The sequence below is a fragment of the Salmo salar genome, chromosome 02 (genome assembly GCF_965601325.2).
Source record: "Salmo salar chromosome 02, fSalSal1, whole genome shotgun sequence".
Classification (NCBI taxonomy): Eukaryota; Metazoa; Chordata; class Actinopteri; order Salmoniformes; family Salmonidae; genus Salmo; species Salmo salar.
In genome coordinates, this window is record NC_138292.1 from 69,488,192 (window position 1) to 69,620,000 (window position 131,809).

The 131,809-nt window shown below is 44.1% G+C and overlaps 3 protein-coding genes across 3 annotated transcripts; all 3 read left to right on the forward strand.

The window, feature by feature from the left end:
• Window positions 1-6,225: 6,225 nt before the first annotated feature.
• LOC106590817 (amine sulfotransferase) lies at window positions 6,226-13,133 on the forward strand. The gene is given in 8 exon segments (XM_014181987.3): window positions 6,226-6,460; window positions 7,299-7,369; window positions 7,371-7,505; window positions 7,678-7,804; window positions 11,271-11,365; window positions 11,683-11,771; window positions 11,916-12,007; window positions 12,559-13,133. Coding segments are annotated over 8 exon segments (975 nt in total). The 5' UTR covers window positions 6,226-6,273; the 3' UTR covers window positions 12,738-13,133.
• An 11,360-nt stretch (window positions 13,134-24,493) lies between these two features.
• Window positions 24,494-44,104, forward strand: tab1 (TGF-beta activated kinase 1/MAP3K7 binding protein 1). The gene is made up of 12 exons (XM_045708501.2): window positions 24,494-24,761; window positions 25,342-25,472; window positions 27,133-27,286; window positions 27,536-27,622; window positions 27,959-28,097; window positions 30,860-30,976; window positions 31,653-31,764; window positions 35,384-35,528; window positions 35,793-36,006; window positions 38,743-38,908; window positions 40,037-40,126; window positions 40,239-44,104. The coding sequence occupies exons 1-12, from the start codon at window positions 24,693-24,695 to the stop codon at window positions 40,384-40,386; spliced, it is 1,572 nt and encodes a 523-aa protein (XP_045564457.1). The 5' UTR covers window positions 24,494-24,692; the 3' UTR covers window positions 40,387-44,104.
• Window positions 44,105-45,886: 1,782 nt separating this feature from the next.
• Window positions 45,887-119,484, forward strand: LOC106590617 (beta-1,4-mannosyl-glycoprotein 4-beta-N-acetylglucosaminyltransferase). Its single transcript, XM_014181747.3, has 7 exons — window positions 45,887-46,832; window positions 102,305-102,383; window positions 104,553-104,728; window positions 104,902-105,070; window positions 107,680-108,389; window positions 108,816-109,125; window positions 111,962-119,484. Exons 2-7 carry the CDS (start codon window positions 102,306-102,308, stop codon window positions 112,430-112,432), a joined length of 1,914 nt encoding a protein of 637 aa, XP_014037222.1. The 5' UTR covers window positions 45,887-46,832; window position 102,305; the 3' UTR covers window positions 112,433-119,484.
• Window positions 119,485-131,809: the final 12,325 nt, after the last annotated feature.

Consider the following 131,809-nt stretch of genomic DNA (forward strand, 5'->3'; position numbering starts at 1 on the left):
ACCATATATTAACAATTATTTAGCCAAATGAATTACCAAGATTCCGGCAACTTTGGTAAATTACTGGTAGCTTTGCAACCCCAGTGAGTAACCATCTAGCGTCAAGTTGTAAAATCCCGAACTTCCACTTTAAGTCACACCAATGTCACAGTTATGGGACATTCAAATTGTCTTCTCTCTCTCTCGCTCTCTCTCTCTCTCTCTCTCTCTTTATCCTTCTCTCTCCCTCCGTCACTCTCGTTAAAGGGCTGGTAGACCCTGATTAGAATGCGGGGGAGTGAGCCACTGCTGAACATTTTTAATATATTGATTACCCCCTTAACAGAGAGAGAAAAAGAGAGAGGGAGAAAGAGAGAGAGAAAGAGAGAGGGAGCGAGAGAGAGAGAGTAAAGAGGGACACTGAGAGGAAATGAAACAATTCATTCAAATGAACACCTTCAAATGGTCCAAACAGTGAGTAGAGGTAAGTAGCCCAATACTATTTGCAACACACACACACACAACACACACTCACGTACACACAATGTGAGGATACTGCAGTGCTCTGTCCAGGCCTATATGAACTCCTCATATGAACATCACAAGTGTCGGGGCTCCATGGTCACCATGGTAACAGGTTCAGGGGGGCAGTGACATGGTGTGTGTGTTTGACTGTGAGTGCGTATATATGTGTGCTATGACTGCGTGCACGAATGTGTGTGCGACTGTGTGTGGTGTGTGTGTGTGTCTGCATGCAATGTGTGTGTGGTTGTGTGTGTTTGTGCTGCTGCCCTGTCCAGCTGTGGTAAAGAGAAAGAGACAGAGCGAGAGAGAGAGAGAGCGAGAGAGAGAGAGAGAGAGAGAGAGCAGGTTGGGACCACGGGATGGGATGCCAACAAGAGGGGTCCACAGAAAAACATACTAATGTGCTGACTGCTCAGTTTCCATGGGAACGGCCCCTCCCCCTTCTACCTCCCTCCCTCCCTCCCTCCCTCCCTCCCTCCCTCCCTCCCTCCCTCCTCATTGCACTTGTTAAAGCATGATGAGCCTTGCTCATACATCTCACCTTGTCTTAATAATGTCTGTCTGTGTATTCCTGGGAGTGCTCACACATTGTTGTCTTTATTTTTCAGTTGTGTTTATGCAATCATCTGACATCACAGTTCTGTGTGTGTGTGGACCCTCCCTCCCCTCACCCTCCGTCCGTCACCTCCCTTCCCCTTCCCTCCCTCCCCTCACCCTCCCTCCGTCCCTTCACCCTCCCTCCCTCCCCTCACACTCCCTCCGTCCCTCCACCCTCCCTCCCCCTGCACACTGAACTACTGGAAATGCACCTTTTAAAGACATTCTCAGAGATCCATCCAGGATAAACACTGCGAATGTCAGGTTATGTCAATTACCCTTAAAAAGCACCCGTGGCATCTCAATGCGTTAGTCGGTCAATGCGTTTCCTCGGTCATTGAATCATGGCCTGTGGTTCTGTGGTTTCATCCACATCCTCCGCTAAAACATGGGGTCACACTGCGGCCCTATGGACGTTCAGTTAAACTGCAACACAAAACTTGAAAATGACATTTCCATAAGAAAATGTGTGTGCTTGCCAGTCTTGAAGTATTTCTGGTTGTGAAATAGTAGAAGTAGTGGTAGTGACTGCAGTAGAACATATTGTAGTAGTAATGGTAGTAATATGGTTGTTATAGGTGTCATCACGTGGCCCTTTCTGGGGGTAGATCGTGGCTTCCCCCTCTCTCACTCTCTCCAACTCCCAGGTTCTGTTATCTCAGGTCGTAAATTCCTGGTGGAGACTCTCTCCCCCTTTTCATGCAGAGAGAGAGACCACAGAGAGTTTGCATGGCCGAACTCCTAAATCCCCAAAATGGGAAAATGAAACTATATGTCCACTTGTGAGAATGTGGGACGGGTCCGTGGACCCTTAAGGGACAGTTATGTTGAATGTGTTTCATTTGGTGACCTCACGAAGGACAGGAAACACACATATCTCTGAATTGGTACATTTCTCAATTATGGTGTTTGCATCTAATTCTTGTTTAAAATGAATGAGTAAAGATGAAACTATTTGTGAAATGATGTAATGTGATGTTAACCTTTAATTTGAGAGAAAATTGTATTCCCTGTAAAGTTTAACTAGTCAGTGGGCACATCCCCGTGAGCACAGACATGATCTGGCGTCATGGAACTGCCCTTTTCTATTGTTATGAATAAAACTCCCTCCTGAGGAAATCCTCTTCAGACCACGCATACCTCAGTGTAAGCTGAGGTGGCACAGGTTTGAGTACGAAGACTAAGCAAACCCACAGCGGGAGTTGTGATTGCGAATAGTTGAGTACCAAAACTAGAAGACTACGCAGCTTGGAGCATTGGCTACAAAGCTGGAAATGGTTCAACTCTGAGACTATCGATCCCTACAGAATAAGAGCAAATCTTAGACACTAATTGCTAGTCTGCAGCTAGAAATTATGTAAACCTGGGATGCGAATACCGACAACCGCCGAAACATCTACTCTAAGAACAATGGACGCCGGTTACAACAGTCGCTATCAGGAGCCACTGATAGAGCAACCACCATGAGTAACCAGAGACTCTCTGATGAACTGACTCTCCCGCAGACGGACCGACGATTCCAACAGAGAAGACAACAAAGACACATGGGCGTAAATATATTGATTGCAATTATTCCCGAATGAGCGAGCGTTCATGTGCAAAGGGTTAGCATTTTTTAATATAATTATCCACTGTGTGTAGTGATCCATTTTGTCTTTCCCGCTCTTTCTCAGTCAACACCCCCTTCCCTTTGTCTACCAAGCCGTCATATCGGTTTAGCCCACTAGGGAATCTTCCCTATCATTGTTAGTAACCTATATCTACTGTTTGTTTGTTTATGCATTTCTGTGATTATATAGTTAGTTAGTAAATAAATGATTAAGCCAATTGGTGTATGGGTGATTTATAGTAAAGGCTGGGTTCGTGCAGATAACCAACAATTTATAACGTTCAGATGAGACTGATGTAAGGTAAAGAATAATTCATTAATAGAAGACTAATTGAGTTATATTAAGAAAATTATAACTTTGTAATCTGAAGATTTTCCGTGGTGCCCCGACTTCCTAGTTAAGTATATTTACATGATTAGTTTAATCATGTAATAATAATTACAGAGAATTGATTTGATAAAATAACAGTCTTCACATTTAATGATGCCAAAGACACGACATAAGCTATGGGTTGGTTATAGTGACCTATTTTGGGGTGGTTTGTAGGTGGGGAGTTAGTATAGTGGATTATAGTGGGCTAGTATAGAGTGCTAGAGTGAGTACTACAGCATCTTAAACCATATAATCTGTTTTTAAGCTCTCTGTTGGCGGGAATATAAAAGCTATAATGTGTGTTATGAAGCTTTTGGAGGTAGAAAAAAATGATCCAATGACGCTTTGGTGGATACAGTGAAGGCTGGATGAGTAGCTCAGGTAGATAGTAGCCTGTGGACAAAGGAATATGTTGCTAGTTGCATTACAGGTTTAATAGCTTCAAGCAAGAACATATTCTCAACCAGGTACTGTGTGGAGATTGCTTTACCAGTTCTACAGCTTCAGGCAAGAACATATTCTCAACCAGGTACTGTGTGGAGATTGCTTTACCAGTTCTACAGCTTCAGGCAAGAACATATTCTCAACCAGGTACTGTGTGGAGATTGCTTTACCAGTTCTACAGCTTCAGGCAAGAACATATTCTTGACCAGGTACTGTGTGGAGATTGCTTTACCAGTTCTACAGCTTCAGGCAAGAACACGTTCTAGGCCAGGGATGGAGATTTAGTTCGTTTACTTCAGATACATCTTACTGGATTATAAATCAACTAAAACGTTGTTATAATTCAGTAAGAACACGACTGTAATTTGACATTTGTTTGTCTTACTGCACAGCAAGCACATTGATAACTAGAAAATGACGGAAAGGTCTGTGCTTGCAAGTGGTCTTGAAGTATTCATCGTAGTGGTAATGACAGCAGTAGTAGTGGTTTTAGTAGTAATGCAGTAATAGGGATGTCACAGGCTATGGGTCAGTTCAAGTCAGGTAGTAATGCTTTTAGTAGTTATGCAGTAATAGGGATGTCATAGGCTATGGGTCAGTTCAAGTGAGTTATTTTGGGGTTGTTTGTAGGTGTGGAGTTATTATAACTCGACTTCGTCTCGGGCCTAACAACACCCGTGCCAATATATCCTTAAAACAGCGTCTTCTCTGGCGTTATCACTTAACACCCGTTGGGCCTCTGGGTTTGAAAACACTGCGCTTGTAGTGTGAAAAATATAAAAAGTAAAAATATATATTTTCAAGCAACCTGAAGACAGTCAGCCTGTGCTTTTTTTAAAGTTGTTTTGGTGTTGGTAGCTAAGGGATCAAGAGCAGTGGCATATCCAAATATTTCCCGTTGAAGCTGATGGAGCTTTTATATTTCAAAAAGTATAAATGGTATCAAAAAGCTGTATACAAGCAACCTATTTCAGAGGGGTCTGCCCATTTTAAAGTTTGAATGGCGTTTCTACATTAAACAGTTGAAGACAAGTTACAGGGGACATTTTTACCATTTAAGTCTATGGCCATTGAAATGCATTGGGATTTATGCAAGTAGTATAAAAGTATAAGTAGTAACGATGGGCACCAATATCGACATTGTTTGATATGAGTAAGGCATATCGTGATATCAGTTTATCCTTGCTCTTAACCTACACTACTCTGTCAAATCGAATACATGTTCCTGCATGAACAAAATCCTCATAATCCGCATAAATCCGCATAATTAACAGCCTGCTGATGAGCCATCAATGGACTTACCATTGTATTCAAACTGGTTGGGTAGGTTAGGCTTCCAGAACATTCACACATGCCTCTGTCACATACACTACCATTCAAAAGTTTGGGGTCACTTAGAAATATCCTTGTTTTTGAAGGAAAAGCAGATTTTTTGTCCATTAAAATAACATCAAATTGATCAGAAATACAGTGTAGACATTGTTAGTGTTGTAAATGACTATTGTACCTGGAAACGGCTGATTTTTTAATGGAATATCTACATAGGCGTACAGAGACCCATTATCAGCAACCATCACTCCTGTGTTCCAATGGCACGTTGTGTTAGCTAATCCACGTTTATCATTTTAAAAGGCTAATTGATCATTTAGAAAGCCCTTTTGCAATTATGTTAATGGGGCTGAAAACCTCTTCACTGTTGACATTCAAAATCTGCCGTTTTCAGCTACAATAGCATTTCCAACATTAACAATGTCTACACTGTATTTCTGATCGATCTGATGTTATTTTAATGGACAAAAAAATCTGCTTTTATTTCAAAATACAAGGACATTTCTAAGTGACCCCAAACTTTTGAACGGTAGTGCATACTCCCTCTCCGGCCTCTAGGTCATCAGGCTGCTGATTATCCCGCACACCTGTCACCATCGTCTCGCACACCTGTCACCATCGTCTCGCACACCTGCGCCTCATGACACTCACCTGGACTCCATCACCTCCTTGATTATCTTCTTTATGTCTGTCACTCCCCTTGGTTCTTTCCTCAGATGTTAATGACTCTGTTTTCATGTCGGAGCGTTGTTTGTGTTACGTGTTTATTGTTTCATTCATTTATTAAAACACTCACTCCCTGAACTTGCTTCCCGACTCTCAGCTCACTCGTTCCAGCCTCAGTGGACAATCAGAAAGAGGTTGTCTGGAATTCAGAAAGCTGTGGAAGTAAAGTCCACACGGTATCAGCAATATCATTCATTCAAACAGATATCATATCGATATCGGTTTGAAAAATGCAACTGGTATAGATTGTCCATATCGCCGCCCATCACCAATAAGTAGTTTCTAAACGTTGCAGAGGGGTTCAGTCCCAGGGTCCTTAGCTTAGTGATGAGCTTTGAGGGCACTATGGTGTTGAACGCTGAGCTGTAGTCAATGAACAGAATTCTCACGTAGGTGTTCCTTTTGTCCAAGCAATGAAAGCAATGTCCTCAGGCCATGTTTCTGGTATTACTGGTATTATTAGGTTGGTGGATGGTGATTGATTGAATTAATGCGCCAATTTGACAGATGCACACTTTCAGAAAGCATTTAATAGGCACAGACAGATTTGTAAACATCCTTCTACCCCTCCTCTCTTCTTCCCCTCCTCTTTTCTCCTCCTCCTCCAACCTGAAGAGTAGAAAGACCTGGATATAACAGATACCTTTCAGTTCAACCGCTCTCATTCCTCACCATTGTCTGGCCAACTGTCATGTTTCACTCTCCAGACCACACCTCTCCCCCATCAGTGGAAGGGCTGGACCTGTTGAGTCCCTACCTGTTCACACACAGGGGGTACAACTTTACCGTGGGGGAGACCGACCCCCAGTACATCGACTCCCTCCAGAGCTTTGAGATTCAAGAAACGGACATTTTCCTCGTCTCCTACCCCAAATCAGGTGAGTTTGTGTTTGTGTGTGTGTGTGTGTGTGTGTGTGGTAAAAATGATAAGAAAAACAATAGAGAGATTCACCAGCCTAAGCTTTTGCCACACATTTTTAGGTACGGACCGGTTACATGTACAGTAATAAATTAAACACCTCCCAAATGAAAATGTCATCTGTTACGGAGATTTATATCTTGTAAAATGACAGGGGGAACTTGTTCATTTGAATTCCATGTATGTTTTATTACTTAAATGTGGAACAAAATTGCATCATTCAAGTCACAAGTGTGTTCCAAAGTTGATGGGTTTATTGATACTCACGCCGCGCTTTGGAAGTCACCCTATGAGTTTTCTCTCAGCATGTGACATTGTTGGTAAGGACATAGTTGGTAAGAGCAAGGGGTTGGTTTGAGATTCACCGATCGCCTAGTGAAAGTCCTCACACCCTTTTCAGAGTTGTCACATTTTGCTCAATTATATTCAAATATAACAACGGATTAACTGGGATTTCCTCCCACTGATCTACTCAACCTTCTCCACACTTTCTAAGTAAAATAAACAATTACAGAATTTTACAAAAATGAGATGGTGGTTATTGTTTTTAATGTTGTTTTACCCTGACTGCACCAATAATGTCCCATTTGGGACAATAAAGATGTGTGTACAATAAACATAACTTTATTTTCCATGAAAGGGCTGCAGCTTCCACGTCAATTATCACATAATACTATATAAACCCCTCAATATAAGACGTAGTGCAATAACTTTCCTCTGTGTGTGTGTGTGTGTGTGTGTGTGTGTGTGTGTGTGTGTGTGTGTGTGTGTGTGTGTGTGTGTGCACGTGTGTGTAGGTACGATATGGACCCAGCAGATCCTGGTCCAGGTGGTGGAGGCGGCCTACCCTGAGAGTAGACCAGAGCTCCACCAACCTGGAGAAGATGCCCTGGCTAGAGTACCCAGACACCCGCCCCGAGCGCCCGCGCCCCGCACCTAGACTTTTCATCTCCCACCTGCCTCCAAACCTCCTGCCCGCCAGCCTGAACACCAAGAGACCCAAGGTACAACCACCAAGCCCAGACATAGAATTACCAGAAAACGGGTAAAGCCCGCCCACTAAAGGGGGGTTGGGATAAAGGAAAAAAGATGACTTCCCAATGTATCTGTGACAAATTACAATAAAGTCATCTTCTTCTTCTCCTCCCCTTCCTCTTCTTCCTCTGTGGTGTTCAGATTGTGTACGTGATGAGAAACCCGAAGGACAATATGGTGTCTTACTACCACTTCTGTTACGTGTGGAGCAAGCTGGAGACACCCAGCAGCTTCCAGGATTTCTTTGACCAGTACCTGACAGGGAAAAGTAAGTTATTGTGACATATTTTCCTTATATGTCATTACGACAGCGTTTTAATTATATTGTTAGCTTCTTATTAACAAACAGTAATTACCCTTCGCCTCCCTACTTGAGATATTATAATGTAACAGTGACATGTTTGAACAAACAGAAACGTTCTAAACTCCTCCTTGTCTCTCTCAGTAACTTCCCACACACAGTCCCTTGTTCGTCCTCCACTGACACGAAGACTTACAGTTATTATACATGTCATCAATATGGTCTTATATAGTGACAGGAATAAGTCGATTTCAAACTGGCACCCAACAGTCCCCTCTTGTTTGAACCGTGACTCCATACTGTTCAACATTACATAAACTGTGAAATTGCTTAGAAATAAAACAGAAAATAGAACATGGTTAGTATAAAAAGAAAACATGATTCATATTTTCACACTTGATTAATATTGTACACCTCAGGCTTAAGGCCCTCTTATCATCGTTATAACCACACCAATCACCCTCGTAATTTCCCCCCATCTTTCATTGTTCCTCCTATATACTACCGATAATTACATTTCAGTTGGAGATGTTCACTTTCTCTTCCTCTTTCGGGTTCCTAAGAGAGTGATAGTAGAAAAGAAAACTAGGAAAGAGAGAGAACACAAGATATTGAAATGATTATTAAATAGTTACACTCGAAGTTTAACAACATGACGATTCCCACTCTCCCTTATCCTGACTTTCCGCTGGGATCCACAACAAATGAAGGCTTATATACCTCCTCCTGCGTGTATCCAGCCTTCCCCCCTCAGGCTGCATGTTTACTGGTGTTCCCACTCCATGTCATCCGCAGTTCTCAATGGATTCTTAGAAATTATTCATTCGTTTTAGAAACTATATGCAGGATGAGTGCTCTCCTCACAGTTGAGGGGCAGCGCTCTGTCTCTCCTTACAGCATTTCCGAGTCATAATTAGAACTATTTATAAATTATCCAACACAAATTTAGAATGACAGTCCCTAGTGCTTCACTTAGTCTTAGTCTATCACTCGAATTTAAGACCATCATCTTAGCACAAACCGACAATTGCAGAATCTAAATTTACAGAAAGGGATAAATATATACAGTATGTACTACTAATGTTAACATAAAGTATTTTAATCTTATATTTCTAGCATTAACTTTTGTCAGTACAGCCCCCGTTTGTCCCTGTTTTACACTTTCATGAGTGGGATGTTAATGCCAGATCGGTATCTCAATGCAATACATTTCCCAGTATGCAGACCCCCACAATTAACCTGATACCCCAAATAAACTATTTTGGGCAACTTTTTGCCGACGTTTACAGACACTGGCCATATTCAACATGTGTTGAGCGTTTGTAAATGCATCAGTTATTCTGCGCTCTGACACACTCAGACGAGAAATCTACTCCGCTCTGAAATCGGAGTAGATAGCCAGAGCGAATTTATGAACGCACCCGAATACGCACGGTGGCGTTCTTCTTGCCACTGAGTCTAAATATTTACGCCAGTACATGACTGGACTGTCTTTTCCTCCATGATTCTGCGTAACTTTACTTGCCGAAGGAGGGTAAAACGGGGTAGTTCGAGTTTACCCTCCACTACCGTGCTACAGTGCCCATCCTATTAATGCACAAACATTTAACAGGGTAATTCTACCCCAATGCAGGTGCTTAACACAATGTGCTACAAATTCTCCTTCATACTCTTAACTCCACTTTATTCTCTCGTGAGACCCCTCCACCTACCTTTCGTCAATAAAGCTATTTCAGAATAAGACAGAATAAAGTTTCTCATCAAAGCGGTTATTTTTTTGCGTGCGAGGAGTCCTGCCAATTTTAACCTCTTACTTTTTAGAATCCATTCCCCTGGCATTTCACATAGATTATCCAAACCCAAAATCGGTTCTATCCCAGCTACCATAAAGAATGAGCCCGGTATGATTACTGGCTGGACCTATTGTCAATGGCATGGGTTTTAGTTGCATAACTTTTGATTCTGTCCTTGTTACTCAACACTGAACTTAATGCACTTTTTTTTTGTCTTACGTTTTGTCAATTTGAGCAACAGCACAGAGGCCAAATACCCCTATGCTTTACCCCAACTCCGGTCGCGTTCAGGAGTGCTTGCTGTTGCCCACTAGTCAGTGAAGAAAACATCTGCACAGTAGCACTTACTGTACCCCGGAATGAGTCGTCTCAGAGGGCTCGGGTACCGTCTGTATGCACTGTAATTGAGAATGGAGGTTGCGCGCTTCCCCGCCAGTCCGTTTTTGAATGATGCCAGGTAGGCTACTTCGGTTTCATAGCAGCGCTGTGCTTATTTAATATGAGAAGCTGAGAAATAAATACAAGAACACTTATTTCACTCCAAGCATCAACCACTGTTTGAGGACCATGCTCTCGCTGCCATACAGGTGATGTTCCGCCCAAACTCTGTATGCAACGGGCTCTTCAACCCTGTTCCTGCAGCTACCCAGTGCTTCATTTGGGAAACCAAGTGAAATCTGTTCAGGAACATCGATATAAACATGTTTTCGCAGTGAAACATATTTCACTAAACAGTTGACAACCCCTCTGAGCGCTCCAGAATGTAATAAAGCAGAGAGAGGAGGAAATGGAAACGCATGTGGTGAGATATAATGTATAGCTAAATCGCCTAGGACAATACATTCTCTCCCAGACTTGTGGATAGACATTTTGGAGTGGAGCATAAAGTTAAACATACAAACCAGTACGTATAATAATACAACACACACTCAAAGGCGGTTACTCAAATTTGTTTGATTTTGGATTACAGGCAATTGTGTACCAGACATCATAAATCAAGAGCCCAGGGTTGAACCCTTCCGCCCCCCTTCACAGAGGTTTCTTCACACTTCATCTGTTGACTTACCTTGAGACATATTCCTCACTCCTCCCTAGTTCCATAGGCGCCTGCCTATTCAGAGACTTTCCCTTCCCCTCCCTTCTTTATCTATTATATAATAACAATGCCATGTTTAAACAGATTGAACTAACAATGCCATGGTTAAACAGAGACAAACTCCTCCTTGTCTCTCTCAGTAACTTTCCATGCACAGTTCCTTGTTCACGCTCCACTGACACCCTAAACACATACAGTTATCATACATGTAGCGTAATCAATATGTTCTTATATAGTGACAGGAATAAGTCGATTTCAAATTGGAACCCAACAAAACATGTCACATAGCAGTACCTGACAGGGAAAAGTAAGGTGGAAACGGGTTGCAGGACTGTGTGCTGTCAAGTGCACAGTGTAACATCGGCTGCTCCTTTCTCTGTACACTTTTGTAACTTTTACATCGTTGATATGTGCATAAACAAGAATATGCTTTGTACGCATGATCTCTTTTTGTATATGTTTTTTGGGGGGGATAAAAGTCAGCCACTGTTAAAGATGTTTTAAGTCCTGTCCAATAGCGTGTGTGTCTGTGTGTTGTTGACAGTGGTGGGAGGATCGTGGTTTGATCACATCCGTGAGTGGTACACCAAGAGAGAGCAGTATGACATTCTCTTTGTCAAGTACGAGGACATGATCGAGGTACAGTAAAAGGGTTTTTCTGCATCTCAAATGGAATCCAGGGCCCCCTTGTCAACAGTAGTGCATTAAGTAGGGAATAGGGGGCTATTTGGGAAGCAGACTCAAGCAGTCTGTCTGCTTCCTTGTCGGTCTGTTTCTCTCTCTCTCTGAGAAACACTTTTATGCTGTATGACAGACAGGGCAACTACCTAATGTCTGCCCCTCTCTCTCTCTCTTCACCCCTCCCTCTCCCTCTCTCTCTCTCTCCCGCCCCTCTCTCTCTCTCTCTCTCTCTCTCTCCCTCCCCTCTCTCTCTCTCTCCCTCCCCTCTCTCTCAGGACCTGAGGTCAGTGGTGGTGGATATCTGTGATTTCCTTGGGAAGGACCTGACCCCCTCAGCCATTGACCACATTGTTGAGAAGGCCAGGTTGGAACCTGTTGTTTATGTGCTCTATCCTGTCTTTTTGACTGTATATTGCGTATGCTGCAAAATGAACAGCCTCAATGAGGACTAATCTAATATGATCTGTCTGATTATTCAGGATTGATTGATTGATTGATTGATTGACAGGTTCAAGAACATGAAAAAGGATCCAAAAGCCAACTATGAATTTCTGCCCAAAGACGTGCTCGTTCTAGAGAAAGGACACTTCCTACGGAAAGGTACACACACACGCACGCACACACACATGAGCAAACATACATACGCACACACACATGAATAAACACACATATGCACACATACATACACACACACAAATAGTTACAGTAGGAGTGCTGATAAAGGATCAGTTTTCCCTTTTAGATCATAATTGATAAGACGATATGGACAGGTGGGCCCTGATCCTAGATCAGCACTCCTACTGTGAGAGGCTTTATAAATACGGACCCTGATACTAGATCAGCACTTCTACTGTGAGAGGCTTTATAATTACGGGCCCTGATCCTAGATCAGCACTCATTTTGTGAGAGGATTTATAAATATGGGGCCTGATCCTCGATCAGCACTTGTTTTGTATTGATTTGGCTCATCTGAATATATGTGTGTGTGTGTGTGTGTGTGTGTGTGCGCGATGTGCATCTGCGTGTGCATGTGCGTCCGTCTGTATGTCCACGTGTGTGTGCGTGTGCGTGCGTGTGCGTGCGTGTGTGTGTGTGTGCGCACGTGCGTGTGTGTGTGCTTGCGTGCGTGTGTGTGCGTGTGTTCTGCACAGGTACCATAGGCGACTGGAAGAACTCGTTGACGGTGGCCCAGAGTGAACACTTTGACCAGGTGTTTGATGAGAAGATGAAGGACCTGCCTCTAAGGTTCACCTGGGACATCAACCAACATCACAGAGCCACCCAAAAACCATCGGTCCCAGAGGTCACCTGTCACTATAGATCTGAATAGAACATGCATGGGTTCCAAATGGCACCCTATTTCCATATACAGTATAATACACTACTTTTAATCAGAGCCATATGGGCCCTGGTCAAAAGAAGTGCACTATATAGGGAATGGGGTGCCATTTGGAAAACAGGCCATTTGTCACTATAGAATTTAATAAAAAATGTGTCACTGTGGAATCTAGTACAAGACTTGTCACTATAGATTTATATAAAACATTTGTCACTATAGAATCTAATAGAACATGTGTCACTATACAATTATATAGAACTTTAATTGAATAATGTCATAATTGAATCGAGTTGAATAGAACTGTACAATTGAATAGAACTGCATAATTGAATAGAACTTAATTGAATATAACTGTATAATTTAATAAAGTTTAATAGAACTGTATAATTGAATCGAGTTGAATAGAACTGTACAATTGAATAAAGTTTAATAGAACTGTATAATTGAATAGTTTAATAGAACTGTATAATTGAATACAGTTTAATAGACCTCTATAATTGAATACAGTTTAATAGACCTCTATAATTGAATACAGTTTAATAGACCTCTATAATTGAATAAAGTTTAATAGAACTCTATAATTGAATAAAGTTTAATAGAACTATATAATTAAATACAGTTTAATAGAACTAAATAAAGTTTAATAGAACTCTATCATTAAATAAAGTTTAATAGAACTCTATAATGGAATACAGTTTAATAGAACTCTAATTGAATAAAACTGTATAATTGAACAGAACTTCATAATTGAATAGTGTTGAATAGAGCTGTATAATGGAATAGAACTGTATAATTGAATAGAACCTCATAATTGAATATAATTTAATAGAACTGTATAATTGAATAGATCTGTATAATTGAATAGAACCTTATAATTGAATAGAACTGTTAAATTGAAAGAACAGTATAATTTAATAGAGTTGAATAAAACTGCAGAATTTAATAGAACTGAAGAATGTAATAGAGTTGAATAGAATTGTTGAATTTAATAGAACAGTAGAATTGAATAGTGTGGAATAGAACTATAGAATTGAATAGAACTGTAGTGTCACGTTCGTCGTAGAAAGGAGACCAAGGCGCAAGCGTGGGTATCATTCTACATCTTTTATTTTACTGTGAAACTTTGCAAGACAAACAAAAAAACAAACCGTGACGACAGAGGTGCAACTACTTAAATATGATCCCCAAGTAGAGACAACGATGACCAGCTGCCTCTAATTGGGAATCATACCAAAACCCCAACATAGAAAAAATAAACTAGAACCAAACAACATAGAACTAAATAAACTGGATAAACCCCCCCAATCATGCCCTGACCTACTCTACCATAGAAAATAAGAGCTCTTCTATGGTCAGGACGTGATATGTAGAGCTGAATACAACAGTATTATTTAATATAGTTCAAAAGAAGTGTAGAATTGAATAAAACTCGAATAGTAAAGTAAACTTCAATAGAGTTGAATAGAACTGTTTAATTGAATAGAGTTGAATATAACTGTACAATTGAATATAATTGTATAATTGAATATAACTCTATAATTGAATACTTTGAGTCAATATTCACATAATAATAAGGAATTCCAACAAATTGGGGTAAACAAAGATTCTTTCTCGTTGACCCCCAGTGTAAAAGAATCAACTTTGTGGTTGATTTTTTGTTATATAGAAATAACAAAAATGATGAAAAGCTGCTGTGTTGTTCAAAGTACAAAAATCTTAAGGAAATGGAGTCTGCGAGAAGAGCCCTGTGTCTTCAGGCTATTCGGAGTGGAAGAGTGGGAAATAGTGGGGACCCAGTGTCTAAGAAGCCTACACGTAGCTATGTGTGTGTGGAAAACATTTCACCACAGGTAAGACATTTCATTTGTTTAGTATAGTCTGTTTAGTAACTTCACTCACTACTTTCACATGTAGAGTCTGTTTGTTCGTGTTGCTGGTCTTGGCTAGCTTAAAGGTCATGAACAGTCAAAATCATGTTTTTCATGAAATTGGATGATATTTGAAGGAAACCAGATCAAAGCATGATGACCAAAGTACGAAAAATGACTGTTGCTTTTATGTACATTCATCAATCTGGATAATAAAGTTACTGGTCCCCTCCTATGTCAATTACTTGGATTCATAATCAAGGGAACAAGGTGATATCACCTTAACTCTTATTTTAATACACCAATGGTAAAATTATTTTCTCTTACCTATTTTTAATAAGTACCGACTTGTAACCAATATCGGAGAAGGCGTTTTTGCAGAGGGGCATGGTTTATATAGCTCTACATGTGTCAAAATGTGACTGTAGGGCAGGGGTTGGAACCAAAATGATTTTCCCATCTATCTTCTGAATCAAGCTTGTAACATCAGTACAGTAGCCTATGCTTTGGAGGAGGGAGGGGCAGGTATCCTAAACACGCACAGATAAAGATTTTCAGACACTGAAATATGTATCTGAGTGACAAAGTGAGGGCTTTGCATAGGCGCTTTGTTGCGATTTGTTGTAGGACAACTTTAAATAACCTTTTAAACAGTATGGATCACTTTCGTTCCAGGTTACGTTTCTGTTCCTTGAAAACTTTTTTATTTTCTGTTTTTTTGGTTCTGTTCCTTGAACCGGTTCCAACCCCTGCTGTAGGATGTCAGCAAATAAAATGTAAAGTTTACGCTATTCATCTATGGCAAAGACACATACACTGAGTGTACAAAACATTTTTTGCCCTCAGATGAGCCTCACTTCATCAGGGCATGGACTCTACAAGGTGTCGAAAGCGTTCCACAGAGATCCTGGCTCATGTTGACTCCAATGCTTTCCACAGTTGTGTCAAGTTGGCTGGATGTCCTTTGGGTGGTAGACCATTCCTGATACACACGGAAACTGTTGAGCATTAAAAACCCAGCAGCATTGCAGTTCTTGACACTCAAACCGGTGCTAAAGTTATTTGCTGTGGCCCCTAAGATCCTCACAAATTTTACAGATGCACAATTGAGAGCATCCTGTCGGGATGTATCACTTCCTGGTACGGTATGGAATCACTGGTCACTTTAATAATGGAACACCAGTCACTTTAATAATGTTTACATACTGCTTGACTAATTTCATATGTAAACTCAGCACTCTCACTCTGACCTCTCACTGTCAACTGCGTTTATTTTCATCAAACTTAACATGTGTAAATATTTGTATGAACATAACAAGATTCAACAACTGAGATATAAACTGAACAAGTTCCACAGACATGTGACTAACATAAATTGAATAATGTGTACTTAAACAAAGAGGGGGTCAAAATCAAAAGTAACAGTCAGTATCTGGTGCAGCATGCCACCAGATGCATTAAGTACTGCAGACATTTCTGGGGGGAATGGCCCTAGCCCTCATCCTCCGATCCAACAGGTTCCAGACGTGCTCAATGGGATTGAGATCCGGGCTCTTTGCTGGCCATGGCAGAACACTGACATACCTGTCTTGCAGGAAATCACGCACAGAACGAGCAGTATGGCTGGTGGCATTGTCATGCTGGAGGGTCATGTCAGGATGAGCCTGCAGGAAGGGTACCACATGAGGGAGGAGGATGTCTTCCCTGTAACGCACAGCGTAGAGATTGCCTGCACTGACAACAAGCTCAGTCCGATGATGCTGTGACACATCGCTTCAGACCATGACGGACCCTCCACCTCCAAATCGATCTCGCTCCAGAGTACAGGTCTCGGTGTAACGCTCATTCCTTCGACGATAAAAGCGAATCCGACCATCACCCCTGGTGAGACAAAACCGCGACTCGTCAGTGAAGAGCACTTTTTGCCAGTCCTGTCTAGTCCAGCAACGGTGGGTTGTTCCCAAAGGCGACGTTGTTGCCGGTGATGTCTGGTGAGGACCTGCCTTACAACAGGCCTACAAGCCCTCAGTCCAGCCTCTCTCAGCCTTTAGCGGACAGTCTGAGCCCTGATGGAGGGATTGTGAGTTTCTGGTGTAACTCGGGCAGTTGTTGTTGCCATCCTGTACCTGTCCCGCAGGTGTGATGTTCAGATGTACCAATCCTGTGCAGGTGTTGTTACATGTTGTCTGCCACTGCGAGGACGATCAGCTGTCCGTCCTGTCTCCCTGTAGCGCTGTCTTAGGCGTCTCACAGTACGGACATTGCAATTTATTGCCCTGGCCACATCTGCAGTCCTCATGCCTCCTTGCAGCATGCCTAAGGCACATTCACGCAGATGAGCAGGGACCCTGGGCATTTTTCTTTTGGTGTTTTTTCAGAGTCAGTACAAAGGCCTCTTTAGTGTCCTAAGTTTTCATAACTGTGACCTCAATTGCCTACTGTCTGTAAGCTGTTTGTGTCTTAACGACCATTCCACAGGTGCATGTTCATTAATTGTTTATGGTTCATTGAACAAGCATGGGAAACAGTGTTTAAACCATTTACAATGAAGATTTGTGAAGTTATTTGTTTTTTTACGAATTATCTTTGAAAGACTGGGTCCTGAAAAAGGGACGTTTCTTGTTTTGCTGAGTTTATATGTGACTGACCAGCTCAAATCGGTCTCATGTAGCAAAATTTGAAATCGTTTTTTTTTTATTTTTACATTGGATAAAAGTAGAGACTCAGAGCTACAACATGGTATATCATACACTGCATTTTTGAGGAACAATGTGAAAGTAATTCTACTTTGAACATTGATAAACTTGTAAACCCACTTTTGAGAAAAGGGCCTTTGAAAGTTTTGGTACGTGCTGGAGAGCTCTCCTTTGTCTACATCAATTCAGCATTGTTCACACCCTCTTAAGCCAGCCACATCCATCTTTTCATATGTGAGGTCAGGTGCTAAACAGTGAGTAGTGTAGTAAAGATCAATACTAAAAGTGGTAGTAGCCTACAATAAGGAACAATTCTAGGTCAACAAAGTGTCCAGATAAAAATATGTTATAAATAGATGACACTTACCCCAGACACACTTGTCCAAATTGATGGGTCATGTGAAAGAAATGCTATAACCCCCAGCCACATCCAGTGGTGGAAGAAGTACTAAATTGTCATACTTGAGTAAAAGTATAAATCATTTCAAATTCCTTATTTTTTTTAACGAATAGCCAGGGCCACACTCCAGCACTCAGACATAATTTACAAATGAAGCATTTGTGTTTTGTGAGTCTGCCAGATCAGAGGTAGTAGGGATGACCAGGGATGTTCTCTTGATAAGTGTGTGAATTGGACAATTTTCCTATCAAAATGTAACGAGTACTTTTGGGTGTCAAGGAAAATATATTGAGTAAAAAGTACATTATTTTTACGAATGTAGTGATGTAAAAGTTGCCAAAAATATAAATAGTAAAGTAATGTACAGATACCACAAAAAACTACTTAAAACCTCTCTGGGATCGTTCGGGACGTGAGCGTCCCACCTCGCCAACAGCCAGTGAAATTGCAGGGCGCCAAATTCAAACAACAGAAATCTCATAATTAAAATTCCTCAAACATACAAGTATTATACACCATTTTAAAGATAAACTTCTTGTTAATCCAGCCACAGTGTCCGATTTCAAAAAGGCTTTACGGCGAAAGCACACCATGCGATTATGTTAGGTCAGCGCCTAGCCACAGAAAACCATACAGCCATTTTCCAACCAAGGAGAGGTGTCACAAAAGTCAGAAATAGCGTTAAAATTAATCACTTACCTTTGATGATCTTCATCTGATGGCAGTCCCAGGTCTCCATGTTAGACAATAAATGTTTGTTTTGTTCGATAAAGTTAATCTTTATGTCCAAATACCTCCTTTTTGTTCGCGCGTTTATTCCAGTAATCCAAATGCACAAAGTCAAAAAAGTTCCATTAAAGTTAGTAGAAACATGTCAAACGATGTACATAATCAATCTTTAGGATGTTTTTATCATAAATCTTTAATAATATTCCAACCGGACAATTCCGTTGTCATTAGAAAGGAAAGAGAATGAGCGTCGCGCTCACGGCCACGTGCGAGACTAAACTAATGTCTTTCAGCTTGACCACTTGTTGAAACAGCTCTTATTTGATCCCCTTTCACAATACAAGCCTGAAACAACTTCTATAGACTGTTGACATCTACTGGAAGCCTTAGGAAGTGCAATCTGACCCCACAGACACAGGATATTGGATAGGCAATCACTTATTTAAAAAACTACAACTTCCGTCCCTCTCTTCGCCCCTATCCTAGTGAAGTTAAGTAGTAATTTCAAGTATTTTTACTTAAGTACTTTACACCATTGGCCAAATGCCTTCACACCAGTACATTAGCATACTTTATACACTGTTGCACACACTTATCACATATATACCACACATAAGTTAAGGCCATGCAACCTGAGTTGAAACCTGAGTGAGGTGCACATGTACAGTACATAAACAGATGCATGCGCCATATATTTAAGTGGTGAACACTTGATACGGTCACATGGTATTGTTGCGGTAGGTCATAAATCATGTTATGACCGCACATAAATATTTCTTTTACATATCAATATTTTGCTAAGTCTTGCTAAGTGGATGGTCTCTACAGAAGGTGTAAACGGTACAGCCAAAAGGTTACTTGCATAGTAGCAATATAAGAAATAGATAGTGTCAATATAAAAAAAAATATACAGTATGTACAAGAACAATATCAATAACGATATCAGTGATAGACGAGGTAGTTACATACATTCAATCAGGGGTAAAATGGCTGAGCAGCAGGATAAAAAAAAAAATGTAGCAGCAACGCATGTGTTAGAAGAGAGTCATGTGAATAGAGGCACTGCAGATAGTGCTGATGACTGGTCCAGCCAAACCACGCATGAACAAGGGAATCTATATTCGAAGAGCCTGTGTCTGTCCTGCCCTTGACTTTAGTGTAGGGAATGTGATGTCCATAGCTTCTTCGTTGCAAAACTCCCTGATCTAGTAAAAAAGATAGTTTACCTAGCTGTGTCCAGTCCAGGTTACAGGCAGACCATCTATGAGAGGAAGGATGTCAGCGTTGCGCAGCAGCTGAAAGTGGTCCCAACAGTCCGAACGCTCCTTGGCGACAACACCAGGCTCTAGAGCATCGAGCTGTAAAACAGGGAATAACTACAAAAAATCTAAAGACATTACAACCATGAAGAAAACATCAATTCACCTCGAAAGTTTAAATAAGAATAACCTCATACAATGAACATGATTGTTTACCTGAAGTGCTGCGACTGCTTGATCTGTGGCAGCGGCCTGAAGTAGGGAGTCAGGTGTTGTTGCCAGCCATAGCTTTCCAACAGCTTTCCAACCAGTTGTGGGATGTTGACCCCTGTCACAGTGCTGTCCTTCACAACACCATCAATCTCAGACAAAGTGTTCACTCTGGTCTTTCTGAAGCGCTGCTTGATGAGGCCGAAGCACCAGTCAGGGGCAATCTTGGTGTGGCCTGTGATCAGGAATTAAAGGTCCAGATTGTGGTGGAGCTTGTGCATGGTCCACCAGTCACAACACCAGAGCACAAACTTGTTCTTGTTTTGGCCACTGCAGTTATCACAATTCAGGTCCACACGCGTTTTCCCAACTCTGTAATTGGTGAAGAAATGGTGCATGTAGTTGATGCCTGTGCTGCTGCCTTTGCTTGATTGGGCTAGCTCTCTTTTTGGTGACTGTATGAGTGGTGGATTAGAGTCAGGCATGTTCTACTGATTGATGCTGAAAGTTGAAGTCGGAAGTTTACATACACTTAGGTTGGAGTCATTAAAACTTGTTTTTCAACCATTCCACAAATTTCTTGTTAACAAACTATAGTTTTGGCAAGTCGGTTAGGACATCTACTTCGTGCATGACACAAGTAATGTTTCCAACAATCGTTTACAGACAGATTATTTCACTTATAATTCACTGTATCACAATTCCAATGGATCGGATGTTTACATACACTAAATTGACTGTGCCTTTAAACAGAAATTCCAGAAAATTATGTCATAGCTTTAGAAGCTTCTGATAGGCTAATTGACATCATTTGAGTCAATTGGAGATGTACCTGTGGATGTATTTCAAGGCCTACCTTCAAACTCAGTGCCTCTTTGCCTGACATCATTGGAAAATCTAAAGAAATTAGCCAAGACCTCAGAAAGAAAATTGTAGACCTCCACAAGTCTAATTTCCAAACGCCTGAAGGTACCACGTTCATCTGTACAAACAGTAGTACGCAAGTATAAACACCATGGGACCACGCAGCTGTCATACCGCTCAGGAAGGAGATGCGTTCTGTCTCCCAGAGATGAATGTACTTTGGTGCGAAAAGTGCAAATCAATCCCAGAACAACAGCAAAGGACCTTGTGAAGATGCTGGAGGAAACAGGTACAACAGTATCTATATCCACAGTAAAACAAGTCCTATATCGACATAACCTGAAAGGACGCTCAGCAAGGAAGAAGCCACTGCTCAAAAACCGCCATAAAAAAAAGCCAGACTACGGTTTGCAACTTGCACATGGGGACAAATATTGTACTTTTTGGAGGAATGTCCTCTGGTCTGATGAAACAAAAATAGAACTGTTTGGCCATAATGGCCATTGTTATGTTTGGAGGAAAAAGGGGAGGCTTGCAAGCCGAAGAACACCATCCCAACCGTGAAGCACGGGGGTGGCAGCATCATGTTGTGGGGGTGCTTTGCTGCAGGAGGGACTGGTACACTTCTCAAAATAGATGACATCATGAGGGAGAAAATTGATGTGGATATATTGAAGCAACATCTCAAGACATCAGTCAGGAAGTTAAAGCTTGGTCGCAAATGGGTCTTCCAAATGGACAATGACCCCAAGCATACTTCCAAAGTTGTGTCAAAATGGCTTAAGGACAACAAAGTCATGGTATGGAGTGGTCATCACAAAGCCCTGACCTCAATCCAATAGAACATTTGTGGGCAGAACTGAAAAAGCGTGTCCGAGCAAGGAGGCTTACAAACCTGACTCAGTTACACCAGCTCTGTCAGGAGGAATGGGCCAAAATTCACCCAGTTTATTGTGGGAAGCTTGTGGAAGGCTACCTGAAATGTTTGACCCAGGTTAAACAATTTTAAAGGCAATGCTACCAAATACTTATTAAGTGTATGTAAACTTCTGACCCACTGGGAATGTGATGAAAGAAATAACAGCTGAAATAAATCATTCTCTCTACTATTATTCTGACATTTCACATTCTTAAAATCAAGTGGTGATCCTAACTGACCTAAGACAGGGAATTTTTGCTAGGATTAAATGTCAGGAATTGTGAAAACTGAGCTTAAATGTACTTGGCGAAGGTGTATGAAAACTTCTAACTTCAACTGTCATATCTGAATCTGTAGCTAGATTCTTACCTGTATACATGGATGAAAGCTTCACGGCAGACTGCAACCCTTTTATCAGACATCCTGTGTTGTTTCGGTTTAGTTTGCACAACTTGTTTGGCCAGTTGTGTTCCACTGATTTCAAAACATGTTCTTTTCAGAGTGAGAGAGAGTCAGCATTGCATGGCATGATCATCATCCAGAAAGTAATCCATTACAACTTTTTCCCACTGACCTTTGTGGATAGCGCCTGATAAATTCAGGGCATCGATGTTATTGAGAGCAGTAGCAACATATTTTCAGTTGTCCATTGCTAACGTTATATCTTTCTAAAAAACTGTAGTAGAAAGGATTATCTACGCAATACGAGCAGCTCATTTTATAGACACAAGATGCAACACCGCAGACCAATCCAAACTCATCTCTTGGCATGTCCAGCCCATTCATTATCTCAAGCCAATCATGGCTAGCGGGAAGGTTGCTGCCTTTCTCTGTGGCTAAACCAACTCAGCTCGTAATTTAACAATTTTATTCGTATTTACAGATGATATGCAAGTTTGATATTAAGGCACATGAAAGTTCGAGAAGGCATTACTGGCAAAAAAAACACATTTTGATTTAAAAAAAATAAATGTACGTTCAAAAGGCTCTCCTGTGAAGTCATGACTTGCGACATACGGCTAGTTTCCTGGATCGAGTCACATATACCGTACTCTATTCTACTGTATTTTAGTCAATGCCACTCCGACATTGCTCATTCTAATATTTACATATTTCTTAATTCCATTATTTTACTTTGAAATTTGTGTGTATTGTTGTGAATTGTTAGATATTACTGCACTGTTGGAGCTAGGAACACAAGCATTTCGCTACATCCACAAAATCTCCTAAATATGTATACTACCTATCAGGTATGAAGGTTTTACTGCAACACTGATCACTGCATCCAAGTTGCTTTACATGGATGTTTCAAAGAGATGTCAGTCAAGGCATTTGAATGAAAATTGCGTTTGAAAAAGGTGAAGTTTTTGCTGTGAGCCAATGGGATGACCAAGGGATGTTTTCCGCCAAGGTGGGCGGGGTCGTAACGTTCTATTCAATACTGACTGAGTCTATAGAGTTAAATAGAACTGTAGAATTGAAAAGAACTGCAGAATTGAATAGCACTGTAGAATTGAATAGAACTGTAGAATTGAATAGCACTGTAGAATTGAATAGAGTTGAATAGAACAAACGATCACATGTACAGTATCCTATAGTTTAATTTAATAAATCTAAACAATAGTTATGAATGTCACTGTCTAGGTACGGAGATGAATACAGCTAGCCTACATGACAATTAACAATAGTTGTGAATGGCAATATCTAGGTACAGAGATAAAAGTGTACTGTAGCAATCCTTTGTAGATAAATAGAAATGATTGAGCAAGGCAAACAGCAAGCACACACCATAAACTGAAATTAGTGGCTAAACTGATGCTCTGTCTGTCTTTTTTTAGAATGATAGGCACCGATATGGACAATCTAAATTGATATCAGTGGCATTTGTTCGATACGATATCGATATATACATCGGTTTATACAAAACATTGCAACTGTGTGAAGGTTCACCTTTCTATTCACTTCCATGGCTCCCTGGAGGCAAGATAACTGCTTGCTGATTGCCTGTTGGGCCAAATATATATGTTCTGGGGGCCTAACCTCTGAGCCATTGTATTAGTATAAAATAATATAATTTTCAAATGTTTTTGCAATTCAAATATATCTGGGTATTTGTATTACTATGTATTTTTTGATCATCTTTATCAAGGGTGGCAATAATAGTGGAGGTTGTATTAAATGTTAGTATGTAGTGATTAAACAGTGAGGCTATCCTTATCCTTTGTAGCTCAGTTGGTAGAGCATGGTACTTGTAGCACCAGGGTAGCATGGTACTCGTAACACCAGGGTAGTGGGTTTGAGTCCTGGGATGCAGGCATGACTGTCTGCTGAATAGTATATATTGTATTTGTGATTAAAGCAAATATTTCATAATGAACTTGGATTTTGCATAAATTACTTAGATAGTAAAAGATGAAGTCAATGAATGCACAATGAAAGGTTCTGAACATAAGACAGGAAGTATTACAACTGTGAGTTTTGAAAATCTATCACTATTAAACAGCTGACATTTGCACCAAACACTGAGGACAGTGAACCTGCACATTTCAAAGTTGTTTTGGTATTGGTAGCTTTTACAGTTTTGTTGCTACATGTGCCAGCGCAAAGAGAATAATAATATGTCGGATTTCTAAAGTTGTTCTTGCTTTCAGCAAGCACATCTGACTATAACTAATAAATGTTCCATCCTCTTTCTCGACTCTCGAAATGTCATACAACACATGTCAACATGATGGCGCTATAATAAAGGAAATTAGAGGTAAACTTGTTTTACTGTAGCAAACAGTCTTTAGTTGATCAAGTATCTTGAATGATCGCTCTCCGTTTGGGTTACTCAAGAGTCGTGAGAAGAAAGAGTAATGAGAAGAAGCACAGGCATGAAGGAGAAACTTGATTGATTTGTACAAGTTCAGATATCTACCTTTACTGCTTTTCAAGCACATTTGACGTGAAAATCAACGTGTGCCAATGCGCAATCGCTGCGCAAGGTTGACGCCCATTAATGCATCAAACTTGTCCACAAAGAGTTCCATCAAAGATGGCGTCTCAGCGTCGGCAAATGATGCAAAGCGTAAGACAAAAACGATTTCTCCCTTTTGTAGACGTGCTTATTTGATTAAAAAAAACTCCAGTCACATTTTGTTGTTTGAATAAAGTATTCTAACTCTCCAAAGGACAATTGAAACAACTACTCACGGGCCCTGTGCTGGTGTGCCGCAAACAGCAACATCCGCCGCTAGCCTAACGTGGCTAAAAACATTGCTAGCTTAGTCAGCTAGCTAACTAAGTTTGTGTTCTTCACTTGGCAATTTATATGTATTAAGCTAGTTACTATTTAAGGGGCGATTTTCTTAGCCACGGGTCAGTTGAGTTTTATCCAAATAATAGTGGTAGTGAAGAAAGGGATATTTTCTGAACACACTAACTTCGTTTTCTGCTAATATTACACTGTGAGCCTAAGTTCCTATGTGAATATTGTAGTTTCTATGGTCGTCAAAGCCTAAACTGAAGCAGAAGTCTGAGGAGACAATTAAGCAGGACAATTTCAATGGTTGTCAGAAAATTCTGAACACTAAAACCATAGGCTACATAAGTAGGATCGCTATGACTAACACAATAGCTAATGTCATTTTCAATCTCCACCCTGGTAGCATCAGAGCTGGACAGATGACCTGCCCCTGTGTGAGATGTGCGGGGTGGGCACGGCCCCCAACTGTACCTACGGACCCGACGGAAAGGACACCCAGAGCCACCCCAACGAGGACGGACACTTCAGGTTCAGGTAACTAAGTCACCTGAGCCTGATTCACACTTTAAGGCCAGCTGTCCTGGCCTGGTTACATATCCACCATAGCTACGGGAACCATGCTGGAAAGGACCAAATAACAAAAAACATATTCAAGCCAGCATAGTTTGGCTTGGCAGTCTGAAAATGCTACTGGAGCCATGGATATGTCCCTGTATACCAGCATTGCCCAAACAAGGGGTTGTGACTTATTTTGAAAATGTGGTTGTTAGTCACTAGATGCGGTTGTCAGATTACACAAACCCTCAAAGATTTCAAAAAATGAATCCAATTTTAATAAACGCCCATATCTATGGGGTGAAATACCGCAGTGTGCAATCACAGCAGCTGTGACCTTTTGCCACAAGAAAAGGGCAACCAGTGAAGAACAAACACCATTGTAAATACAACCCATATTTTTTTTTTTTTTTTTTTGTAAGTGTAATGTTTAGTGAATTGTGTTTATCTATTTCACTTGCTTTGGCAATATAAGCAGATGTTTCCCATGCCAATAAAGCCCTTTAATTGAATTGTAATAAACAGAATGTTTTTTATTTTCTTCTTACAATTGTGGCTCTATCTTTTGAACGCTTTATGACCCCATTACTGAAAATGAGACTCTCAGAAACACGTGTCTGCTGTTTCCCTCTACAATGCCCACAAGCCTCAGTAGAACAGATTGGACAAGACCACACACTACATCAGACTAGGGGGGGTGGAACTAGGCCCTATCTTTCTACACAGAAGATCAAACAAAATTATTGCCTGATGAGCTTCTGAACTTCCCAATACCTTTCTGATGCATTTCAGTCACCTCAAACTAGGGCCGGGCTTTAGTATCATGGCAAGTAAATAAAACATGAAGCGGATTTAACTTCTTTAGGAAAACAGCCCTTATGTTGGAAACAAACATTATTTTGTCATCCAGAGTCACATGTATTTCTTTTCCAATCTATTGCACACAATATTTTACATACTGAAGGTTTTTAAAGGACCAGAGAGTTAATACTGCTTCTTTTTTTCATTTTTGCCATGGAAACAATATCGCAATACTGGTATCATCCCGGCCCTACTTCAAACCATTCTTCCTTCATATTGATATACCGTCAAAAGTACTGTCAGAGGGATTTGTAATAGACTGTCATAGCCCCAATTAAAAAAGTAAACATTGGCCGTTGTTGATTACATCACTTTACATGGTGGGGTCGTGGGCCAAAAAAGAGAAAGCCCTGCTGTATTACCCACACCCTTATGTAGGTTCCATACTCACACTTTCCAAGGCTGGTGATCTGTGCAGATTACACAGCCAGTAAGAGTTCTAGGAATATTGACCAATCAGACATAAAGAGTTGTCTTCTGTCCAATCAGAGGTGAGGATGGCTGTTTCCTGTACAGGGTTCGATGGGAGCAGTGTCCAGCTTTGTGTCTCAATGGGTGAGTTTGTTGTTGCATGGCCCCACAGGGGCACCTCCCGTGGGTGGAGATTTCTCCTTAGTACCAATGGAATGGTCTAAAATAATCAAACTCTGCCCACAAGGGGGATCCGGGCCATGCAAAACAAACTTTACCAGTGTCTCGCGCAACAGACCAATCAAACATAAGAGTTGTTCTTGTTTTGACCACTCAGACAAAGAGTTGTTTCTTTCTGTCCAATCAGAGGTGAGGAAGGCTGTTTCCTGTATGGAGTGTTTAATGGGTTTGATGGGAGCAGAGTGTCCAGCTTCGTCTCTCAGTGTCTGACAGCAGAACTGCTTCTAGGTCAGCTCAAGTCTACGCACACTGACGCTGATGTCCGCAGAATTCTCTCACAGGTGTGTGTGTGTGTGTGTGTGTGTGTGTGTGTGTGTGTGTGTGTGTGTGTGTGTGTGTGTGTGTGTGTGTGTGTGTGTGTGTGTGTGTGTGTGTGTGTGTGTGTGAGAGAGAGAGAGATCGACCGTTATGTCTTTGAATCAGCGTGTCTGCCTGTCTGTCTGCTGTAGGTAGAACACATTCGCAGAAGCATCATATCATAAGAAATGCTATTTGAATGTTTATACCATTGACCCTTGTTTTATCCTAAGGCCTTCGACGTTGTGGAGAAGAGTTACTTTGAGACAATCGGTGACGCTCTTGCAGAGAAGGCTACTATTATATCCCAACTACCTGAGGTAAGCATGGCACTCTGTCACTCACTCACACACACAGAGCAGACTTGAGACTATTATTATAGCGTGTTAACTTTCCTTCTACTACTTAGATTTCAGAACTTTTTGCACCGTTGATTTCCATGGCAACCACAGTTTTAATTCACATTAGAATGTACTCATTGGGAATCAATATAGTCTCATTAGCCATTTAATCGACCTTAACTAACATTCTTAAATCTCTTAATCTCCTCTCTCCTATTACCATCTTCTTTTTTTTTTGCCCCCCCCCCTCCTCCCTCTCCCTCCCTCCCCCCACCTCTCCCTCCCTCCCCTACATCTCCCTCCCCCCTCCACCAGGGAGTATCGTTCCACCAGCTCTCCCCCCAGAGTCAGAAGCTTTCTGAGAGGCTGAAAGACCTGGAGCAGGAAGTGTCTGGTGGAGCTACCGCTGTTGTGGCTCTGATACACAACAACAAGCTCTACATCGCCAACGTGGGTACGTACTGTTGTTCAACACACACACACACACACACACACACACACACACACACACACACACACACACACACACACACACACACACACACACACACACACACACACACAGGAAGCTCACATACAGGAGCACAGCCTTGCACTAACACGACCACAGCCATGTAAACATACAAACACAGTTACACCTCCTAGGGCTTTTTATGTCCTCACTGACCTTTTACACACACGTTACAATGACATTTACTTCTCTGAATCAAAACACCTGTTAGAAATTATATTCAGAACGTCAACACGCCTTGTTCCAGCCTTTCTGCCCTGTAACTCTTTTCTTCGTCAAAATCTGTGTGTGTGTGTGTGTGTTTGTGTGTCTGTGTGTGACCCCCCCCCCTCGCGAAAACAGAGACAGGAAAAACATTTAAACATATTATTTGAGAAAAATCCAAAAGCCAGACCACTCTGGTAGGAAATTAGAATTCTAGCCGAAAGCCAGAAAGAGATTTCTGAAACGAACACACACATTCCCTAAGGATTTCACCGTGGGTTGATATAACAACCAGACCCATTCTCATAAGCATTTCTCATTAGTCCAATAGGCCTTATACCATCTGTCTGGCTATTCCATCCAGACGTGTGTGTGTGTCAGTCATTGGTTCATAGGAAATAAACTCCACTGGTGATTTAAGTCCTCCATAATTGTAAAGGATCTTTAAAGCTACGATTTGGTCCCAACTATTCCAGACTGGCCATTTGGGGTCCTTTTTTCCCTCCATGGTTAGCCGCCTCTCTGCCCGTCTCAAATTGGGATTTGGGGGCCAAATAAAAGACAAAGAAAGAAGGGGGAGGAATGAAGGAGAAAAGACACTTGGGGTTTTCAAGTGTCGGAATAAGGGCAGAAAATTATTTATTTTATAGGGGGAGAAAAAACGAAAGGTTGTTCATTACGGGAGGGAGTGGTGGATAGGAGGAAAAGGAGACTGTTCAGTCTACCTCACCAGCTATGTACAGGTCAGAGTCAAAGTGGAGAGGTGACCGTGGCAATGAAACGGAACCTTTAAGGGAGAAAAGTGTTTCCAGCTGTGGAGTCGCCTGACTCATTCCATACTGTGTGTGTGTGTGTGTGTGTGTGTGTGTGTGTGTGTGTGTGTGTGTGTGTGTGTGTGTGTGTGTGTGTGTGTGTGTGTGTGTGTGTGTGTGTGTGTGTGTGTGTGTGTGTGTGTGTGTGTGTGTGTGTGTGTGTGTGTGTGTGTGTGTGTGTGTGTGTGTGTGTGTGTATCCTATGGGCTTGTTATGTTTTATTTCTGCTGAGATGTGAAGGAGTGTAGAAGTTGTTGCAATGCCACGGTCAGGAACACAAGACGTAAACAACGTCTCCTCTACAATTATGCTAACCAAGCTAATACCCACCAGCATGGACAGGTTATTTGATTTATTTATGGACAGGTTATTTGATTTATTTATGGACAGGTTATTTGATTTATTTATGGACAGGTTATTTGATTTATTTATGGACATTATATTTGATTTATTTATGGACAGTTTATTTGATTTATTTATGGACATTATATATGATTTATTCATGGACAGGTTATTTGATTTATTTATGGACGGTTTATATGATTTATTTATGGACAGGTTATTTGATTTATTTATGGACAGGTTATTTGATTTATTTATGGACGGTTTATATGATTTATTTATGGACAGTATATTTGATTTATTTATGGACAGGTTATTTGATTTATTTATGGACGGTTTATATGATTTATTTATGGACAGTTTATTTGATTTATTTATGGACAGGTTATTTGATTTATTTATGGACGGTTTATATGATTTATTTATGGACAGTATATTTGATTTATTTATGGACATTATATTTGATTTATTTATGGACATTATATTTGATTTATTTATGGACAGTTTATTTGATTTATTTATGGACATTATATTTGATTTATTTATGGACATTATATTTGATTTATTTATGGACATTATATTTGATTTATTTATGGACAGTTTATTTGATTTATTTATGGACAGGTTATTTGATTTATTTATGGACAGTATATTTGATTTATTTATGGACAGTTTATTTGATTTATTAATGGACATTATATTTGATTTATTTATGGACAGTTTATTTGATTTATTTATGGACATTATATTTGATTTATTTATGGACAGTATATTTGATTCTAATCAACTGGTCTTAAAACCAGAAAGACCAATTAATAGACAATTACAACCATTTAATTTGTTAATTATTATTACATTTTTTCAATGGCATTTAGCAGATACTCTTATCCAGAACGACTTACAGGAGCAATTAGGGTTAAGTTCCTTGCTAAGGGCACACCGGCAGATTTTTCACCTAGTCGGCTCATGGATTCAAACCAGCAACCTTTCGGTTACTGATTTATGTGAGAGAGAGAGATTATTTTCGTTTTTGTACTTTAACTATTTGCTCATCATTACAACTTTGGAACTTTTGTGTGAGATAGAGAATTCCAGCCATTTAATGAATGAAGTAATCAATAAGTGAGGTCTCCATTACAGTGACTGTTTCAGACTGGTTTCAGTCAGGGATCTTAGTGATGAGGATGTCTGTGTCAGCCTTTTAATTGATCAATGTACCAATCAATCAATCAATAAAATGAAATGGTATTATTATACAATACTGGATTATGTTCTGTTTCTGGTCCCGGTACCAACCAAACTCTCTTACTGTATTTAATTAATATGGGTGGTTGTGTTGTGGTCCAGGTACCAACCGGGCTCTGCTATGTAAGTCGACCAGCGACGGTCAGAACCAGGTGATCCAGATTGGACGACCTCACACCACAGAGAACGAGGATGAGCTCCAGAGACTGGCTGGGCTGGGTGAGACACACACACACACACACACACACACACACACACACACACACACACACACACACACACACACACACACACACACAGAGACAGACAGACAGACAGACAGACAGACAGACAGACAGACAGACAGACAGACAGACAGACAGACACTGGCTGGGTGAGTCACACACACAGAGTCTGTGCATGGGTTCACTTCACGCTGTTACAGCCTGGTAGCTACGGGAGAAGTTGAGCCTTGTGCTTCAACACTCTTAGTTGTTGTGGAAATTGACCCACTAGGCTGTTTACTTTGTGCACCTACGTCATACTGCTGAGTCTGCCTTTAAAATGGAATGGGGGTCAATTCATCGGAAAACACATACCCTGGTTGAAGGTGACCTCTTCTCCTTCCCCCTCCCCTCTCTTCTCCTCCCCTTCCTCTCTTACTTTCATCACCGCCACCCATCTCTCCTTCATTCGTCCTTTACGTCTGCCCTCCTCTTCCCTTTCTTGCTGTTTCCTTGTTCCCTCCTCGTTCACTCCCCTTCACCTCTCCTCCTGTCTCCTCTTCTCCACCTCATCCCCTCCTCCCACCCTGTCTTTCCCCCTATCTCATCCTCCACTCCCCTTCACCTCTCCCCCTGTCTCCTCTTCTCCACCTCATCCCACTTTACCCCTCATCCTCTCCTCCATCCCCCAGGTCTTGATGTGTCTGGTCTTCGTCAGGCAGCTCTGATAGCTGGTCAGAGCAGCACCAGGAGGATCGGAGACTACAGGGTTAAATATAACTACACAGATATAGATCTGTTGAGGTAGGGGTGCGCACACACACACACACACTAACGCATGTACATCCATTTATACACACACACCCCCACACACACACAAAGGCTCAGAAGTCCAATTTCCTGCTGTCCTCTGTAGCCGAGCCAAACGGATGAATATAAAGCTGGATCTTTGAATAGGATTCAACTTATCCACAGAAAAATGCACTTAATTGAGTTTCCAATTGGATTTCTTCAGTGCTGCATAGCGGTAGGTAGACTGAGTACAAGAGATTTCTAGTGGAAAAACGCTCCACTTTTGTATTTGTATTCATTAAGGATCCCCATTAGTTCCTGCCAAGGCAGCAGCTACTCTTCCTGGGGTCCAGCAATATTAAGTAAGTTAAAAATATTACATGACATTACATTTCATAACACGTTTCACAGCACATTAAGTGTGTTCCCTCAGGCCACTACTCTACTATCACATCTCTACAATACAATATCCCTGTGTACGTGTGTGTAGAGTGTGTGTCTTATCATGTGTATGTGTGTCTGTGTGTGTGTGTCTCTTCATAGTCCCTTCTGTTCCATAAGGTGTATTTTTATCTGTTTTACTGCTTGCATCTGTTACCTGATGTGGAATAGAGTTCCATGCAGTCATGGCTCTATGTAGTACTGTGTGCCTCTGTTATTGGGGATTGTGAAGAGACCTCTGGAGGCATGTCTTGTGGGGTATGTGTGGGTGTCTGATCTGTGTGCTAGTAGTTTATACAGACACCTCGGTACGTTCAGCACGTCAACACTTCTTACAAAAACAAGTAGTGATGAAGTCAATCTCTCCTCCACTTTGAGCCATGAGAGACTGACATGCATATGATTAATGTTAGTTCTCCGTGTACTTTTAAGGGCCAGCCGTGCTGCCCTTTTCTGAGACAATTGTAATATTCCCAGGTCCCTCTTTGTGGCACCTGACCACACGACTTAACAGAAGTCCAGGTGCGACAAAACTAGAGTCTGTAGGACCTGCCTTGTTGATAGTGTTGTTAAGAAGGCAGAGCATCGCTTTATTACAGACAGACTTCTCCCCATCTTAGCTACTGCTGTATCAATATGTTTTGACCATGACAGTTTACAATCCAGGGTTACTCCAAGCAGTTTAGTCACCTCAACTTCCACATGATGTATTAAATGATTTAGTTGAGGTTTATAGTTTAGTGAGTGATTTGTCCCAAATACAATGCTTTTAGTTTTTAAAATATTTAGGACTAACTTATTCCCTGCCACCCATTCTGAAACTAACTGCAGCTCTTCATTAAGTGTTGCAGTGATTTGACTCTCTGTAGTAGCTGACATGTATAGTGTTGATTCATCCACATACATAGACACACTGGCTTTACTCAGGGCCAGTGGCATGTCCTTAGTAAAGGTTGAAAAAAGTAAGGGGCCTAGACAGCTGAATTCCTGATTCTACCTGGATTATGTTGGAGAGGCTTCCATTAAAGAACACCCTCTGTGTTCTGTTAGACAAGTAACTCTTTATCCACAGGGGGTGTAAAGCCATAACACACATGTTTTTCCATCAGCAGAATATGATCATGTCAAAAGACACAAGTCTAACAAAATAGCTCCCCCAATCTTTTTATCAATTTCTCTCATCAATCATCAGTCATTTGTGTAAGTGCTGTGCTTGTTGAATGTTTTCTCCCTATAAGCATGCTGAAAGTCTGTTGTCAATTTGTTTACAGTAAAATAGCATTGTATCTGGTCAAACAGCACTTTTTTCCAGAATTTACTAAGGTTGGTAACAGGCTGATTGGTGGGCTATTTGAGCCAGTAAAGGGGGCTTTACTATTCTTGGGTAGCGGAATGACTTTAGCTTCCCTCCAGGCCTGAGGGCACACTTTCTAGTAGCCTTAGATTGAAGATGTGGTAAATAGGAGTGGCAATATCATCCGCTATTATCCTCAGTAATCTTCCATCCAAGTTGTCAGACCCTGGTGGCTTGTCATCGTTGATAGACAACAATCATTTTTCACTTCTTCCACACTCACTTTACGGAATTCAAAAATTACAATGCTTGTCTTTCATAATTTGATCAGTTGTTATACTTGGATGTGTAATGTCAGCGTTTGTTACTGGCATATCATACATACGTTTGCTAATCTTGCAATATCAGTGGGTTTTGTGTTGAATGAGCCATCTGATTCAATGAATGATGGAGCTGAGTTTGCCTTTTTGCCCCAAATTTCACTTAAGGTGCTCCAAAGCTTTTTACTATCATTCTTTATATCATTTATCTTTGTTTCCTAGTATAGTTTATTTTTATTCAGTTTAGTAACATGATTTCTCAATTTGCAGTGTTTTTGCCAATCGCTTGTGCAGACAGACTTATTTGACATTCCTTTTGCCTCGTCCTTCTCAACCATACATTTTTTCATTCCTCATCAGTCCACAGGGTTTTAACAGTTTATACAGTCATTTTCTTAATGGGTGCTGCTTATTAGTAACTGGAATAAGCAATTTCCTAAATGTGTGAAGTGCAGCGTCTGGTTGCTCCTCATTACACACCACAGACCAACAAATATTATTTACATCAACAACATAGGAATCACTGCACAACTTCTTGTATGACGTTTTATACACTATATTAGGCCCAGCCTTTGGAACTTTGGTTTTCCTAGATATGGCTATTATATTGTGATCACTACATCCGATGGATTTGGATACTGCTTTCAAGCAAATTTCTACAGCATTAGTAAAGATGTGATCAATACATGTTGACGATTTCATTCCTGTGCTGTTTGTAACTACCCTGGTAGGTTGATTGATAACCTAAACAAGGTTGCAGGCGCTAGTTACAATTTGAAGCTTTCTCTTGAGCAGTGTGATCAAAGCCTGTCAAAATATACCTCTCTGTTTGTCTCAAACATTAACAAGCATTTCAAACGTTATCCAGATACTGACTGTTAGCACTTGGTGGTCTATAGCAGCTTCCCACCAGAATGGGCTGTAGGTGAGGCAGATGAACCTGTAGCCATATTACTTCAACAGTATTTAACATGAGATCCTCTCTAAGCTTTACAGGGATGTGGTTCTGAATATAAACAGCAACACCTCCACCTTTGGCATTTCTGTATTTTCTGTAGATGTTATAACCATGTGTTGCTGCCACTATATCATCAAATGTATTATCTAAGTGAGATTCAGAAATTGTCCGAATATGAATGTCACCTGTTGCTAGCAAATTATTGATTTCATGAACCTTGTTTCTTAAGCTACATATGTTAACGTGGGCTATTTTTAGCACTTTTCTGGGATGCTTGATTGTTTTCATTGCTTAGCAGAAGTAGACATGCTCATGTTCTGTATGTTAGTGCAGGGTGAGCTGCACACAGTGGACTTCCTACTCGGGCATACCGCCTCAGTGCTAACACTATAACTCATAGGCACATGATTACTGCATACAATAGCTGTAGGATCCACTTTAGATTGTATTGTAGGTTGGAAACAACGTTTTGCTGCGCTTCCTCTTATCGCTTACCTCTATCTCATCCCTCTCTTTTCTCCTTTCTTTCCTTTCTCTTCTCTTTCACTCGCTCTCACTCTCCTCCTTCGATCTGTCCGTCTTATTCCTTTTCCCCCATGCCCCGCCCACGACCATCAGCGCCGCCAAGAACAAGCCGATCATAGCAGAGCCGGAGATCCAGGCCAGCCAATCGTTAGAGGGCGTGACGGGCTTCCTGTTGCTGATGTCAGAGGGGCTCATCAAAGCCCTGGAGTCCGCCCACGGACCTGAACAGGCCAATCAGGTGGGTGCATTCACTTATCCAATGAACCTCTTAACCAATACATTCACACCAAGCTTCTTTGATAAAGACCTCGGTCCAAGGAGGACGGTGCTAGTCTTTCCCAATCGTCATAGTTCACCACCACCTCTTACTCTCCTCTTCCCAACTCCAACATCATCTACCTCTCCTCCTTCGCCTCCTTCCCTCTTTCTCCCTACTGATTTCAGTTGATTTCCCCATGAGATGACACGTTGCATTGTTTTCCCCTCTCTCCTCCCCTTCTAGGAGATGGTAGCGATGGTAGCAGCAGAACTAGCCCAACAGGGAACTCTAGAGGCCGTGGCCCAGTCGGTGGTGGAGCGGGTCAAGCGGCTACACCACGATGTCTACGCCAGCGGACGCCAGAGGGCGTCCCACTGCTCCCGCCACGAAGACATGACGCTGCTGATACGCACGCTCAACTACACGCTGGCCGACGGTGCGCTCACACCCACACAGGGTAGGTGGGGGAGACACACCCACACAGGGTAGGTGGGGGAGACACACCCACACAGGGTAGGTGGGGGAGACACACCCACATAGGGTAGGTGGGGGAGACACACCCACACAGGGTAGGTGGGGGAGACACACCCACACTGGGTAGATGGGGGAGGCACACCCACACTGGGTAGTTGGGGGAGACACACCCACACTGGGTAGGTGGGGGAGACAGGTTGGCTTTAGGTTGGCTTGGAGGGAATTCAAGATCAGGGGCTGAATAATGAAAGGGACTGTTAGCATAAAACAAGATTGAGATCTGAGTTTGTATGTGTTCTCATTTCATGCTAGAAGAGAGGATATATAACATGGCAGTTTTCCTTAAATGGTCTTCTGAATAAGAATGTACCAGTGTTTGAGCCTGCGTGTTGCTACTGATGTCCACCTGACAGCACAGTAGAGATCACAATGGTGAGTTAGACGTCTCTGCATGATACACAGAGTCAAGAGCCTTCAGTGTAGAGCTTGAACCTGGCCAAGGAGGGTCTGAGTTATACCTCGGTTCATGTTCTCATACATGATTCTCATACATTCAAACCGTCTCCAGATGCATTACTGGTCATCTGTAGGCAGACCTCAATACCAAATGAACAGGAAAGCTTGAATTCTTCATCTGCAGGCAGACCTCAATACCAAATGGACAGGAAAGCTTGAATTCTTCATCTGCAGGCAGACCTCAATACCAAATGAACAGGAAAGCTTGAATTCTTCATCTGCAGGCAGACCTCAATACCAAATGGACAGGAAAGCTTGAATTCTTCATCTGCAGGCAGACCTCAATACCAAATGGACAGGAAAGCTTGAATTCTTCATCTGCAGGCAGACCTCAATACCAAATGGACAGGAAAGCTTGAATTCTTCATCTGCAGGCAGACCTCAATACCAAATGGACAGGAAAGCTTGAATTCTTCATCTGCAGGCAGACCTCAATACCAAATGGACAGGAAAGCTTGAATTCTTCATCTGCAGGCAGACCTCAATACCAAATGAACAGGAAACCTTGAATTCTTCATCTGCAGGCAGACCTCAATACCAAATGGACAGGAAAGCTTGAATTCTTCATCTGCAGGCAGACCTCAATACCAAATGGACAGGAAAGCTTGAATTCTTCATCTGCAGGCAGACCTCAATACCAAATGGACAGGAAAGCTTGAATTCTTCATCTGCAGGCAGACCTCAATACCAAATGGACAGGAAAGCTTGAATTCTTCATCTGCAGGCAGACCTCAATACCAAATGGACAGGAAAGCTTGAATTCTTCATCTGCAGGCAGACCTCAATACCAAATGGACAGGAAACCTTGAATTCTTTATCTAATTCAACAAACATTTCTACTTCTAGTTTACTGTTTCCAGGTGGTCGTCTCTACTGTCTCTCCTCTAGGTGGACGTATCTACCCAGTGTCAGTACCCTTCTCTGACTGCCCCAGCACCACTATATTACTACTATAATACTGATGTACTCTGTCTCTACTGTCTCTCCTCTAGGTGGACGTATCTACCCAGTGTCAGTACCCTTCTCCAACTGCCCCAGCACCACTATATTACTACTATAATACTGATGTTCTCTGTCTCTCTACTGTCTCTCCTCTAGGTGGACGTATCTACCCAGTGTCAGTACCCTTCTCTGACTGCCCCAGCACCACTATATTACTACTATAATACTGATGTACTCTGTCTCTACTGTCTCTCCTCTAGGTGGACGTATCTACCCAGTGTCAGTACCCTTCTCCAACTGCCCCAGCACCACTATATTACTACTATAATACTGATGTACTCTGTCTCTACTGTCTCTCCTCTAGGTGGACGTATCTACCCAGTGTCAGTACCCTTCTCTGACTGCCCCAGCACCACTATATTACTACTATAATACTGATGTACTCTGTCTCTCCTCTAGGTGGACGTATCTACCCAGTGTCAGTACCCTTCTCTGACTGTCCCAGCACCACTATATTACTACTATAATACTGATGTACTCTGTCTCTCTACTGTCTCTCCTCTAGGTGGACGTATCTACCCAGTGTCAGTACCCTTCTCTGACTGTCCCAGCACCACTATATTACTACTATAATACTGATGTACTCTGTCTCTCTACTGTCTCTCCTCTAGGTGGACGTATCTACCCAGTGTCAGTACCCTTCTCCAACTGCCCCAGCACCACTATATTACTACTATAATACTGATGTACTCTGTCTCTCCTCTAGGTGGACGTATCTACCCAGTATCAGTACCCTTCTCTGACTGCCCCAGCACCACTATATTACTACTATAATACTGATGTACTCTGTCTCTCCTCTAGGTGGACGTATCTACCCAGTGTCGGTACCCTTCTCTGACTGCCCCAGCACCACTATATTACTACTATAATACTGATGTACTCTGTCTCTCCTCTAGGTGGACGTATCTACCCAGTATCAGTACCCTTCTCTGACTGCCCCAGCACCACTATATTACTACTATAATACTGATGTACTCTGTCTCTCTACTGTCTCTCCTCTAGGTGGACGTATCTACCCAGTATCAGTACCCTTCTCTGACTGCCCCAGCACCACTATATTACTACTATAATACTGATGTTCTCTGTCTCTACTGTCTCTCCTCTAGGTGGACGTATCTACCCAGTATCAGTACCCTTCTCTGACTGCCCCAGCACCACTATATTACTACTATAATACTGATGTACTCTGTCTCTCCTCTAGGTGGACGTATCTACCCAGTGTCGGTACCCTACTCCAACTGCCCCAGCAGCACCAGTAAGACCAGCGTCACCCTCTCCCTGGTCATGCCCTCTCAGGGGGGTACCCTCACCAACGGGACCAACACAGCCTCCACTCTGGAGGAGAGCACACCCACACACACACCTAGGTAATATATATAATATATGCCATGTCTCCATAGCAACTCACCCAAAGCGCGCACACACCGAGCTAATAACACACACACACACACACTCACCAACTGGACTAACACAGCTTTCTTTCACTGGAAGAGGATACAAATGCAGGCATGCTCACACACATACTAGAGATGGGTGATATGGCCAACACATCATATGACAATATTTGTGTGATGTTTGTGAATAGAAGACTGTGTTTTATGAGTAGTGCATGAGCCTAGCATGACAACAGATGAAATGAAAGGGATTTGAATGGGCTTTCTCCGTTCTGATGGTTGTATACACACTAGGACAAGACTGACAGGGATGTAGTCCAATATGTAGAACTTTTCATTTCATGTAACACTGTATCAAAATATAGTTGAAGAGTGTACTGTTAAAATTCATACCGGTATGTGGATCCATACCATTATACTGGTATTCTTGATATATCGCCCAGCCCGAACGCATACACACATCCACCAAGCTAAACACACACTTCCACCCTGGCTTGATTAGGTCGCTTTCTGCAGGCATGGATGACCTTGTGTTCTTGGCCATACTCCAACAAGTGTAGACGATGGTTTCATAGCCAGTTGCATAATTTTAGTTTTAAGTTCATTGTAGGTTTTCATTTGGGTTTGTTAGGGTCATTTCAGATAAATCATAGTGTAATTGTTGGCCCGAGGTAAGACCACACGTTGGCTTCATGTTATTTTGTTGTTCTTAGAGGCATGTGCATGGTCCCTGTTCTGAGTCATTGATTGGTTCATTCTACCCTTCTTTACTTTGCTGTCTTTTTTTCCTTCATTCCTTATTTTTTTTCCTTCTCTGAATCTCCTCCTGCTCCATCGCTTTCCCATCCTCCATCTGTCTATTATTTCCCCCCTTTCTTTTGCTCTTCTTCCCCTCCCTCCATCCATCCATCTCTTTCTCCTCACCTCCTTCATCACCTCCTTCGTCACCTCTAGCACGCTCCTTCTACCCAGCGCCATCCGCCGTTCCTCCCTTGACATTCTCCAGTCCATAAATGAGCTCTGTCTCTCCCCTCTTCCCTCTCTTCCCCCTCTCCCCCCTCGCCCACCCGCCCCCCTCCCACCCCTTATCCCACCCCGCAGCCAGAGTCCCACCACCACGCTCCATTCCACCAATAACCAGACCACCCAGAGCTCCAGCTCTTCTTCAGGAGACGGAGGCAGCCTCTTCAGGTAGGTAGCTCGGTGGGTTAGAGAAGGTTCAAATCCCAGGCGGGATGGTTTCTATTCTGTTTCTAGGAAGATTATGTTGACTAAAATATGGTTTGTATTGTACTCTCTCCAGACAGCGTGGCAGCCAGGCGGTGCAGCCAGACGAGACCGGACGGGTCCCTCCCTATGTTGACTTCACCCAGTTCTACCGGCTGTGGGGGTCGGACCACGGAGACTTCCTGGGGACACAGGGGTCCTCAGCCGGGCTGGGGCCTCAGTGATGGAGGGGGACAAGATTTGGGGTGAAGAGAGTGATAACTGCTCTTGAAGGAGGGAGGTATAGGAATGTATTGGAGGGGTTGTGTGATGGATTTTGGCGGTGTTGTCGAGATTTAGAGCGTCTGATATGGCATCCTTGGGCAGAAACGTATTTCTATTTTTTTTACTTTATCATGACTTCCTTTTACAACAGCTGATAACGTGTTTATTACACGCCTAAAGGTAATGTTATTGATGGATCAAGTGGACGACAGGTATGCAGGAAGGAGAGCTGATCTAGCATCAGTTTTTGCTTTAGATAACGATGAATAACATTATATGGACAGGGGTGACCTGATCCTAGGTCACTGCTCTTACTCTGAGATGCTTGATACGGCCCCAGATCTACCTGAATGGACTGAATTCACTCCCAACACACAGTCAGTGAGTGTATGTTGGCTGGCGTATGTAACTCCTGTCACCTGCTCTCTGTCTGTCTGTAAACAAGGGAGGGAGGTGGGAAGGGGGATGAATGAATGATGTGGGGTTATCAGTCTGTCTGTGAACAAGGGAGGGAGGTGGGAAGGAGGAGAGGGGGATGAATGAATGATGTGGGGTTATCAGTCTGTCTGTGAACAAGGGAGGGAGGTGGGAAGGAGGAGAGGGGGATGAATGAATGATGTGGGGTTATCAGTCTGTCTGTGAACAAGGGAGGGAGGTGGGAAGGAGGAGAGGGGGATGAATGAATGATGTGGGGTTATCAGTCTGTTTATGAACAAGGGAGGGAGGTGGGAAGGAGGAGAGGGGGATGAATGAATGATGTGGGGTTATCAGTCTGTTTATGAACAAGGGAGGGAGGTGGGAAGGAGGAGAGGGGGATGAATGAATGATGTGGGGTTATCAGTCTGTTTATGAACAAGGGAGGGAGGTGGGAAGGAGGAGAGGGGGATGAATGAATGATGTGGGGTTATCAGTCTGTCTGTGAACAAGGGAGGGAGGTGGGAAGGAGGAGAGGGGGATGAATGAATGATGTGGGGTTATCAGTCTGTCTGTGAACAAGGGAGGGAGGTGGGAAGGAGGAGAGGGGGATGAATGAATGATGTGGGGTTATCAGTCTGTTTATGAACAAGGGAGGGAGGTGGGAAGGAGGAGAGGGGGATGAATGAATGATGTGGGGTTATCAGTGCGGGTGACACATTACATAATGAGCTGACAAGTGAAGGGACTCATCTCAGCTGTCTCTTGTTACTGTAGCTCTTGGTTGATCTCTCTTTCCACCCCACTCCCTCCTACTCTCTACCTGCCTCTTCACTCTCTCTTTCTCTCCTCTTTATCCATGTTTGGTCTGGAGAGTGGTTGATTGGAGGCGAGATGGGCAGTTGAAGTGATTCCATTTTTTTGATAGTTATGAAACCATGTATATCTGACGTATGTTTATTTTATGTATGGTTATATATATTTTATGTACAGTTGAAGTCGGAAGTTTACATACACTTAGGTTGGAGTCATTAAAACTCGTTTTTCAACCACTCCACAAATTTCTTGTTAACAAACTATAGTTTTGTCAAGTCGGTTAGGACATCTACTTTGTGCATGACACAAGTAATTTTTCCAACAATCGTTTACAGACAGATTATTTCACTTATAATTCACTGAATCGCAATTCCAGTGGGTCAGACGTTTACATACACAAAGTTGACTGTGCCTTTAAACAGCTTGGAAAATTCCAGAAAAAGATGTCATGGCTTTAAAAGCTTCAGATTGGCTAATTGACATCATTTGAGTGAATTGCAGGTGTACCTATGGATGTATTTCAAGGCCTACCTTCAAACTCAGTGCCTCTTTGCTTGACATGGGAAAATCAAAAGAAATCAGCCAAGACCTCAGAAAAACAATAATGTAGACCGCCACAAGTCTGGTTCATCCTTGGGAGCAATTTCCAAACGTCTGAAGGTACCACGTTCATCTGTACAAACAATAGTATTCAAGAATAAACACCATGGGACCACGCAGCCGTTATACCGCTCAGGAAGTAGACGCGTTCTGTCTCCTAGAGATGAACATACTTTGGTGCAAAAAGTGCAAATCAATCCCAGAACAACAGCAAATGACCTTGTAAAGATGCTGGAGGGAACGGGTACAAAAGTATATATCCACAGTAAAACAAGTCCTATATCGACATAACCTGAAAGGCTGCTCAGCAAGGAAGAAGCCACTGCTCCAAAACCGCCATAAAAAAGCCAGACTACGGTTTGCAACTGCACATGGGGACAAAGATCGTGCTTTTTGGAGAAATGTTCTCTGGTCTGATGAAACAAAAATAGAACTGTTTGGCCATCGTTATGTTTGGAGGAAAAATGGGGAGGCTTGCAAGCCGAAGAACACCATCCCAACCGTGAAGCACGGTGGTGGCAGCATCATGTTGTGGGGGTGCTTTGCTGCAGGAGGGACTGGTGCACTTCACAAAATAGATGGCATCATGAGGTAAGAAAATGATGTGGTAATATTGAAGCAACATCTCAAGACATCAGTCAGGAAGTTAAAGCTTGGTCGCAAATGGGTCTTTCAAATGGACAATGACCCCAAGCATACTTCCAAAGTTGTGGCAAAATGGCTTAAGGACAACAAAGTCAAGGTATTGGAGTGGCCATCACAAAGCCCTGACCTCAATCCAATAGAAAATGTGTGGGCAGAACTGAAAAAGTGTGTGCGAGCAAGGAGGCCTACAAACCTGACACAGTTATACCAGCTCTGTCAGGAGGAATGGGCCAAAATTCACCCAACTTATTGTGGGAAGCTTGTGAAAGGCTACCTGAAACATTTGACCCAAGTTAAACAATTTAAAGGCAATGCTACCAAATACTAATTGAGTGTATGTAAACTTCTGACCCACTGGGAATGTGATGAAAGAAATAAAAGCTGAAATAAATCATTCTCTCTACTATTATTCTGACATTTCACATTCTTAAAATAAAGTGGTGATCCTAACTGACCTAAAACAGGGAATTTTTACTAGGATTAAATGTCAGGAATTGTGAAAAACTGTCTTTAAATGTATTTGGCTAAGGTGTATGTGAACTTCCGACTTCAACTGTATATGTCAAGGTTAGAGTCAACACCATTTTAATTCCATTCATTTCAGAACGTGAACAAATTCCACATTTCCCTCATTGAAAAGCATTGAAGAGAATTGGAATTGAAATGTCAGTGTACTTAACCGTCGTGGACGTTGATTAAGGCAGCACCCTGCACCTCTGATTGAGGGGTTTGATTAAATAAATACACAAGACACATTTCAGTTGAATGCATTGTGTTGTACAACTGACTAGGTATCTCGTTTCCCTTCCTGCATTGAAAGGGAATTGACCCTGAAGCTTTATATGTTTATGAATGCTTTTTACATTTGCTATGCAAGTTTTGTCTCCTTGGAGATAGGCTGCATTGAGAAATTAAATGATAGAAATGTGTGACGATTTCTGCGATGTCGTCTTGATGTTTTGACTTCCAAATCCTTCAACTACTGCCTCTTTTACGTTGCCATGTTAGTCATTTTGGGGCGGCAGATAGCCTAGTGGTTAGAGCGTTGGGCCAGTAACCGAAAGGTTGCTAGATCGAATCCCTGAGCTGACAAGGTAAAAATCTGTCTTTCTGCCCCTGAACAAGGAGTTCCTAGGCCATCATTGTAAATAAGAATTTGTTCTTAACTGACTCGCCTAGTAAAATAAAAGTTTATTACAAACATTTGCAGACGCTCTTCAACCTTCAACTACTGCCTCTTTTACATTGGCATGTTAGTCATTTAGCAGATGCTCTTCAACGCTCTTATCCAGAGCCACTTGCAGTAGGAGTGATACATGACTTTTAATAGCCAACTAGGTGATCAAGGTATAGAAAGGCTTAGTATTACATTGATTTCATGGGGCAGAATCTGACTGAGGAAACTAAGTGACTGTACCTCTGAGGAAGAGAGAAAAAGGAGAAAAGATAGACAGGCTAAGCTGTCTTTTAGAGGGAAAGAAGGAAGGAATGAATGAAGGAAGGAAAGAAATAAAAATTGACAATAGGTATAATCCTTCATTCAGCAGACCACCTTTCAACAAGCAGGTGAACTGACGTTTGTGCCTTGAGCTACAGCCCCATTCAGTGTCAGATTTAGGAAGTCCTCACACTTTACACACAACTCTTCTTTGTCAACCCTCTTTAAATAAGTAGCTTAAGGCATATGTCTTGTCTGTCCCAAATAGCAGCCTATTCCCTATATAGTGCACTACTTTTTACTAAAATTAGTGCACTATATAGGGAATATAAAGGGAATAGGGTGCCATTTGGAACACTGTTTAGAACACGGTAGTTACAATGTTATGATGAAAGCGAGTTGAGGAATGGAACATTCAATGTCAGTTATTTCTCTGGAGCAATATATATATATTTGTTTAGAATGAATTATTCATGAAGGTAGGGCCTGTAGTGTCAGGTGCAGGGTTGAGATTCCGGTCTCGATTGTTGATTAGATGTATGAATAATTATTTCATCTATCAAAATGTGTTGCTTACAATAAAAGCAATCGGGATTGATCGATCCGCCTGTTTATTGTCTATAAACATCCCAAACAATGTATATATTTCTATCACCATAGTCTAAAGATGTAGAAAGGAGCGTTTTTACTTTTTTCAGAAATATATTGGTTGTCTTTAGCTTTAGTTCTGGGGCGTTAAACGTGTGAGTAATGTATGTCCTCGTCCCACAGGCAGAGCTCTTTTTCCTTAGCATGTTTCTGTGACCCCCTCCCCCCATGAATTCAGTTCTGAGACTCAGACCCATCTCAAGGGAAACAAGCTCTCTCTGTCGCGCTCTCTTTCTCTTTAAACAGCAAAATAGGCTATTACTTTACAATGTCCCGACTCAGTCATCGGCAACGGTCTAATTTGCAGTGCCGTTGTGGATTCAAGACATGAATTTAAACATAGTTAAAACCCCGATTTACAACCAATCCTCAAAACAGGCTGACTGCACAGACAATTCCACCATTATATTGTAGGCCTATTGTATTAAAACGGATATGGTGGATACTACGAGGGCGTTCCTTGCTACGGGGGGGGGGGGGGGTGTCAGTGAAACAAGATGTGTGTTTACATTGTGTTTACATTGCAACGGTACCATTATTTTATACCGCTACATTGGCGCAGAGAGAGAAGGAGTGTGTTGGCCTGATGTGCGTCAAAACATCGTATCACGACAGTGGAGGAATGACACATTTTGAATACCTACATTATGGCGCTCCGCCATCGCTCTCTCTACAATTTCGCCTTTATTTCGCCCCCACGAGCACCCCTTGTCGTCCACTCAATTCAAAGTGCTTTACCTGCCTGGGATACATATGTTTACATTGCCAAAGCAAGCTAAATATACAATACACATATTTTCCTTTATTCTCTTTCACCCGCTCGGTCCTGTGATAAGCAAACCCAAGCACGGGGAGGAGCTGCCGTCTCGTGCGGCCCCCATCCCTTTCTCCCCTGCTACTAATTTCACCCACCAGAGAGAAAGAGAGAAATGAAAAGTAAGGACACGGGGGAAAGAGAGACGGGTGTGTTGCTTGTCCTCTTCATATGAGCGGAAAGGCGTCATATTCCGTGCAGCTCGAGATCTGTTGTTGGCCGGGGCTCACACGAGAGAGAGAGAGAGAGAGAGCGAGAGAGAGAGAGAAGGAAGAGGGGCTGCTTTACAGATAACGGAACAGTGAAAGGAGAAAGCGCTAGCGACGAGTCATAAACACGTCAAAATCGGTGTAAAACCGGGTAAGATAACAGCGCGGGTCCTGTTTCCCTCATCATTTCGATTCGAGCCAACTGGGATCGGGATGGATATATCTTCTTCTGCACCATTTGTCAGATCTCCCGCTAGAGAGGACCGTGCCTCACGCGCAGCAGCAGCACCACCACCGAAATCGTTTTTTCTTCTCGGATGCTCCCATTAGATACAGAACAACGGTAGATATCGGTTAGTGGCTAGTATTCGAATGCGGCGCGCACTGCCCGGGATAACGGTAGATTGAACCTGCTGGCTGCCATCGACTGAACAAACGGAGACGTACCAACGGGACCACGGGATTCGTGGTCGTTCAGCTATCCCAGGCACTGCAGCCTAGCAGGCAGCCCCCTTCGTCGCAAGATACAGGGAGAAACCGTAGGATACTAGCCTACACTCTCTCCCTGATGCAAAACACCGCCGCAGCGCAGCGTCGAGAAACTATGCAGCTGTTTGATAAGATACATATGTAACGGGGGAATTACGGGAGACCCTGGCTGGGTTCTCTGTCTGATCTGCGCACCCAGGCTGATAACGGAGGCTCTGGTAACGGGATTGGAATGGCATAGATTGCTTTTTTTCAACACGGTGACCGACGAACAGAACGGATACATATCTGACATGATTATCTGCATCTAGAGACCTCAAACACAGGCGATGGGTAAGGAAAGCCTTTCCTTTTCTTGTGGGGAAATATAGAGGGGAATATCGGCCAGTGACGTGCATTTTCAAAGACCCCTGGTCTGTCATAATGCACTTGTATGACTGCAATGTAGATGGGTGTCTGTGTGTGTGTGTGTGTGTTGGTGTTTTCACGACAACTGGGAACTTTGAAAAATAGGTTAAATCATGACATCCGTTATCTTTAGGTCAATTCTGAGTTGGATGACCGTTCAAAACGAGTCGGAGCTCGTTTTTTCCCCCGAGTTCCCAGTTGTCTGGAACGCACTTGAGTCGGAAGCCGAAGATTTCCGAGTTCCCAGTTGTTTTGAACGCGGCATGTGTATCCTATATGTAGGCCAAGTTGGGGGTAAGGCCAAGATATAGGGACATGATATTGGTGATGAATTTGATGATGATGAATATTGTTATAATAATCTATTAGCCTATGGTCTTAGCAACCACAACCAAAATAAGTACGATCTGAATGCAAGCTGGTTCAGAATTGTATTCTCTGTCCATTCCCCCAAAAAATATTAGCGTGCGATTATGATCTTGAATATTAGGTGACGTTCCAGAATTCAGATTATTCTTTACTTCTTGAGAGCTGACATGACAAGACAGTCGTATCCCGAGAAAGCCCTATTAGGTTTTGTTTTTGGTTGTTATCGTGTCTGCAGATGCAGAATTACATTCACTTCACTTGCTACAGTAGAGATGCAGTGTTACATTCTGCAGTGATAGAAACATCCAATTCAGACCATGTTGTTTGGTTTATACACTTAGAAAAAAGGTGTTATCCAGAACCTTAAAGGGCTATTCGGCTATCCTCATAGGAGAACCTTTTGAATCCTTTTTGGTTCCATGTAAAATCATTTTGGCTTCAATGTAGAACACCTAAAAGGGTTCTACCTCGAACCCAAAAGGGTTGTGCCGGAACCAAAAAGGTTCTCCTATGGGGACATGAGAAGAACCCTTTTGGAACCCTTTTTTTCTAAGAGTGTAGGCCTGTGCAGTGAATGCAGATGTAGGGCCTAGAGAATAACAGACTGTCAAGTCCCATTATAACAGCCTACCTAAACCAGCAGTAGTAAAGGGCTTCAGGAAGCAGTTGTCCCTTCAGATATAGCATAGATCTGATCTAGGATCAGCTTATCCTCACCAACCCTGACCTTTACCATTATGAGACTAATCATAATAATCCATTAGAAGCTCATGTGGGGGAAAACCTTGTACCTACACATTTTACAAGCATTTCGCTACACCCACAATAACATCTGCTAAATATGTGTATGTGACCAAAAACATTTGATTTGATTGTGTGCGTGTGTGTGTGTGTGTGTGTGTGTGTGTGTGTGTGTGTGTGTGAGAGAGAGAGAGAGAGAAGACAGTTACAGACATACACAATTTGGTCGGCATGCCTAAGGCCTTGTTGTTTCTTCATATTGCTAGAGGGATGTCTAAGGATGGAGTGACGATTGGTTGATCCATCTCCATTTACTTTGCGGCTAGCCCGGGAGTTGTGTTAGTTGTCGGAATGGGTGTGTGGGTATGTTCCCTGGGTGTGTGGGTATGTGTGTGTGTCGCTGTGTGTGGGTTGCACTTGCTCATGTGAAACAACTCACAAAATCATTTCTCAAGGGGTGTATCTTAATAGTCAATTGCAGCTTCCTCATCTTCATCTGATATCAAGATGATGGCTGTGTTCCTCGTTCAAGCTAACATGACTGGGTCTGTGAATACATCAGTTTAGGTGAAGGAAAGGAGACAAGGAGAGGAAGTAAACCAGGACTATAGAGATACACCCCTTGGGAACGGTTCCCTGACTGAGGCTGAGGTATCTGAAGAATCCAAATTAGTTGTGAGTTATGCGTTGTGAACTAGTGGTCGCTGGGTGGTGCGTGTGTGTGTGTGTGTGTGTGTGTGTGTGTGTGTGTGTGTGTGTGTGTGTGTGTGTGTGTGTGTGTGTGTGTGTGGTGTGTGTGTGTGTGTGTGTGTGTGTGTGTGTGTGTGTGTGTGTGTCTGTGGGTCTCTGTGGGTCTGTGTGTGTGTTGCACATCTGGAAATTATGTGGAAATTGAGCAAGTTGAGGTGACTAAACTGCTTGGAGTAACCCTGGATTGTAAACTGTCATGGTAAAAACATTGATACAACAGTAGCTGGCGCTGACAGATAGGGTAGCCCTGCTTCTAGCTCCTAGGCAACTTTGCAGTATTTCGTTTTTTTATATGTTATTTCTTACAATATTAACCCAGAATTTTTTTGTGTTATTACATAGAGCCGGGAAGAACTTTTGGATATCAGAGCGGCAAAATTTGAGAAAAACACTAGCGAAGTTCTATCAACACATTGAGTGTGGTACTCGCGCTGCTAAAACACTCGACCACTGCTTCTCAAACTTCCAGGATACCTACGAGGCCCTCCCCCGCCCTACCTTCTGCAAATCTGGTCACGACTCTATTTTGCTACCTCCTTTCTTATAGGCAGAAACTCAAACAGAAAGTACCCTGGTCTGACCAATCGGAATCCATGCTTCAACATTGTTTTGATCACGCAGACTGGGATATGTTCCGGGTAGCCTCCGAGAATAACATTGACGAATACACTGATACGGCGACTGAGTTTATCAGGAAGTGTATAGGAGATGTTCTACCCACTGTGACTATTAAAACCTACCCTAACCAGAAACCGTGGATAGATGCCAGCAAACCCAGCGCATTTAACCATGGCAAGGCGACTGGGAATATGGACGAATACAAACAGTGTAGTTATTCCCTCCGTAAGGCAATCAAACAAACAAAACGTCAGTATAGAGACAAAGTGGAGTCGCAATTCAACAGCTCAGACACAAGACGTATGTGGCAGGGTCTACAGACAATCACGGACAACAAAGGATAACACAGTGCCACCGACGCGGCCCACTACCAAGGACTGTGGGCTCTCCTTTTCCGTGGCCGACGCGAGTAAGACATTTAAGCGTGTTAACCTTCAAAAGGCTGCCGGCCCAGACGGCATCCCTAGCCGTATCCTCAGAGCATGCACAGACCAGTTGGCTGGAGTGTTTATGGAAATATTCAATCTCATCCTATCCCAGTCTGCTGTCCCCACATGCTTCAAGATGGCCACCATTGTTCCTGTACCCAAGAAATCAAAGGTAACTGAGCTAAATGACTATCGCCCCATAGCACTCACTTCTGTCATCATGAAGTGCTTTGAGAGACTAGTCAAGGATCATATCACCTCTACCTTACCTGACACCCTAGACCCGCTTCAATTTGCTTACCTCCCCAATAGATCCACAGATGATGCAATTGCACTGCACACTGCCCTATCCCATCTGGACAAGAGGAATACCTATGAAGAATGCTGTTATAGCTCAGCATTCAACACCATAGTACCCTCCAAACTCATCATTAAGCTTGGGGCCCTGGGTCTGAACCCCGCCCTGTGCAACTGGGTCCTGGACTTCCTGACGGGCCGCCCCCAGGTGGTGAAGGTAAGAAACAATACCTCCACTTCGCTGATCCTCAACACAGGGGGCCCACAAGGGTGTGTGCTCAGCCCCCTCCTGTACTCCCTGTTCACCCATGTCTGTGTGGCCACGCATGCCTCCAACTCAATCATCAAGTCTGCAGATGACACAACAGTAGTAGGCCTGATTACCAACAATGATGAGACAGCCTGCAGGGAGGAGGTGAGGGCCCTGGGAGTGTGGTTCCAGGAAAACAACCTCTCACTCAACGCCAAGAAAACAAAGGAGCTGATCGTGGACTTCAGGAAGCCGCAGAGGGAGCACCCCCCTATCCACATCGAAGGGACCGCAGTGGAGAAGGTGGAAAGCTTCAAGTTCTTCAGTGTACACATCACTGACAAACTAAAATGGTCCACCCACACAGACAGTGTTGTGAAGAAGGCGCAACAGCGCCTCTTCAACCTCAGGAGGCTGAAGAAATGTGTCTTGGCACCTAAAACCATCACAAACTTTTACAGATGCACAATTGAGAGCATCCTGTCGGGCTGTATCACCTCCTGCAACCGCAGGGCTCTCCAGAGGGTGGCTCTCCAGAGAGTGGTGCTTCACCGAGGGCAAACTACCTGCCCTCCGGGACACCTACACCACCCGATGTCACAGGAAGGCCAAAAAGATCATCAAGGACAACAACCACCCGAGCCACTGCCTGTTCACCCCGCTATCATTTAGAAGGCGAGGTCAGTACAGGTGCATCAAAGCTGGGACCGAGAGACTGAAAAACAGCTTCTATCTCAAGGCCATCAGACTGTTAAACAGCCATCACTAACACAGAGAGGCTGCTGCCCTATATACATAGACGTGAAATCCCTGGCCACTTTAATAATGGAACACTGGTCACTTTAATAATGTTTACATATTTTGCCTTACTCATCTCATATGTATATACTGTATTCTATTCTATTCTACTGTATCTTAGTCTATGCCGCTCCGACATTGTTCGCCCAAATATTTATATATTCTTAATTCCATTCCTTTACTTAGATTTGTGTGTATTGGGTATATGTTGTGAAATTGTTAGTTATTACTTGTTAGATATTACTGCACTGTCGGAGCTAGAAACACAAGCGTTAAAGCTAAACCCGCAATAACATCTGCTAAACACATGTATGTGACCAATAAGATTTGATTTGATTGAAGATGGAGAGAAGTCTGTCCATAATAAATCGCTGCTCTGCCTTAACAGCACTATCAACAAGGCAGGTCCTACAGGCCCTAGTTTTGTCTCACTTGGACTACTGTTAAGTCGTGTGGTCAGGTGCCACAAAGAGGGAACTCTATTCCACATCAAGTAACTGATGCAAGCAGTAAAATTAGATTTAAAAAACAGATAAAATACACCTTATGGAACAGCGGGGACTGTGAAGCGACACAAACATAGGCACAGACACATGCATACACACACAAGATAACATACGCACTGTACACACACGTACACATGGATTATGTGTTGTGTATATGTGGTAGTGGAGAAGGCTCCTGAGGGCACACACTTAGTGTGTTGTGAATGTATTGTAATGTTTGACATTGTTTTTTAAATGTATTTTTTTTAAAACTTTATTTAACTAGGCAAGTCAGTTAAGAACAAATTCTGATTCACGATGACGGCCTACCAAAAGGCAAAAGGCCTCCTGTAGGGACGGGGACCTGGGATTAAACATTAAAAATAAACACAATGTAAATATAGGACAAAACACACGTCACGACAAGAGAGACAACACTACATAAAGAGAGACCTAAGACAACAACATAGCAAGGTAGCAACACATGACAACACAGCATGGTAGCAACACAACATAACAACAACATGGTAGCAACACAACATGGTAACAGCACAAAACATGGTACAAACATTATTGGGCACATTCCATGATTGAGTCTTTGAATGAAAAGATTGAGATAAAACTGTCCAGTTTGAGTGTTTGTTGCAGCTCGTTCCAGTCGCTAGCTGCAGCGAACTGAAAAGAGGAGCGACCCAGGGATGTGTGTGCTTTGGGGACCTTTAACAGAATGTGACTGGCAGAACGGGTGTTGTATGTGGAGGATGAGGGCTGCAGTAGATATCTCAGATAGGGGGGAGTGAGGCCTAAGAGGGGTTTATAAAGAAGCATCAATCAGTGGGTCTTACAGAGATGACCAGTTTACAGAGGAGTATAGAGTGCAGTGATGTGTCCTATAAGGAGCATTGGTGGCAAATCTGATGGCCGAATGGTAAAGAACATCTAGCCACTCGAGAGCACCCTTCCCTGCCGATCTATAAATTATGTCTCCGTAATCTAGCATGGGTAGGATGGTCGTCTGAATCAGGGTTAGTTTGGCAGCTGGAGTGAAACAGGAGCGTTTACGATAGAGGAAACCAAGTCTAGATTTAACTTTAGCCTGCAGCTTTGATATGTGCTGAGAGAAGGACAGTGCACCGTCTAGCCATACTCCTAAGTACTTGTATGAGGTGACTACCTCAAGCTCTAAACCCTCAGAGGTAGTAATAACACCTGTAGGAAGAGGGGTATTCTTCTTACCAAATCACATGACCTTTGCTTTGGAGGTGTTCAGAACAAGGTTAAGGGTAGAGAAAGCTTCTTGGACACTAAGAAAGCTTTGTTGTAGACCATTTAACACAAAATCCGGGGAGGGGCCAGCTGAGTATAAGACTGTATCATCTGCATATAAATGGATGAGAGAGCTTCCTACTGCCTAAGCTATGTTGTTGATGTAAATTGAGAAGAGCGTGGGGCCTAGGATCGAGCCTTGGGATACTCCCTTGGTGACAGGCAGTGACTGAGACAGCAGGTTTTCTGACTTTATACACTGCACCCTTTGAGAGAAGCGGTTAGCAAACCAGGCCAAAGACCCCTCCGAGACACCAATACATCTTAACCGGCCCTCAAGAATGGAATCGTCTGCCGCAGGTATTCCCAAACTGCCATCGTGGGTACTCCAAATAAAAATGCCATTCACATTTAAGTTTTTCTTTTCACTCTTGAGCAGACATTTACAAACAAAACATGCCAATTTGAAAAATAAGCCACAGGAGTGTTTTGAGCGAGAATTAAGATGACTTTTGAGTAGTAAGAAATGTATTAAAGCAACAGATACAATTAATAAGAATGGGCTAAAAACGTTTTATATGGTGAGTTACCGAGTGGCTAGGACAGGCAAGCCCCATACTATTGTGGAGGACTTCATTCTTTCTGCTGCCGTGGATATGGCTGGGACAATGCTGGGGGAAAAGCCCCAAAAACTATACAGACAATGCCTTCATCAAACAACACTGTTTCACGACGCATCACTGACATGGCAGGAGATGTTTTGAAACAATTACTGCTTCGCATACAAGCCAGTGAATTATATGCGTTGCAGCTGGATGAGTCAACAGACGTGGCGGGCCTGGCACAGCTCCTGGTATATGCCCGTTACATTTATGGGGGGTCAATTAAGGAAGACATCTTCTGCAAACCACTGGAAACCAGAACAACAAGAGAGGATATTTTTTAAGTACTGGACAGCTTTGTGGCATCAAATGGACTTTGGTGGTCAAGATATGTTGGTAGCTGTACTGATGGCGCAAAAGCCATGACAGGGAGACATAGTCCAGTGGTAACGTGTGCAAGCAGTTGCTCTCGATGCTACTTGGGTACACTGCAGCATCCACCAAGAGGCTCTTGCTGCCAAAGGAATGCTTGACAGCTTGAAAAACATTTTGGACACTACAGTGAAAATGGTTAACTTTGTTTAAAGCAAGGCCCCTGAACTCTTGTGTATTTTCTGCACTATGCAATGATATGGGCAGCGACAATGTAACGCTTTTACAACATACAGAAAGAAGTGCGCTGGTTATCAAGGGGCAAAGTATTGATTCGTTTTTTTTAAATTGAGAGACGAGCTTAAAGTTTTCTTTACTGACCATAATTTTCACTTGTCTGACCGCTTGCACGAGGACGAGTTTCTCACACGACTGGCCTATCTAGGTGATGTTTTTCCTCGCCTGAATGATCTGAATCTACGATAACAGGGACTCTCCGCAACTATATTCAATGTGCTGGACAAAACTGAGGCTACGATTAAGAAGTTGGAGCTCTTCAATGTCTGCATTAACAAGGACAACACACAGGTCTTTCCATCATTGTCTCTTTTGTTTGTGTGCAAATGAACTCAAGCTTACGGACAATGTCAAATTTGATATAGCGAAGCACCTGAGTGAGTTGGGTGCGCAATTACGCAGGTACTTTCCCGAAATGGACGACACAAACAACTGGATTCGTTATTCCTTTCATGCCCTGCCTCCAGTCCACGTACCGATATCTGAACAAGAGAAATTGCAACAAGCAGTTCTGTGAAAATGGAATTTAATCATAAGCCTCTACCAGATTTCTGGATTGGGCTGTGCTCAGAGTGTACTGCCTTGGAAAATCACGCTGTTAAGACACTGATGCCCTTTGTAACCACGTACATATGTGAGAGTGGATTCTCGGCCCTCACTAGCATGAAAACTAAATACAGGCACAGACTGTATATCCTTTCAAGCACACCCTTCTCATTAACCTGTGGTGAGTTATTCACAATTTTCAATTAACAAATAAAGTTTTATATGTAAGATGGCTAAATAAAGATCTAAATGATTGATTATGATTATATTATTATTTGTGCCCTTGTCCTATAAGAGCTCTTTGTCACTTCCCATGAGCCAGGTTGTGACAAACTCACACTCATTCTTATGTTTAATAAATGTATCGTATAGTGTGTGTGTGGCAGGCTTACAATGATGGCAAAAAAACGACATTTGAGAGTGCGCTGACCCTGGTGCTAGAGGGGGTACGCAGCTGGAGGTTGAATGTTTGAAGGGGTAGGCAGCTGGAGGTTGAATGTTTGAAGGGGTAGGCAGCTGGAGGTTGAATGTTTGAAGGGGTAGGCAGCTGGAGGTTGAATGTTTGAAGGGGTAGGCAGCTGGAGGTTGAATGTTTGAAGGGGTAGGCAGCTGGAGGTTGAATGTTTGAAGGGGTAGGCAGCTGGAGGTTGAATGTTTGAAGGGGTAGGCAGCTGGAGGTTGAATGTTTGAAGGGGTACGGGACTACAAAAAGTTTGGGAACCACTGGTCTACCGTATCAAAAGCTTTGGCCACGTCAATGAAAATAGCAGCACAGCATCGCTTTATAACTGCCTTAATGTTGCTGGACCCCAGGAAGAGTAGCTGCTGATGGGCATACATAGTAAATACAAATACACACTCAGTCGTTTCTCAAGGGTCTATCTCACTTTCAAAATGTATCCTTTCCTCCTAACATCATTGAACACGATTGGGTCTGTAAATTCAATGCAGAGACTAGTCTTTTCACATCGATGTAGATCATCAAGGAGAGGAGATGAGGAGACAAGGAGAGGAAGCAAACAAAGACTATTGAGATACACCCCTTGGGAACGGTTCACTAACTGAGGCGGAGGTATCTGATGTAGCCTGGTTGGTTGGTTCGCTCTGAAGGTCTGCCAACGATCCAGCGGCAGTGCTGACACTGAAGACCACAGCTGTTGCACCACAGTAGAGAAAGGGGAGAGTGTGTGTGTGTGTGTCACTCCACAAGAATAGTAAACAAACACAAATTTGACCAACTGGGGACATTTTGTTAGTCCCCATGAGGTTAAATGCTATTTCTAGGGGTATAGGGTTAAGGTTAGAATTAGTGGGGTTAGTTTTAGGGTTATGTTTAGGGTTAGGAGCTAGGGTTAGGTTTAGGGTTTGGGTTAGGAGCTAGGGTTAGGTTTAGGGTTATGGTTAGGAGCTAAGGTTAGGGTTAGGGTTAGGAGCTAGGGTTAGGTTTAGGGTTATGGTTAGGAGCTAAGGTTAGGGTTAGGAGCTAGGGTTAGGTTTAGGGTTATGGTTAGGAGCTAGGGTTAGGTTTAGGGTTATGTTAGGAGCTAGGGTTAGGGTTAGGTTTAGGGTTATGGTTAGGAGCTAAGGTTAGGGTTAGGAGCTAGGGTTAGGTTCAGGGTTAGGAGCTAGGGTTAGGTTTAGGGTTATGGTTAGGAGCTAAGGTTAGGGTTAGTGTTAGGAGCTAGGGTTAGGTTTAGGGTTATGGTTAGGAGCTAGGGTTAGGTTTAGGGTTATGGTTAGGAGCTAAGGTTAGGGTTAGGAGCTAGGGTTAGGTTTAGGGTTATGGTTAGGAGCTAAGGTTAGGGTTAGGAGCTAGGGTTAGGTTTAGGGTTATGGTTAGGAGCTAGGGTTAGGTTTAGGGTTATGTTAGGAGCTAGGGTTAGGGTTAGGTTTAGGGTTATGGTTAGGAGCTAAGGTTAGGGTTAGGAGCTAGGGTTAGGTTCAGGGTTAGGAGCTAGGGTTAGGTTTAGGGTTATGGTTAGGAGCTAAGGTTAGGGTTAGGGTTAGGAGCTAGGGTTAGGTTTAGGGTTATGGTTAGGAGCTAGGGTTAGGTTTAGGGTTATGGTTAGGAGCTAAGGTTAGGGTTAGGAGCTAGGGTTAGGTTTAGGGTTATGGTTAGGAGCTAGGGTTAGGTTTAGGGTTATGTTAGGAGCTAGGGTTAGGGTTAGGTTTAGGGTTATGGTTAGGAGCTAAGGTTAGGGTTAGGAGCTAGGGTTAGGTTCAGGGTTAGGAGCTAGGTTTAGGGTTAGGAGCTAGGATTAGGTTTAGGGTTAGGTTTAAGGTTAGGGTTAGGTTTAGGGTTAGGAGCTAGGGTTAGGGTTAGGAGCTAGGGTTAGGTTTAGGGTTAGGTTTAAGGTTAGGTTTTTGGGTAAAGGGTTAGGGTTAGGGTTTTGGGTTAGCTGTCCAAGACTGTGTGTGTATGTGTGTGTGTCCTAAGAGAGAGGAGGACTAGGTTCTCGGTGCTCACCCAGTCTAAATGAGGCTCTGGCACAGCGTTGCTTAGTTGGTGGCCTTGTTTGACCTTCGCTTCCACTGAAAGCCGAAAACAGGAAATGCAAATGTGACAGAGAGTGGGGGGGGGGGGGGCAACACGTTCTCTGATATCATAACAGTAGAGCCATTTGACAGTAAAACCTTCTCTGATGGCATAACAGTAGAGCCATTTGACAGGAAAGCCTTCTCTGATGGCATAACCATAGAGCCATTTGACAGGAAAGCCTTCTCTGATGGCATAACCATAGAGCCATTTGACTTGACACTCAACAAATAGAATGAAGGAAATCAGAGAGAATATGGAGAGAGCAAGTATCAAGGGAAACAAGAGAGAGTTAGAGAGAGGGGGGATAAGCGATAAAGAGAGGATGAAAGAGAGGTAGAAAGAAAAAGTGAAAGCGAAAGAGAGAAAGGGTGAGAGAGATCAGAAAGAGAGAGAGGGGGAGAGAGAGATCATATTAGTTTATAAATATCTCGTCTCGCAGAGTACCATCTTTTTGAATAACTGGGCTCTGGTGGACTCGCACTGCAGATTGGTGTCTGAATACACCCTCTCCTTCTCTTATTCTCTCCTTCTCTCCTTCTCTGCCTCCCTGTCTTCCTCTCCGACCCCCTTTCCTCCTCCACTCTTTTTCTCCCTCATCTTCTCGTCCCTTCCTGTCTCTCTCTCTTCACCCCTCCTGCCTCTCTCTCTTCACCCCACCTGCCTCTCTCTCTTCACCTGCCCTGCCTCTCTCTCTTCACCCCCCCAGCCTCTCTCTCTTCACCCGCCCTGCTCTCTCTCTCTTCACCTGCCCTGCCTCTCTCTTCACCTGCCCTGCTTCTCTCTCTTCCCCCCTCCTGCCTCTCTCTTCATCCCTCCTGCCTCTCTCTCTTCATCCCTCCTGCCTCTCTCTCTTCATCCCTCCTGCCTCTCTCTCTTCCCCACTCTTGCCTCTCTCTCTTCATCCCTCCTGCGTCTCTCTCTTCCCCACTCTTGCCTCTCTCACTCCACCCCTCCTCCCCTCTTGATAAGGATCAGATTCTATCCCTTTCTCTAACACACCTCTCTCTCTCTCTCCCTCCTCCTTTCTTCCCCTCCTTCCTGTATTCCTCTTTTCACCCTCTTTCTATCACTCCTTCAACAGCTGTGTCCTCCTGTAATCACCACTGGCTCTAAAATAGACCATGAGTAGCCAGCCAAACTACAGGCGACTTCACATTAAACCATTTATCAACCATGTGTGAAAGATCTCTCCTCAATCCTCACCTTAGCCATTAGACTGGAAAAACACCAAACAGTATCTAGAAGACTTGGAGCCACTTCATGCTATTCACACACACACACACACACACACACACACACACACACACACACACACACACACACACACACACACACACACACACACACACACACACACACACACACACACATATCCACACACGTATACACACACGTATACACACACACAAACACACATGGACAAGCGTACCAATCTCCCTCTGCCAACACAATCCCTGGATCCTCTGCCTGGAATGACTACAGAGAAGAAGGGGGATACGAGGGAGGGAGAGAGAGGAAAAGAGAGATCTGAGCATGTGTTTTCGTCCACTCTAATCCACAGGGGTTGAATTCTCCATCCTCTTTAGCAAGCACACACACGCACGCACACACTCACACACACACACACACACACACACACAATGTTTGACAGCTGGATTGCACGTTTAAATTCATGCCACGCTGGGCCCTCTACCAAGATGAAGTGTGTGGTAAAGTAGGTTCTTGAAATGTTCAGATCAATTCATTTGGTCATAGATAGGTAATGCAGCTGTCTTGGTAGAGCAGAGCAGCACGTGGTTCCCTGGAAGCAGGTCCGTGCACAGACCACTCACAGACTCGTTGAGCAATTATTACAAGAAGAGGGGAAAACTGCCAAATATTTAGCAAAACTATTTTGAACTGGAATAAATGCTGTGTTATCACCAACACAATTCATTTATTGCTGCTGTCATGTATCCCATTCATTTTCAAACTTTTTGACCCGCGACCCCCAAAAAGGGGGGGGGGGGGGGTGCGAACATGCGGCACAATCGCTGGGCAAATGTAGCCTGTCATTACAGACATACACGATGATGCATTTTCAAAAACGCAAGATAGCCTACGGAAGAAACCGCGTTTTACACCTGCATTTGGAGCTGAAAGTAATTCATGTTAGCAGCCAATAAGTAGGGATGTATATCACCAGAGAGTAGGGGTTGCAGGTTCGCCATCACTTTGAAGGGCAGCCTACCTGAGGAGTGCTCATTGCCAGCCAGGTGGAGGGCAGCCTGCCTGAGGAGTGCTCGTTGCCAGCCAGGTGGAGGGCAGCCTGCCTGAGGAGTGCTCGTTGCCAGCCAGGTGGAGGGCAGCCTACCTGAGGAGTGCTCGTTGCCAGCCAGGTGGAGGGCAGCCTACCTGAGGAGTGCTCGTTGCCAGCCAGGTGGAGGGCAGCCTGCCTGAGGAGTGCTCGTTGCCAGCCAGGTGGAGGGCAGCCTGCCTGAGGAGTGCTCGTTGCCAGCCAGGTGGAGGGCAGCCTGCCTGAGGAGTGCTCGTTGCCAGCCAGGTGGAGGGCAGCCTACCTGAGGAGTGCTCGTTGCCAGCCAGGTGGAGGGCAGCCTACCTGAGGAGTGCTCGTTGCCAGCCAGGTGGAGGGCAGCCTACCTGAGGAGTGCTCGTTGCCAGCCAGGTGGAGGGCAGCCTACCTGAGGAGTGCTTGTTGCCAGCCAGGTGGAGGGCAGCCTGCCTGAGGAGTGCTCGTTGCCAGCCAGGTGGAGGGCAGCCTGCCTGAGGAGTGCTTGTTGCCAGCCAGGTGGAGGGCAGCCTGCCTGAGGAGTGCTCGTTGCCAGCCAGGTGGAGGGCAGCCTACCTGAGGAGTGCTCGTTGCCAGCCAGGTGGAGGGCAGCCTGCCTGAGGAGTGCTCGTTGCCAGCCAGGTGGAGGGCAGCCTACCTGAGGAGTGCTCGTTGCCAGCCAGGTGGAGGGCAGCCTGCCTGAGGAGTGCTCGTTGCCAGCCAGGTGGAGGGCAGCCTACCTGAGGAGTGCTCGTTGCCAGCCAGGTGGAGGGCAGCCTACCTGAGGAGTGCTCGTTGCCAGCCAGGTGGAGGGCAGCCTACCTGAGGAGTGCTCGTTGCCAGCCAGGTGGAGGGCAGCCTACCTGAGGAGTGCTCGTTGCCAGCCAGGTGGAGGGCAGCCTACCTGAGGAGTGCTCGTTGCCAGCCAGGTGGAGGGCAGCCTACCTGAGGAGTGCTCGTTGCCAGCCAGGTGGAGGGCAGCCTACCTGAGGAGTGCTCGTTGCCAGCCAGGTGGAGGGCAGCCTACCTGAGGAGTGCTCGTTGCCAGCCAGGTGGAGGGCAGCCTACCTGAGGAGTGCTCGTTGCCAGCCAGGTGGAGGGCAGCCTACCTGAGGAGTGCTCGTTGCCAGCCAGGTGGAGGGCAGCCTACCTGAGGAGTGCTCGTTGCCAGCCAGGTGGAGGGCAGCCTGCCTGAGGAGTGCTCGTTGCCAGCCAGGTGGCCCTGTTCTTCCTCACAAATATCGGAATCCATTTCCCAGAATATTTCATCTTCATCTCGTAGTATTGAAGGTAGTGTGATGTTACAGGCTGCTTATCTTTAGACATGTAGCAAAAAGCCAAACTAGGCCTTTCTGATATATTAAAATGATCAATCAAATCGCCAGGTACGCTATAATTGTTCTGGCAGTAGGAGTCAGTAGTAGATCGCTAAATGGTATTTAATATGGATAATATAAATGTAGGCCTAATCTGTTTTTTCCAGGCAAAACTTGAGGAAATGAATCAAGTTATTTCTGGTCACTAGTCTGGATATGCCAGATTTGCGTGCCAAAGCTGATGACTGGTCATTGGTCAACAATCAAGACACTCACGTTTTTGGTTCTGAATATATACCAGGCGGTGTCAGAAGAAGGCCCCAAAAAATTGTCAAAGACTCCAGTCACCCAAGTCATAGACTGTTCTCTCTACTATCACACGGCAAGCGGTACTGGAGCGCCAAGTCTAGGTCCAAGAGGCTTCTTAACAGCTTCTACCCCCAAGCCATAAGACTGCTGAAACATGAATCAAATGGCCACCCAGACTATTTACATTGATATCCCCCCCATTGGTTTTATACTGCTGCTACTTGCTGTTTATTATTCATGCATAGTCACTTTACCCCTACCTACATGTACAAATGACCTCAACTAACCTGTATAGGGGGTTGTGCGGGGTCATTGATTCAGTACCGGTACCCCCTGTATGTATATAGCCTCGTTATTGTTATGTAATCTTCTTGTGTTACTTGATTAGATTTTTTTACTTTAGTTTACTTAGTAAATATTTTCTTAACTCTATTTCATGAACTGCATTGTTGGTTAAGGGCATGTTTGGCTATTTTCTATCCTCCACTTTATTAAATAACTGTATGGGTAGGTGGTGTTTTTAGCTTAGCATTAACCATAAAGAGTATCGCTCTTCCTCTGCCAGACATGGAGACATAGCTGCCAGAGTTCAAGAGTGGCTTGTGTGGTGTTTACAATTTTTACAAGAATGTGAGGCCATCTATGAAAGCCCAAACAGAGATCAGCCTGTCTGTGTGTGTGTGACCTCAGAGCGAGGTCCTGGGTGCTCCCTCTTTCTAAATAAGGCTCTGACACTGTGCTGTCCTTGTCAGGGGGCCAAGCATAGTTTACCAGGCCACACACACACACACACACACACCACACACACACACACACACACACACACACACACACACACACACACACACACACACACACACACACACACACACACACACACACACACACACACACACACACAGTGGGCTAAAATAGAATCCACCACCTCTCTGTCTGGCAAACACTCTGACAGCTCTCTCTCTCTCTCTCTCTCTCTCTCTCTCTCTCTCTCTCTCTCTCTACTGCTTCTCTCTCTACTGCTTCTCTCTCTTCCCCTTACCCCCCCCCCCCCCCTCCATCTCTCTCTGTCCTTTGTATTCCAGCCCAGTGTCACCTTACAGCCCTGTCCTACAGTGCCCCCTCCCTCATAACTCACCTGCTGGGGAGTAGAATGGCTCTGACCTGTGGCTGACCCTCAATATGTGTTTATGGAGACAGCAAGGCCGGAACATACCATTTGAGTGGGGCCAGAGGGGTGTTATGTGAAGTTGATACAGTGTACAGTAATGAAGGGTGGTTGACTGCATTGAGGTTAATAAGGAGAATTAAGAGAGAAGGGCAGTGGGACTTTGCAGGTGTAAAATCTTATTGCTATGTTATGAAGCAGAGGATATTAACTGATGAAGTGCTTACTTGCTTCTGACGTCTCAATGTGCCGCATGATGACCGGAACCCTCTGTTGTTCATGACAGCTGGAAGCCTCCTCCGTTCTGACGATGTTATGAAGTAGGGGATATTTACTGTGTGACCGTCACACTCGCACGTCACACAGATAACACACTCCTACCAACACACATAAACAACACTCTCACACCTCCCAAGACAATTCACAGCCATACACACACAAAAAAGAGAATGAGAACTTGATGAGAGAGAGATGAAGAGAAAAAGAGAGAGATAAAGAGAGAGAGTTGAAGAGAGAGAGAGAGAGAGAGATGGAGAGAGAGATTTCTTGTTAGAGTGTGCATCTGCTGTTCTATTTTGTCTGCCAACCAGCCGTCTGTCTCGGTGCTACTGTAGTTATGACTGGACCAACCAGCCGTCTGTCTCAGTGCTACTGTAGTTATGACTGGACCAACCAGCCGTCTGTCTCAGTGCTACTGTAGTTATGACTGGACCAACCAGCCGTCTGTCTCAGTGCTACTGTAGTTATGACTGGACCAACCAGCCGTCTGTCTCAGTGCTACTGTAGTTATGACTGGACCAACCAGCCGTCTGTCTCAGTGCTACTGTAGTTATGACTGGACCAACCAGCCGTCTGTCTCAGTGCTACTGTAGTTATGACTGGACCAACCAGCCGTCTGTCTCAGTGCTACTGTAGTTATGACTGGACCAACCAGCCGTCTGTCTCAGTGCTACTGTAGTTATGACTGGACCAACCAGCCGTCTGTCTCAGTGCTACTGTAGTTATGACTGGACCAACCAGTCGTCTGTCTCAGTGCTACTGTAGTTATGACTGGACCAACCAGCCGTCTGTCTCTGCTACTGTAGTTATGACTGGACCAACCAGCCGTCTGTCTCAGTGCTACTGTAGTTATGACTGGACCAACCAGCCGTCTGTCTCAGTGCTACTGTAGTTATGACTGGACCAACCAGCCGTCTGTCTCTGCTACTGTAGTTATGACTGGACCAACCAGCCGTCTGTCTCAGTGCTACTGTAGTTATGACTGGACCAACCAGCCGTCTGTCTCTGCTACTGTAGTTATGACTGGACCAACCAGCCGTCTGTCTCAGTGCTACTGTAGTTATGACTGGACCAACCAGTCGTCTGTCTCAGTGCTACTGTAGTTATGACTGGACCAACCAGCCGTCTGTCTCTGCTACTGTAGTTATGACTGGACCAACCAGCCGTCTGTCTCAGTGCTACTGTAGTTATGACTGGACCAACCAGCCATCTGTCTCAGTGCTACTGTAGTTATGACTGGACCAACCAGCCGTCTGTCTCAGTGCTACTGTAGTTATGACTGGACCAACCAGCCGTCTGTCTCAGTGCTACTGTAGTTATGACTGGACCAACCAGCCGTCTGTCTCTGCTACTGTAGTTATGACTGGACCAACCAGCCGTCTGTCTCAGTGCTACTGTAGTTATGACTGGACCAACCAGTCGTCTGTCTCAGTGCTACTGTAGTTATGACTGGACCAACCAGCCGTCTGTCTCAGTGCTACTGTAGTTATGACTGGACCAACCAGCCGTCTGTCTCAGTGCTACTGTAGTTATGACTGGACCAACCAGCCGTCTGTCTCTGCTACTGTAGTTATGACTGGACCAACCAGCCGTCTGTCTCAGTGCTACTGTAGTTATGACTGGACCAACCAGCCGTCTGTCTCAGTGCTACTGTAGTTATGACTGGACCAACCAGCCGTCTGTCTCAGTGCTACTGTAGTTATGACTGGACCAACCAGCCGTCTGTCTCTGCTACTGTAGTTATGACTGGACCAACCAGCCGTCTGTCTCAGTGCTACTGTAGTTATGACTGGACCAACCAGTCGTCTGTCTCAGTGCTACTGTAGTTATGACTGGACCAACCAGCCGTCTGTCTCTGGTACTGTAGTTATGACTGGACCAACCAGTCGTCTGTCTCAGTGCTACTGTAGTTATGACTGGACCAACCAGCCGTCTGTCTCTGCTACTGTAGTTATGACTGGACCAACCAGCCGTCTGTCTCTGCTACTGTAGTTATGACTGGACCAACCAGCCGTCTGTCTCAGTGCTACTGTAGTTATGACTGGACCAACCAGCCGTCTGTCTCAGTGCTACTGTAGTTATGACTGGACCAACCAGTCGTCTGTCTCAGTGCTACTGTAGTTATGACTGGACCAACCAGCCGTCTGTCTCAGTGCTACTGTAGTTATGACTGGACCAACCAGCCGTCTGTCTCAGTGCTACTGTAGTTATGACTGGACCAACCAGTCGTCTGTCTCAGTGCTACTGTAGTTATGACTGGATAAACAGATGAAGGGGAGAGAGAACGAGGGAATGGGAGGGGAGGAGGAGAAACATCATTTTCATCAGGATTATCGTCACATCTGTGGAAAAAGCCCCGGGCTGTGTCCCAAATGCACCCTATTCCCTATAGTGCACTGTGGGCCCAAGTCAACAGTGATAGAGTGCCATTTGGGACACAGCCCAGTGTTTATAGATTCTGTGGGCTGAGAACCAGAGGTGGTTCTCCTTTGACTCGCTCTAGCCAGGAAATGTAGGTAGGGCCGCCGCCCCCTCTCTCTGATGAATCATGTATTCGTCTCCGCCGTTCCTCCCACCTGATTACATTGTTTGTTAGCAGTGTGTTTTCCCACTTGTGTGTGTGTTTTCGCACCACAGACGAGAGGGAGTTCGAGTGTGTGTGTGTGTGTGTGTGTGTGTGTGTGTGTGTGTGTGTGTGTGTGTGTGTGTGTGTGTGTGTGTGTGTGTGTGTGTGTGTGTGTGTGTGTGTGTGTGTGTGTTTCACAGCAGGCGAGAGAATGACAGAAATCTACTGCTATTAACCAGGAAATGTCTTGTTTGTTTATTAATAAACACGTTAGAGAAGATAGCTGCAGCATGTAGCATATGTGTTTTCGTTTTTTTTGTACAATATATTTATTGCCATTTCTTTTTTTACAATTTAACATTCATCAAAATGTGACACAGATAATGCCCCGTTATTCCTTCCACCTACACAAAACACCATGCTACATGGGGGCACATCGTGCAAAAGCCTTCCCTCCCCAACACAGGAACACCCCCCTCCCTCCCCTCTACCGGTATTAGCTTCACTGATTAACAACAAAAAAAGAAACAGAATGACATACACATTCCATGCTAGAAAATACATTATTCAACACAAAAACAAATAATAATAATACATTAATGAATGAAGTAGTAATGAGACAGCTAAGGTGACGTCTCTAGAACCTGCTGAAAGTCCCCCCAGACATCACTACATTCAAAGGGTTTATTACGTCAATTGTATGTTATTCTTTCAGATGGAATATAGGAAGATAGTTCTTTTAGCCACATCTGCTTGCTTGGCGGAGTGTCACTCTTCCATATAATAGCTGTGCATTTATTGGCTGCAATGACTGCCAATTTAATGAATCTGGTTTTGCTACCAATATTAACTGCTAGAGCAGAATCATCTCCAAGAAGAATAAGGGAAGGATCTAGTGGTACCATCATATTAGTGACCTGTGATAAGATCTGAATAATGTCCTTCCAATGATTGCTTAGTTCAGGGCAGGACAAAAACATATGCATAAGTGTGCCCACTCCCGCTTTACACCTTGGGCAAAAATGTGGAATATTTAGAATTGATCTTATACAGTCTCTCTGGTGTAAAGTAGACCCTATGTAAAATATTGAATTGCATCAACTTGTGCCTTGTGTTTAATGAAAGACTCTGAGCATCTAAAAAGAACTTTCCCCATTTCTCATCCTCAAAAATGAGACCAAAGTCATCATGCCACTTCATGCAAGCTTTCAGAGGTTCTTCATTCCGTCAGAGCTTGAAGACCAGAGTACATGGAGGAAATGAAACCTTTTACCCCTTTCCTTTCCAGCCACAGTTTATCAGTTCTAGGTTTACTCATGGGCTGAATCTTACCTCCCTGCTGAGTGGCAATGTAATGCCTAACCTGTAGGTACTTGAAGAAATGCGCTTGAGGTAACTGAAAATGAGATGCCAGTTGTTGAAAGGATAGTAGTTCACCTTCTCTATAGAGATTACCAAATGTTTTAATTCCTTTGTTGAACCAAGAAAATGTAATACCATCTCTCAGGGCTTTGGGTAAGATGGGGTTATTATAGAAAGGTGTTTGTTCATATATAGATCTAAGCCCTTCTGTTTGTTTACAGACTTCAATCCATATATTTAAAGTGTTTTTAATGAAAGGGTTGTTTATGAGACCTAGCAAAGCTTTAGGTGGGCTAATATAAGGTATAGATGCCAATGTAGCAGGGGTCAGACACTCCTCTATCTGTCTCCAAGAGGGTGAACTTGTTGTATCTTGCCATACCCACACAGCCTTTAACTGAGATGCCCAGTAATACAACAGGAAGTCAGGTTGAGTGAGTCCTCCTTCTGAGTATGGTTTTCATAAAGTAGTGAGTTTCACTCTGGGGGGTTTCCCTTTCCACAGAAATGAAGAGACCTTCCTATTAAGTTGTTTGAAAAAAACTTTGGGAATAGGAAAGGGCAAGGTTTGAAAAAGGTACAAGAATTTTGGTAATATATTCATCTTTACACAATTGACCCGCCCAATAAGAGAAATTGGTAAATCCCGCCATCTATCCAATTCTTCCCCAACCTTTTTGAGAAGTGGAGTATAGTTCAGTTGATATGTCTTAATCATTTCAGAGGGAATTTGCAATCCAAGATATGTTGGTCTAAGATTAGGTTTTGCATAGCTGCCCTGTTAAAAGGCATACTTATACTCTTCGATAGGTTTATTTTATATCCTGAAAAGATCCCTTATTCTTTCAGGATGTCAACTAATTCTCGGAGTGAAATTTCTGGTTTAGTGAGGTAAAGTAAAATGTCATCGGCATATAGCGAGACCAGATGTTCACGCCCACCTATACGAACACCATGGATGGATGGATGAGATCTAAAAGCTTCTGCCAGTGGCTCTATAGCCAAAGAAAAAAGGAGAGGACTAGCGGGACAACCCTGTCTTATGTCACGTGATAGAGAGAACTGTGAGGAAATGTTTCCATTAGTCAGGATCTGAGCTACCGGACATTTGTACAGTAATCTAATCAGACCAACATACTTAGTTCCAATATCCATCCTCTGTAAAATTTCAAACAGGTAGTTCCATTCTATGCGGTCAAAAGCTTTTTCCACATCTAATGAAGCCGCCACTACAGGTTCTTGGTCATTCTCTACATAACGCATAATATTAAATAATCTACTGATATTATCAGGAGATGAGCGGTTTCTTACAAAGCCTATTTGGTCCATATCAATCATGTCCGGAAGAACCTAATTCAGTCTAAGAGCTATGAGTTTCACAAGAATCTTATATGAAGTGTTCAATAGAGATATTGGTCTATACGACCCACAACGCAGAGGATCTTTCCCAGGTTTTAACAAAACTGTGATCGGTGCTTGTTCAAGTGTGTCTGGGAGCTTTTCTGTCTCTATGGCATAATTAAACATACTGCAAAGAGGCTCAATTAGTTTGGGTAAAAAGGATCGATAGAAATCAATAGGGAATCCGTCTAACCCTGGTGATTTTCCCCCAGCAGTGTTGAAAATGGATTCCCTAATTTCCTCTGATGTAATCTCTTTCTCCAAGTGCTCTCTATCCTCATCAGTTAAAGTTTGTCCATTGAGTTTGTTCAAAAACTCATGCATTGTGGCAGGGGCATCCCCTTCAGACTTGTACAATGTTTCTTAAAACTCCCTGAAGCCTACATTAATTTCCTCCGGACTGTGAACAACTGTTATTGGGTAGCTTAATAGAGCTAATAACTCAACTAGCTTCCTCTCGTCTTATCTGCCAAGCAAGCAACTTTCCTGCTTTATCTCCATGTTCGTAGTAGTTTTTGTTTTGTCCTCCTAAGAGCATTTTCCGCTTTATGGGTCGTCAGGGTGTTATATTCCAATCGCTTTTGGTCAAATTTTTGTAGAGTTGAGTCGTCAAATGTTTATACTATGTTCATTTTCCAGATCTCTGATTTCATTCTCCAACGAATTTACTTGAGCCTTATACATCTTACGAGCACCTGAACAAATGTAACTAAAGGATATGATTTGCCCACTCAGATATGCAAGGAGAGCTTCCCATAAAATTAGGGGGGAGGCAGAGTTGTTATTGGTGCTAAAAAATATGTCTATATGAGTGTTGAGAAATGTTACAAATGTGGGATTATTTAGTATGTGCCAAACCTCCATCTTCTTGAGGGTGGCTGTGCTCTACTGACAGGTACTGAAGCCAGCAGGGCAGAATGATCTGATATACATCTTGGTAAGTATTTATACCCAGTAGTTAAACTTCCCTTGGCTGCAGGAATAAGAAATAAGTTAATTCTAGAGTAACTGTTATGGACAGGGGAGTAAAATTAGTATTCTTTAACCTTTTGGTTTGGTTCATTTCTGCTTTTAACATTTTATCTGCCTGTGATGATACTATTAGAGGAAGATCTATCACTGGAAGGGTCCAGACCCAAGTTAAAATCGCCCTCCCATTAAAATCTCTGATGATGGGCACGTTAACTTCAAAAAGATGTCTTGGTAAAATGTAGGATCATCATGGTTAGGCCCATACACATTCACAATAGTAATGGGCTCAGTGTTAATGAAACCTTGAATGATCACAAACCTACCCCCTTTGTCTTTAATCTGAGATTGTATCTGGAAGAGGCAATGCTTATTAATGAGTATGTATGACACTTAATGTTAAGTGTCATAAATGTATAGTTATTAGGTGCCGACATCTTTAAAGAAAATAAGAAATAGAGTAAAGGAAAGAAACAAAATAGCTTTGAGTAAATACAACGTGTACAAAATGAAATGATGAAAGTATAAAGTAGTAAACATCTCGTGAGCCAATACCCTGACCCTACCACAACCCCCCCCCCCCCCCAACTGAGGGAGTTAAAGAACCCATATCCTTAGACGCTAGTCTTTAAGCTAGATGTACCTGCTATGCATAGCATCACTCGAATTAGGTTCATTCTAAATTATATGTATATGGAATTAGAAGTACATTGACTGTTCCTTGTAGCATGAAAATATTGTTAGTCAAGTAACAAAATACAATTTGATTACAACAATTTTGACCGGACTATTTAGCCCAACTTGAGCATGTCTCAAAAAAAAGCCAAAAAACAACAACTCGGGTGCGTTCATAGTCACCAACGGAGCCTACCCGCACACCCAAATGTCAACCAATCGGCATTCCCCAAAGCGCCCTGAAACCTGTGCCGCTCGGCGATAAAAGTGATGACCACAAACGCACCCCGGCAGGTCAGGAAAAAAGACATCAAGCCATGATGTATAAATGAAAACCTTTACCAGACGATAACTATCATCTCTGAAATGTAAAATAGGGACAAGTAGTTAAACAATCACCATCCTCCTGAGTTCACCCTCCCCCCAAAATATTATATATACACACATGTATGCACATACACAAGTGTAAAGCTATCAGCTAGCTGGCAATTAGGCGGCCAGCCAGTGAGTAGCTTATCCCTGTCTCGGTATCACTAACGCCAGCATACATCTCTAACAATAAACAAGCCAGCAAACGTAATAGTAGCTCAAATTCCCTGAAGTAATATAAACAACATAGCTTGAAACCCAGTCAAAAGCCACATAACTATTTAACCAAACCCGACTGGACCTCTTTGCATAAAATAAAGTATACAGCAAAAATGTAACTACCTGGCATAGTGAGAATGTATAGTAGCTACAGCTACGCCCTTGTAATCTTAGCGAGCTGGCTAAATAGCACAGCCAGTCATTATCACGCTAGCCATCTAGCCAGCCATCCAGCCAGTCATTATCACACTAGCCATCTAGCCAGCTATCCAGCCAGTCATTATCACGCTAGCCATCTAGCCAGCCATCCAGCCAGTCATTATCACGCTAGCCATCTAGCCAGCCATCCAGCCAGTCATTATCACGCTAGCCATCTAGCCAGCTATCCAGCCAGTCATTATCATGCTAGCCATCTAGCCAGCTATCCAGCCAGTCATTATCACACTAGCCATCTAGCCAGCTATCCAGCCAGTCATTATCACGCTAGCCATCTAGCCAGCTATCCAGCCAGTCATTATCACGCTAGCCATCTAGCCAGCTAGTCGTTATCACACTAGCCATCTAGCCAGCCAATCCGCCAGTCATTATCACGCTAGCCATCTAGCCAGCTATCCAGCCAGTCGTTATCACACTAGCCATCTAGCCAGCTATCCAGCGAGTCATTATCACGCTAGCCATCTAGCCAGCTATCCAGCCAGTCATTATCACACTAGCCATCTAGCCAGCCATCCAGCCAGTCATTATCACGCTAGCCATCTAGCCAGCTATCCAGCCAGTCATTATCACACTAGCCATCTAGCCAGCCATCCAGCCAGTCATTATCACGCTAGCCATCTAGCCAGCTATCCAGCCAGTCATTATCACGCTAGCCATCTAGCCAGCTATCCAGCCAGTCATTATCACACTAGCCATCTAGCCAGCCATCCAGCCAGTCATTATCACGCTAGCCATCTAGCCAGCTATCCAGCCAGTCATTATCACGCTAGCCATCTAGCCAGCCAGCCAGTCGATCATATGAGTAATTTCGTTGTTTCCTCATGTGCTAACAGTTCACTATCCACTGTATCCAAGTTCAAAAGACAGTTCCTCGGTGTGTAGTAGACGTGAACAAGTCAGAAATTTCTTTCCTCATGTATGTTTCAGCCATCAAATGTGCGCTCAGCATTCTTGGTTTTGATCCACAAAGTCGCTGGGTAGCGCAGGCCATATGCCAAGCCAGCCTGACGCAGAAGTCTCTTCAGTGGGGAGAAAGCCATCCTCCTCTTGTGTAGTGTGGGAGAAAGATCCAGAAAGATCATGATTCTGGCATCTCCGTACTTGAGCTCTACCTTTGCTCGGGCAGCAGAGGATGCAAACAGTGTCCTGGTACCGTAGAAATTGAATGACAAATGCTCTGGGTGCAACCTGGCCAGGCAGCCGCCTCCGTAGGGTGCGATGGGCCCTCTCGATCTCCAGTGGGTGCGCGGGAGGGGGTAGATCCAGAATTTTGGGAATCCATTCCTGTAGAAAGGAGATCGCTTCTCTTCCCTGCACGGCCTCCGGGAAACCTTGAAGTCTCAAATTCGTCTCAAATTATATGTTTAAGGTAATGACTAAAAGTATTCCACCCTGTTACTGTATAATGGAGTGAAACGTATTTGAATCATGAGACTAGAATTCTCTAATGTGTGTGCGTAGGACAAGTTAAGACTTTACTATTTAGCAATATAGGCGAGACAGTGTGTGCATAGGAAAAAAGGAAACTGATAACAGGAAGGAGGTCTCCTCACCCAGGGAGGGGAGAAACCGTTAGGCTTGCAGTAGATTATGTAACATGTTGCAGGATATGATAAGCAATGTATGTGTTGTAGAAAACTTGTAAACAGCATTGACAGTGTTAGAGAGGAGGAGGGGCATTTATATGACCAAATGTGAGGTATAAAAGGCTGTGTGCATTGTATAATTTTCAGAATTCTCGTGAATAAACATTTGGACTATTGTAAACTGGGATTCTGCCTGTTTCATTCAACCAGAATCTTACAAACTCTGGGTTTCAGACTGAGTAGTTTAATTGAATTTCGGTTTAAGAACATTGAGAACATAATTCTCGTAACAAGCGCCTTCGGAAATTTTTGAAATAATCAAATTTCTCTTCGAGTTTAGAGATGGCGTCTTCCAACGTCTTGTATTTTTGGTCCACTTCCTCGCGGACGTCCAGGATGGCAGCCTGGTGGTCAGCATGGTCTTTTTCTAACTTTGTCACTCGTCCCTTTGTGGCTTTCTGGTCTTCGTGGAGTTTATCGACCAGTACATCAATTTTGCTGAGGCGTTCAGAAAGTGTCTCTTGGATTTTTGTTATACCCTTGTCCATCTCCATTCTGAACCATGCTGGTGCTTCTTCTGAGCTAGCATCTGCCGAGGCCGAAGAAGGGCTCTCAGCGGGGCGTTTTTCCATGCCTCATCTGAGGCTTTGTCATATTGGGCATATTTTGCTTTGGCGATACAATAGATGTTTTAACTTCCAACTCACTATTAACGAATAGTTAAACCGTGTCAAAATGCCTTCAAATTGTTTGAAAGTTTGATGACACTACGCAGACGCGTCTTGTTAGAGCTTCACCATTGCCGGAAGTCTCAGCATATGTGGTTTTCACAATAGACTCTCTGTGTGCGTGTGTGTGTGTGCGTGTGCGTGTGCGTGTGTGCGTGTGTGCGGGTGTGTGTGTGTGTGTGTGTGGCGGGTTGTGTGTGTGGGAGTTGTACAATCTGACTGAGGATTCTGATATAAAAGGTGGCTATTTCCCAATTCTTTCCCATGTTTGGGTACCTCAGTTTTACCTCACCTTCAACAACTCCTCAGGTTTGGTCAACAAGGGACGTGCAGCTTATCTTTTGTCAGGCTCTCTTCTTTCCCTGGGACATAGTTTTGTACAAAACACAATGCTGGTCTGGTCATATTACAGCCAAGACTGAAGGAGGAGGAAGGTGTCTGGTCCTAAATGAGACTCCTCTAACGCCTCCATTGTTTTAGCTAGGGCCATGCAGGTTACACTATGGAACACTGAGAGTAGACTATAGGGGTGTGACCACTGACCAGGTTACACTATGGAACACTGAGAGTAGACTATAGGGGTGTGACCACTGACCAGGTTACACTATGGAACACTGAGAGTAGACTATAGGGGTGTGACCACTGACCAGGTTACACTATGGAACACTGAGAGTAGACTATAGGGGTGTGACCACTGACCAGGTAACACTATGGAACACTGAGAGGAGACTATAGGGGTGTGACCACTGACCAGGTTACACTATGGAACACTGAGAGTAGACTATAGGGGTGTGACCACTGACCAGGTAACACTATGGAACACTGAGAGTAGACTATAGGGGTGTGACCACTGACCAGGTAACACTATGGAACACTGAGAGTAGACTATAGGGGTGTGACCACTGACCAGTTTACTCAGTGGAACACTGAGAGTAGACTATAGGGGTGTGACCACTGACCAGGTAACACTATGGAACACTGAGAGTAGACTATAGGGGTGTGACCACTGACCAGGTTACACTATGGAACACTGAGAGGAGACTATAGGGGTGTGACCACTGACCAGGTAACACTATGGAACACTGAGAGTAGACTATAGGGGTGTGACCACTGACCAGGTTACACTATGGAACACTGAGAGTAGACTATAGGGGTGTGACCACTGACCAGGTAACACTATGGAACACTGAGAGTAGACTATAGGGGTGTGACCACTGACCAGGTAACACTATGGAACACTGAGAGTAGACTATAGGGGTGTGACCACTGACCAGTTTACTCAGTGGAACACTGAGAGTAGACTATAGGGGTGTGACCACTGACCAGGTAACACTATGGAACACTGAGAGTAGACTATAGGGGTGTGACCACTGACCAGGTTACACTATGGAACACTGAGAGTAGACTATAGGGGTGTGACCACTGACCAGGTTACTGAGTGGAACACTGAGAGTAGACTATAGGGGTGTGACCACTGACCAGGTTACACTATGGAACACTGAGAGTAGACTATAGGGGTGTGACCACTGACCAGGTTACACTATGGAACACTGAGAGGAGACTATAGGGGTGTGACCACTGACCAGGTTACTCTATGGAACACTGAGAGGAGACTATAGGGGTGTGACCACTGACCAGGTAACACTATGGAACACTGAGAGGAGACTATAGGGGTGTGACCACTGACCAGGTAACACTATGGAACACTGAGAGGAGACTATAGGGGTGTGACCACTGACCAGGTTACTGAGTGGAACACTGAGAGTAGACTATAGGGGTGTGACCACTGACCAGGTTACACTATGGAACACTGAGAGTAGACTATAGGGGTGTGACCACTGACCAGGTTACACTATGGAACACTGAGAGGAGACTATAGGGGTGTGACCACTGACCAGGTTACTCTATGGAACACTGAGAGGAGACTATAGGGGTGTGACCACTGACCAGGTTACTGAGTGGAACACTGCCCATTGGTGTTCATGTGATAGGAATATCAGGGTTGTTGTTTCAGTCCGTCCCTGACAGGCATAATAAAAACAAGACAGGGAAGACATACGTCATTGACATCTATGTATTGTAAGGGACTATTCCCAGGACCACCCATACATAAAATGTATGCCTGCATGACTGTAAGTCACTTTGTGTGAAAGCATCTGCTAAATGCCATATGTATTATTGTGTGACCTGGGTGTGACCAGGTACTCTAAGGAATGCTGAACGCTACCCACTGGTGCTAGAGAGAAACAATATCAGGTGTGTTGTTCCTAATCTGTCACTGACAACATGGGCATAAAACCAAAACTACAGGACGTATTGTAACTTGACGACACTGTCATTATTTATACATGTGTTGTTTGGGAAGATCAGGTGAGAGGAGATCCTGTGTCTCTGACTGGTTCGGAGTTGGTTGAATCTGGCCGGATAAGGGTGAAGGGTGTGTGTGCGTATACACGTACGTGCGTGTGTTTCAGAGGGTTTTTTCCCATGCGGGTCAGTGAAGGAGGCTCTCTCTCTCTCTCTCTCAGCACCAGATATCAATCTCTTGGGTTTTGGCTTGTGAAGGTAGGCGTCACAGTTTAATCTGTAGTGTTGCCAAAGACTAAAGAACAGCAACGTTGTTCTAAGTGACTAGCTAGCTGGCTTTCCACCCTCTATGAAGAGTGAGACGGTATTTACTTGTGAAGGTAGGCGTCACACACAGCTGTCATGTTATACGTTTATAGGCTAGTGTATCATTACTTCTGAACAGCAACGTTGTTTTACTGTAACAGTGAATAGACATGTTTGTAGGAGTGTTACGTTATGGTATCACTGAAGTCAGTGGAGGCTGCTGAGGGGAGAACGGTTCATAATAATGTCTGTAACGAAATGTGTAACGGAATGGCATCAAACATGGAAACCGTGTGTTTAATGTATTTGCAAACTATTACAGACTACAAAGGGAAGCACAGCCGCAAGCTGCCCAGTGACACGAGTCTACCAGACGAGCTAAATTATTTCTATGCTCGCTTCGGGGCAAGTAACACTGAAGCATGCATGAGAGCATCAGCTGTTCCGGACGACTGTGTGATCACGCTCTCCGTAGCTGATGTGAATAAGACCTTTAGACAGGTCAACACTCACAAGGCCGCAAGGCCAGATGGATTACAAGGACGTGTACTCCGAGCATGTGCTGACCAACTGCCTAGTGTCTTCACTGACATTTTCATCCTGTCCCTGACTGAGTCTGTAATGTTTCACGCAGACCACAACAGTCCCTGTGCCCAAGAACGCTAAGGTAACCTACCTAAAGTACTACCGACCCTAAGCACTCACGTCTGTAGCCATGAAGTGCTTTGAAACACCATTATCTCAGACACCCTGGACCCACTCCAATTTGCATACCACCCCAACAGATCCACAGATGATGCAATCTCTATTGCACTCAACACTGCCCTTTCCCACCTGGACAAAAGGAACACCTATGTGAGAATGCTATTCACTGACTGCAGCTCAGCGTTCAACACCATAGTACCCTTAACCTCTCTGGGCTAGGCGGGACGAATTCGTCCCACCTACGTAACAGCCAGTTGAATCCTGTGGCGCGATTTTCAAAATCTTTGAAATGCTATTACTTCAATTTCTCAAACATATGACTATTTTACAGCTATTTAAAGACAAGGCTCTCGTTAATCTAACCACACTGTCCGATTTCAAAAAGGCTTTACAACGAAAGCAAAACATTAGATTATGTCAGCAGAGTACCAAGCCAGAAATAATCAGACACCCATTTTTCAAGCTAGCATATAATGTCACAAAAACCCAGAAGACAGCTAAATGCAGCACTAACCTTTGATGATCTTCATCAGATGACAACCCTAGGACATTATGTTATACAATACATGCATGTTTTGTTCAATCAAGTTCATATTTATATCAAAAACCAGCTTTTTACATTAGCATGTGACATTCAGAACTAGCATACCCCCCGCAAACTTCCGGGGAATTCGCTAACAATTTATTAAATTACTCACGATAAACGTTCACAAAAAGCATAACAATTATTTTAAGAATTATAGATACAGAACTCCTCTATGCACTCGATATGTCCGATTTTAAAATAGCTTTTTGGTGAAAGCACATTTTGCAATATTCTAAGTACATAGCCCAGGCATCACGGGCTAGCTATTTAGACACCCGGCAAGTTTAGCACTCACCAATATCAGCTTTACTATTATAAAAGTTTGATTACCTTTTTGTTGTCTTCGTCAGAATGCACTCCCAGGACTGCTACTTCAATAACAAATGTTGGTTTGGTCCAAAATAATCCATCGTTATATCCGAATAGCGGCGTTCTGTTCGTGCGTCCCAGACACTATCTGAAATGGTAAATCAGGGTCGCGCGCATGGCGCAATTCGTGACAAAAAAAATCTAAATATTCCATTACCGTACTTCGAAGCATGTCAACCGCTGTTTAAAATCCATTTTTATGCCATTTTTCTCGTAAAAAAACGATAATATTCCGACCGGGAATGTCCATTTAGCTAAACAGAGGAAAGTAAACAAAGCTTTCGGTCGACGCGGGCACGAGCCTGAGTCTCACACTACTGTAACCAGCCACTACCCAAACGCGCTACTTTTTTTCAGCCAGAGCCTGCAAAGCCACGATTCAGCTTTTTACCGCCTTCTGAGACCCTATGGCAGCCGTAGGAAGTGTCATCCTCACTCTTCAATAAACAGAGACAAGAAGAACGACACCTTGTCAGACAGGCCACTTCCTGAATGAAACCTTCTCAGATTTTTGCCTGCCAAATGAGTTCTGTTATACTCACAGACACCATTCAAACAGTTTTAGAAACTTTAGGGTGTTTTCTATCCATATGTAATAAGTATATGCATATTCTAGTTACTGGGTAGGAGTGGTAACCAGATTAAATCGGGTACGTTTTTTATCCGGCGGTGTAAATACTGCCCCCTAGCCCTAACAGGCTAAAGCTCGTCACTAAGCTAAGGACCCTGGGACTAAACACCTCCCTCTGCAACTGGATCCTGGACTTCCTGACGGGCCGCCCCCAGGTGGTAAGTGTAGGTAACAACACATCTGCCACGCTGATCCTCAACACGGGGGCCCCTCAGGGGTGTGTGCTCAGTCCCCTCCTGTACTCCCTGTTCACTCATGACTGCATGGCCAGGCGTGACTCCAACACCATCATCAAGTTTTCTGATGACACAACAGTGGTAGGCCTGATCACCGACAACGATGAGACAGCCTATAGGGAGGAGGTCAGAGACCTGGCCATGTGGTGCCAGGACAACAACCTCTCCCTCAACGTGATCAAGACAAAGGAGATGATTGTGGACTACAGGAAAAGGAGGACCGAGCACGCCCCCATTCTCATCGACGGGGCTGTAGTGGAGCAGGTTGAGAGCTTCAAGTTCCTTAACGTCCACATCACCAACAAACTATCATGGTCCAAACACACCAAGACAGTAGTGGAGAGGGCACGACAAAACCTATTCCCCCTCAGGAGACTGAAAAGATTTGGCCTGGTTCTTCAGATCCTCAAAAGGTTCTACAGCTGCACTATCGAGTGTATCCTGACTGGTTGCATTACTGCCTGGTACGGCAACTGTTCGGACTCCGACCGCAAGGCACTACAGAGGCTAGTGCGTATGGCCCAGTACATATCTGGGGCCAAGCTTCCTGCCATCCATGACCTCTATACCAGGCAGTGTCAGAGGAAGGCCCTAAAAATTGTTGAAGACTCCAGCCACCCTGTTCTCCCTGCTCCCGCACGGCAAGCGATACCGGAGTGCCAAGTCTAGGTCAAAAAGGCTTCTTAACAGCTTCTACTGGTTTGGTAGCTAGCAATTCTTCGTGGCTATCTGGCAAGCTAACCGTACTAGTAGCTAGCCAGTTAGCCTTATTGACTTATTATGGGCTTGCTTTTTAGGGTACATAGGCAGGTAAACATGCCAAAATTAACACAGCATGTATTTATTAACGTATCAAGCTAAAATATTGTAGTCAGGCAACATATGAGATGTGAATAGTCAGCATTTCATTCCGAAGTCGGAGGGTGTTTCTCAAAATGCATACTACCGTGCTGCGAGCATGCAAATTGGAGCACGGGGGGGTCGGAGTATGAGTCCAACTCAAAGTATGTGAAACGGAGCACGGAGGGCACTACTCTGTTTGTACCTATTTTGAAGCATGCATCGGTGCGAGCTTCAACAGAAAGTTTGCAAAGAAATATGACTCAAACACGTACAAAATTACGCAACATTTCTTGAAATCAGTGGCGGCAATTATTTGAGCTGAAGCGAGAGAAAATGCACTCGATAGTGTACAGTGCAAAGTAAATGGGCCAATTCCATTTGGGAATGATGACAGAGGCTGATGAGAGATATTCCCGGAGTGGGATTGGGAACGTGGCCACGGTCCCACGGAACACCAGACCTTCTGTCTACGGTCACACACACACACACACACACACACACACACACACACACACACACACACACACACACACACACACACACACACACACACACACACACACACACACACACACGCACGCAGTGAATTCCAGGTGGATGTTTTAAGACCATTCTTCAAGCATGCATAGCTGTGGTTCTGTGTCTGAATGAGAGAGAGGCAGAGAGAGGGAGAGACAGTGAGAGAGGCAGAGAGAGGGAGAGACAGTGAGAGAGGCAGAGAGAGGGAGAGACAGTGAGAGAGGCAGAGAGAGGGAGAGAGAGGGAGAGACAGTGAGAGAGGCAGAGAGAGGCATGGAGAGGGAGAGACAGTGAGAGAGGCAGAGAGAGGCAGCGAGAGGGAGAGACAGTGAGAGAGGCAGAGAGAGGGAGAGACAGTGAGAGAGGCAGAGAGAGGGAGAGACAGTGAGAGAGGCAGAGAGAGGCAGAGAGAGGGAGAGACAGTGAGAGAGGCAGAGAGAGGGAGAGACAGTGAGAGAGGCAGAGAGAGGGAGAGACAGTGAGAGAGGCAGAGAGAGGGAGAGACAGTGAGAGAGGCAGAGAGAGGCAGAGAGAGGGAGAGACAGTGAGAGAGGCAGAGAGAGGGAGAGAGAGGGAGAGACAGTGAGAGAGGCAGAGAGAGGCATGGAGAGGGAGAGACAGTGAGAGAGGCAGAGAGAGGCAGAGAGAGGGAGAGAGGCAGTGAGAGAGGCAGAGAGAGGGAGAGACAGTGAGAGAGGCAGAGAGAGGGAGAGAGGCAGAGAGAGGGAGAGAGAGGGAGAGACAGTGAGAGAGGCATGGAGAGGGAGAGACAGTGAGAGAGGCAGAGAGAGGCAGAAAGAGGGAGAGACAGTGAGAGAGGCAGAGAGAGGGAGAGACAGTGAGAGAGGCAGAGAGAGGCAGAGAGAGGGAGAGACAGTGAGAGAGGCAGAGAGAGGGAGAGAGAGGGAGAGACAGTGAGAGAGGCAGAGAGAGGCATGGAGAGGGAGAGACAGTGAGAGAGGCAGAGAGAGGGAGAGACAGTGAGAGAGGCAGAGAGAGGCAGAGAGAGGGAGAGACAGTGAGAGAGGCAGAGAGAGGGAGAGACAGTGAGAGAGGCAGAGAGAGGGAGAGAGAGGGAGAGACAGTGAGAGAGGCAGAGAGAGGCATGGAGAGGGAGAGACAGTGAGAGAGGCAGCGAGAGGCAGAGAGAGGGAGAGACAGTGAGAGAGGCAGAGAGAGGGAGAGACAGTGAGAGAGGCAGAGAGAGGGAGAGACAGTGAGAGAGGCAGAGAGAGGGAGAGACAGTGAGAGAGGCAGAGAGAGGGAGAGACAGTGAGCGAGGCAGAGAGAGGGAGAGACAGTGAGAGAGGCAGAGAGAGGGAGAGGGAGACAAAGGGAGAGATAGGTGATTGGAGAGCATGGTTTATGAACTAGACGGATTCTGCTAGCAACACTCCTCTACTTGGAAGGTGTTGGAGAGAGAGAGGGAGAGAGAGAGGGAGAGAGAGAGGGAGAATGATTTACCCAGGTCTGGACCTGTCCAGGTACACTGACTCACTGTGTTGGCATGATAGTTACAGTAGATCTGTTTACAGTCATTCATTGTATGAAGATGAAAAAGTGCTGTTCTCAGCCGTAATATAAAGAAGGTCTTTGTACATGATGTATTAGCTGACATGACCCTAATGCTGTCAATGATTAGATAGGAGGTTTTGTCTTGGTTGAACTAAGGCCTGTAATCAGTTCTCTCAGACGCTTTTAAAATGTCACTAGAATGATTGGATAGGAGGCTTATTGTTAGTTGGAAGCTTTTAAAATATCACTGTCTCGCTGCAGCTGTCTTAACCCAATACTCTCACACACACACACACACACACACTATCATGAGTCATTCTACCAATGCTGGTATATGGCACTCATTATGTCTTTAGAAGCAAACCAGCGGTTTATGACTTGGTTGGTTATGACTTGCTTATATATTTTTTTTACCTAGGCAAGTCAGTTAAGAACAAACTCTTATTTACAATGACGGCCTAGGAACAGTGGGTTAACTGACTTGTTCAGGGGCAGAACGACAGATGTTTACCTTGTCAGCTCGGGGATTCGATTTTGCAACCTTTCAGTTACTAGTCCAACGCTCTAACCACTAGGCTACCTGCCGCCCCCTATGACTTGTGGGTGTGTGGGTGAAGACTGTTGCTGTCTCATTGGAAAAACATTTGAATAATATCTCTTTTAGAGTGTGTTGTGCTTTTCATTGAGTCTTTTGTTTGTCCTCAAAGACTCTCAACACGAGAGAGTGTAATGTGGAACTAGTTCATTTACCATTTCTCTATTGAACTTACTGTTGGCTAAGCATTGACCTGCATATTTATCTGGCGAATGAGATAGAGTTGTGAAAAGGGAACTGTTAGTTTCGCTGATTAAGACCACTGTTTCTCGGTGTCTACGCCACTTCCTGTAACACGCCACCTGTCCAACATGATACACAGCCCATTCCAGTTTCAGTTACCCCGAGCTGTGTTTTAATACATTATAGTGATGATTCAACAATCAACACACGCACGCAGGCAGACACACACCATCTTTCTCTGAGTCTCAAAACACTTCATGTTAATTGGCTATCATTCCGCTGATTCCACACTGAAGCAGCAACATTCTAGAAGCTTTCCGTCTGCATCTAGAATGTCAGCAAAGTTCTTTCACACTGACTCTTATTAAATAATAGAGAGAGAGATCGATAGAGATAGATGAGAGAGATCGATAGAGATAGATGAGAGAGATCGATAGAGATAGATGAGAGAGATCGATAGAGATAGATGAGAGAGATCGATAGAGATAGATGAGAGAGATCGATAGAGATAGATGAGAGAGATCGATAGAGATAGATGAGAGAGATCGATAGAGATAGATGAGAGAGATCGATAGAGATAGATGAGAGAGATCGATAGAGATAGATGAGAGAGATCGATAGAGATAGGTGAGAGAGATCGATAGAGATAGATGAGAGAGATCGATAGAGATAGATGAGAGAGATCGATAGAGATAGATGAGAGAGATCGATAGATCGATAGATAGATGAGAGAGATCGATAGATCGATAGATAGATGAGAGAGATCGATAGATGATCGATAGATCGATAGATAGATCGATAGATCGATAGATAGATAGATAGATCGATAGATAGATCGATCGATCGATAGATAGATAGATAGATAGATAGATAGATAGATAGATAGATAGATAGATAGATAGATAGATAGATAGGCCATGGAAGCAGACTACTCAGCATGTGTTTATTCTCTTACTCTTGGAGCAGAAGGAGAGAGAGAGAGACGGCAGGAGAAATGTTGAGAACAGCATTATCTCTCAATGCGGATTAACGATGGGTGCTAGCAGGATGTACCACACACAGACACACACACAGTCACAAACAACCCTAGGTTATTTACCCAGCTAGAAGGGATTTGACACGCTAGAACTCTTTTTCCCAGACTCCCTCTGTCTTGCTCTCAATTCAATTAAATTCAAAGGGGCTTTATTGGCATGGGAACATATGTTTACAGTGAAAGGAAATTAAATAAACAATAAATAAAAGTGACAAGAAACAAATTTAACAACAACAAAAAACTACTAGAAATGAACATTAATCTTTCAAGAAGGTTTCAAAAAGATAAAGACATTTCCAGTGTTATATTATCAGCTATGTACAGTGCTTTAGCAATTTGCAAATAGTTTTGGTGGTATTTATAATGTTATCTGAGTTCCACTGGTTGCCCTGTTCTCATGACAATGGGCCACACATCTTCCTGCTGGGATTGCACATTATGGTATTTTACCTAAAAGTCTCTCTCTCTCTCTCTCTCTCTCTCTCTCTCTCTCTCTCTCTCTCTCTCTCTCTCTCTCTCTCTCTCTCTCTCTCTCTCTCTCTCTCTCTCTCTCTCTCTCTCTCTCTCTCTCTCTCTCTGGTATCACCTGATCTGTTTTTCTTTTCATTTTTCTTTGTCTTTGTGCTGACCTGTCCTTTTGAGTTGCTCCTGGACCGTACACACTGTGAAAGGTCGAAGTTCAACAGCGTTTAACACTTGGAGAGGCTACTGTTCTAGGGCCCCACATCTGTTTGTGCTGTTTTACCAACTCATGACAATGACCACACATATGTATGATCGTAATTTGAGCCAGTTTGCTACAGCAGGAAAATAATCCTGCAGCAACAGGAAATGTGAATTATTATGTGGATTATAATTAATTGACATTTCTGCAGGGGTTGATACATTTTCCGTAAGGGAAAATCAGGTCTGAAAATTCAAAGTGGAATTTAAAAACTTCAGAAGCATTTATAAACCTCAGACACATTACAAGTATAACATTCCTTGCATTGCAGGAACGTTCTCTGGCAAATTAAGATCGTACATCTGTAGGAGTTGGCGATACAGTACTAACAGATGTGGAACTTAGGCTACTGGGATACACATTTTGCAATAACCAGGATGTTATTGTAGGGTCGAATTTTCCCTCAATGACTTACATACCTGGATAAATAAATGATGGATAAAAGGATGAATATCTGCGGTCTCTCTGTCGCTCTCTCACTTCCTCATTTTTTCCTCTCCTGGATGACATGGCTAGTGATTGTTTGTTGTTGACACTGACAGTATTGCCTGGATGCAAGTCTCAACAAGTAGAAAACACAATCTCTGCCAAACTGATCGTGTGGAATTCACATTAAACCCTAACAGTTGCACAACATGCTTTGTCTAACAGACGGTTAGGAATTGGAAATACGCTGTTGTTGATATGAGGTGTGTGTGTGTGTGTGTGTGTGTGTGTGTGTGTGTGTGTGTGTGTGTGTGTGTGTGTGTGTGTGTGTGTTTGCGTGCGTGCGTGCCTGTAAGTGCAGAGGTTTACGCGTGCGTGTGACAGGCAGGTCTGAGCCAGGGTTGAATAGCGGGAACCAGGTTACGGAGATTTACCACACCAAACCATTCCCTTTTCTCGTGATAAATAACTGCGAGAAACCTGAAAATTCTAATAAATGATTTGTATGACCAGCATGGTGTAATGTCGTGTGTGTAGGTGGCAGGGAAGTCAGGCGCAGGAGAATCGATCTTGGTATAAATGAAGTAGTTTAATAGCGTTTAACAAAACTCCAAAACCGAAGTACATAATAAATAAAAGCGGGTACAGGAACCCGTCGCGCACCAATCCATAATACACGAGCATACAAACAAAACAATCTCTGACAAGGACATGAGGGGAAACAGAGGGTTAAATACACAACATGTAATGAATGGGATTGGAACCAGGTGTGTAGGAAGACAAGTCAAAACAAATGGAAAATGGATCAATGATGGCTAGAAGACCGGTGACGTCGACCGCCGAGCACCACCCGAACAAGGAGAGGCATCGACTTCGGCAGAAGTCGTGACACATGGCGTGAAATGGAACTGTTGAATGACATGCAATGTCTAAATCTGGCTTCTCTATGGCTGCATGATGAATCCACGCTCAGGGTGGGGACAGACAGCCCATGGAGCGCACGATGGATGGAGACCTATCATCTCATCATGGTCACTTCATGTATTGTGACAGGTAGGCCTACATTTACTGCAGCGTAGTCTATGCTTCAGTATTACTAATTCACCCATCTCCATCTGCCATTCGGGCATCACCTTATTTTTCATTGTAAAGATTGTTCTTTCTTATTGCAGCTGCAGCGTTTTAAAACACTCTCATATCATTGCCTTGAATCAGTGCACTCTCTCGCAATCGTTCTCGCTCTCCACTGATTCCAGTCAAATTGCATCCAAAATAGGTAATCCTGTTCAAGATTGATATACAGTGCATTCAGAAAGTATTCAGACCCCTTCCCCTTTTGCACATTTTCTTACGTTCTGGCCTTATTCTAAAAGTGATTCAATTGTTTTATTCCCCTCATCAATCTACACACAATACCGCATAACGACACGGCAGGTAGCCTAGTGGTGAGAGCATTGGACTAGTAACCAAAAGGTTGCAAGATCAAATCCCTAAGCTGACAAGGTAAAAATCCGTTCTTCTGAACAAGGCAGTTAACCAACTGTTCCTTGGCCGTCATTGAAAGTAATAATATGTTCTTAACTGACTTGCCTAGTTAAACAAAGGTACAAAAAAATGATAAAGCAAAAACAGGTTATTAGAAATCCTGTCTCAGAGCTCTAAGGACAATTCCTAATGGCTTGGATTTATTTTGCTCTGACATGCACTTCCAAATCATGTCCAATCATTTGAATTTACCACAGGTGGACTCCAATCAAGTTCTAGAAACATCTCAAGGATGATCAATGGAACCAGGATGCACCTGAGCTCAATTTCAAGTCTCATAGCAACAGGTCTGAATACTTATGTAAATAAGGTATTTTGATCCATTTTAGAACAAGGCTGTAATGTAACAAAATGTGGAAAAAGTCAAGGGGACAGAATACTTTCTGAATGCGCTGTATAGGCCTGTATATAGATGTCCTAGCTCTTTCAGGTAATCAAATCCAGAAATAGGCCTATTTCTATTCTTTAGAATGCTTTTAAATGACATTTCCGGTTTTGGCGGGAAATACCGGGTTGCCTGGGAGAAAAGGGATTTATTCTCTGGATGGAAGATTTGTAAAATACAGGGAAAATATTCAACCCTACTTTGAGCACGGTCTCTTGGGTGGTGTGACGGGGAGTTCCTCTACTAGGACTCTACACACACACACACACACACACACACACACACACACACACACACACACACACACCACACACACACACACACACACACACACACACACACACACACACACACACACACACACACACACACACACACACACACACTACACTGCCTCGACATACTATGCTGACAGCCTGACAGGTCTGCTCCGGTCACAACATAAAAACACTCACAGTGGAGACAGACATACAGACATGTCGTCTTGGGGGCCTTGTCCCCACATTAAACCCTAGAATGCATGTACTACTTGTGTCCGTCTCTTGCCACAAAGTATCCACTCTCTCACTCTCTCCCTCTGTATTTGTCGCTCACAAACACACACACACAGTCACACACAGTCACACACAGTCACGCACTTACAGCTGAAGGGGACCTCATTTGGTTTTTAGTTTCATTCTAGACAACATGTTGGTTTCAGAAACCTGACAGTTTCAGTTCCCTCAAAGTTCAAATCTGGTTAATAGACTTCTACTTCTTCTCATTGTGTGTGTGTGTTGTTTCTACCGCTGCCTCCTTCATCCGCACAGAGGAACACACACATACACCTACACACACTCTCTCTCTCTCTCTCTCTGCCTCTCTCTCAGAAGAGGGCTTCCTCCACCATCAGTAGCTGTATTAAATGGCTTGTGATACTGAACGGGCTGCGTTCAGCTGTAACGTTCTGCATCACCGTTCTCCTCCTGTTACACACACTGTTCAACACTGTTCTCCGCAGGCCCGAGCAACACTCTGTGTGTGTGTGTGTTGGCCTAATGGAGAGAGAGGGACGCCACATTGCCTTCTACCTCAAGAGAAAACATTTTAGGAAACCTGATGCAGTCAAACTTAATGTTTTTGTTCTTCAGTATTCTATGCACTTTTTTATTCAACTCACTCTTAAATATATTTAACGGTTATTTCAAGTTGACACTGTTCAATTGAATGTAATTGAGGTTCAGATGCTCAAAGGGTTGTGAAAGACTTGAGCCAACATGGTTCTCCAGTTCCCTTATTACCAATGGATTACAGGGCATCTGTACAGGCTACTGTACAATGGGACCTTTTATCGGATCTGAAGGCTCTTTCCAGTGTTTTGGATTGACTTACCTGATCTAATCCTCTCTTAATGTGTAGAAGTGTAAAAGCCACCTGGGTGGTGAAGCTCGGCGGCCATTTTGGTCCGTACAGTAGGACTCACCTTACATAAGCTGCTGTGATGGAGCCACAAGGAGATTAGTTGCATGACCTTGCTGATTGACACGAGAGCCATCAGTGGTGATTGCTGTGACGCAAGTGGAAAAAATGGTTGATGTGATGGGTTTGGATGTTATTGTGTTGTTGGTGATGTTATTGATTGTTGCACATATACAGTTACAGTACGCACACACACACACACACACACACACACACACACACACACACACACACACACACACACACACACACACACACACACACACACACACACACACACACACACACACACACACACACACACACACACGTCCTTGACTGTCTTTGTCTGTCTGTTTGTCTGACTAGGGGTAATTACATCTGAACGCAGTAGAGGTACATGGGTAAAATCACTGGGGAAGCCAAGCCAGAAAAAAAAGACATATTACAATCCATGTGTTGTGATCATTGTGTTGTTTGCTCTATAACCTGCTAGTTCATATGCCTTGTCACCGTGATATATAGTCCTAAAGGACAAGACAATAACAAGACACAATGGCAGAATAAATTCAACCACACCTTTGTTTCATCACAAAACCGGAGAGCAACAGCCGTCCGGTGAATTCCACCAAGCATTTTGCATGTAACAAACAGTATCATGACCTACAGCGTGGTCAAGTAAGATAATGTTTCCAACATTTTCAGACCACTAAACAACTATTGATTTAGAACCACAGAGATGTACCGCAAGTCCCAAAGAAAAGAGGAGCTGCCTCCACTATCCAGCACCATTTCAACTTCAACGTTTCAACATCATCAAATCACCTCTGCTTAGTCTAATACAGTGACAACTAAAATATACCAAAAACGATTTAGTCCAATCAACGTAAGCTACACTGAACAAAAATATAAACACAATATGTAAAGTGTTGGTTCCATATTTCATGAGCTGAAATAAAAGATCCCAGAAATGTTCATACACACTAAAAGCTTATTTCTCTCAAATTTTGTGCACACATGTTTTTACATCCCTGTTAGTGAGCATTTCTCCTTTGCCAAGATAATTTCATTCACCTGACAGGTGTGGCATATCAAGAAGCTGATTAAACAGCATGATCATTACACAGGTGCACCTTGTGCTGTGGACAATAAAAGGCCACTCTAAAATGTGCAGTTTTGTCACTCAACACAATGCCACAGATGTCTCAAGATTTGAGGGAGCATGCAATTGACATGCTGACTGCAGGAATGTCCACCAGAGCTGTTGGCGGAGAATTTAATGTTCTGAAATAAAGCTAAAAATGTCCCAGTTCTTCCATGGCCTGCATAGTCACCAGACATGTCATCCATTGAGCATGTTGGGATGCTCTGGATTGATGTGTATGACAAGCTATGGACAATGAACACAATTGCATTTTATCGATTGCAATTTGAATGAACAGAGATACCGGGACAAGATCCTGAGGCCCATTGTCGTGCCATTCATCTGCCGCCATAACCACATTTTTCGGCATGATAATGCAAGGATCTGTACACAATTCCTGGAATCTGAAAATGTCTCATTCTTCCCTGGCCTGCATAATCACCAGACATGTCGCACGTCAGCATTTTTTGGATGCCTTGGAACGACAGCATGTTCCAGTTCCCGCCAATATCCAGCAATTTCACACAGCCATTTAAAAAAAAAATGTATCTAGGCAAGTCAGTTAAGAACAATTTCTTATTTACAATGACAGCCTACCCCAGATGACGCTGGGCCAATTGTGCACCGCCGTACGGGACTCCCAATCCCAGCTGGATTTGAACCAGGTAGTGCAATGACACCTCTTTCACTGAGGTGCAGTGTCTTAGACCACTGCGCCACTCTAGAGCATTTGAAGAGGAGTGGGTTAACATCCACAGGCCATAATCAAGAGCCTGATCAGCTCTATGCTACAGGCGGCAACAATGTCTTTTGGACCTAATAGCATCAGATAGATGGTCTACACATGCCGAGACAGAGGGACACTGTTTCGCTCGCTGGATGCTTTCTCCGGTGAGACACATTCAGCCACTTGCAAATTGTTGGAAAATTATGAAACACAGAGAAATGAAAGATACATTATTTTATGTTTTTTTATTTTATTCTTGGTCAATTTTTGGACCAAGAAATGAATACACGCCATTTTCTGAACGACATCTACTTGAGAAGAAAGCGAAAGAGAGAGGGAAGAGAGTTAGAGAGAGGGGGGGAAAGGGAGAGAGAGAGATGAGAGGGAGAGAGATGGGAGGGAGAGAAGGAGAGAATGAAAGGGAACGAGAGAGTGAGAGAAAGAGAAGAGGGAGAGGGAGAGAGAATCAAATCAAATGTTATTTGTCACATGTGCTGAATACAACAGGTGTAGCCCTTACAGTGAAATGCTTACTTACAAGCCCTTAACCAACAATGCTTTAAGAAATGCTTAAAAAAAATTTAATAAGTGTTAAGTAAAAAAGTAAAATAGAAAATAAAGTAACAAATAATTCAACAGTAGCAGTAAAATCACAAGCAATGCTATATACAGTGGGTACCAGTACAGAGTCAGTGTGCGGGGCCACAGGTTAGTCGAGGTAATTGAGGTAATATGTACTTGTAGGTAGAGTTAAAGTGACTACACATAGATTATAAACAGAGAATAGCAGCAGCGTAAAATAGGGGTCTGGGTAGCACTTTGATTAGCTGTTCAGGAGACTTATGGCTAGAAGCTGTTTAGAAGCCCTCTTTTACACACTACCCTCTGTAATGCCTTGTGGTCGGAGGCCTCATACAGCACTCTAACAGCCATTCACTGCTCAGCAGGTGGAGAGAAATATTGAGAGAGAGAGAGGGAGATGTACATCATTAGATTAAAAAAAATATATATATTATTAAACTAGGAAGGTCAGTTTAGAACAAACTCTTATTTACAATGACAGCCTACCCCAGGCCAATTGTGCACCGCCCTATGGGACTCCCAATCACAGCCAGATGTAATTTAGCCTGGATTTGAACCAGGGACTGTAGTGACACCTCCTGCACTGAGATGCAGTCCCTTAGACCGTTGCACCACTCGGGAGGGAGGGAAGGTTCTAGACAGCATTAGTGTTTGTCTGGAATATAATGACACACCTCTGGACAGACGATAATAACATTGTTTACCGTCAAAGCACCACACACACACTGTGCCGCCTCACCTGTCTTTGTCTCCAAACCCAGTCATTATCCCTACCGCTAATATATAACCCCTGGCTAGCATGACTCAGCTAAAAAGAACACACAAGCCCAATGCAGAGTGCTAATACGCTAACGGGCTAAAGTCAGCAAGATATGCAGTAAAGCAGCCAGACAGTTTTCCTGAATCCTTCTCCTCCTTTTCAGCTGTAATGAGAAGGCAATTGAGAGGATTGAATGAAGAAAGGGAGGATGAAAGGAGGGTGGGATGCTAGTGTTGAGGGAGGAGAAGAAGAAAGTGATGATGTGTGGGAAACTGTGAATCCATTTATTATAAAAGATGATATGACGATGTCTTGGTGATCCAGTAAGTTGTTCTAGGGACCAAGACAGTGTGGAGGATTATGGGAAAATGGATTGTCCGGCATTCCCATCCCTATGGCAATGATGATGTCAGATAGAACTGGAGACAGAGATATCAGGAGAGAGAGAGAAGAAAGGAGAGGGGGAGAGAGGGAAGGAAGGAGAGGGAGAGGATGGAGAGAGGGAGGGAGCGAGGTAAGGAGAGGGAGAGGATGGAGTGCAGGGAGGGAGGGAGGTAAGGAGAGGGAGAGGATGGAGAGAGAGGGATGGAGTGGAGAGAGGGAGGGAGGGTGTTAAGGAGGGAGGGAGGTAGGTAGGTAAGGAGAGGGAGGGAGGTAAGGAGGGAGGGAGGGAGAGGGAGAGGACGAGAGAGGGATGAGTGGAGGGAGGTAAGGAGGGAGGGAGGTAAGGAGAGGGAAGAGATGGAGTGGAGAGAGGGAGGGAGGGAGGTAAGGATGGAGGAAAGGAGGGAGGGAGAGGGAGCAGATGACAAGAGAGGGAGGGAGGGAGGTAAGGAGAGGGAAGGGATGGAGTGGAGAGAGGGAGGGAGGGAGGTAAGGATGGAGGAAAGGAGGGAGGGAGAGGGAGCAGATGACGAGGGAGGGAGGGAGGGAGGGAGGGAGGGAGGGAGGGAGGGAGGGAGGGAGGGAGGGAGGGAGGGAGGGAGGGAGGGAGGGAGGGAGGGGGAGGGAGGGAGAGATAAAAAATGGAAGGGAGTAATAGGGGAGAGAGAAGGAAGAGTGACTACTGTGTTCATCAGTCTAGGGAGAGAGAGGGAGGGAAAGAGAGGGAATGATAGAAAAGAGAGGGAGGGGTTGAGGCCTTACTGACTGGTACAGTTACATTATGGATGAGAGTAGAGGAGTGTGTGCATTCCACTGACTTTCCCACACACACAAACACACACACACACACACACTCCCCAATCGCAACCTACGCCCCTACACACACGCCATTGCACTAAAACCCCTTTTCCATCCATACAAACACGCACTCTAATCTAACCCAAACCTCTCTCTTTTAGCACTCGGCCTTCTCCTGAGATCTGTCTCACCTGCCCACTGAACCACACACACACACACACACACACACACACACACACACACACACACACACACACACACACACACACACACACACACACACACACACACACACACACACACACACACACACACACACACACACACACACACACACACACACACACACTGAGCACTAAGCACCACTGAACCATACACACACACTGAGCACTAAGCACCACTGAACCATACACACACACTGAGCACCACTGAACCATACATACACACTGAGCACCACTGAACCATACACACACACTGAGCACCACTGAAACATACACACACACTGAGCACCATTGAACCATACACACACACTGAGCACCACTGAAACATACACACACACTAAGCACCACTGAAACATACACACACACTGAGCACTAAGCACCACTGAACCATACACACACACTGAGCACTAAGCACTGAGCACCACTGAACCATACACACACACTGAGCACTGAGCACCACTGAACCATACACACACACTGAGCACCACTGAACCATACACACACACTGAGCACCACTGAACCATACACACACACTGAGCACCACTGAACCATACACACACACTGAGCACCACTGAACCATACACACACACTGAGCACCACTGAAACATACACACACACTAAGCACCACTGAAACATACACACACACTGAGCACTAAGCACCACTGAACCATACACACACACTGAGCACTAAGCACTGAGCACCACTGAACCATACACACACACTGAGCACTGAGCACCACTGAACCATACACACACACTGAGCACCACTGAACCATACACACACACTGAGCACCACTGAACCATACACACACACTGAGCACCACTGAACCATACACACACACTTAGCACCACTGAACCATACACACACACTGAGCACCACTGAACCATACACACACACACTGAGCACCAATGAACCATACACACACACAACAACCAGGAAGTCCACTATGAAGTGCTTTCGTGCAAGTATTTGAGTGTGTCAGTGTGTTCTTAGGGAAAGGAGGGATACCTAGTCAGTTGTACAACTGAATGCCTTCAACTGAAATGTGTCTCCCGCATTTAACCCAACCCCTCTGAATCAGTCAGTTAGATATCAGCTTTCTTATAGAAACCCAGAGAAACACTCTTGTTGGGTAATGTTATAATGATGAGTCACTGTAGAGCTAGCTTAGCGGTGGCTAATGGAAGACTCTTGTTGGGTGACGTTCTATGGATGAGTCACTGTAGAGCTAGCTTAGCGGTGGCTAATGGAAGACTCTTGTTGGGTGACGTTCTATGGATGAGTCACTGTAGAGCTAGCTTAGCGGTGGCTAATGGAAGACTCTTGTTGGGTGACGTTCTATGGATGAGTCACTGTAGAGCTAGCTTAGCGGTGGCTAATGGAAGAATCTTGTTGGGTGACGTTCTATGGATGAGTCACTGTAGAGCTAGCTTAGCGGTGGCTAATGGAAGACTCTTGTTGGGTGACGTTCTATGGATGAGTCACTGTAGAGCTAGCTTAGCGGTGGCTAATAGAAGAACAGCACAGATTAAACAGGGCAAGGCACGGTCAGGGATGTACTGAGAGGACAGAGAGAGAAAGAGAGGAAAGAGAGAGAGAGAGAGAGAGAGAGAGAGAGAGAGAGAGAAGGACATAAAGGGAGAGCGGGTGAGAGAGCAAGAGAGCCTTACTGTCTTTCCCACGCTGTAGCCAAATCTTCTATTTCTATGTTCTAGTTTTCTAATGTGAAAAAGGGGCCCTGTGGGAAAAAGGTTGGGCACCCCTGCCATAGAGTGCTGGTCAATAGTAGTGCACAGTATATGGAATCGGGTGGCATTTGGGCCACAATCTTATTAGTTTCCATTGGTCTCTGTAAAGCCTGTGACTCAGAGAAACAGGAACAGAGGAAGTTATTGAAACAGGTCAGTCAGATCAGTCAGACAGACACTGTGGGGTCAGCAATGGAAATCTATGGGCAGAACAGGGCCTGCCTGATCTGCAGTTTAAATGAGATGACAGAGGCTGGGCTGCATCTCAATCTTCTAAAGAGGCTCCCTTGTCCCTTCCTTGTGTCCTTTCCTTCATCTGCAGGAGAGGATGCTTCCTCAGACTATTGAAACCACCTATAAATGACATGCTTTCATATAATATGTGTTTGTGTGTGCGTGTGTTTGTGCGTGCATGCATGTGTTAGCGTGCTTACATGTGTGTTAGCATGTGTGTGTTTTATCCCTTTCATACTTAACGTTTTTCTGGCACCTTGATCACACCGCCAACTTTTTTCAGACTTTTCCGAACTCTGAAAATATGTTTCTGGCATCAAAACCTAAACTTTTATTTCCACCAAACAACCTAGAAGCCTGATCATTTCAGTAAAGTTCTGCCTATGGCTTAGTATGAAACGTAGCCCTGAGGCGGCATCAGCACCACTTATGCTCTTTAACTCTTGATAGTTGCTAGGCAACGCCCATTAACCATCCTCCTTGCAGTTCTAAACTTTGCAAGGCATGTCACCTCACCAATCTCTTGGCATAGCCCACCGCTAAGCAGTGCACTGTTTTCTTAACAACAACTGGATGCTAGGGATGGGCATGAGCACCCCAACTGACGTCAAAACCCGATCTTTAACCAGGGATAAAAACATTTTGAAATACTGTAAAACTATTTGGTCTAAATTTTGTCTTGAAGACAACGTTAATTTGCTTTGACTCTAGTGTTCCATTTGTACATGTGCATTTGCAGGACACAACAAAAAATAAACCAAGCCAAGCATCAAGTTTTTATACAGTGCATTAGGAAAGTATTCAGACCCCTTGACTTTTTCCACATTTTGTTACGTTACAGCCTTATTCTAAAATGGACTTGAAAAAAATATCCCCTCATCAATCTACACACAATACCCCATAATGACAAAGCAAAAACTGTTTTGTTGATATTTTTGCTAATTTATGATACTCGAAATTGAGCTCAGGTGCATCCTGTTTCCATTGATCACCCTTGAGATGTTTCTACAACTTGATTGGAGTCCACTCATGGTAAATGTAATTGATTGGACATGATTTGCAAAGGCACACACTTGTCTATATAATGTTCCACTGTTGACAGTGTATGTCAGAGCAAAAACCAAGCCATGAGGTAAGGGGAATTGTCCGTAGAGCCCAGAGACAGGACTGTGTCGAGGCACAGATCTGGGGAAGGGTAGCAAACAATTTCTGCAGCATTAAAGGTTCCCAAGAAGACAGTGGCCTCCATCATTCTTAAATGGAAGAAGTTTGGAACCGCCAACACTCTTCCTAAGGCTGGCCGCCTGCCAAACTAAGCAATCGGGGAAGAAGGGCCTTGGTCAGGGAGGCGAGTCTCATAGCAGAGGGTCTGAATACTTATTCAGAATAAGGCTGTAACGTAACAAAATGTGGAAAAAGAGAAGGGCTCTGAATACTTCCAGAAAGCACTGTAGATAAATGCCCACATATTTTTTTTACAGTGCTGCCTTTGTTAAAAAAAATCGTTCTTTTTTTTCATTCGACAACTGGGGAAAAAATCATGCAAGTACTCTCATGCGTGTACTCAAACAGTCAAAAAAGGTCAAATGCCCTACTGGATGGATCCATAAAGAATCACTGTGGGAATTAATATCACGGGATGAGGAAATTATTGGAACAAAGTAGGCTAATGCAATTGAAGGCATGTATCAAATTGTTGCTTACTGAAACTCCAAAAGTTATCCAATTGTTGTAATACAGTACATTTGAAGCAATACCAACATGTGGTCAACTAGATGATCATTTCAGCACCGTTTTGATTGGGACAGCGTCATTGCGTGGGGACTCGTCTTGATAAATGAATAAATGTTGGATTTCCGTTTGGATATTGCTTTGGCTACAATTAGGTCGAGGAAAATGTTAGCTAAGTTGAGTGCACACTGCCCATGATCAGTTAGTTTACTAGAACGCATTGCCAGGTTATGTAGTTTAACAAGTGGTATGTTTTGTAGCCCAGGCCTGCTCCCCAACCAAAAGCATGTGACTTCACTGACTTGTCTGATAATCAATCAATGTGATTTTGTTTCACTGAATCTCCGCCTCTGTACTGTGGGCTAGGCCTATTTGGTGAATTGGTTTCTGGCTGGGCCAGTAAGTGGAGGTTGGTATAGCTCATCTATTCATCTGTCACTGATCAGAAACATTTAGCGTGCCATAATGTAGCCTAACATCAATGTGAAAGAGTGGTGGAGAGCATGCCAAGACGCATGAAAGCTGTGATTGAAAATCAGGGTTATTCCACCAAATATTGATTTCTGAACCCTTCCTGAGTTAAAACATTATAGTATTGTGTTTAAAAATGAGTATAAATGTATTTTCTTTGCATTTTTTGACGTCTGACAACACTGCATCTTTTTTGTTCTTTTGATCAGTTGTCCATTTCTGCAAATAAATGCTCTAAATTACAATATTTTTATTTGGAATTTGGGAGAAATGTTGTCAGTAGTATATAGAATAAAACAAACATGTTCATTTTACCCAAACACATACCTATAAATAGTAAAACCAGAGAAACTGATCATTTAGCAGTGGTCTCTTAATTTTTTTAATATGTGTTGACTGTGATCGGGTAGGTGTGTCTTGTCTGTTTAAAGAACATAATGACTGCACAGACCCCTAAGATAGGCCTGATTAAACTCAAAATATGCTATTCTATTCTTTTGAAAATACATTTTATTAGTCTTATAATGTTTATTAGGACCTGCTTAAACAAATTAATAAAGGATTTCTTTCTGATATTTTCGTTGGATTTATAAAAATAGACGCCCGCCCACATCTGCACACCAGTTTTACCACTCGTCACCCGCATGCCGGCATGGAAGGTATAAAAGGTGTTTTTAGGCAAAAATCTGGTCAAAATGGGCCTGTTTGTAAGGGGGTCATATAAACATTGGCCAATTTTTTGGGGGGGCGGGCAAAGTACCGTAAATCCTATGTGAAATAGCATAAGTGTGTGAGTGTGTGCGTGTGGAATGCGTGTGTGCATGGGTGTGTGTGTGTGTGTGTGTGTGTGTGTGTGTGTGTGTGTGTGTGTGTGTGTGTGTGTGTGTGTGTGTGTGTGTGTGTGTGTGTGTGTGTGTGTGTGTGTGTGTGTGTGTAGTCATGGGATGTAACCCTCCCCCTTTTGATTTGATAGGCCAACCAATTAAGACAATGGACTTCACATATCTGATTGGACCCCCCCTCCTCCATCCATCCATTTTTCTATTAGTTTCCCCGTCCCAATGTCCTTGACATATTCCTCCTCTAGGAAAAAAGGCCAGCTGGGACACAGTGGCCACGTGGTACATTACCAGACCCTAATGTGATGAGAAAATGTGGAGCTGTGGAGCCACAAAGACAATAGGAGCCATATCTATTGCTGATGCTGTGTCGGCACAAAATGGCCGCCTAGTTGGCCCTTTGGGTCATTGACCACTATTTGATACAATGGGACTGGGGACATCTGCATGGTCGTTGATATTGGAGAACAGAGGAACACACACACTTAGGACAGGAGTCCCAACAGTTCAGGCTTTGTGTTTATTGCTTAGTAAGCAGCCATTGTCCCCTTGGGGTTCTGGTTAAGACCAAGTCGACAGAATGTCTCATCTGTATACAGGCCCACATCCTGTGTGTGTGTCCGTTTGCATGAGTGTCCAATGTGTGTGCATGCATGTGTGTGTGGTGTGTGTGTGTGGTCTCCCAGGACAGCGCTAAGTTGGCTTGTTGACTGTGGATAATATTGTCTCAAACTCAATTTCCCTCCCTGTCTGTGTTCCATTGCCCCCCACCCCCTCTGTTTCTATGACAACCAACAATGAGCTTTTCTGTTGATTTCTGCACTGCCCTCCTCGGCAATAATGGTGGCTGGTGTCTGTGCCACCGAGTGTGTGCGTGTGTGTTGCCAGCTAATCTGAGAGAGGGATCAGTGTGCCACCACATAGCAGGCTGTAGCAGTGCCACACTGGTTGTTTACCAGTCCGCAGGCCTCCAAGAGATTCCAAACCAAATGTTTGGGTTTCCTTCGTGTAGAGCATTTCAAATATCTTAAGGCTGCATTCCAATGGGTCTTTATCCCACCCTAGGGATGCTGTGTGGGACTGTGTGTGTGCATGTGTGTGCGTGTGTGTTCACTGTAATCTCTGAAGGTGGTTTTAGATAAACAACTCAACTGCTGGAAAGAACATCCTTCCCCTCTTCCTCATTTGATATCCGCTATTCGACAAACAATGACACTGTCAATTTCTACTACTCTGTGTACAGAACCTCTGCCCAGTTTGATTGGCTGGCTGGCTGTCCTTGTCGCCGTGGTGATGGCCACCTGGACACCAGTGGGTCATTGGTTCATTTGGTTCACATTCAGAAGAGGCAGTCTGTTCTCTGTCTGTTTATCAGTCCTGTATCTGTTCTCAACGAGTGTTGTGTGTGTCTGCAACATTTCCTCTTCTCTGTAGGGAGTGTGATCTGTACACCTTTGGTAGCTGGCACCACAGTCATAGATATACAGAGTTATTGGGTCACGTTCAGAGAACACAATCTGTTTCCTATCTGTTCTCCACTGTATGTCAGTTTGTAACATTTACCCTCTAGTTTAGGGACGTGCAGCTTCCGTCTTTACTACCTGGTACCGTAGTTATACTGTACTGTATATAGTATTGAATTATTGGGTCACGTTCAGAGAAGGCAATCTGTTCTCCATCGGTTCTCTATGAGTCTGCAACATTTCCTCTCTAACTGCAACATTTCCTCTCTAACATCAACATTTCCTCTCTAACTGTAACATTTCCTCTCTAACTGCAACATTTCCTCTCTAACGGCAACATTTCCTCTCTAACTGCAACATTTCCTCTCTAACAGCAACATTTCCTCTCTAACTGCAACATTTCCTCTCTAACTGCAACATTTCCTCTCTAACTGCAACATTTCCTCTCTAACGGCAACATTTCCTCTCTAACTGCAACATTTCCTCTCTAACTGCAACATTTCCTCTCTAACTGCAACATTTCCTCTCTAACTGCAACATTTCCTCTCTAACTGCAACATTTCCTGCCCTCTGATGTGCACCTTTGGTACCTGGCATCAGGCTGTAGATACAGTGGACAGTATAAAGTGGTACACGTTCAGAAAAGCTTTCTGTTTTCTATTGGTTCTATATCTGTCAGTTGAAAAGCCTGTTTTCTATTGGTTCTATATCTGTCAGTTGAAAAGCTTGTTTTCTATTGGTTCTATATCTGTCAGTTGAAAAGCTTGTTTTCTATTGGTTCTATATCTGTCATTTGAAAAGCCTGTTTTCTATTGGTTCTATATCTGTCAGTTGAAAAGCCTGTTTTCTATTGGTTCTATATCTGTCAGTTGAAAAGCCTGTTTTCTATTGGTTCTATATCTGTCAGTTGAAAAGCCTGTTTTCTATTGGTTCTATATCTGTCAGTTGAAAAGCCTGTTTTCTATTGGTTCTATATCTGTCAGTTGAAAAGCCTGTTTTCTATTGGTTCTATATCTGTCAGTTTCCAACGTTTCCTGTCTTGACTATTAAAGATGGGCATCATTGGTACCTGGCACCATAGTACAGAGATATTACAGTTATTGGTTCACATTCAGAGAAGCCAATCTGTTTCTGATCTGTTGTCAACGTTTCTTCTTTACTGTAGAAATGTGCACCTGGCTGGCACCATAATCTATACCCCTCACACTCAACCCTGGACCTCGAAGCAAGTTCCCTCTAATCAGGGACTGATTTAGACCTTGGGCACCAGGTGTGTGCAATTAATGATCAGGTAGAACAGAAAACCCGACCGGCTCTGGACCTCATAGGGTAAGAGTTGAGCAACCCTGATCTATACTGTCCTGTTGGTACCTGTTTAGAAAAGACCGTCTGTTCTCTAGTTGAGACGGCAACATTTCCAGATGGTTGTTGGGATTCCCCTCTACAGTAGGGATGGAAGAACAGCATCCGGCACCATAGCCATGGTCCTTTGTGTTACAGGCCCACCTGAACGGTTTTTTTTTTCGCAACCATTTTCAGCCTTTTGTAAAACGCTGAGCATTGACAGAGTGGGTTTGTGTACTGTTCAGAGCAAGACGAGGTTTTCATCATGGGTGTATTATCATTGACCTAGCACCTTTTTTTATAGAAGAAGGAGAGAGAAACATCCATTCCTTCACGCTCTCTTTTAGACCTCCCGTTTCACTTGTCATTTCGTGCCGTCTTCTAGCCTACAGAGAGAGAGATGTAAAGGAGAGTGAGATGTAAGGATTGAGAGGGAGGGAGAGAGAGAGTTAGAGAGAGATATACAGTTGATATAGATGGAGATAAATAAAGATGTCATCATGGAGCTAAAACTTTTATTATACAGTAGAAGAAGGAGGAAAGAGAGAGAGAGAGAGAGAGAGAGAGAGGAAAAGACATTCATACATCCTAGCTTTTCTTGTCATTCTTCCTCCCTCTTTTATGAGCACCCCTTGCTTTTCACTCTTTCTTTCATGCCATCTTGCCTATACTGTGTGTGGACAGGAAATATGTAATGTAACGGAGATGGGGAGAGAGGGAAAGGGAGACGGAGGAGAGTGGGAGCGAAATAGAGAAGGAGAGAAAATGAAGGAGAATTGGAGATGAGAGATAATAAGGTAGACAGAGAGGAAATGACTGGAGGGGGAAACCTAGCCCTGCTCTCCTCCTCTCTTCTCCTTCCTCGCTCTTTCATTCTGTCTAGCAACGTACCGAGTCCCCCCTCCTCTACTCCCTCACTGCCTTGCACCACACAGATTCAACCACCCCTCCTCTACTCCCTCACTGCCTTGCACCACACAGATTCAACCACCCCTCCTCTACTCCCTCACTGCCTTGCACCACACAGATTCAACCACCCCTCCTCTACTCCCTCACTGCCTTGCACCACACAGATTCAACCACCCCTCCTCTCCTCCATCTCTCCCTTCTCCCCACCTCCCTCTCTACCTCCCTACCTCACACCCTAGCACCACACTGATTGCGCTCTCCCTCCCCCCCTCCTCTCTCCCTCCCTTCCTCTCTCTCTCAGTTGTTGCTTGTAGTCCTGCCAAGTGTAGCATTAGCCTTGTGGAATGGAACTCTGTGTGTGTGTGTGTGTGTGTGTGTGTGTGTGTGTGTGTGTGTGTGTGTGTGTGACCTCAGAGATAGCCTGTATAGATTTCTGGCCCATAGGCACAGATCTAGTATCAGCTTTCCCTCCCCCATATCCTATCCTCCATCCTTAGGGAGAACACTAAACTGTCCTTAAGTCAGCGTATAAAGGGTCAGCAGCATATATCTCCCTGTTCTTAGCAGGAATGCAAAACGCTGACATTTCTCAGAGAGGTTTAGTGAATTTTTCCTTTTTTTTGGCATTCTTTCCCTACCTCCCTCTGGCTGGTCCCTTGTTCATACTTTTCCTCCCTCCACTGGACCACATCTCTCCATCCCTCCTCCTCTCCCATTCTCCTTTTCCTCCGCCTGGTTTTCCCCTCTCATTCTCATCTCGACTCTCTCCCTCTCTCTCCTCTGTTCTGTTCATAGTTTGATAAAGCAGTGGAATCCCTGAGGTAGCCCTGTACAGGCTTCTAGGCTACTTTAGATTCATACTAGGTATTGTGTGTTACAACTGCCAGATTGCCTCACTCTCGCTCTCTCTCTCTCTCTCTCTCTCTCTCTCTCTCTCTCTCTCTCTCTCTCTCTCTCTCTCTCTCTCTCTCTCTCACACACTCTCACTCTCTCTCTCTCACTCGCTCTGTCTCTCTCTCTTGCTTTCTCTTTCTCTCTGTCTCTCTCCCTCTATCTCTCTCTCTGTCTCTCACTCTTCTCCCTCTCCCAGCCTCCCTCTATCAATCTATCTCTCTTTCTTTCTCTCTCCCATTCTACCTCTCTCTCTTCTTCCCCCTTTCTTTCATTGTGTGTGGTTAAAGTGGGCTGCGAGAGATGTATTAAAACAAAATATTAAGATGGATTAAATGTAAGAATAGATGTTGCATCGTCAGCACTGACTGCCCTGAATATGAACTGAATATGAACTGAACTGTTATAAGAGAAAATCCTATTTTTTCGGAGGATATGAAAGTCAATGTACTTTCTGAAGTTTTTAGAAAGGGACGCATTTACATTTTGGGATGTTTTTTTCTGGATGTTTTTTAGGAATTTTAATGAGTTGATCAAGGTTTTGGCCACATATTTTATATAAACCAATCGAGGAAGAAATTGGATTAGATTAAATGTACAGTTGGCTGATTGGTTGATGATGTCATTGCTTTAGACTCAGGAAGATTATGGTCATCAAAAAAGAGATCTTTCTTAGGTGATGTTTACTGTAGAAATCCTCCAGGGGAAAGAGGGATGAGTGAATAATGAAAGGAATGAAAAAAAATGGATCTCTTTTTCTTTTTCTCTCCTCCCCACTCACCCTCTTCTATCTTGCTACCTCCCCACATTCTCTCTCTCCCTCTCCTTTCTCCCTTTCCATCTCTTTCACCTTTGACTCTGTCTCTCCCCCTTCCCTTCCTTTCTCTCCCCCCTCCTCTCCCCTTCTCTACAAGAAAAGAAAGCAACATTCTTGCCGTACACAGTTCATGTTGATATGTTTATGGCCTGTGTCATCTCCCATTGGTCAATTCTCTCTCTCCCTCTCTTCCTATAGGATGAAAATGCGACGTCACAGAGTGTTCTTGCTGTGCACAGTGGGCCTGTGTGTCATCTCCTTCCTCCACTATTACAAGGTAAAATATATTGCTATATGTATAGCCTACAGATGTAGGATCTTAATTTGATCACTCTTTTGCTGCTGAGAATTTTTCCTGTCCCGCAGGAAATGCAGATAAGCACTGGACACCTGCTCTAACAGTATTCCACTCTTCATGTGGCCTCATTTTGACTAGCTAATAGCCTAACCACCAATCAGGCAACATTTTGGACTAAACTTTTAAATTCTGTTGCTTCAGGATAATTTTTGCTGTGACAATACAGGTCAAATTAAGATCTTTATATTGTATATATTCATTGTATTTTAAATGAAATTGAATGTGAGGTGCCAATGTACCGACAGTCTTGCCCAAGCTGTCTATTGTTGCTCATGTAATAACAAGGACGACAATGGAAGTAAGTCGTCTGATGTTGTGTTTTCTCAATCATTTTACTGTGTGTATACAGTGGGGGGGGGAAAGTATTTGATCCCCTGCTGATTTTGTACGTTTACTCACTTATAAAGAAATGATCAGTCTATAATTATAATGGTAGGTTTATTTGAACAGTGAGACAGAATAACAACAAAAAAATCCAGAACAACGCATGTCAAAAATGTTATAAAATGATTTGCATTTTAATGAGGGAAATAAGTATTTGACCCCTCTGCAAAACATGACTTAGTACTTGGTGGCAAAACCCTTGTTGGCAATCACAGAGGTCAGACGTTTCTTGTAGTTGGCCACCAGGTTTGCACACATCTCAGGAGGGATTTTGTCCCACTCCTCTTTGCAGATCTTCTCCAAGTCATTAAGGTTTCGAGGCTGACGTTTGGCAACTCGAACCTTCAGCTCCCTCCACAGATTTTCTATGGGATTAAGGTCTGGAGACTGGCTAGGCCACTCCAAGACCTTAATGTGCTTCTTCTTGAGCCACTCCTTTGTTGCCTTGGCCGTGTGTTTTGGGTCATTGTCATGCTGGAATACCCATCCACGACCCATTTTCAATGCCCTGGCTGAGGGAAGGAGGTTCTCACCCAAGATTTGACGGTACATGGCCCCGTCCATCGTCCCTTTGATGCGGTGAAGTTGTCCTGTCCCCTTAGCAGAAAAACACCCCCAAAGCATAATGTTTCCACTTCCATGTTTGACGGTGGAGATGGTGTTCTTGGGGTCATAGGCAGCATTCCTCCTCCTCCAAACACAGCGAGTTGAGTTGATGTCAAAGAGCTCCATTTTGGTCTCATTTGACCACAACACTTTCACCAGTTGTCCTCTGAGTCATTCAGATGTTCATTGGCAAACTTCAGACGGGCATGTATATGTATTCTTGAGCAGGGGGACCTTGCGGGCACTGCAGGATTTCAGTCCTTCACGGCGTAGTGTGTTACCAATTGTTTTCTTGGTGACTATGGTCCCAGCTGCCTTGAGATCATTGACAAGATCCTCCCGTGTAGTTCTGGGCTGATTCCTCACCGTTCTCATGAGCATTGCAACTCCACGAGGTGAGATCTTGCATGGAGCCCCAGGCTGAGGGATATTGACAGTTATTTTGTGTTTCTTCCATTTGCGAATAATCGCCCAAATGTTGTCACCTTCTCACCAAGCTGCTTGGCGATGGTCTTGTAGCCCATTCCAGCCTTGTGAGCTTGGAGAGCTCTTTGGTCTTGGCCATGGTGGAGAGTTTGGAATCTGATTGATTGATTGCTTCTGTGGACAGGTGTCTTTTATACAGGTAACAAGCTGCGGTTAAGAGCACTCCCTTTAAGAGTGTGCTCCTAATCTCAGCTCGTTACCTGTATAAAAGACACCTGGGAGCCAGAAATCTTTCTGATTGAGAGGGGGTCAAATACTTATTTCCCTCATTAAAATGCAAATCAATTTATAACATTGTTGACATGCGTTTTTCTGGATATTTTTGTTGTTATTCTGTCTCTCACTGTTCAAATAATCCTACCATTAAAATTATAGACTGATCCTTTCTTTGTCAGTGGGCAAACGTACAAAATCAGCAGGGGATGAAATACTTTTTTCCCCCACTGTAATTGTATAAATAATTGAGGCTATTCTGTATGTGTTTTTAAAATATTTGTCAAATAAAATGTTTTCATTAATTCATTCACAATGCCAAAATGTAAGTTCCTGGGGGGGAAATAAAGTTATAATTTAATTGTTGTTGATAAAGTCATTCTATTCTATTTGTTCCAGGCCCTGCACTACGTATCCCTGCTCAAGGAGCTGTCGGCCCCGTACCCCAACATCAAGTCCTTCATCATGGTGACAGGCTTCTTCTGGAGGGAGGGGGGGGGCACACCGTTAACCTCGGCTGCCTCGTCGTCTGACTTCGCCGCCTGGCAGGAGGATGGACCCCCGCCCGCCCTCAGGTGTGTGTGGGTCGGAGGGATGGGGGGGGGGTGTGTGTGTGTGTGTGTGTATTGATGTTTTTGTATGACAGACATGGGGACTACTGATGAAGTAGGGCTTTGTAAATACTTTTGATTGATTGATGACAACATGACCTTTCTGACCAACATGACATTTCTGTTTGTTCCTACAGGCCCTCGGACACCAAGCCCCGGATCGTAGGGGCTATAGGCCCTGGGGGAGGGGGTGGAGGAGGAAGAGGAGGTGGGGTGGAGATGAGGCTGAGAGAGGAACCTGCTGCGCCCCAACCATGGGGTCAACCAGAGGAGGAACCCAGACACAGGGACACGGATCCCAACGAGGTGAGACAGTTTGGTTTAACGGTCGGTTGTTTTACTTGTCTTCACTGTGACTTTTCAGGATTGACAGTTTGGCTAATCTCTACACTGTGTTGACTATACTGCCATGAGTGTGAGCTACAAACTGTTGATCTTAGAAACTGTTCTCGAGTCAGTGATCATGCCTGGTCATGGAAGTGCTAGGGAGCCTGGGATATCTCCTGCCAGATGTGTTGACTACTCACTGCTGGGATGTGTTTGAGGTTCTTAAACGAGGGTGTTGGCTAAATGTTAGCTGTGTATTAGAAACCCTCCTCAAGGCAATGATCAGGCCTGGGCCTGTATCCACAAAGCGTCTCAGAGTAGTAGTGATGATATTGGATCAGGTCCCCACCGGTCCATATAATTATATTCATTATGATATAAAAGGGTAAACTGATCCTAGATCAGCACTCCTACACTGAGACGCTTTATGAATACAGGCCCTGGGCATAAAAGTGCTTTGGAACCTGTGATAAGAAAGAGTGTCTTTAGAAACGGTTCTCAAGGCCATTATCATTGGTAGTCTACCTCCAGTTAATACACCATTATCATTGGTAGTCTACCTCCAGTTAATACATCATTATCATAATTAGTCTATTTCCAGTCAATACACCATTATCATCAGTAGTCTATTTCCAGTCAATACACTATCATCAACAGTATTCTATCCAGTCAATACACCATTATCATAGTAGTCTACCTCCAGTCAATACACCATTATCATCAGTAGTCTTCCTCCAGTCAATACACCATCATCAACAATATTCTACATCCAGTCAATACACCATTATCATCAGTAGTCATCCAACAGTCAATACACCATTATCATAAGTGTACTTCCAGTCAATGCACCATTATCATCAGTAGTCTACCTACAGTCAATACACCATTATCATCAGTAGTCTACCTCCAGTCAATACACCATTATCATCAGTAGTCTACCTCCAGTCAATACACCATTATCATCAGTAGTCTACCTCCAGTCTATACACCATTATCATCAGTAGTCTACCTCCAGTCAATACACCATTATCATCAGTGTACCTCCAGTCAATACACTATTATCATCAGTGTACCTCCAGTCAATACACTATTATCATCAGTGTACTCCAGTCAATACACTATTATCATCAGTAGTCTACCTCCAGTCCAAACATTAAAGCTATTCCTTTTAAATGTCAGGAGCAAAGTTTAATGGAATCTGAGTCATTGCATGTCAACAAAGTAGCAGTTAACACTAAGGGCTCTATTCAATCCGTATTGCGGATGTACAGCTCAGCATTTAACACTATAGTGCCCACAAAGCTCATCACCATCACTGGATCACTGGACCATCACTGGATCCTGGACTTCCTGACGGGCCGCCCCCAGGGGTGGGTGCTTAGTCCCCTCCTGTACTCCTTGTTCACCCACGACTGCGTGGCCAAGCATGACTCCAACACCATCATTAAGTTTGCTGACAACACAACGGTGGCAGGCCTGATCACCGACAACGATGAGACAGCCTATAGGGAGGAGCTCAGAGATGACAACAACCTCTCCCTCAACGTGACCAACACAAAGGAGATGATCGTGGACTACAGGAATAAGAGGGCTGAACACGCCCCCATTCACATCGACAGGGCTGTAGTGCAGTGGGTCGAGAGTTTCAAGTTCCTTGGTGTCCACATCACCAACAAACTATCATGGTCCAAACACACCAAGAAAGTCTACAGCTGCACCATCGAGAGCATCCAGACAGGTTGCATCGCCGCCTGGTTTGGCAACTGCTCGGCATCCGACCAAGCGCTACAGAGGGTAGTGCATACGGCTCAGTACATCACTGGGGCCAAGCTTCCTGCCATCCAGGACCTATATACTAGGCGGTGTCAGAGGAAAGCCCAAACAATTGTCAGACTCCAGCCACTCCTGTCATAGACTGTTCTCTCTGCTACCGTACAGGAAGTGGTACCGGAGCGTCAAGTCTAGGTCCAAAAGGCTTCTTAACAGCATCTACCCCCAACCATAAGACTGCTGAACAATTAATCAAATGGCCACCCGGACTATTTACATTGACCCCCCCCCCCCCCCCTTGTTTTTACACTGCTGGTACTCAGTGTTTATTATCTATACATATTCACTTTACCCCTACCTACATGTACAAATTACCTCAACGAACCTGTACCCACGCATATTGACCCCCTGTATATAGCCTCATTATTGTTAATTTATTGTGTAACTTTTTAGTTTATTTAGTAAATCATTTTCTTAAAACTGAATTGTTGGTTAAGGGCTTGTAAGTAAGTATTTCACAGTAAGGACTACCTACACCTGTCGTATTCGGTGCTTGTGACAAATTACATTTGATTTGATCAGCATGATTTCCCTGTTGACGGGATGCCTATCCCTAAGAATTAAAGGCAATGTTCCCGCAATAGAGCAGACTGTTTTCATGGTAAATACTGCATATGCTGGCTCAATCGGAAATTACATTTCTATCTGTAACCCTTCAGCGATGCAGAATGTAAAGAGCCCTAATAAACTTTCTCTAGATTGATCTTTGAGGACAAGTAAAGTGCTAAACAGTCCCCTCTTTGCCTTGTCTTCCTCAGGAGCGTGAAGGTGAGGACCTTCACTTCAAGCCCTGGTACCCCAGCCACCCAGCCCACCTTGTCAGACCTTACGCCCCAGAGGAAAAGGCCTCGGCTGGGATTGATGACCAGGTGGTGCCCTCCAAGGCCTCATCCCCGGACCCCTTAGAAACCCTGGGCGACATCCACACCCGCACCCACCAGCTCCAGGACGACCCCACCTCCTACTTCGTCCGCACTAAAGCCGGAGCCCTCTGCTTCCGCCAGGGGACGGAGGTCGCCACCCCCAGGGATGACGCGGCACGACCCGGGGGGCCTACTGTGACTGGTACTGAGGTAGGATCTCGAGCAGGCTCCCCTGGGCAACGTAAGCCCTTGGCGGTCCTGAACCAATCCCACCAACAACCACTCCATCCGTCGTCCTCCGGCACCTCCATGCCTCCCAAGGCCAAATCAAGAGGACGAGGAGGCAAACGTCTGGTAAAATGTGTGTGTCGGCCGGGGTGGCACGGGCCCTACTGTGGGGTACCTACCATGGTCTACCACTCTAACCTGCCCACTAAGGAGAGACTGACGCCCAGAGAGAGACCCAGGAGGGTGATCAATGCCATCAACGTGAACCATGAGTTTGATCTTCTCCACGTGAGGTTCCACGAGTTGGCCCATGCTGTGGATCTGTTCCTGGTGTGTGAGTCTAACTTCACCGCCTACGGAGAGAGAAGACCACTACGGTGAGTGGACATAGCTATATATGCTTCTGTCTGTCTGTCTGTCTGTCTTGCTGGCTTTGTGTCTGTTTGCCTCCAACTTCACCTCCGACGGAGAGAGATGACCACTTCGACGAGTGGACAGGATGATGAGATGGCTGGCTATCTGTTTGTCCATCTGGCTGGCTGGCTGACTGTCCATCTGGCTGGCTGTCCATCTGGCTGGCTGTCCATCTGGCTGGCTTTCCATCTGGCTGGCTAGCTGTCTGTCTGTCCATCTGGCTGGCTGTCTGTCCATCTGGCTAGCTGTCTGTCTGTCCATCTGGCTGGCTGTCTGTCCATCTGGCTGGCTTGCCTTCTGTGTGTCTGTCTTCTCTACGTCTCTCTCTCCTGAAAGACTCGTTTAAGTGTATCTGTTGACACACTGTCTGTATCTGTCCCTCCCTCCAGGTTCCTGCGTCTCCTCCTGAACGGAACCTACGACTACGTGCGCCACAAAATCCTCTACGTTTTCCTAGACCACTTTCCCGACGGCGGGCGCCAGGACGGCTGGATCGCTGATGACTACCTCCGTACCTACCTGACCCGCGACGGCATGGCCAGGGTGACCGGATCACGTGCCGACGACGTCTTCGTCATCAACGATGCCGATGAGATCCCCGCCCGCGAGGGACTTCTTTTCCTCAAGCTGTTCGACGGGTGGACGGAACCATTCGCCATCCACATGAGGAAGTCGCTCTACGGGTTCTTCTGGAAGCAGGTAGCCTAGAGGGTTAGAGGTTACAGGGGCGGGCTTGTTAACAGAAGGTTGCTGGTTCGAATCCCAAACCAGGCGCGAAAAAAATGTATCCTGTGTAAACTTGATGGACAATCAAGTTTTTTTAATCTTATCTTTTCGAACAGGATTTGAGCCGACTACTAGGGGGTTGTTAGTGACAGATCCTAGAAAGATAAGATCTCTATTGGATTCCACTCAAACGATATACAGTCCCTGTTAAGTGCTATGGTTGGCTTTTAGGATCACTTAACCCCCTAAAGCTGCTTACTGGTATTTGTACCGTGCATTCGGAAAGTATACACACCCCTTCACTTTTTACCACGTTACAGCTTTATTCTAAAATGTTCCTCATCAATCTACACACAATACCACATAATGACAAAGCAAAAACTCATTTTATTTTTTATTTTAGAAAATCTATCAAATATAATAAACTGAAATGTGACATTTACATAAGTATTCATACCCTTTATCCAATACTTTGCTGAAGCACCTTTGGCAGCGATTACAGCCTTGAGTCTTCTTGGGTATGATGCTACAAGCTTGCCACACCTGTACTTGGGGAGTTTCTCCCATTCTTCTCTGCAGATCCTCTCAAGCTCTGTCAGTTTGGATGGGGAGCGTCACTGCACAGCTATTTTCAGGTCTCTCCAGAGATGTTCCATCGGGTTCAAGTCGGGGCTCTGGCTGGGCCACTCAAGGACATTCAGAGACTTGTCCCGAAGCCACTCCTGCGTTGTCTTGGCTCTGTGCTTAGAGCCGTTGTCATATTGGAAGGTGAACCATCATCCCAGTCTGAGGACCTGAGCACCCTGGAGCAGGTTTTCATCAAGGGTCTCTCTGTACTTTTCTTCGTTCATCTTTCTCTCTATCCTGACTAGTCTCCCAGTCTCTGCCGCTGAAAAACATCCCCACAGCATGATGCTGCCACCACTATGCTTCACCGTAGGGATGGTGCCAGGTTTCCTCCAGGTGTGATGCTTGGCATTCAGGCCAGAAAGTTCAATCTTGGTCTCATCAGACCAGAGAATCTTGTTTCTCATGGTCTGAGAGTCCTTTAGGTACCTTTTGGCAAACTCCAAGCGGGCTGTCATGTGCCTTTTACTGAGGAGTGGCTTCTGTCTGGCCAATCTACCATAAAGGCCTGATTGGTGGAGTGCTGCAGAGATGGTTGTCCTTCTGGAAGGAGCTCCAGGAACTCTGCAGCTCTGAGTGACCATCGGGTTCTTGGTCACCTCTCAGACCAAGGATCTTCTCCTCCGATTTCTCAGTTTGGCTGGGCGGCCAGCTCTAGTAAGAGTCTTGTGGTTCCAAACTTCTTCAATTTAAGAATGAGGGAGGCCACTGTGTTCTTGGGGACCTTCAATGCTGCAGAAATGTTTTGGTACACTTCCCCAGATCTGTGTATCGACACAATCCTGTCTCGGAGCTCTACGGACAATTCCTTCGACTTCATGGCTTGGTTTTTGCTCTGACATGCACTGTCGACTGTGGCACCTTATATAGACAGGTGTGTGCCTTTCCAAATCATGTCCAATCAATTAAATTTACCCCAGGTGGACTCCAATCAAGTTGTAGAAACATCTCAAGGATGATCAATGGAAACAGGATGCACCTGAGCTCAATTTCAAGTCTCATAGCAAATGGTCTGAATTGTTATGTAAATAAGGTATTTCTGTTTTAGTTTTTTTACAAACATTTCTAAAAACTTGTTTTCGCTTTGTCATTATGGGGTGTGTAGATTGATGAGGAACATTTTTTATTTAATACATTTTAGAATAAGGCTGTAATGTGGAAAAAGTGAAGGGGTCTGAATACTTTCCAAATGCACTGTATGTGTGTGCATGTATCAGAGGGCTTGTGTGTATGTCTTAATTTAATTTAAAAAATTGTTTTTAATTTTACCTTTATTTAACTAGGCAAGTCAGTTAAGAACAAACTCTTATTTTCAATGAAAGCCTAGGAACAGTGGATTAACTGCCTTGTTCAGGGGCAGAACAACAGATTTTAACCTTGTCAGCTCAGGGATTCGATCTTGCAACCTTTCGGTTACTAGTCCAGTGCTCTAACCACTAGGCTACCTGCCGCCCCTTAATATGAGGGGTTGGGCGTATGTGTGTGTTAATGTGAGGGGTTGGGTGTATGTATGTGTTAATGTGAGGGGTTGGGTGTATGTATGTGTTAATGTGAGGGGTTGGGTGTATGTATGTGTTAATATGAGGGGTTGGGCGTATGTATGTGTTAATATGAGGGGTTGGGTGTATGTATGTGTTAATATGAGGGGTTGGGTGTATGTATGTGTTAATGTGAGGGGTTGGGTGTATGTTAATGTGAGGGGTTGGGTGTGTGCTAATGTGAGGGGTTGGGTATATGGGTGTGTTAATGTGAGGGGTTGGGTATATGGGTGTGTGTTAATGTGAGGGGTTGGGTATATGGGTGTGTGTTAATGTGAGGGGTTGGGTGTGTGTTAATTTGAGGGGTTGGGTGTGTGCTAATGTGAGGGGTTGGGTGAGCGTATGTGGGGGGTTGGGTGAGAGTATGTGAGGGGTTGGGTGAGAGTATGTGAGGGGTTAGGTGCAGAAAAACACTCATCCATATATTTATATGCACATATTCTTATTCATTCCTTTACACTTGTGTGTATAAGGTAGTTGTTGTGAAATTATTCGATTACTTGGTAGATATTACTGCATGGTCGGAACTAGAAGCACAAGCATTTCGCTACACTCGCATTAACATCTGATAACCATGTTTATGTGACCAATAACATTTGATTTGATAAATTCCTTCTCAATAAAGTATCACCTTCTTGTTCTAGCTGGGGTCGTTGGAGGTCGTGTCGGGATGCACGGTCGGAATGCTCCGAGACGTCTACGATGCCGATGGGATACGTCTCCGGCGCAGGGAATACTACACCATGCCCGGTTTCAGGAAGTACGAGAACGACACGGGTCACATCCTGGTCCAGTGGGCCGTTGGAAGCCCCTTCCACTTTGCTGGGTGGCACTGTTCTTGGTGCTTTAGCCCTGAGGGCATCCATTTTAAGCTGATCTCGGCCCAGAACGGGGACTTCCCGCGTTGGGGCGACTACGAGGACAAACGGGATCTGAATTATATTCGGGACCTGATCCGGACGGGGGGTTGGTTCGATGGATCGGTGCAGGAGTACCCCCCCTCGGACCCCAAAGAGCACATGTACGCCCCAAAGTATATGTTGGAGAATTATGAGAAGTACCTGTACCTTCTGGAGAACCCGTATGTCAAACATGATAAAATGATTGAGGGGTAACGAATTCGAGGGGGGGGGGGGGGGGGGGGTAGAGAATTGAAGGAAGTGAATGGGTAAGGAAGGAGGGCCCCTGGGACTCACAAAGGAGAGGGACATGGAAACAAAATTAGCACTCTTCATGGGTGAAGGATACAGACGGAAGGAAAGCCTTAGCACTGATGGGGAAGGATACAGGAGGAGGAAAACACTGACGTTGGAAGGATACCTAACGCAAGCTACAAAAAGTCCTTATTTTTGGGTAAAAGGGAACATTGGAACAGCTTTGGGGGGAAATGACCACTGACTACTGACAAAATAGTCCTCCCTAGAAACGCTCTCTATATCAACCTCTGAACCTCACCTACTACTTTCCTAGTTCTGACTGACAGACAGGCCTTTATGCTGGGTTGGTACGGTGAGGGCAGAGGGACAAAACAGGCGAATCGCAAACCTGTGGAAAAAGGAAGCAAAAGATTACATTTTTGTTTCTGTTGATGTTTACTTCATCATATCGTCATAGCGACACAGACACTCCCTCGTCCCGTCGCAGAATTCTCACTCACTGTTGGATACCTTCCTGTTGTGTCTTTAGTGACCCCTGCTAACACACACACACACACACACACACACACACACTTTCTCCTCTCATCATATGTGAGTTAGATATAGTGCAGTCTGTGTATTGCTTTCTTATGGTTAATATTTTGGCTTGCTAGCAAATGAACTGACAAGAGAAAAGCCTGAATCGTTGTAGAAACTCTTGGTTAACTTTACACACATGGAATGGGACTTCTGCATCTGTTGCTGCAAACCGCTAACACTCTGTGAGGTGTGTGTGTGTGTGTGTGTGTGTGTGTGTGTGTGTGTGTGTGTGTGTGTGTGTTTATGTGTTAATCTGTGTGCATGCGCGCACGTGTGCACTGGGGTGTGCGATCCTGAAAGGTCAGAACACAATATGTGTGTGTGTATAACTGGGTGACAGTCCTCCTCTGCAGACAGACAGACAGACAGACAGACAGACAGACAGACAGACAGACAGACAGACAGACAGACAGACAGACAGACAGACAGACAGACAGACAGACAGACAGACAGACAGACAGACAGACAGACAGACAGACAGACAGACAGTAATGAATGATGAAGTGATGTCGTCTCCATAGCCTTGTGTACAGCACAGCAGGAGGTGTATTGTTGTTCTATGTGGCCTATAAAGACAAAGATTTAAACAAAAAATTCTGGTTGACTCTCTCTCTCTCTTCCTCTCTTTCGGTTTCTCTAGCTTGCCTTCTCTACTGCATCTTCTCTCTCCGTCTCCCTCCCCTCTGTCCCTCTTTCTTTCTCTCTCTTACTCGGTCCGGTAAAAAAAAGGTCACTTGATTGCTCGAGCAGAAATGTGCCGCCCACGTTGCCATGGTAACGAGAGAGGGGGGGGGGGTGGCGGAAAGGGAGGAGAGGGAAGAGAGAAAGGGGGTGATGAGGGAGGAGGGTGAGCTGCGTTCAAGTTAGGTCACTGAGTCTTTAGAGAGAAAGGGAAGGAAATCTACAGCAGCACTGTGTGTATGTTCCCTTCTTTTATCCTCAGGAGAATGTAACTTTAACCAAATGTAGTTTACTCCCCTGACTCATTTATCTCCCTTCTTTCTCTCTCTGGCTCTCTCTCTCTCCCTCTCCTTTCCTTCTCCCTCTCTTTCACTCTCCCTCCCCTCTTCCTTCTCTCTCCCTCTCTCTCTCTTCCTTCTCTTTCTGTGTGTCTCTCTGTATCTCATTCATTCTCTCTCTTACTCCCTCTCCCGCCTCCTTCTCTCTCTCTCTTTCCCCTGCTTCCTCCTATCTCTACATCTCTCCCTACAGTCCCGATTGCATAGACAGATCATGGTGTTAATCATGCAGTCTCTTGACTAGGCTGACTAGAGCCCAGCCCTAGCTCTCTCTCGCGCTCTCTGATGTTACCGTGGTGATGCCCTGCCTCTGCAATAGACGGAACCCTTGTGGTGGTAAACAGAACACTGAGGCATGATGGGCATTTTGACGATGTCATATGATAGTCCGAGACAGAGATAAAGAATGATTGATTTTAGTGAGATAGGATGTGTCTCAAATGGCGTCCTACTCCCTACATAGTGCACTATGGGACCTGGTCAAAAGTAGTGCACTATATACAGTTGAAGTCGGAAGTTTACATACACTTAGGTTGGAGTCATTAAAACTCGTTTTTCAACCACCAATTTCTTGTTAACAAACTATAGTTTTGGCAAGTCGGACATCTACTTTGTGCATGACACAAGTAATTTTTCCAACAACTGTTTACAGACAGATTATTTCACATATAATTCAATGTATCACAATTCCAGTGGGTCAGAAGTTTACTTACACTAAGTTGACTGTGCCTTTAAACAGCTTGGAAAATTCCAGAATTTTTTTGTCATGGCTTTAGAAGCTTCTGATAGGCTAATTGACATAATTTGAGTCAATTGGAGGTGTACCTGTGGATGTATTTCAAGGCCTACCTTCAAACTCAGGGCCTCTTTGCTTGACATCATGGGAAAATCAAAAGAAATCAGCCAAGACCTCAGAAAAAAAATTGTAGACCTCCACAAGTCTGGTTCACCCTTGGGAGCAATTTCCAAACGCCTGAAGGTACCACGTTCATCTGTACAAACAATAGTACAAAAGTATAAACACCATGGGACCACGCAGCCATCATACTGCTCAGGAAGGAGGCTGATTTCTCCTAGAGGTGAACGTACTTTGGTGCGAAAAGTACAAACCAATCCCAGAACAACAGCAAAGGACCTTGTGAAGATGCTGGAGGAAACAGGTACAAAAGTATCTATATCCACAGTAAAACGAGTCCTATTTCGACATAACCTGAAAGGCCGCTAAGCAAGGAAGAAGCCACTGCTCCAAAACCGCCATAAAAAAGCCAGACTACGGTTTGCAACTGCACATGGGGACAAAGATCGTACTTTTTGGAGAAATGTCTTCTGGTCTGATGAAACAAAAATAGAACTGTTTGGCCATAATGACCATCGTTATGTTTGGAGGAAAAAGGGAGAGACTTGCAAGCCGAAGAACACCATGCCAACCGTGAAGCACGGGGGTGGCAGCATCATGTTGTGGAGGTGCTTTGCTGCAGGAAGGACTGGTGCACTTCACAAAATAGATGGCATCATGAGGAAAGAAAATGATGTGGCTATATTGAAGCAGCATCTCAAGACATCAGTCAGGAAGTTAAAGCTTGATCGCAAATGGGTCTTCCAAATGGACAATGACCCCAAGCATACTTCCAAAGTTGTGGCAAAATGGCTTAAGGACAACAAAGTCATGGTATTGGACTGGCCATCACAAAGCCCTGACCTCAATCCAATAGAGAATTTGTGGGCAGAACTGAAAAAGTGTGTGCGAGCAAGGAGTTCTTCGAACCTGACTCAGTTACACCAGCTCTGTCAGGAGGAATGGGCCAAAATTCACCCAACTTATTGTGGGAAGCTTGTGGCTACCGAAACATTTGACCCAAGTTAAACTATTTAAAGGCAATGCTACCAAATACTAATTGAGTGTATGTAAACTTCTGACCCACTGGGAATGTTATGAAAGAAATAAAAGATGAAATAAATCATTCTCTCTACTATTATTCTGACATTTCACATTCTTAAAATAAAGTGCTGATCCTAACTGACCTAAGGCAAGGAATTTTAACTAGGATTAAATGTCAGGAATTGTGAAAAACTGAGTTTAAATGTATTTGGCGAAGGTGTATGTACATTTCCAACTTCAACTGTATGCAATAGGATTATAATTTAAAAAAATCTTTATTTAACTAGGAAAGTCAGTTAAGAACAAATTCTTATATACAATGACGGCCTACCCCGGCCTCCCAAAACCCGGACAACGCTGGGCCAATTGTGCACCACCCTATGGGACTCCCGATCACATCCGGTTGTGATATAGCCCGGGATCAAACCAGGGTCTGCAGTGACGCCTCTAGCACTGAGATGCAGTGCCTGAGCCTGCTGTGCCACTCGGGAGCCCACTCCCCATTTAGAAAGCAGACATACATTCCAGGAAATATACTGTGAGTTTGGTTACAACCTCAGATTCAAACAAATACATTTGCAAAGATAATACAATATCTACTGTACCAGGAATAGAACGACATTGATTTTTACCCTGAATCTGGATACTGTCGGTTTTCCATATCTCCCAAATTCTCTTAGGTCATCAAGGGGAAGTAGAATGAGAAAGGCCATTTTACTGCAGGCTCTGTTCCAATCTGGCCCTCGTACCATCATGGTCACCTAATCATCCCCAGCTTCCAATTGGCTCATTTGTCCCCCCTCCTATCCCCTGTAACTATTCCCCAGGTCGTTTCTGTAAATGAGAATGTGTTTATAAATGTGACTAAATAAATCAAGAATAAAGAGATAGCCGGGACCTAACAGCACAGCAGTGACCAAACTAACACACCACCTCTACCTCTATATAACTGGTGTAGTGTAGTGTGGGATGATAACACCACCTCTATATAACTGGTGTAGTGTAGTGTGGGATGATAACACCACCTCTATATAACTGGTCTAGTGTAGTGTGGGATGATAACACCACCTCTATATAACTGGTGTAGTGTAGTGTGGGATGATAACACCACCTCTATATAACTGGTGTAGTGTAGTGTGGGATGATAACACCACCTCTATATAACTGGTCTAGTGTAGTGTGGGATGATAACACCACCTCTATATAACTGGTCTAGTGTAGTGTGGGATGATAACACCACCTCTATATAACTGGTCTAGTGTAGTGTGGATGATAACACCACCTCTATATAACTGGTCTAGTGTAGTGTGGGATGATAACACCACCTCTATATAACTGGTCTAGTGTAGTGTGGGATGATAACACCACCTCTATATAACTGGTCTAGTGTAGTGTGGGATGATAACACCACCTCTATATAACTGGTCTAGTGTAGTGTGGGATGATAACAGAACCTCTATATAACTGGTCTAGTGTAGTGTGGGATGATAACAGAACCTCTATATAACTGGTCTAGTGTAGTGTGGGATGATAACACCACCTCTATATAACTGGTCTAGTGTAGTGTGTGTGGTGGGGTGGTTAGCCGCTAGTGCAGAAGGAAGGTGTGACTCTCTCTATATATTAATTCTCTATTCACTCCATTCATTGTTGAATCATTACATGGAATGATGAATACAACTTGATCTGAGACTTCCAAGGAACTTTAAAGCCCAGGTGGGCGTGTTGTGTGTTTAGTCCCCGTCGTGATGCAGTTGGGTTAGCTCAGCCCTCAGGCTCCCTGTCTGGGCCTGGTTCTGCACATCTGGTTTCAAGTGTGTGTTTGTGTCTGTGCGAGCGTGTACATGTGTGTGAATGAGTCATTGCCAGATAAGGTGTCTGTCTGGACTATGTTACTTCACAGGAATTGTATTATACCCTGTATCATCATGTTGAAGGTTGTCCTCAGAAATCCAGAAATTCAAATCCCTGGGTTTTCTGAGATAGCAGTCTGCCGGAGTCTGCCCATGTCAACAGTAGTGCACTATATACAGTCTCTCACAAAAGTGAGTACACCCCTCACATTTTTGTAAATATCTGAGTATGTCTTTTCATGTGACAACACTGAAGAAATGACACTTTGCTACAATGTAACGTAGTGAGTGTACAGCTTGTATAACAGTGTAAATTTGCTGTCCCCTCAAAATAACTCAACACACAGCCATTCATGTCTAAACCGCTGGCATCAAAAGTGAGTACACCCCTAAGTGAAAATATCCAAATTGGGCCCAAAGTGTCAATATTTTGTGTGACCACCATCATTTTCCAGCACTGCCTTAACCCTCTTGGGCATGGAGTTCACCAGAGCTTCACAGGTTGCCACTGGAGTCCTCTTCCACTCCTCCATGATGACATCACGGAGCTGGTGGAAGTTAGAGACCTTGCACTCCTCCACCTTCCGTTTGAGGATGCCCCACAGATGCTCAATATGGTTTAGGTCTGGAGACATGCTAGGCCAGTCCATCACCTTTACCCTCAGCTTCTTTAGCAAGGCAGTGGTCGTCTTGGAGGTGTGTTTGGGGTCGTTATCATGTTGGAATACTGCCCTGTGGCCCAGTCTCCGAAGGTAGGGGATCATGCTCTGCTTCAGTATGTCACAGTACATGTTGGCATTCATGGTTCCCTCAATGAACTGTAGCTCCCCAGTGCTGGCAGCACTCATGCAGCCCCAGACCATGACACTCCCACCACCATGCTTGACTGTAGGCAACACACACTTGTCTTTGTACTCCTCACCTGGTTGCCGCCACACACGCTTGACACCATCTGAACCAAATAAGTTTATCTTGGTCTCATCAGACCACAGGACATGGTTCCAGTAATCCAGGTCCTTAGTCTGCTTGTCTTCAGCAAACAGTTTGCGGGCTTTCTTGTGCATCATCTTTAGAAGAGGCTTCCTGCTGGGACGACAGCCATGCAGACCAATTTGATGCAGTGTGCGGCGTATGGTCTGAGCACTGACAGGCTGACCCCTTCAACCTCTGCAGCAATGCTGGCAGCACTCATATGTCTATTTCCCAAAGACAACCTCTGGATATGACGCTGAGCACGTGCACTCAACTTCTTTGGTCGACCATGGCGAGGCCTGTTCTGAGTGGAACCTGTCCTGTTAAACCGCTGTATGGTCTTGGCCACCGTGCTGCAGCTCAGTTTCAGGGTCTTGGCAATCTTCTTTTAGCCCAGGCCATCTTTATGTAGAGCAACAATTCTTTTTTTCAGATCCTCAGAGAGTTCTTTGCCATGAGGTGCCATGTTGAACTTCCAGTGACCAGTCAGTTTGAGGGAGTGTGAGAGCAATGACACCAAATTTAACACACCTGCTCCCCATTCACACCTGAGACCTTGTAACACTAACGAGTCCCATGACACCGGGGAGGGAAAATGGCCAATTGGGCCAAATTTGGACATATTCACTTAGGGGTGTACTCACTTTTGTTGCCAGCAGTTTAGACATGAATGGCTGTGTGTTGAGTTATTTTGAAGGGACAGCAAATGTACACTGTTATACAAGCTGTACACTCACTACTTTACATTGTAGCAAAGTGTCATTTCTTCAGTGTTGTCACATGAAAAGATGTACTCAAATATTTACAAAAATATGAGGGGTGTACTCACTTTTGTGAGATACTGTAGTTCATAGGGTGCTATTTGGGATACACCTCTAGTCAGGTGGGAGTCAGAGAGGAGAGAGAGAGGGAGGAATGGAGGGAGGAATGGAGGGGGAGAGGTCTGGGCTGCAGGGGGTCAGTCACAATGGTTCTTTATTTCTTCCTTCCCTCTCTTTCCAAAAGGTCATGGTCTTTTTTTGTTTCAGTTTCATGCGGAATGTCCCCTCTCTCTCCCTCCCCCCTCCTTCCCGCCCTCTCTTTCTCTCCTTCCCACCCTTACACTCTCTCTCTCTCCCCCAGTCCCCCCTTCCTCCCTCTCTCTCTCTCCTATCCCTGGTTCTTGTCATAGTAATGGTGTGGTCTCTGTTGTGGCAGCCATTGTTGCTGTTTGTGCTAAGGCAAAAATCCATCCAATTACTCCTCTGTTGTCTTTTGTAAACAGAGAAGAGAGCAGGAGAGAGAAAGAGAGAATATTTGAGCTCTGAGGAGAGATAGGCGTGCGGCCATGCAGTTAAATCTAAGGTATGAGTCCAAGAGTGTGTTTGCTTGTGTGTGCGTGCGTGAGTATGTGTGCTTCATATGACGCATTGGAAAATGGCTATAGTATCATATTACGGTCCCTACGTCTAAGCCTGCGTCATCACTGGTACATGTGTATTACGCTGCTAGGCTGTAACCTTCAGCCCAAATGGCACCCTATTCCCTATTTAGGGCACTTCTTTTGACCAGGGCCCATAGGGAATAGGATAGGATGCAGACATAAAACATGACCTACCTAGCTACCTTATCTTATTCAAACATTGACCTAAGCCTAATATTGTTCCTGTATTATCCACCATTTAATGGACTACTGGTTTAAACAGCAGATATATCCATTAGTGCATCAGGCATATTGTTCTCACCTCAAATGGCACCCTATTCCCTACGCCGTGTACTACTTTTGACCAAAGCCCTATTCGCCCTGGTCCTAAAAAATGCACTATATAGAGAAAAGCAGGCCGTTTGGGACTCAGAGATCATATCTGGTTTGGGATGACTGGAGATGTAATGGGTACCTATCCTTCACTGAAATATACTATTTCATATCTGTCTGATGACAGGGTTTGAGTAATGGCCCAAAAGCTTTGAGGAATATCAGCCGTATGTCTGTCTTCATCCCAGGTAGCACCCTAGTCCCCTGTATACCCTATGGGCCCTGGTCAGAAGTAGTGCACTTTGAAGGGAATAGGGTGTCATTTGGAACACTCAAGCTGTCTCTGGAGCTCATATTCATATCAGACGGTTTATATCAGGACAGACTGTTGGCTTGAAGGAGGAGAGGAAGAGAAGGAAAGATAGAGGGATGAAGAGAGAGAGCGAGAGAGAAGGGTAGAACCAGGAGGCCATATGCTGTGTCACCACAGATCAAAGAGTGTCGACATTGGAGAATCAGAGCGACAGATGGACTCTGTCACACACACACACACACACACACACACACACACACACACACACACACACACACACACACACACACACAAACGCATAACAACACATGCACGCATAAACACACACACACACACACCACCTGGCCGTTGATCACATGCCCTTAGTAGTGAGCTGGAGTATAGTGTGTGTGTGTGTGTGTGTGTGTGTGTGTGTGTGTGTGTGTGTGTGTGTGTGTGTGGTGTGTGTGTGTGTGTGTGGTGTGTGTGTGTGTGTGTGTTTAACCCTATAACCTTAATTCCACCTGTGCTTGGCTGCACACTCACCCAACCATCCCTTACACACAGAGTCCTCAGTGCCAGACCTGCTGGACTGAGACAGAGAGAGAGAGAGAGATTGAGGGAGGAATGGAGAGAGAGAGATCGAAGGAGAGAGAAGGCGGGGTGGAGAGAGAGGAGAAAGAGGAGGAGAGAGCGAGTCTCCAGGCAGTAAGGGTCACCACATCCGAAAACAGAGTGAAAAAGGAGAGAGAGAGAGAAACAGGGATATAAGTGAGAGAGAGAAACAGGGATATAAGTGAGAGAGAGAAACAGGGATATAAGAGAGAGAGAAACAGGGATATAACAGAGAGAGAAACAGGGATATAAGTGAGAGAGAAACAGGGATATAAGTGAGAGAGAAACAGGGATATAAGAGAGAGAGAAACAGGGATATAAGAGAGAGAGAGAAACAGGGATATAAGTGAGAGAGAAACAGGGATATAAGAGAGAGAGAAACAGGGATATAAGAGAGAGAGAAACAGGGATATAAGAGAGAGAGAGAAAACAGGGATATAAGAGAGAGAGAGAAACAGGGATATAAGTGAGAGAGAGAAACAGGGATATAAGTGAGAGAGAAACAGGGATATAAGAGAGAGAGAAACAGGGATATAAGAGAGAGAGAAACAGGGATATAAGAGAGAGAGAAACAGGGATATAAGAGAGAGAGAGAAACAGGGATATAAGTGAGAGAGAAACAGGGATATAAGTGAGATAGAAACAGGGATATAAGAGAGAGAGAAACAGGGATATAAGTGAGAGAGAAACAGGGATATAAGAGAGAGAGAGAAACAGGGGGAGAAAGAGGAGGAAGAAACTTGGTCATAACAAACATGGACATTGTTCTATTGACACACTGTGTGCAACTCAAGACATGATTTTTGCATTCTATTTTGTTATGCACTTACTTTCAAGTGAAACTCAGTCATCTTGTTGTTCATTGAGCTGAGAGAAGGCTGAGAGGGCGGTGTTGTGTTCCTTTGTCTCTGCATTGCTATTTTACTTCCTTTCTATTTTTTTGGTCCTTTCTTGAATGTTTTTTTTCCTTTCTTTTACCTCACTTGGCAGCTTGTGGGTTAATGTTTTTTAAAGGTGTCATTCCACTTACAGTTTCCTACCTACACCTTCAAAATGGACAATTCATTTCTGCCATTTTGGGTCAAAACAACTCAATTGCCAATTATTTGAATGCTGTTTGTCTTTGTTCTCAGTAACCTTAACAACAGATGCCATGTTGTGCTATTCTAACTGACAGGTCAGCTTTTAGGGATGTTTTTCAGTTGGTCTGTTGGAAGTCAAGTCTGACATGCTTTCTGGTTTGGACTACATCCACACACACAGGCTCGCGCATGGACGGACACACACACACGCAGACATACACACTGTGGCCTCTGTTTTGGGCTGTGGACTGGTCTGGGGACGATTATGCTGGCTGTGTCTTTGTCAGTTAAACTGCCTGTCTGACTACTGTAGCTACTTTGTCTAGTGTACTCTCTATCCTCTCTACACACACACACACACACTCACACACTGACTGTCCTCTCTATCCTCTGTTAGGCCTTGAAGGCTCTCCATTGTACACAGAAGCCATTTCTCTGTCACTCACTGCCTGAGTCTCAACCACTCTGAACCAGTTTGGGTCTTTCTGGGCCCAGAACCAAGGAGATGAATCCTTATAGACATACTGTACACCACACACGCACACATGCTCACGAGCGCACGCACACACACACACACACCAACCCAACCCCACTCTCTTGTCTCTGGTACCAAAGCCGTACTGGCATCAACACATTTCCTTTCTTTGTTTTCTCCCTCTCTTCTATGTATATTATGCCCTTTTTATTTCTTTCCTTCCTTCCTTACTTCCTTCCTTCCTTCCTTCCTTCCTTCCTTCCTTTCTCTTTGCATAAGATGGTCAAAGATGTCAAATAATAAAAATAGATGTTTTATGTTTTAAAACATAGAAGTTTTTTTGCATGCTGAATTACAGATCAGATGGTGCTTGGTTTCTGTCTGTGAAACAATGAAACACTTTATTAATGTTACTGGGGGATGTGGTTTGTTTTGTATGGCTGTTACAGTAATACTTTGTTTGTTTGTTTTGGTGATGGTATAGAAGTTAGTGATGGCTAGGCTAATTTGGCTAGCCATTGTTGCCTTGATAATGGTATAGAAGTTAGCGATGGCTAGGCTGATTTGGCTAGCCATTGTTGCCTTGATAATGGTATAGAAGTTAGCGATGGCTAGGCTGATTTGGCTAGCCATTGTTGCCTTGATAATGGTATAGAAGTTAGTGATGGCTAGGCTGATTTGGCTAGCCATTGTTGCCTTGATAATGGTATAGAAGTTAGTGATGGCTAGGCTGATTTGGCTAGCCAAATTACAGGGAGATGTGTACAGGGAGATGAGTAAGACAGGGATTCAATCAGAAACCACGCTGTAGTGCGATGGACATTTTAAAGTCATTTCTGATTGAGCCGATAACTGCAGCCTTGAATGCAGCCTTTACGGTAACATTGCCTTTAAAACTTTAAAAGCTGCATTGTCTAGTAGAATGATGAGATTGAATCCCGTGTGACCTGCTTTACAGCCATGCTGTGCTGTGATGTGATGTCACACAGGAACCACTAGGTGGCGTACTCTCCCTCTGTGGACAGAAGCTGTAGTGAGACACACACACACACACACACACACACACACACACAGAGACGGGATACTTTCTTTACAGAAGCTCAATTGTTGTCCCATCAACTGCTTGTCAAATCCCCACTGACTGGTTTAGAAAGAGGGAGGGATGTTGCCTATATACAGGCATCCACACACACACACACACACACACACACACACACACACACACACACACACACACACACACACACAAACACACACACACACATACACAAAAACACACACACGCACACACTTGATCTGTCCAGTTCCGTCCATCTTGCCCTGTGTCAAGGCCAAACCCTTCTGGGGGACAAGAGATAGGGGTGGAGCCACGCACACACACACACACACACACACACACTGTTCCGCCACCTTGGCACCAGACCGCCATGCTGCTGCCACCCGATCCCTACTGGGTCCCAGGAGGACGTGTGTGTGTGTGTGTGTGTGTGTGTGTGTGTGTGTGTGTGTGTGTGTGTGTGTGTGTGTGTGTGTGTGTGTGTGTGTGTGTGTGTGTGTGTGTGTGTGTGTGTGTGTGTGTGTAAGAAGTTAACCCACTGGGCTGCATTGCCAGATTTGACTAATCACACGCATCCTGTCTGGGTTGTCAGATTTCAGGCTTTTAATATAAGGTCACTGATTGGCTGTAACTACTCTGTGGTGGGACAAGGTGCTTCTGATTGGCTGTAACTACTCTGTGGTGGGACAAGGTGCTTCTGATTGGCTGTTACTACTCTGTGGTGGGAAAAGTTTAGCTTCTGATTGTTAGAATGGATTGTTAGTTTAAATGATTTAAGGCATTCAAGCTAATGAAATGATCCTAATGACAAACCAATGTTACATGTGGGTATTTCAACTGTAATCCCAGTTTACTCCAAAGTGGTGGAATTTGCCCCCCGCCCCACACACACACATCCTCGAGGGACAAAGAAAGATGATAACATGTTGTACAGTAACCACATCTACATCCCTTTGCACTGAGTTTATTTACATTTCATTTTTTATAGCAGTTTGGGGATTTGTCCAGATTTTTATTTTGTAATTGTTTATTATATTGTGTTTGTTTGTTGTTGTTTTATTAATCACGGAAGAGGGTTGGATGTTCCTGTCATCTGAACAGCCTCTGTGTGTGTGTGTGTGTGTGTGTGTGTGTGTGTGTGTGTGTGTGTGTGTGGTGTGTGTGTGTGTGTGTGTGTGTGTGGCGTTCCGTGGCTCGGTGTTCTGCTAAACCAATCGACATCAGCCCAAGCAGCCTGTGTGTACTGTCTGTTAACTGGGTTCAGGATTGTGTACATTAGGCACAAAATGTATGAAACAGGGCGGGAATACTTGGACCTGGTCCAATCAGAAACTCTTATTTTCATTCTCCGTTACTCAATGTTTTAAAACATTTCCTGTTGAGGATCGTAATGAACATGACCCAGACCTCCCTCTGCTCAGCAGCTTAACAGGGTGAAAAGAAGACGGAAGGATGGAAAGAATGAAAAGAAAAGATCTTAATTTAAAAAAGAATGTTTTTTTTTTCTTCTCCTCCGTGGGGTCTTATTACAAAGAAGAGTGTACATTTCTAAGTTCATTTTTCAAAAATAAAATGTTTGTTCTTCTGTAGATGAATGGCTGTATGTTAACCTCAAACTAAAAGTAATGAATTCTATGACAAAGAAATATAATAAATTAATTTAACATTTTTATCACTTTATGTCTCTTTATGTAGGATGTTGCATTTTTACAGTACTTTGCATCGCCCTAGTCAGACGGTCATATATTCATGCTCCGGGCTAATGTTTCCCCTAGGTACAGATCTAGGATCATCTTCCCCTCCCCCAACCCTGCCCTTACCCATTATAGTGGGGGAAATGCAAAACTGACCCAAGATCAGCATCTAGGTGCCACGTCACCCTACTCCTACATTCATATATGTTCATATATTTCACTAGAGGGCAGTGATGGAACAAAGATCAAATGATCATGACGTTGTGGCAGCAGTGGCCCCGCTAACCGCTCATGGCTAGAGGGGATGCAGCTTTTGTCAAATTAACGTCAGACTTGAGGTTTCGCAGCAGGTTAGGAGAACTTTTGACGTTCATTTGACAAAAACCGGATCCCTTCTAGCCGTGACCACACTAACCCTGGTGCTGGAAAGCTACAGGTGGTGCAGGCTTTTCTTCGAGCCCAGCACTAACAAGCCTGATTCAAATAAACAACTTATCATGATCTTCGGTGTGGACCATGATTAGTTGAATCAGGTGTGTTAGAGCTGAGCTGGAACAAAATCCTGCACAGCCAGTAGCTCCGCTGTCAATCATTTCAAAAGCTGCTCTTGAAATGTCTGTGGGTAAATATTTCTACAAGAAGCTAGAAAACCTGACAAACAGATGTTAGATCGGTCAACTCCGATCAGATGTGCAGTGCTTTGTTCCAGCCCAGCTCTAACACACATCGGATAGAAGCTGACCCGTTGACTGACCTAGTTAGAGCAGGGCTGTCTGGTATTGCTGTTAAGGACTGGAGTTGGGTAACCAAGTATGTTGGTGTGACAGTTTGGACCACACCACTTTTGTTAAGGACTTTCAGCGGTAAGCAGTTGCTATATAACTGTCCCTGGCTTCAGGACTGTGTCCAGTAAGGGTTGGCCAGGCACTGTGGACAAAGGCGGGGACCAGGCTAGACCAAAACCACAAAGGATGAGTCCTAAACAGGCACCCTATTCCCTATATAGTGCACTTCTGACCAGAGCCCAATGGGCCCTTGTCAACAGTAGTGAACTATATAGGGAATAGGGTGCAATTTGGGACCTAGGAATGTTATGATATCAAGGCGGCCATTTTACATGAAAAACAACTACAGTCCTGTGACTCCTGGAGGAAATATTTAAGGACCTATGCAGATATTTTGGGATTGAAAGTTCAAGAGTAACAGTAACACATAGTTTTAATTGTGAGTCCTGTAGCCGAAAACAAGTCCGTCAAATGATTGAGTGAATAATAATAATGAGGTTGTTGTGAACATACTGTAGGTTGGAGCCTGGATGCTCCCATCATGGTGTTGTGAACATACTGTAGGTTGGAGCCTGGATGCTCCCATCATGGTGTTGTGAACATACTGTAGGTTGGAGCCTGGATGCTTCCATCATGGTGTTGTGAACATACTGTAGGTTGGAGCCTGGATGTTCCCATCATGGTGTTGTGAACATACTGTAGGTTGGAGCCTGGATGCTCCCATCATGGTGTTGTGAACATACTGTAGGTTGGAGCCTGGATGTTCCCATCATGGTGTTGTGAACATACTGTAGGTTGGAGCCTGGATGCTCCCATCATGGTGTTGTGAACATACTGTAGGTTGGAGCCTGGATGCTCCCATCATGGTGTTGTGAACATACTGTAGGTTGGAGCCTGGATGTCCCATCATGGTGTTGTGAAGCTGATTGAGATGTACAGGCTGTATTGGGCACCGAGCCCATCTCCCCCCACTCCTCTCGCTCTCTTTCTCTCTCTGTCTGTGTAATCTCAATCTGCCTGCTCTGCTACAACTCATCTCCCCATTTTAATTAGCCTCTCTCTCTGCAGTCTGCACTCATTCTGTACAGAGGATCTCTCTCCTTCTCTCTATCTCTCTCTCTCTACTTTTTGTCTGCTGCAGGTTCCCCCTCCAGGCTAATTCCACAGCATTCAGCACCTGGGCTTTCAGAAGGAGAAGGTGCTCTTCTCCTTCCTATTTCTCTCTTTTTTCTGATCTCAATCTCTCTCTCCTTCTCTCTCTCCTTCCCTCCTCTCTTTCTTTCTCCTCACTCTCTTTCCCTCATCTCTCTCTCCTGTTCCGTCTTGCAGTGAGTGCACACTGTGCAAACAGACTGTCTCTTTCTATTGTATGCTCAATTAAATGTCCATATCAGGGATGTATTATTTTGCATATCTGTCTAACCCACTCAGGGACTAACCCTTCATTAGGTTTATAATGTGAGTCTATGGGAGTGACTGAGGGATGTTTGTGGGATGACTGATTGAAAAGTGTTATAGGTGACATAACTAACAACAGAACAGATACAGATCTGGCACTGAAAGCTATGGATGACGGGGCCATCGTGTTGCTGTGTGTGTGCGTGTGTGTGTGTGTGTGTGTGTGTGTGTGTGTGTGTGTGTGTGTGTGTGTGTGTGTGTGTGTGTGTGTGTGTGTGTGTGTGTGTGTGTGTGTGTGTTGCTGTTAGTATGACTCATATAAAACTGTTGCAATAACAGATGGGTGGGCGATGTTAAAGGCCATGAGGACGTGATGCGTACATCCGTTATCAATGTAAAAACGAACGGCAATATTGATAAGAAATGTTACATTAAGTGACAGATTGAAGTTGAGAAGTTTCACAAGTGTAGAATGATACTAATACAAGACGTGGATATGTAGAGAGAACTGTGTTGTGCAGTGCATACCTCTAGTTCATGTAGAATAAAACTCACTTCTATCCTACATAATAAATATCCATACAAATATTGTGTGTGTGTGGGGGGGGGCTAGAGCTCTATCTGTCAGCTTTAGTTAAATCTCTCTTTTTTACAGAGCCTCAAAGTGAGGCAGAGAGAAAGAGAGGGAAGGATAGGAGTGACAGAAATAAATAGAGATAGTGAAAGAGAGGGACACAGAGAGAGATAGAGAGAGAAGTGCCAGGATTACCTTGTACATCTGGACAGTTTAGGCTGAAATCAGCTGAATAAACATGAGGTTTTATCCACTGTGTCAAGACTGCATTAGACTACATAAAGGAAAACTCCAGCTAAAAGCTACGTCGTGGTATTTGTGGTATTTGTTTCATTAGTTCATTGTTGATATAGTCCCAAAATGTTTTGCATGTCAGCAATCTAGTTTTCAACTTTCTAAATCTAGAAATACAGCCTGTATGATGCATTATAATGATGCTGCGTTTTGGCCTGGAATTATCCGTTAAGTAGAATCTGATGCCGGCAGAGCCAACACACACACACACACACACACACACACACACACACACACACACACACACACACACACACACACACACCACACACACACACGGTAAACTAGTTTAAAACATCAAACACGTGTGTATGTCTCTATGAAAGCATAAACTCCACATCCCGATGTTAAGACTGGCTTCTGATGCTCCTGTAAAGTAAAACCTCTTGTGGTGTGTGTGTAAGAGTATCTACAGAGAGGAAGAGGCAGAGAAAGACAGGATGTGGGTTTAACCTTCTGCAGTAGAGTGGTGAGAGAGAGGCTGGAAGAAAGGGTTGTGAGAGAGAGTGGGAGGAAAGAGAGAACAGAAGAAAGTAGCTCTCCTCGAGAGACTTAGAACCAGTGTTTGGGCTGCTTTTGCTGGGGGGTGGTTGACACACACACACACACACACACACACACACACACACACACACACACACACACACACACACTCTCCCTAATCTCAACCCACGCCAACCCAGGACCCCAGCAGTACAGTATTCATTTCCACCAGATGCACACTAAACTCACAACAGGGAGATCAGACTGGCATAGCACCTTCAATCAGGCTCTCCATCCTGTTCCCTTCAACTGGAGAAATAACATGTTTGCCTGTGTGTGTGTGTGTGTGTGGTGTGTGTGTGTGTGTGTGTGTGTGTGTGTGTGTGTGTGTGTGTGTGTGTGTGTGAGTGTGTGTGTGTATGCGTGTGAGTGCGTGTGAGTGCGTGTGCGTGTGCGTGAGTGTGTGTGTGTGTGTGTGTGCGTGCGTGCGTGTGTGCGTGCGTGCGTGTGTGTGCAGTATCTTCAGCAACATCTACTTCTTTCCCAGTGCACAGTATGAACCCTGAGACCATCACTAATACACCAGCTGGCTCGCTAGTCACTACCCCTCCTTCATCCCTCCATCTCGCCCTCCATCTCTCACCAGAAACACTGCCAAACACAACTACAGTTAAATCACAGAGAGAGAGAGAGAGAGAGAGAGAGAGAGAGAGAGAGAGAGAGAGAGAGACGTTGAGGAGTGAAGGGAGAGAGAGAGAGAGGAGAGAGAGAGAGAGAGAGAGAGAGAGGAGTGAAGGGAGAGAAAGACAGGGAGAGAAGTTGAGGAGTGATGGGCGATAGAGAGAAAGACAGAGAGATAATTAAGTTGAGGGTTGACAGAAAGGGAATGAAAAAGAGATGGAATGGAAAGAAATGAAAAGAATACGAGAAAAAGCTGAGGAGAAGAGGAAGGATGGAGAAAAAGAGAAAAAGACAGAGAGAGAGCGAGAGCGAAAAAGAGAGAGTGGTTAAAGAAAAGAGAAGAAAATATATGCAAAAGGTCAAGAAATTAGATGATGAGTCTTTTAGCCAGTCACAGCCCAACATTACGTAAACAGCCCAACATTACGTAAACAGCCCAACATTACGTAAACAGCCCAACATCACGTAAACAGCCCAACATTACGTAAACAGCCCAACATTACGTAAACAGCCCAACATCACGTAAACAGCCCAACATCACGTAAACAGCCCAACATCACGTAAACAGCCCAACATCACGTAAACAGCCCAACATCACGTAAACAGCCCAACATCACGTAAACAGCCCAACATCACGTAAACAGCCCAACATTATGCCAACAGTTAAAATAATGAACAAATTACTATCAGCCATAATTTAAAAAGTAACTGAAAGCAGATATGTTAAATAAAATAAATATGAATGTAAATACACATTAAGGAGCACAGACATTATGTCAAATAGTCTAACTGGACGGCAGTGTCTCGGTCTAAAGTAGTGCACTATGGAATAGGGTGCCATTTGGAACACACAATAGTTTCTATATTCTGATGAATGTCATAAAGATTCATAGCTGTCTCATAAATGGAAAGTCACTGCTGACCTAGGGGATGTAAAACATTTAGTTTGGTAAGTTACTGCTGACCTAGGGGATGTAAAACATTTAGTTTGGTAAGTTACCGCTGACCTAGGGGATGTAAAACATTTAGTTTGGTAAGTTACCGCTGACCTAGGGGATGTAAAACATTTAGTTTGGTAAGTTACTGCTGACCTAGGGGATGTAAAACATTTAGTTTGGTAAGTTACCGCTGACCTAGGGGATGTAAAACATTTAGTTTGGTAAGTTACCGCTGACCTAGGGGATGTAAAACATTTAGTTTGGTAAGTTACCGCTGACCTAGGGGATGTAAAACATTTAGTTTGGTAAGTTACTGCTGACCTAGGGGATGTAAAACATTTAGTTTGGTAAGTTACTGCTGACCTAGGGGATGTAAAACATTTAGTTTGGTAAGTTACTGCTGACCTAGGGGATGTAAAACATTTAGTTTGGTAAGTTACCGCTGACCTAAGGGATGTAAAACATTTAGTTTGGTAAGTTACTGCTGACCTAGGGGATGTAAAACATTTAGTTTGGTAAGTTACTGCTGACCTAGGGGATGTAAAACATTTAGTTTGGTAAGTTACCGCTGACCTAGGGGATGTAAAACATTTAGTTTGGTAAGTTACCGCTGACCTAGGGGATGTAAAACATTTAGTTTGGTAAGTTACTGCTGACCGGGGATGTAAAACATTTAGTTTGGTAAGTTACTGCTGACCGGGGATGTAAAACATTTAGTTTGCGTTCTGTTAGTGCCTGATTATATTTTGGTCTGCAGTGTGTGTCCACATGCGTTTGTGTGTGTGTGACTCGTAGCCCTTTCCTGAAGTCAAACGACCAAATCATCCTCTAGTGGCCTCATGGGTGGAATGTTATTCAAAAAATCCGGTGTTTCTATGTGAAACAGTCTTCTGTGATGTATATAAAGTGTAATATTGGGATGCAAACTCA

What these genes read in the sequence shown, in the direction of transcription:
- tab1 (XM_045708501.2), top strand. Translation starts at nt 24,693, where the DNA reads ATGCATCAAACTTGTCCACAAAGAGTTCCATCAAAGATGGCGTCTCAG. An exon ending in TTATATCCCAACTACCTGAG is followed by an intron (nt 27,623 to 27,958) that starts GTAAGCATGGCA and finishes CCCCTCCACCAG; the next exon opens with GGAGTATCGTTCCACCAGCT. An exon ending in GACGGAGGCAGCCTCTTCAG is followed by an intron (nt 40,127 to 40,238) that starts GTAGGTAGCTCG and finishes TACTCTCTCCAG; the next exon opens with ACAGCGTGGCAGCCAGGCGG.
- LOC106590617 (XM_014181747.3), top strand. Translation starts at nt 102,306, where the DNA reads ATGAAAATGCGACGTCACAGAGTGTTCTTGCTGTGCACAGTGGGCCTG. An exon ending in CCTTCCTCCACTATTACAAG is followed by an intron (nt 102,384 to 104,552) that starts GTAAAATATATT and finishes TATTTGTTCCAG; the next exon opens with GCCCTGCACTACGTATCCCT. An exon ending in GGAGAGAGAAGACCACTACG is followed by an intron (nt 108,390 to 108,815) that starts GTGAGTGGACAT and finishes CCCTCCCTCCAG; the next exon opens with GTTCCTGCGTCTCCTCCTGA.